General features: G+C 43.5%; 2 protein-coding genes and 1 long non-coding RNA gene across 7 annotated transcripts; 1 reads left to right on the forward strand and 2 right to left on the reverse strand.

The window, feature by feature from the left end:
• Positions 1-25161: 25161 nt before the first annotated feature.
• PLD3 (phospholipase D family member 3) lies at positions 25162-85306 on the reverse strand. 3 transcript variants are annotated; one of them, XM_073598504.1, is made up of 13 exons: positions 85193-85243; positions 70601-70673; positions 65671-65733; positions 61983-62051; positions 60228-60382; positions 54663-54846; positions 53338-53458; positions 48979-49106; positions 46719-46919; positions 41678-41817; positions 39349-39514; positions 37707-37806; positions 25162-27286 (listed from the first exon to the last, which is right to left on the reverse strand). In XM_073598504.1, exons 3-13 carry the CDS (start codon positions 65695-65697, stop codon positions 27090-27092), a joined length of 1488 nt encoding a protein of 495 aa, XP_073454605.1. In that variant the 5' UTR covers positions 65698-65733; positions 70601-70673; positions 85193-85243; the 3' UTR covers positions 25162-27089. The 3 variants fall into 3 exon arrangements, with proteins under 3 accessions (XP_073454605.1, XP_073454604.1, XP_073454606.1); XM_073598503.1 differs by lacking the exon at positions 70601-70673 and having other exon boundaries at positions 85193-85306; XM_073598505.1 differs by lacking the exons at positions 70601-70673; positions 85193-85243 and adding an exon at positions 75616-75662.
• On the reverse strand, positions 31847-37138 carry LOC141107633 (uncharacterized). 2 transcript variants are annotated; one of them, XR_012235941.1, is made up of 3 exons: positions 32704-37138; positions 32330-32609; positions 31847-32181 (listed from the first exon to the last, which is right to left on the reverse strand). It is a non-coding gene; the product is annotated as an uncharacterized lncRNA (long non-coding RNA). The 2 variants fall into 2 exon arrangements; XR_012235940.1 differs by having other exon boundaries at positions 31847-32609.
• A 12621-nt stretch (positions 85307-97927) lies between the features above and the next one.
• Positions 97928-121068, forward strand: LG09H19orf47 (linkage group 09 C19orf47 homolog). Of its 2 annotated transcripts, none has more exons than XM_073598506.1 (9): positions 97928-98047; positions 109036-109079; positions 109685-109772; positions 111861-111975; positions 115168-115243; positions 115859-115993; positions 117514-117660; positions 118276-118346; positions 118425-121068. In XM_073598506.1, exons 2-9 carry the CDS (start codon positions 109061-109063, stop codon positions 118968-118970), a joined length of 1197 nt encoding a protein of 398 aa, XP_073454607.1. In that variant the 5' UTR covers positions 97928-98047; positions 109036-109060; the 3' UTR covers positions 118971-121068. The 2 variants fall into 2 exon arrangements, with proteins under 2 accessions (XP_073454607.1, XP_073454608.1); XM_073598507.1 differs by having other exon boundaries at positions 111861-111960.
• The last annotated feature ends 828 nt before the right edge of the window (positions 121069-121896 follow it).

Below are 121896 nucleotides of genomic sequence, written 5' to 3' on the forward strand. Positions count from 1 at the left end.
CCTTCCAATAGGGACACTAGTTATGGTGACTTTGGTTGTAACCAGTGACTTCCTCTCACTTCCTGTTGTGATGGTGGGACAGGAAGTGAAACAAAATCTCTCTGGGACACAAATGGCAAAAACCTGATAGGGGATATAATCATCCCTTACTCTATCCAAAATAAAAATAAAAGTTTTGCGTTCAACTCTACTTTAACTACTTGCCGACCACCCGCTGCAGTTATACTGCGGCAAGGTGGCTTGGCTCCACTAATCGCGTAAGTGTACGTCGGCTCATGCACTCGCTTTTGTGGCCATGCGTGCGCAGCTGGAGGCACGCCCGCGCTCCCATTGGCCAGCGGGGCAGCCAATCAGCGGATCTGGTGGACTCGATGTCCGCAGGCCACCCGCGATTGTTTCCCGCAGTGACAGAACGGGGATCTGCCTGTGTAAACAAGTCAGATTTCTGTTCTGACAGGGGAGATCACACAGATCCTGTCTTTCTGCTATGCAGGAAGACAGATCTGTGTGTTGTCCCAGTGAGCCCTTCCCCCATACAGTTAGAACACACAGTGAGGGAACACAGTTAACACCTTGATCGCCCCTGATCTTACCCCGTCCCCCTTCTAGTGTCATTAGTACAATGTCAGTGCATATTTTTAGCACTGATTACTGTAGTCACTGGTTCCCAAAAAAGTGCCAAAAATGTCCGCCAGGTGTCCGATCTGTCCACTGCAATGTCGCAGTCCCGCTAAAAATCACTGATCACCACCTTTACTAGTAAAAACAAAAATAATAATAATAAAAATACCATAAATCTATCCCCTACTTTGTACACGTGATAACTTTTACGCAAACCAATCACTATACGCTTATTGGGGTTTTTTTTTTTTTACCAAAAATATGTAGCAGAATAAATATTGGCCTAAATTGATGAATAAATTGTTTTAACTTTTTTTATCTTCGGATTGTTTTATAGCAGAAAGTAAGACATTTTTCAAAATTGTCGCATTTTTTTTGTTTGTAGCACAAAAAATAAAAACCGCAGAGGTGATCAAATACCACCAAAAGAAAGCTCTATTTGTGGGAAAAAAAGGGCATACATTTTGTTTGGGTTAGAGCATTGCACGACCGCACAATTGTCAATTAAAGTGACGCAGTGCCGTATCGCAAAAAATGGCCTGGTCATCAAGGGGGTAAATCCTTTCAGGGCTGAAGTGCTTAAATGAACGATTCTGGCACTACAAAGAGGCTTAAAATAGATCAGTCTCACCTTTGGATCTGTATGGGGAAGGAGAAGTTGCCCTCGCTGTCCTCCAGGTAACTGATGCTCAGCTGTAGCCCTGCATGGATCTAGATGAAAGTGACAGAACAATATGCAGCGATCGGAGTCAGCAGGCAAAATATATTTCCTTCTCTTTATCCCTAAATTGATGTAATGGCACTCATGTATGAAAGAGCCGAGTCACGTCACCTCTGCGCTCACTTATGTGAATAAAGTACTACAATGCATATCGATAAAAAGCTAAACTTTTCTAGCTTTGGGTTGAGTGGGAAGGAATAAGAACCCATGTTGGGTTTTTACTGATATTTGGGGCAATGTAAGAGAGATTTTCCCTTTCTCATTGTTGTCATGGTGACAACTATTTCACCAGACAAGAAAAAAGGAAAAATCTCCAACAGCAACACGAGCAGAAATAAGTGAGCTTTATTTAGTCGAGCTGTCTGTTTCTCTATTGGATATTGTCCCTCACTTCCTGTTTGGTGAAACTGCTGCTACAAGGACAGTAATTGAAAGGAAGTCTCTCTAATGGAGTTCCAGAGAGCAGTAAAAATCCATGTATACACAGTTCAATGAGAGTTCAAAACAAATGTTCAGGGTTTTCAATGATAAAATTGGTTTATAGCAGAAAAAAGACAACGCGTTTCGGGGAGCCAGACTCGCTCTTCATCAGGGGAAAGGAATACTGACTGTGCTTCTTTGCTGCACTTGTTAACAGTGGAGTAACCACTTCAGCTCCAGGCCTTTTCTGGCACTTTTTGTTTGCAAGTAAAAATCTGTATTTTTTTGCTAGAAAATTATTTAGAACCCCCCCCAAATATTTATATATATGTATGTATTTTTTTTTTAGCAGAGACCCTAGAGGAATAAAATGGCGATCATTGCAATTTTTTGTCACACAGTATTTGCCCAGCAGTTTTTCAAACGCAATTTTTTGGGAAAAAATACACTCTAAGGAATTTTAATGCAAAAAAAACACACTATATGAATTATGTATGCATTCGATTCTACGTGTGAGCTTGGAGGGATGGGGGCGATTTAATTTTTTTTTCTTATTTATTCTATTTTTTATTTTTACGAGCCCCTTTAATTTTTTTTTTATCACTTTTATTCCTATTACAGGGAATTTAAACATCCCTTGTAATAGAAATAAGGGATGACAAGTTCTCTTTATGGAGAGATCTGGGGTCTACAAGATTCTAAATCTCTCCTCTACCTTTGAAAGCAAAAGATCGAAAAAAGAAAAAAAAAAAGTATCTTTTGCTTTTAAAAAAAAAAAAAAAGAAAAATTGTTTATTTCCACCCTAGAACAGGAGTGATGTCATGACCTCGCTCTGGTGCTCCTAGATCATAGAGGTGATCAGAGACAATCTGGTCACTGTTCACCACTGTGAACAGCCACGCGAACTGTCGGATCATTTCCCAGGCTCGCCTGTAGGAACGGTAAGCCTGAGAAACACCGGCGAGCGGCGGGAGGGGTGGGGGGGGGCAACCCTTCCCGCTGCTTCTGAAACCGATCCAATGGCTAATTAGCCGCTCAGACTGCTTTCATGAGAAAGAGAAACACTGGCTGAAAATAAAAAATACCAGGGACATGGCTGATAGCTTCAGCCATAGCCGCCACTTGAAAGCTGCAACATATATATACGTATTGCAGTTGGCAAGTGGTTAACCTGCCTTCTGAAACAGTTACAAGCAAAAAAACACAGTACAGATTTTCATGGTATTTGCTTATCTGAGTCTAAGCACAGTCAAAGTTCCTGAGCCTCGTTGCAGTAATGTCCCGTACACACGGTCGGATTTTCCGATGGAAAATGTGTGATAGGATCTTCTTGTCGGAAATTCCGACCGTGTGTAGGCTCCATCACACATTTTCCATCGGATTTTCCGACACACAAAGTTTGAGAGCAGGATATAAAATTTTCCGACAACAAAATCCGTTGTCGGAAATTCCGATCGTGTGTACACAAATCCGACGGACAAAGTGCCACGCATGCTCAGAATAAATAAAGAGATGAAAGCTATTGGCCACTGCCCCGTTTATAGTCCCGACGTACTTGTTTTACGTCACCGCGTTCAGAACGATCAGATTTTCCGACAACTTTGTGTGACCATGTGTATGCAAGACAAGTTTGAGCCAACATCCGTCGGAAAAAAATCCTAGGATTTTGTTGTCGGAATGTCCGAACAAAGTCTGACCGTGTGTACGGGGCATAACAAGCAAAAAAACACAGTACAGATTTTCATGGTATTTGCTTATCTGAGTCGAAGCACAGTCAAAGTTCCTGAGCCTCGTTGCAGTAAGAGTCTCTTTGGCCATCTAAATTAATTTGATTTCTTCTGCTATTTATCATTAAAAACTTTGGACATTTGGACTGTTTGGTGCTCTCATTGGGCTGTATATAGGTAGATCCTCAACTCTGGTTTTTCCTGCCATTTTTAAGGGGTGTCCTCATTTTGCAGAGCCCTGCCGAACTGGAGCTAGTGTGTCCAGTGATATTTCGATTGATCCATTGAAAAATCTCTAGCCAGTGCCTCAAGTTTACTTGTGTTTAGCAGTAAAAACTGACAGGGGTTCTAATCCTTCCCTGTTCTAGCCAAAACAAAACAATAAAAAAAAAGTTTAGGCTGGACTTTCACTTTAGGATTGGTGTTTAATTACAGCAATGTTCTTCTCTCCAGCGTCAACTTTGTATGTATTAGCCAATGGTGGCTTGAAAGGAAATTTAGCCATCAGCGTCTCTGAGAGATATAAGAAGTTGGTGGAAGATTCAATCTAGCTGAGCCAGAGCACAATTGGGGGAGTTGACCTAAAGACTCACCTGTGTTCCATTTTTCATGGGATTCACACACCATATGCTCACTGTTTTCTTTTCTTGGACTGCACAGAATCTTCTCCTGGTAGAGAAGACCATGTTAGCAAAGACAGTAAGTGATCTTCATGGTGTCCTCACAACACACCAAGCTCTGTACAATCTTTAGTATGATAGAAAGTGTGCCAGTACATACAGTATTATAAACTCTTCTCCAAAGCACAGTAACAAAATGAGAACTGTGATGGTAAGGGAAGGACTTTTCGACCGGACTCGATTTCGACGGATTGATTTAGAACATGTTTCAAATCTAATCCGTCCAACTTTTGAGAAAACAAAGTCCGCTGGAGCCCACACGCGATCGAATTGTCTGACGAAATCCAGTCCGCCGGGCAAAGTCTGCCGTAAAGTCCCTCGTGTGTACGCGGCAATAGGTTAAAGAGTGGCTGAAGGCGTGCTGTGAATGCAGTTTCTCTACTTCTACATACCTTACTTTCTCCCAAGATGTGCATGTAATGAGCCCCAGAGGGGAGCCAGGCATGCAGCTCTGCTTCATAGGCCCGTTCTCCAAAATTCATAGCACTAAACTGAACTTGTACATAATTACCAATACCAATGATGATCGGTTCTTCACTACGAAGGAAACAGACTGTTAGCTAGCTCAAGGTAAAGATGCCGTCTCAAAGAATTAATGGCCCACAGTCGGGGTAATGGAGATAGACTCACCAGCTGGCAATCAGTTGTAGGTCAGGAACACAGATATTGTCCTAGAAGAAGGAGAAAGGAGACGTTGTCATACAAAATACTGGGGATGTTATGGCCTAGTGCTACTATATTCATGCACACAACTGCTAATGTATTTGGAAGAAAAGAGACATGGTACTGGAAAGCACTGTCCAGTTCTGCCTTGTTAGATTACAGAACACCATCCACTCTACTCGCCTCCATAACATAAGGGTGACACAGTGGTGTAGTGGGTAGCACGTAAGAAGGGTCGCTGGTTCGAATCCCAACCACGACACTACCTGCCTGGAGTTTGCATGTTCTACCTGTGCCTGCGTGGGTTTCCTCTGGGTACTCCAGTTTCCTCCCACACTCCAAAGACATGCTGGTGGGTTAATTGGATCCTGTCTAAATTGTCCCTAGTATGTATGTATGAATGTGAGTTAGGGACCTTAGATTGTAAGCTCCTTGACGGTAGGGACTGATGTGAATGTACAATGTATATGTAAAGTGCTGCGTAAATTGACGGCGCTATATAAGTACCTAAAATAAATAAAATAAAATAAATAAGGGGAGAGGTTCTGTAGTTCAACAGGGGAAAACTGGGCAGCGCTGACAACACTGCTTAGGATTTTAGTGCAGGAGAAACACTGTATTGTTAGCTGACTAGGAAAAAAGCAGCACATTGATTTATTGGCAGATTAACTGGCATTTTTCTGTACCCATGGAATAATGTGAATGTAATGCGAAGATGTACTGAAAATGTTTTTTGCTCAGAAATACACTATTTTTTTTTTTCGTCTGCATCCATACTAGGGAGACTTCCAGGCAGGAAATTATGGGAATCTCCCCAACGGGGACACACAACAATAAATGTTTAATAGAGTGGAAAGGGTTAGACCCTTATTATTGTTCTCTGTGCCTTAAGGCTAGTTTACACTTACTTAAAAACAAGGCTTCGAACGCACTTTGTTAAAGCTCTCTGAACACTAATCAAAGCCCCTGTCACAAAATAAATTGGTTAGCTTGCAGTCCTGTTCAGCTTCACTTAAAAAATTATACCCCATGTCGTTTTAGGCTGGGTTCACACTATTGCAAATTGGAAGCGGGTTTCCCCCACCTCCACCCAAAAACTCGCTCATCCATGTCTTTATGGACCTTGCTTTGTACACTGGTGCGCAGTCATGTCAGAACAGGAAGGGGCCATCCCCAAACTGTTCCCTCAAAGTTGGGAGCATGAAATTGTCCAAAATGACTTTGTATGCTGGAACTAAGGAGCTAAGCCAAACCCCTGAAAAACAACCCCACACCATAATCCCCCTTCCACCAAATAATTTGGACCAGTGCACAAAGCAAGGTCCATAAAGACATGGATGAGCGAGTTTGTGGTGGAGGAACTTGAATGGCCTGTACAGAGTCCTGACCTCAACCCGATAGAACACCTTTGGGATGAATTAGAGCAGAGACTGCGAGCCAGGCCTTCTTGTCCACATCAGTGTCTGACCTCACAAATGCACTTCCGGAAGAATGGTCAAACATTCCCATAGAAACATTCCTAAACCTTGTGGGCAGCCTTCCCAGAAGAGATGAAGCTGTTATAGCTGCAAAGGGTGGGCCAACTCAATATTGAACCCTACGAACTAAGACTGGGATGCCACTAAAGTTCATGTGTGTGTAAGGGTAGGCGTCCCAATACTTTTGACAATATAGTGTATATACAGTATCTCACTGAAGTGAATACACCCCTCACATTTTTGTAAATATTTTATTCTATCTTTTCATGTGACAACACTGAAGAAATGACACTTGTCTACAATGTAAAGTAGTGAGTGTACAGCTTGTATAACAGTGTAAATTTGCTGTCCCCTTAAAATAACTCAACACACAGCCATTAATGTCTAAACCACTGGCAACAAAAGTGAGTACACCCCTAAGTGAAAAAGTCCAAATTGGGCCCAATTAGCCGTTTTCCCTCCCCGGTGTCATGTGACGTGTTATGCCCCGTACACACGGTCGGACTTTGTTCGGACATTCCGACAACAAAATCCTAGGATTTTTTCCGACGGATGTTGGCTCAAACTTGTCTTGCATACACACGGTCACACAAAGTTGTCGGAAAATCCGATCGTTCTGAACGCGGTGACGTAAAACACGTACGTCGGGACTATAAACGGGGCAGTGGCCAATAGCTTTCATCTCTTTATTTATTCTGAGCATGCGTGGCACTTTGTCCGTCGGATTTGTGTACACACGATCGGAATTTCCGACGACGGATTTTGTTGTCGGAAAATTTTCTCCAACTTTGTGTGTCGGAAAATCCGATGGAAAATGTTCGATGGAGCCCACACACGGTCGGAATTTCCGACAACACGCTCCGATCGGACATTTTCCATCGGAAAATCCGACCGTGTGTACGGGGCATAAGTGTTACAAGGTCTCAGGTGTGAATGGGGAGCAGGTGTGTTAAATTTGGTGTTATCGATCTCACTCTCTCATACTGGTCACTGGAAGTCCAACATGGCACCTCATGGCAAAGAACTCTCTGAGGATCTGAAAAAAAGAATTTTGCTCTACATAAAGATGGCCTAGGCCAGTGATGGCAAACCTTGGCACCCCAGATGTTTTGGAACTACATAACCCATGGTGCTCAACTACACTGCAGAGTGCATGAGCATCATGGGAAATGTAGTTCCAAAACATCTGGGGAGCTAAGGTTCGCCATCACTGCCCTAGGCTATAAGAAGATTGCCAAGACCCTGCAACTGAGCTGCAGCATGGTAGCCAGGACCATACAGCATAGTTGCCAACATTGCAAAAAAAATATGTGGGACACTTTTTTGGCTGTAGGTGGAGCCGTACAATAATTAGGGGGGCGGGGCATTCACTTGTAGGCGTGGCTTCGCAAAAAATTACGCGCCGCTGCGAAAAATGGGCATGGCTTACGTAAAAAGTGGCAGTGGCTTAAATGGGCGTGGCTCAAGGGGGTGTGGTTAGAGTCTGAGATGAATGAGGGATGGAGAGGGAAAGGGGGAGAAGGAAAGGGAGAGAGGGGAATGACGGGACAGCAGCCCCAGATCCTACACAATAGAAATATGTGTATTCTAGAAAGTTTAACAGTCAGCAAATAAAGATACTCCAAACGCCTGGTGTTAACGCTTCAATCATCCCGGCACCATGGTTGTTATGGTGTCAGGATGATTGAAGCACATTATTTCTATTATTACATTGTAATATAAAATTAAATAATTCAACTCACCATAATGCCGAATCAGTGGGATCCCTGAGCGTGTCACCTGCCACGTCGCCTGCCACCAGCAGAGTCTGTCCTTGCATCAGGTGCCCCCGGCAGAGTCTGTCCTTGCATCAAGTGCCACCGGCAGAGTCTGTCCTTGCATCAGGTGCCACCGGCAGAGTCTGTCCTTGCATCAGGTGCCACCGGCAGAGTCTGTCCTTGCATCAGGTGCCACCGGCAGAGTCTGTCCTTGCATCAGGTGCCCCCGGCAGAGTCTGTCCTTGCATCAGGTGCCCCCGGCAGAGTCTGTCCTTGCATCAGGTGCCCCAGGCAGAGTCTGTCCTTGCATCAGGTGCCCCCGGCAGAGTCTGTCCTTGCATCAGGTGCCCCCGGCAGAGTCTGTCCTTGCATCAGGTGCCCCCGGCAGAGTCTGTCCTTGCATCAGGTGCCCCCGGCAGAGTCTGTATAGACCCCCTCCATCAGTGCAGATCCCCTCCATCAGTGCAGATCCCCTCCATCAGTGCAGACCCCCTCCATCAGTGCAGACCCCCCTCTATTAGTGCAGACCCCCCTCAGTGCAGCCCCCCCTCTATTAGTGCAGCCCCCCCTCCGTGCAGCCCCCCTCTATTAGTGCAGACCCCCCTCAGTGCAGCCCCCCTCAATTAGTGCAGCCCCCCTTCTATTAGTGCAGACCCCCCTCTATTAGTGCAGACCCCCCCTCAGTGCAGCCCCCCTCTATTAGTGCAGACCCCCCTCAGTGCAGCCCCCCCTCTATAAGTGCAGACCCCCCCTCAGTGCAGCCCCCCCTCTATTAGTGCAGACCCCCCCTCAGTGCAGCCCCCCCTCTATTAGTGCAGCTCCCCCCTCAGTGCAGCCCCCCTCAATTAGTGCAGCCCCCCCTCTATTAGTGCAGACCCCCCCTCAATGCAGCCCCCCTCAGTGCAGCCCCCCCCGCTCAGTGCAGGAGTGGCCGGTGTTCTGCTGAGAAAGTTCCCCTCGGCAAATAAGGACCTCCTGTACTGCGCAGGCGTAGCACTTGCGCAGTACGGGGCTGGGGAACTTTCGGCAAGACGCGGCGACGGTGGCACCATGTCTTCTGCTTCAGTGGAGAGGGGAGGGGCCGTGCAGCTAAAGAAGCCGCTTCATTGGCTGCACGGATTGAGCCCCCTTCCTCTCTCCACTTACTCAACACTGTCACTAGGGGGAAGATCGAGCGGCGGCACTGGCCGCCATTTTGCTGGAGCCAGCTGCTCCAAAAACAAAAAAAACAACATTCCCAATTTACCTTATGTAATATCCCGATTCGGGACAGCCTCCAATCGGGACGAGGGTCCCAAAATCGGGATTGTCCCGGGAAAATCGAGACTGTTGGCAACTATGGTGTTAGAGTCGGCGGGGGGACAGATGCAGCATCGGACCAATGCTGCATCCACCAAGGCAAGTATGATTCTACAAAAAAAGTCCATACTTCTCTTTTAAGTCAAACCTGTACATTTAAAAGTAGATTTCCTCTGGGACTTGTACTTACATTTCCAATTGTTACGAGAATAATTAAGCATGTCTGAGAATAGAGGAGCACTTAACTCTCTCCCCTATCTTGTCACAATAGTGAAAGGTACCTGAGCAGTCAATCACCAAACCTGATTGCTATGATGTGAGGCTGAGGAGAGGATTTTTACCACTGCTATGATCTAAATCATGTAGCCCAGAAAACCTCTGAAAAAAAACACAGGAAAAGCAGTGGCGGCCCGTCCATCCGTACAGACGCCGCCCCCCCCCCCCCTATTCATTCGCCTGGCCCCCTAATCTACATGCAGGTCACCGAATGCATGGATTCCGAATGGGGGATTTTTTTTTTTTTTTAACCAGGTGATTTGAGCCATAGGCTTTAAAAAAGGGTGGGCTCAGGGCGCAGAGCATATATTCGCTATTGTCACACTGATTTTGCCTCCCGGCCAATCAGGAAGCGGTTCTGAGACCAGATCTGTGAATGGTTTGCCGCCCCCACAAAAAAATATACCACCGGCTGCCACTGATGAAAAGGGTAGCAAGGGGCCACATAGAAGGTAAGTACAAACACCAGAGGTACTTTAAAGTCCAGGTTAAATTTTAGCCTGTGCTTTCTAACTTCTGTAACTCCACTCCTTCTGCTTCTAATACCATCAATCACATTCAGATAAATCTTTAAGACGGGTTTTCATTTGATTGGTGGAAAATTCTTAGTCCTGGAATGATTGTGTGTGTGAGAGGCAGCATAGGGTGTTTCAGCATCACCAGCAGGTGTTTTCCAGGATCACTGGATTACAAGCCAATGGAAAAGAGTAGACTGGTGCAAATTAGCAATGTATGGATCAAAAGTGATCTACTGGGCAGCTAAGCATTATGCTTCCTGTATACCTCTCAAAGTTTAATGGTTTGACTGGAATGTACCATAAAAACATGGATGAGCGAGTTTGGGGTGGAGGAATTTGACTGGCCTGCACATCAACCCTAGAGAACACCTTTGGTATTAATTAGAGCAGAGACGGCAAGCCAGGCCTTCTCGTCCAACATTAGTGCCTGACCTCACAAATGCACTTCTGGAAGAATGGTCAAACATTCCCATAGACACACTCCTAAACCTTGTGGACAGACTTCCCAGAAGAGTTGAAGCTGTAATAGCTGCAAAAGGGTGGGCCAACTCAATATTGAACTCTATGGACTAAGACTGGGATGCCATTACAGTTCATGTGCGTGTAAAGGCAGGTGTCCCAATACTTTTGGTAATACAGTGTATATACAACCTAAATAAAGATTAGAGCTGGTTCTTAAAAGGTAACCATGCCCAGCCCAAAATCACCACTAGTTACTTCAATACACAGTGAGCTAATTCCTGGAACAATACACAGTAAAATGTGCAATGTTTTATTTATTTTCGCAAATAATGATGCTAGAAACATTGGCTCTTATGAATATGTGTATATAGCCTGCCAGGTGTTTGCATTCTCTCAAAACTTTAAAAAAAGTGACGTATAAAATTTGATTTGGTATCATGTATGCAAAAATGTATCTGGCAGATATAAATCAGGAAACCGTCATACTGCAGAAGATGCATTTTATGCACACAAAGTACTAGATCACTTATTATGCTCCAGTAGCACCCTCTGCTGTTTATATAAAATGTTACACTTCTGCTTTTTATTCAGAGCAATTCTTAGTATGCCTGGGGATTAGCCTGTGCTTCTTCAGCTGTTTTATATCCACCTAAAATCATTTTACTTGCATCTTTGCAATTTTTAAAATGTTGTCTCGGAATTTTCTGTGTCTCATTTACCTTCATCTGTGTACTTGTCTGGTTGCCAACTGTAGTAATTCCATTAAAGGACCCCCCCCCCAAAAAAAACAGTGCAATTTCCAAAATGTTTTCCCAACTTTGACAGAAGGAAGAACTACTTTTCATGGCATTTCCCACATTGTACTTGACAGAATCGAGTTGACATTTAAAAAAAAGTAAAACTGTTCACCAAGGTTTGGCTATGCACCGTACCTTTAATCACTTGTAGATCTTAATGTACAGCGTATTATAGATTTTTTTTGGGGGGGGGGGGGGGGGTAGAGCTTTTATTTGTTAGAAAGTATGGATATGTACATTTTTATTTCCAAAGTTGTCATTTAATAGAAATATTGAATATTTTGAAAACTTGCATTTTCCTGTAATTTTTTTTTCCAATGCAACTTTTGCATAATTTGTAAAGCTGATCAAAATGATATCATACAAGTATGATTTTTGCAAAGCAGTGGAAAGGTAAATCTTAAGATGAACATTTGTGTCTTTTAAATCTACTTTGCGATTGACCCAAAAAAAAAAAGTTGGTTTACGTAAATTGTTAACATAAAACAATATTAAGTTGGGTTAAATATATTATACAGTAGCAGGTGATAGGGTCAGTTAAAGTGATTGTAAGTGTTTTTTTTTTTTAAATAACAAACATGTCATACTTACCACCACTGTGCAGCTCGTTTTGCACAGAGTGGCCCCGAACCTCGTCTTCTGGGGTCCCCCGGCGGCTCTTGCCGCTCCTCCCCGCATCGTATAACCCCCTAGGAGAAGCACTCTCCCGGAGGGTTACCTTGCAGGCGCGCTCCCGAGTCCATCATTCGGCGTCCATAGACGCTGAATGTATGACTCGGCCTCGCCCCCCGGCACCGTGTCATTGGATTTGATTGACAGCAGCGGGAGCCAATGGCTGTGCTGCTATGAATCTATCCAATCAAGAGCCGAGAACCCCTGGGCAGAGGGATGGCTCGTCCCCGCCGGGTGAAGTTCCAGGGCTCAGGTAAGTAAAACTGAGGGGCTGGTCACTGCCAGGTGTTTTTTCATCTTGATGTCATTTCCGCCCGGAAGCCACGATTGTATCCCCCATTTGATTTGACGAGTCTACCAGAAAGTAGATGGAGAGCCTTTTCACATGACCGGCACAATGGAAGGTAGGGTTGCCACATCATCCCTTTAATCCAGGACACATAATAATTACACGGGTTCTGTGGCTAATTAAGGTGGTAATTAAACTCACTTGGTGCCTTATCTGCATTTAATCAGCCTCAGAACCTGTGTAATTCATATGTGTTCTGGATTAAAGGGATGAGGTGACAACCCTAATGGAAGGAGCCAAGGTTCAGCCTGTGTAGACCTGCATGTACCCCTGTTTATGGAGAAGCGGCAACTTTGAGGTATATGAGTACCGATCTACTGGATGGTTTTTCTTACTTTACCAGGATATATGGATGTCCCGCTTTGTGCCATTTGAGGAAGATGTAATATACTTATACTGATACAGAGTAATTGTGGCTAGCCAAATTACATGTTAGCAAGTCCTTAAATTAAAGACCATAGTCATTTACCATGTTTTAAACCCTTGTAACCAGAATAAAGTGGTTATACTTTGTTACTAGTGATGTGTAAATCTATCATTCAGTAAGCCCTCCTTCTCTTTTCTCCTCTCTGTTTGGGATGCTTTTTTACTTATGCCTAAGGCCTGAATGATAAACTCAATTTTGATAGAGATATATACACATATAACCAGGGCTTTTTTTCAGCAGGAACTAGGTGGAAATCAGTTCCACCACCTCTGGCTCAGGTCTTCTGCTCCCTGCTCACCAGTATCACTTGGTAAAACTCAAGTCCAGCTTCTGTGTTTACAAGTGACAGCTTATCTCCCAGTAGCTCCCACAGGTCGGATCCCCTGTGCAGATCCCACTGAGTGCCGGACAGGGACAAGGGAGATACAGAACAGGTGCCCAGGGTTCAGTGCAGTCATGGGCAGGAGAGGGTGCGTGGTAGGCTGCACCCTCTGTGGTCTCCATTTTTTCCCTGGCGACCAGTTGTTGATGCTCCTACTGCGTGATCTCCCTTGCAAGCGACTTTAGTATAGTATAGTATGCTGGGATGTACTCATAGGCGTGCACAGCCCATTGCATTAGGGTGTGCACCCCAAAGCTCAAACACATATGCATGTGTATATATACTGACAGTGTCAGTAGAGCAATAGACGGTGTCAGTAGGGCAGTGGACGAAGTCAGTAGTTTTAATTTTTATTATTTTATTTATTATTTTTTACAGTTTTATTTTTTTTATTTTACTATTTTTTTAGAAGCCCCATTAGGGGTCCTTAGTGAAATGTCAGGGGTCTAAATGGGGAATCTGCGCCACATGGGGTGATTAGGGTGTGCCCAGGCACACCTGGCACACCCTGTGCGCACGCCTATGGATGTACTACAGCCGGATAGGTGCTTCAGCTTAATATTGCAACAAAGGTAAGAAATATGACAGATGGTGGAGCTTTTAAGGAGGGGGGAGAAGATGAGGGCAGTGGAGGGAGGGGTTGTATGCAGAGGGAAGAGCTACTATTTGATGCCATTTGGCAGGTATGTGTGTGTGGCGGGCATGGTTGAGTTCCTGCACCTATTCTCTGAGAAAAAAAGCCATGCATATAACATAGGCCCTTTAAGCCTCGTTTTCAATACTTTTAGGGTTAATGCATAGGATGCATTAAGGTGACAAAACACGAGGGTCTACAACCCCTTTAAGGCGGATATACAGCAAGTTATGTTTACAGCAGGCTTTAGGCGCACTCTAATAATATTGCTTCATTACAGTAGCTGCTGCCTGTTGTAGAGTAGCAGCAAAGGTAAACTAACATGGTGGAATATTCGTGTATGACCTGGAACTCCTTCAGCCGTCAGTCCTGGTATTTTCCCCATGTAAGACACTGTACTGAGATTTGTCCCTGTCCATCATATTACATAGCACATAGTTAGTCAGAAAAAGACACGTCCATCTAGCTCAACCAATAATAAAAAAAATAACAATAATACCACCATACAATCCCATAGCTTGACAAAGGAGCGCAGCCGTCACGTGACTCACGGGGAGCCAGCTCAGGAAACGCGTTGCACATCGTGTGACGTCATCAGCTCTCGCCGAGATACTGTTTGCTAATCAAGCCTCGTTTTCGCTGTTCCTCTTCGCTGCCGGCCAGCATACATCTAGCACTTTGGGACAACACAGAGAAAACGCTGCATATCCATAGCTGAGAGAGATGACTCCACAGACCCCTTTGATTGTTTTGGGACTACCTTATGCTTAAAACCTTCTCCTAAATGTGAGTGCAAACCTTACTGTTGCTGTTTTTTTAATAAATAGTTTTAAAGTCTGCACCCAGAGGCGCCTCCTTTTCCTCCTTTTTTTGAGGTATGTAGTGGCCCTGACTCTTGGGGGACGTGACACTCCAATGCTGGTAGTTGAGGGATCTGAAATTCCTGTGCTCGTACTTAGAGGTGATACTATAGCGCTGGTGCTTGGCCTGGGAATTTGTTCTTGGGGTCTTTTGCTGGTGGCAGAGCTAGTACTGGGCCTGGGAATTTGATCCTGGGGTCTATTGCTGGCGGCTGCTTGGTTTCCCCTTTTAGGAGGGACCCATTCTTCCTCTGATTCATTTGCCGATCCACTGCTATCAATCTGTTCAAATGCTGAATTTGAAAATCAGAATTGGCATTGGAATCTGATGAGACCTCCCCGCTGCTCTGACCAGTCATGGAGAGGAACTGGAATGCCTCCTCGCTACTATATACTTTTTTGGACATGCGGCTGATGGCTGTGTGACGGGTGACAGATGACAGTCACTTATGGGCTGTGCGATGGGTGGCAGGTGATGGTCACTGATGGGAGTCTCTGATGGTGCCTGGTGCACTTTATGGGACTGATAGCTGACAGGTGATGGCCGCTGATGACGGTCACTGACGGGTGACTAATAGGTGACAGGCGACGGTCACTGACGGGTGACTGGCAATGGTCACTGATGGGTGACGGTTGACAGGTGCACCTCTGATGGTCACTGATGGCAGTCTCTGATGTGACAGGTGCACTTCATGGGCACTGATGAGTGACAGGTGCACTTTATGGGCACTGATGTGGTGACTGTTGGGTGACAGGTGCAATGGGGGGAGTGTAGGGGCGATGTGACAGGTTCTCTTTATTTGTGTTGTGCAGTACAATACAAATCGATATTGGTAAATCACTGCTCCTGGCTCTTCTCTCCTCACACTGGAAACAGGAGAGGAGAGAAGAGTCGGTAACGGTAACAGACTGTTACCGGTCTGTGTTTACATTTTGTGATCGGCTGTGAATAGATCACAGCCGATCACGTGGTAAACAGCCGCCAGCCATTGGCTGTTTACCATGCTCGGTGACGAGGAACAAGCTGCCACCGACATCCCTGTGCAGCGTGCTCCCGATCACGCGCATTCGCTGTGGTCATGGGGGGAAGTACCATCTGTGATCAGCCGTGACTGGATCACGGCCGATCATGTGGTAGATAGCCATGCCCATCGGTGACGAGCTGTGTCTTGGGGACACGCTGCCACAGACAGTGCAGGGCTGCGCGTACCCGATCGTGCGCATGCCCTGTTTAAATGGGTCGATGTCATATGACGTCCGCCCCTCACATTTGACGGTGGGCGAGCGGCAACTGGTTAAAGTGAATAACAACATCAAGTTTACTATATGGACCCCTTATGTATTTGTACATGTTGATCATATCCCCCCCTTAATCTCCTCTTCTCAAGAGAATAAATTCAGGTCCTCGAACCTTTCCTCATAGCTGAGCTTCTCCATGCCTCTTATCAGTTTGGTTGTCCTTCTCTGCATTTTCTCCAGTTCCCCGATATCCTTTTTGAGAACTGGTGCCCAAAACTGAACTGCATATTCTAGATGAGGTCTTACTAATGATTTGTACAGGGGGCAAAATGATATCTCTCTCTCTGGAGTCCATACCTCTCAATACAAGAAAGGATTTTGCTTGTTTTGGAAACCGCAGCTTGACATTGCATGCTATTATTAAGCTTATGACCTACCAAAATCCCCGATCCTTCTTCACTATGGATCCCCCCAGCTGTACTCCCCCTAAAATGTATGATGTATGCATATTCTTAGCCCTGAAGTGCCTAACTGGTCTGGCTGCTGGCAGAGGCTGTGTGGTACGCCTACTCCTGACAAGGCGAATGATGAATGTCACACCGCTGTCAGACTCTAAAAAAAAACACCTGGAGTGGAGCCGAGCGGGCTGAATATAACCTTGTGGTGGAGTGTGACTCTGTGCTGCTGGACAGACTGCATCCATCCGCGATCACTGAGGGAGTCACGGACACCAGCCCAGGCACAGGTTGGTCAGACAAAGACAAAGTCTTTGCTTTTTAGCTGCCTGTCAACTCATAATGCAGCAGATTGAAATATACATTAACCCGGATCCAGCTACACAAGATAAATCTGTCATTTTACTAAAAAGAATGTTCGCTCTGGCAAAGACAAATGTGAGAGCTGAAGACAATTTGTTGTATTAGAAAGTAGCTTGTTAATTAGGTACAACGTAAAACCATTTTTTCAGCAAACATTAGGCTTTTAAATTGGAGCCCTTCTCTGGGAAATCTTAAATCTCCCTCCCAAATGCTCCTTTCCACTCCTGATCCAATAAAAAAATAACTTTTTTTTTACCTAAATCCATTGCCATACACCCCTCACTTGTGCCTCAACCAGGAGCGAAGACCAATGACCCAGCACTGCTGTCTGTATGCAGGCCAACTGGACCACTTGCAGTACTTTTTTCTTCAGTGAATAGGTGCAGGTACCCACTGCCCCTTCCCTGGGTCACATTTGTAATCCAGTACCGTATTCTGTCTGTGCCCAGGCCAACTGGACCACTTGCAGTATATTTTTTTTCTTCAAGAGAATAGGTGCTGGTACCAACCCCCCCTTCCCCAGGCCACATTAACCAGCAAGTGATTGGTTGTTAGGAAGCTGGGTGGTCCAAGCGACCAATCACCAGCTTGTTCATGTGAAAAGTTAATTCTGGCAGCTCCTGCCCTCCATCCAGTTTTACTATTCCAGTTATTAACAAGTCCATAAAAATTAGAAACAATGGCTTTGAAATGACAGAGCTCAATTCTTTTAGGATCCATGGGGGGATGCCATTTGGTCCAGGTGCTTTATCCACATTTATTCTGACTAAATATTTCTGGACCATATCACTTTTGAGCCATTGTCGATCATCAGATGAATCTCTAAAATGAAATGTAGTAACCATGGAACTTATCTCTCAATACACAAAATCAGAAGGTTGACTGTTGGGTATTGGCCGGGGCCAGGGTCAGTTGCTGCATGCAGAGTTTAAACCGTATCTCTAATGAGAAAGCTGTGACTGTGCTGTCTGCCATGGATACTCTTCAGTCAAAAGAAGACTAGCATAAATTTATTCAAGTCATAGGTAAAGGTACCCTCATCTCAGGGATGTTCGAAAAGCTTGGAAGACAAGCACTGGTGAACAGGCGGCCATCAAAATAACCAAGAAGAACTTTCATAAAAACCACATACTCAAAAAACAAGATCAAGCTGCCGAAGGCTATTAGGAAGTTAGATCCAGAAGAATGCCATACTGTACACTTCATCGAGCACTTCCAAGATCAGGTTAATTATCGCATTTATCGGCGTATAACACGCACTTTTTCCCCTTAAAATCAGGGGAAAATCGTGGGTGCGTGTTATACGCTTATCTCTGCTGATTGTGAGCGGAGCGAGCGCCACCGACATACACAAAGCCGAGTGTACGCGGCTCCTCTCACAGTCACGCCCAGTCCCGCCATTGGACCTGTGTTATGTCCATCATAGGGGCGGGACTGCGAGAGGAGCCGAGCCTAGCCGAGTACACTTGGCTTTGTGTATGTCGGCGGGGCTCGCTCCGCTCCTCTTGCAATCAGCGGAGATCGGCGCCAATTTTAAATAGCCTGCAATGAGGCTGGGCAAGGCTGCGATCATGACACAAGGCTGCAATCATGACATAAGGCTGCAAAGACACTTGGCAGGGCTGCAATAATGAACAAGGCTGCAGATGGACACTGATAAGGCTGCATTGATGGGCATTTAAATGTAAGTTTTTTCCTTAAACTTCCCTCCTAAACTTGGGGTGCGTGTTATACGCCGATAAATACGGTGCTATTTAAAGCTTGTGTTGGAAAATTTGCTCCAGTTCCGGCAACATACATAAGAATGACGGCTGCAAAGATTTTGAAAGCGCTTTCGAAGTTAAAAGAAATCTCAGTTATTCATGCTGACCTCAAGCCTGAAAACAATGTTGGTTGACCACAGCAGGTATACATTCAAGATAAAAGTGGTCGATTTAGGCTCTGCTAGAATTTTAAATGAGGCGATACATGTGGAAGAACCATAAATCCAAAACCCTTTCTATAGATTTCCTGAGATCCTTCTTGGACTGCCTTTCAATGAGAAGGTAGATATGTGCTTTCTTGGTTGTGAAATGGCTGAATTTCATCTTGGCTGCCCACCTTATTCTGGAAACAAGGAGTATGACCAAATAAGATAGATCTGTGATGTGCAAGGGTTACCCCAGAATTAATTGCTGAATGCAGGTGGTAAATCCTTTAGATTTTTTGAATGCATGACAAATTCCAATGGAGAAACCAAATGGACAATTAAAAGAAAAGTAAAATCCACAGAAAGGTGGGCCTTTTGTTAAAAATCACTTGATCAGATAGGAATTATAAACATTTCCTAGCCCAATTCTCTAGATCCAGTGACCCTGGCTAAACATTATATCCTGAAGACCATGGTGGAATAAAAAAAATGCTAGCTTGGGATTCCCATAAGAGGATAACACCTATTGCAGCATTAAAACATCATTTCCCTTCGGCATCTGAATAGAAACCACAGGAGCACAAAATACCAGCTGTCACAGCAGTGTCCATGTAGGATCACGCAAAATACTCAACTACCTTATAATAATTTGCCACCTGCAAGTTGTCACCACACATTTAGGTTGAGAATCCAACCCAGACTCTCCAGGTAACCGCTTGTAATGGCTACTTCTTGCTTCAAGCGAGCCACCGACTGGTCTATTAACAATAGATTGTCTAAGTAAGCCAAGACAGTTATGCCCCGTGCCCTTAACCTGGCTAGAGGTGGGGCTAGTACTTTTGTGACTACCCGGGGTGCTGTAGCAAGCCCGAAGGGCAAGGCTACAAACTGAAAGTGCTTTAGTTCTACTTCGAACCGCAGAAACCTCTGGTGAGCAGGAAACATAGGGACATGCAGATATGCATCTCTGATGTCGATGGATGCCAGAAGTTCTCCTCCTTGTAGGCTGGAAACGACTGACTTGATTGACTCCATGCGAAAGGAGCGGATCTTCAGGAACTGATTTAGATTCCGTAGATCTAGAATTGGTCTGATATCCCCATTTGGCTTTGGTACTGTAAACAGGTTTGGGTAAAACCCCAAACCTTGCTCTTGTTTGGGAATCTGGATGATCACTGCTTGAGCCAATAAATTGGTCTAATGCTTGCAAGAGGGATTGCTTTTTCCCTGGATCCTTGGAAAAATTTTAACTCAGAAAACAAGACGGTGGAAACTCTTGAAATTCTAGCTTGTATCCTAGAGAGACTGTGGAGAGAGTCCACTTGTCCTGAAGTTCCCTTTGTCAGACTTCTGAGTACCTCAGAAGTCTTCCCCCCACTTTGGTGAGGGGAGATGCCTCTTCATGACAAGCCCTTGGTATTCTAATTTGCAGACTTGCGGCCCCAGGTCTTCCTTTGTGCCTGGGCTTGACCCTGAGGTCCTCCTCTAGAGTCTGATGGAGGAGGCCCCTGCCTAGAGGTGGATGCACCTGGCGTGGGAAAAAAGTGCGTTTAAATGAAGGACGTTTATCTTTTCTTTTGACTGGCAAAAGAGTACTCTTTCTGCTGGAAATTGTTTGGATGTATTTATCCCAACTATCGCCGAATAGTCGTTCTCCCTTAAAGGGAAAACTAGTTAGAAGGTTCTTGCAAGGCGTTTCAGCTGACCAACCCTTTAACCAAAGGGTCCTTCGCATGTGTACTAGTACAAGCGCAAGGCGTAATGCCTGATGAATAGAATCCTTCAAAGCATCTATGGCAAAGCATAATGCTCTTGGTAGCTCGGCCAACTCCCTGGCCTGTTGTGCAGGGAGTTTGTTAACAGCATCTGTGAACTGGTCCTGTAAGGACTGACAGATGCCTATAGCTGCAATTGCAGGCTGAGTTACGGTCCCTGCTAAGAAAAAAAAAGGATTTTAACAGACCTTCCAACTTCTTATCTGTTGGATCTTTAAGCATATGTGCATTGTCTACTGGACAAGTTAAACTTTTATTCACATTGGAAATCGCAGCGTCAAATTGCTGAAATGTTCCATCTTTTAGTGAATTTTTCCTCCATAGGATAGAGAATTGAGAATCTTTGGAGGAGAAAAATGCTTATCCGGATGATCCCATTCGGTATAAATTAGTTTTTCTAATAATGCGTGGACAGGAAACGCATGCAAAGGCTGTAAAGGTTTCAAGGAACCCAAGGATGAGACCGGACCTTCAGCTAACTCTGTTAGGGGTAGCATGAAAGCGGAGCGAACCATTTCTGTAAGGCTCTGTACTTCAAACTGTGAAGTTGAAACATCAAGTATTGTTTCCTCCGCAGAGGAATACCCGGCTTGTCTTTCCTCTCGATCATCTGAGTGTAATACCTCATCCTGTCCCCATAATTCCCTTGGACCCTCTATTGTCTGTAAAGAGTCCAAGATGGGGGAGGGGGATCTAGGACGCTTCCTATTTTGGATAGAGGATGCGATTAAAGCCGCTAATCTTCCTTCTCTGCAGAGCAGAGGAAAATGCATCTTCAGTCACATATACAGGAGCTGAAGTGTGTGAAGCAGTTGCACCACCACTAGCTTTCAATGGCTCACCATGTCTAATATCTCCGGAGAGGAAGACAGTATGGAGGTATGACTGGGGTTCCCAGCGCCTGGGGGTAGCACCTTAGGTACCTTGGTAGCTCTGGAAAACATACTGCTAAGTACAAAAGCAGAGGTACACAAAATAACTTTTTTGCTTAACAACAGTTCTAGCAAAACAATGTAACCATAGTATCAATTTTTAATTGCTAAGTGACAATAGTGTTTCCTGTACTGGAAATGCCTTTTTACACCCCTTACGTGCCCAGCGCTCTGGTGTCTCAGTGTGCAGACTGCCTCTCTTCAGCTAAGGGATCTCTGCAACTGAGTCTGTAATAAAGCCTCAGGTGGAACCTGATTGGCATCCTCAGCACCTCTCCCTGAGCCTGGTTTCACACATGTGCGGTGCGAATTGAAGCTCAGGTTTCACTGGGGAGATAACAATCTCCTGTTCAACGGATTCATTGCGTTTTTGCTCAGGATTAGAGAGCAGGGAGAGGGGGAGGGAGGGGGGGGGGGAGAGGGGGAGGTGTAGTGAGGAGAAAGAGAAAATCCTTGTTCAGAACGCAATGCATCTGCGAATCAGATGCGTTCCCATAGGAGATAATAGGCTTGTAGTTCGCACCGCAATGCCCAAAAAACGCACACGTTTTTTGTGCAATGCGCAGTGCGAATGCAACGTACATATGTGAACCAGATACATTCATATGAATGTATTTAAAAATGTCCTGCGAATTAGATGCGGTGTAAGCCGCATCTAATTCGCATAGGTGTGAACCCGGGCTCAGTCTCTGCGCCGTGTACTGTGTGTGTCCCATACACGGCGCCACGTGACCTTCAGGGACACGCCTCTCAGCGTCCCTGGCAATACCTGCCCCTCTCCTTGAATATGCCTAGTTCGCGTGCGCGAACGGCATGTGTGTCTGCCATTGCAGACCGAAGGGAGGGCGAGATGCTGCCGCGTGTAATACTAGAGCTGTAACACAAGGTATGTACGGACGCACCTCTGCAAAAGGGGAGGGGGAGGGGGGCTGGGAGCTGGGGGCTGGGAGTTCTCTTAGCAGTCAATACAGCAGAGGCACAGGGAATCCTAATGCTGCTAGGCAAACATGCTGCTTAAAAAAATGTGCAGCACGGGGGCCATGGTTAGTGATAAAAATTTTTTTTTTTAACCTTAAAGCCTTCCTTGTTTTAGCAACTGCTGTATTTCTCTTTAAAACCTTTAAAAGGGATTAATAACTATGAATCCCCCACGGCACACATACTATTGGAGACAGAGCTTGCTGTAAAACATTGTGTAGTGTAAATTACTCCCAAATAGGGGAGACATTTTTTAAAAGGCATACAAGGTATTGGAAGGAAAAAGTATTAGCTTCTTCCCTTACCTTGTCCTCGCTGAAGGATACTGCTGAAACAGACAGATCCAGCCTTCCCCCATCACGGTGGGCTGCATTTGTAAACCTTCAAAGAGCGGGTCCCTTTTTAATAGGGGTTCCACTCCTTTGGACCTGTATAGCACCCCTCAGGAACAGCTTTAGGTAATGCAGCAAGACCAAAAGGAGTCCTGGTTCCTAGGGTCCAGCTCTCAAAGAGAAGCTTATAGGCAAAACCTCGTTCTTGTCTGCAAGGCCCGGGTACCATCCTATGGCCTCAGGGGCGAGGATGGATCCGGCTGTGGAGGTTTTGTAAATCCGTCATGGATCCCTCCAGGAGCGCCTCAGAGCACATCTTCACTTGTGACCAACACCTTTAGACACTGGTGAAAAAACTGAGGAAGGAGGAGGAGTTTTATAAGGGAGTAAACTTCCTGTATTGGTTATACCAGTGTCAACACCTGAAGGTAGGCCCATAACCCACTAAGTAAATACTTGAGGCTCTGTGTGCTATGATGTACGATAAAGAAATGTAATTTATAATATAAAAATGTAATCATAACAGCTGACTCTAGTGTTTTAGAAAACCCTATTGGCCCCATTTAACAATGCAGTGTGATTGCTGCTCCTCTCCAAAAGCCGTTATAGCCACTAGCAATAATCACTGTGTTCTCCTGGTGGGGGAGGGCTTCACCTGGCCCCCCAGTGAACACAGTGGCTCGGCAAGAGGGATTGCCCTGTCAACACTATCTTTGTTGATGGGGAATCAAGCAAATTTCTTTCCTGTATCCCGTGGTTGCAGGAAAGAAATTCACTCTGTCTATGGCTAGCCTTAGGCTTTCTTTCTTCTGGTGATCTGCCCAGTAAGCCTGTTTTTCAAAAGGAAAAGCTCTCTTCCAGATGTATCCATTTACAGGAATATGACAAATCATTTAACATTGACAGGGGTCCTTTCAATGTTCAGATTTTATTTATTCATGTAAAACCTTTAACCTACAAAAGGAAAAAAACGTTTTGCTGTAACGGATTATAAAGTGTGAGCTGGAATTTGGCTTCAATTTGTTAGCGTTTTTAAATCTGCCATTACATTTAAACACATAGAATGCATTAAAGTGGATGTAAACACGAATTTTTTTTTTTTTTTTGATGTCATAATGTAGAGTATAAGATTTCCTATCATTTGAGCCCAGTCTTGCCACACAGAGTTAATCCATCTCTGAGCAATCCTCTTTTATTGTTCAGTGAGATAAATCTTGACAAATAGAGAAAAACTTTGTCAAATCCTCCCCCTTGCTGTGAGTGACAGGTGATTTACATATCTCGTGCACTAGCCTAAGACATGCATTATTTTTTAATTCCCACCCCCACTCCTTTCTTCAGCAGCTCTGCAAGGATTGGCTGTTCCACACCTCAGCATGATTTGGCATGCTGAAGTCATGTGGTTACTTTCCTGTCTTTTCACTGGATGTTAGAGATCATAGCAGAAGTTCAGTCTAATGCCCCGTACACACGGTCGGACATTGATCGGACATTCCGACAACAAAATCCTAGGATTTTTTCCGAAGGATGTTGGCTCAAACTTGTCTTGCATACACACGGTCACACAAAGTTGTCGGAAAATCCGATCGGTGATGTAAAACACGTACGTCGGGACTATAAACGGGGCAGTAGCCAATAGCTTTCATCTCTTTATTTATTCTGAGCATGCGTGGCACTTTGTGCGTTGGATTTGTGTACACACGATCGGAATTTCCGACAACGGATTTTGTTGTCGGAAAATTTTATATCCTGCTCTCAAACTTTGTGTGTCGGAAAATCCGATGGAAAATGTGTGATGGAGCCTACAAATGGTCGGAATTTCCGACAACAAAGTCCTATCACACATTTTCCGTCGGAAAATCCGACCGTGTGTACGGGGCATAAGAAATACACAGGAGAAATGCATATTGACAAGGGGAGTGTAGAGGTGGGCGGGGAGTCTACTGACATCACGACTCCACCCACCGAGCTCCAGACAACAGACCCACCCACAGAATATGCAGTTTTTCAGGTCTCATAACAGACAGAGGGGAGACATTTGACAGGTAAAGATACATGCAGGAGGCATGTATATCCTTATAGATAAACCCTATGGCAGTAGTTTAGAAAGGATGACATTGGGTTTACATCCACTTTAAAGGTAAAAAACCTTCTGCCTTTAGAACCAATTTGGATTACTTCGGATTTTTTTTTTTCCTACAGGTTTGCTTCAGAAAAGGTAACGCTAGATGTAAGCACACTTGTTATATTTCCTTGGTGGCATTTAGAATTATCAAACTGGCATCAGGCTTTATTTACCAAGCTAATAATGGTCATTGCTAAAAGGAACAGTCATCTTGGCAAACAATAATTGTTATAGCTTAGTACGTTCAGCTATTTATTTGCCGACAGGCCTTTAAAAATATTTAATACAATCAAAATAAGAACACAAGCATTTTTCGAACCATAACACTTTATTTAAAAAGGAGACCAGCTCTGTGTCAAAATTACAAGAATGTTTTTGTTTTGTTTTTTTACATTAGACCTGAATGACCTGTGGTTTTAATGAGGAACTGCTTGTTTTGTACACTGTTCAGATCATCCATTATACTACAAGCAGGTTTGTTCTATAAAGTACAAGGAAGGAAACTATCTGTACAATAGTAAGATAGCACCTAATGTAACAGCCTTGAAAAAGATTAAACAAATAAAATAAAAAAATTGTTGTTCCTAATTTAGTGCAAGGCCTCACTAGGTTTGGCATCACACCTCACTGTACTCTATTTTAATAAGCAAGTCGTTTGTGAAAAAGATTTGATACCTGGGATCCTGCAAGTAACAGCATTTCCTATTTCAGGTGAACAATGCTAAGCCACCGCTTTGCAATTAGCCGCAGTGTTGACAATCTGCCATGTGCTCACAATCTGCCATGTGCTCCTTCATTTGGGTGTTCAGCTGCCCATCTAGAGTGCAGGAGGCATGCACAGATTAGACAGGCAGCCCTATGGCAAATTCACAGAGCACATGGCAGGCTGACCATGCTGCTAACTCAACGGTAGTAGCTTAGCACTGTCAGCCTTTACCAGAACAGGGGTTACTGGCAGGATCTAAAAAAGGTAAGACATTTTGAAACGGATTCACAAACATGAATTGGCTTAAGAAAAAAAGTGTACAGAGTCGGGCATGATGCCATTTATACGGAAAAATAAATTAAACTGACAATACACAGATTCATTTTTTTTTCCATTCAGCCTGTTGACTGAAATAGAGAAATTTAACACATGCCTCCTTCCATGATAAACAGCACAAACCCCTGTCGGCCACTGTATATTGACAGCTGGCACCAGCAGCTGTCAGAATACCCAAAGGCTGCATCTGATTGAATGTAGGCACTGTTTGAACTCAATACGACAATCAACTTTTGTTGAGCTAGGTGGTGCCAACAGGGCTACCCATAGATTACATTTCAAAATCTGAGCTGTGTGTGGCAGCCTTAAAGTGATTGTTATTTTATTTTTTTAAAGAGAGACTTGACAAACATGTTTTACTTACCTGCTCTGTGCAGTGGATTTGCACAGAGCAGCCCAGATCCTCCTCTTCTCTGGTTCCTTTTCGCTGCTCCTGGCCCCTCCCTCATGTCGAGTGATCCCACAGCAAGCACCAGGCTATGGGGGCACACGAGCCGAGCTGCAGCTCTGTTTATTCATTCAGACACGGAGCTGTGGTTTGGCCCCGCCCCCTCTCCCTGAGAGTTTAGCTAACTGACTTTGATTGACAGCAGTGGGAGCCAATGGCGCCCCTGCTGTGTCTCAGCCAATCAGTAGGGAGAGTCCCGGTGAGCGAGAGACTCATGGACATCGCTGGATAGAGAGGGGGCTCAGGTAAGTATTAGGGGGGGGCGCAGCACACAGAAGGCGTTTTATCTTCATGCATAGAAGGCATGAAGATGAAAATCCTTCTGCCTTTACAACTGTTTTAAGGATTTTCATACACTTTAAAAAAAAGTACTCATTCAGCTGAAGCCTCCAGTCCTAGAAAAAGACCAAGTGGAGGACAGAAAAAAGATCAAGAACCTCTTGGGAATGTGTTTCTATTCACAATAAAGTTTTGTTCTAAAAAGCTGGCATTAGTTTTTCTTTTTGATCTAACATTTCATTTACAGGCAAGGAGTCCAATACCTAATAATAGATAAACGATATCCCTCTACATTCCCACACCACTAAAATCATATTAAAAAATAAACTTCGGCATCAAATTAAAATTCCCACTGGAATCACAGTTGTATTCCAAACTCAGCAGATCAGTGTTCTCATCTCTAGTTGTCACTGCTGTAAGGAACCATGCCGGGGTTCCTAGGTGTTGTACTGATCACCTCCAAAAAGGTCACTGGAAAAGGCACTTCTTTTTAAATCCGATCATTGTATTAATGGGGTGGCTGTAGTTGGAAGTCCAGTCTCTCATGAACACATCATGAAGCTGTTTCTGCATAGTGTTTGTGGTGTTGGTGGCGCAGGTCTGATTCACCACCAGTGCCGATCCCGCTGTGCGAATGAAATAGTCTCCAGACCAATTGGAGGTTCCTGAGAAGAAAAAAAGTCATAAATCCAATGTCTATCATTAACTAATGAGAAAAAATACAAAAACAAACACACACACTAGACAACAAAACCAATAAAATCAATAATGGACATATTTGTACCGTATTTCCAAGAACCTGAAAAATAGGATTTGTTTTTGTCATACTTGCCTGAAAAATCCTTTTCTTTGAGTACATCATGGGACAGAGTCAGGCTAATATTCATTACCTGCTGGGTTATACTCCATCTCCAGGGGAATGGACACTGGTAGACCAAAAGGTCTTTAGACAGGAAGTGATCCCCTATATAACCCTTCCCACACAGGAAGCACTTCAGTTTTGTAGCAAGCACTGAATCCTCAAAAAAGAGGGGAGGGATCTCTGTGTCCCATGATGTACTCAAAGAAAAGGATTTTACGGGCAAGGATGATGAAAAAATCCTGTTTTCTTTTTCATACATCATGGGACACAGTCAGGCTAATATTCATTACCTGCTGGGACGTCCCAGAGCAATAGCCTTGAGGGGAGGGAGACACCCTGCCAAACGATAGCCATCAGAACTTATACTGCAGCCCGCAGTACACTGCAGCAGAAAGCCGAATCCTAGGCTTCTCAAACATCCACTTGATAACATTTTGTGAAGGTATGCACTGAAGACCAGGTAGCAGCCTTACAAATCTGAGCAACAGATACCTGATGGCGAAAAGCCCAAGAGGTTCCTACACCCCTGGTAGAATGAGCTCTCGCCCTAAAGGGAGGAGCTTTATGTTTCAGACCGTAGGCCTGAATGATCAATTGATGGATCCAATTGGCAATGGAAGCTTTGGAAGCTGCCTGCCCCTTCTTGGGTCCTTTTGATAAAACAAAAAGGGAGTCTGAACCTCGGATCTCCGCAGATCTAGACAAATAAACCATGACTGCCCGGACAACGTCCAATGAATGCAGTCGTCACTCTTCCGCCGAGTGAGGCTGAGAGAAAAAAAGAAGGCAAAATAATGTCCTGATTTAAATGAAAAGCCGACACCACCTTTGGCAAAAAGGATGGAACAGGTCGTAACACGACCCTGTCGTGGTGAAGGATCAAGTATGGTTCCCTGCACGTTCCCCAGATGACGTCAGTTATAGACGAAACATACGCAGGGAGGTTGACGCGCTGACGTCATCGCGAACTTGATGTGAACGGGTGCATGCAATGCCGGCCGGCGAACTGTTTTTATGGATGGTTTATACTACATATTCTTGTAAGTGCATTTCCTCTTTTAAATTATCTTGTTAAGTGGATTCACACTATGGCCAGTTTTCTCTTACCTCCATGATCCTGAGCCTGAGTTGGTGTATGGTCCGTCATCTGCTGTACTTCCAAGTCCACGCTGAGCACAGAGAAGTAGCGCCGGATCTACAGTATACACAGGCTTACTTAGTGTGCCCTCTAGTAAGCGCGAAATCTATGTGGTGGTGGATCACAACGAGTGGTGTTTTATTCCATGTTTTTCTACATAGCCTTCACTGGGAATAATTGAGAGATTCGTGTCTTTTGTGTTTGGACTTTTTTCTGCCTTTATGGATGATTTTCATGGTCACATATTTTTATATTGTTTTCACCTAGTTTTAACATGAGTATAGCGCAGTTTTTTTCTTGTTTTATCCCTGCACGAAAGGGCCGCCAACTCTGACACCCTTCTAGCCGAGGTGATGACCATCAGGAAGGCTAGCTTGCATGACAGCAAGTTTAATGGAATTGCCTTGATAGGTTCCAATGGTTGTTTCTGTAACACAGACAGCACCAAGTTCAAGTCCCATGGACACATTGGTGACCTAATGGGGGAGAAGCAAGAGAGGTGCCCCCTGCATAAAGGTTTGGATCAGTGAATGGGAGGCTAAAGGCCTTTGGAAGAATACTGATGGGGTCAAAACTTGACCTCTGATTGTACTCAAAGCCAATTTGATTTCCACAGCTGACTTTAGAAAAGAGAGTACTCCAAATCATGTATTTCCGAGGATGCCATTTTCTGGCTTCACAACAAGCAATATAAGTCTTCCAGACCTTATGATAAATTTTCCTAGTGACAGCTTTTCTAGCATTCACTAGGGTAAGACACTACTGATCCCGAGGTGCCACGGTCCTTTAACACCCTGGCTTCAGTAGCCATGCTGTCAAATTTAGAGACTGGAAATTGGGGTGGACTATAGGACCTTGAGACAGTAGAGCGGGGCGTTCATGGCCCGTCTATTGTCAGTCTCACAATCTCCGGGAACCAGGGCCTTCTGGGCCAGGCTGGTGCCACCAGAATGACTGGAACCCCTTCTTTCCAAATACCGCACAAAAAATGTGGAAGGAGAGGGATCGGAGGGAAAGCATAAACCAGGGAGTACTGTCTCCATGCAACTATCAGCATCTGCTCCGATAGCCAGAGGATCCCTTGTTTGGGACACAAATTGCTGTAGCTTGTTGTTGAACCTGGATGCCAATAGGTCGACCTCTGGCCATCCCCAACGCTGGCAAATTTCCTGGAACACCCCTGGGTGTAGGGACCATTCCCCCGGGCAGATCTGCTAGCGGCTGACATAATCTGCCTTCCAGTTCTCTACTCCCGGGATATGGACTGCCGATACAAATCGGCAAATGTCTCTCTGCCCAGGCTAGTATGTGGCCTCTCCTGGTACCGCCTTGGTGATTTATATAAGCCACTGCAGTGGCATTGTCAGACTGAACCCTGATAGGGCTGTCCTGAAGCTCCACTGTCTAGGAACGTAGGGCCAGGCATACTGCCCGTAATGCCAGGATGTTGATGGGCAGGATCTGTTCTGTCCCTGACCCATTTCCCCTGAGCTGTGAGCCCTTCTAGGGTCGCTCCCCTGCCTGAGAGACTGACATCTGTAGTCAGTACTCTCCAAGTTACCGGCAGAAAGGAATTTCTCTTTCGCAGGTTCTGGTCCTGCAACCACCAGTTTAGGCTTAAGCGTACCCGAGGAGATAAGCACATTGGATAATCCAGGGCTTTTCCTCTTCTGATCCAGGCCAACAAGGTGTCTTGTTGTAAAGGCCTGGAATGGAACTGGGCATAGGGCACTGCCTCGGAGGAGGATACCATCCTCCCTAGAAGACTCATACAGAGCCGAACGAAGGCTTGTTTGGTGCCCCGAATCTGACGCACCTGAACCTTCAGGCCACAGATCCTTACAGATGGCAAGAATACTCTTGCTTGAACCGTATCTAGGATCAGACCTAAATACTTTAGACTTTGAGCTGATTTCAAAGCTGATTTTTTGATATTTATGATCCAGCCTAAGCTTTTCAAATACTGCACTGTGCATATTATGCTCTGTTCTAGAGCCTGTAATGAGTGATCTATAGACAGAAAAGCAAAATACTCTTGCGCACGGGTGTGTAAGCTAAAGATCCCAAAGGTTCAGGAAGGACTATGGATTTCGGGCTTGCTGCTCTTAAGGATGGGATGTCCTTATGCCAAAAATGAAAAAGAAGAAAAAAGAGCGCACCAGCCTAGTGCATTATCCTTTACAGATTTATTGATTAAAAACAAGATAAAATCTACTCACAAAGGTTGAAGGAACAAATCGCATTTGTAAATTGCCATAGCGGTAATAAATCCAGTGGTAGCAGTTTTCCAGGTCCCAGGAAGGAGGCGTACGGACTACTGCTAGCTAACGCGTTTCGAAGGTTACCCTTCTTCATCAGAGCCTTAGTAGTGTTAATCTCCTGCTGGTTTTTATACATGTGTCCATCTAACCAGGGCTGGTCAGATTGGTTCTGAAACTCCTCCCTTAATTAGTGGGCGGTTCTTTGAGGGGGGGGGGGGAGGGGGAGGGGGGGGAAGAAAAGGATTTTGGTCTAGGCTATGTTGTTATTATTAAGGGGCCATGATAGAAAAACTTTTTATATATTTAATATAGTTTTGGTCTGATTTGATTAGTAGTTCTAATTTAGATATTTTAATTTAATTTTTAATTTTTAATTTTTAAGTTTTAAATTTTTGACACTAATTTTTAAGTTTTTTATTATTATTTATTTTTGATTAATATTTAAATATATAAAGCTGCGGCCATATGTGATTGGGAATGCAAACAACCAATAGCAAATAAATTAAAATAGTCCTATTAATACTGTTACATAAGTGAATCAAGACATATCGAGTGTTCCTTGGAGCTCCTCTCCCCTTTAGTCTGTACATTCTAAACCTCAGGAGAAAACTAACCAAAGGTTACAAAAAGAAGAAGATTGGAGACAAAGTAGCATACCTTATGATATGATAAGGTCAAAGAAGGGGAATATAGGGATTATGACGGTGCCAGGAAAACACGGTACATATCAAGATTTTTTAAAAATGAGTAATTTTTATTAGAACATATCATAAACACAAAAATTACAGAATCAAGGTGTGCATAAATACTAAAAGCATATCTGTAGTGAATTTCACCGAGCTAGGCCTCATAGATGTTACGGCCAATGCAAAGGATAGGTATTTTAGGTATCCGACATGTTTCGCCAGTATTGGCTTCTTCAGGGATAAGTTGTTAATACCTAAAACGCTACAGTAGTTCTGTGAAAATGACATAACAATCAGTGAGTATATTGGATAAGTGATACATTAAAAAAGATGTCATTTAATTATGTATATATATATATATGTTTGCGAGCTGACAGTATAGACTAACCTCCACCACCACCCAAAAGGCACCAAGAAAAGTTCCCCACACACCATCGGGCAGGCTAAAAGTCCTCATCCCAAAACAATCACCCCACCAGACATTCTATGGATGGAAATGAGATACCTGCAAGTCACCAGAGGGGGCCTCACACAACTCCAGCACTAAACCTCCAGCCAGGAGCACAATAGATAGCTGTAGAGGGCAGTAAAAAGGACCTGGCCAATTATGTATCTAGAGAGGTATAAATTATTTACAGTAAGTTCATCTATCATAATATCGCCTTTTTCTAGAAAGGTCATACAAGTTTCAATAGTAGATAGAAAAAAGAAAAAATTTTTTGTTTATGTGGGACTAAAAAGTCTCCAATAAGTGTACTTACAGAATAGTGCTTTTTAAAATGAATGACAGGACACCGATAAATCCTTACGCTCAGAGAAAAACTCTAAACATCAACAGGAGCAAGATTTGCATAAACAGAAGAAGAGTTTATGTGCCACTTGTAAGACTGTCAGAGGGGAAAAAAGACATAATCATAGAAGGCACTTTGGTTGATCCATAAGTGAACTGCACCAGCACAAAACAAGGTAAGTACAGACTTACCATTGGATAGATCTATAGCGAGATGCTGGACTAGGTAGAGCCAGCAGCCAGCGACAACACTAGATAAGAAAAAACCAGAAAGCAAAAGGTAGTGTAAACATGAGGTAAGTCTATTGAAGCCCCAAGCAACTGAGGGTGCATACTGGTACCTACCCAGTCAAGTGGTGGTTGATGCGTCGGTGTCCTGTAACATCCCTGGCGAGTGTGTTTGCCTGGGATGCCGGCGTTTTAATGCCCTCCACGCACGTGCGGCGTCTATAGCAAATAAATTAAAATAGTCCTATTAATACTGTTACATAAGTGAATCAAGACATATCGAGTGTTCCTTGGAGCTCCTCTCCCCTTTAGTCTGTACATTCTAAACCTCAGGAGAAAACTAACCAAAGGTTACAAAAAGAAGAAGATTGGAGACAAAGTAGCATACCTTATGATATGTATGTCTGATGTCACCCCATTAGCTCGGATGGAATGTCTCAGCAATAAACGTAACTGTACCGACATCTGTTGCTAGCCGGTATCATGTTCCTGTGTATAATAGAGACTGATGGAACGCACGCCGCTCCTCCGCTTCCGGGTTGCGGTCCACAGGGCGGAAGTGCGGTCGTGACGTCATATCCGGTGCGCCCTTCGGCGCATACGATTGGCTAACTGTAGTGATCTCCATTTTGTTGAAGGCAAAGATAGAGGCAAGGGGGGGGACAAAAACGTCTAAGCTATGGGTTATATGGGGATACTAAATTGATTAGATTTCATTTTTGAAAGAGATTAATAAACATATGATATACTAATTCGGGTGATGCCACTGGAAGGGAAAGGAAGGGAAAGAAAAAAAGAAGAAAAACTGGGGGAAAAAAAGATAAGCCTAGTTACTGGATGTTAGGCATATTATTTGTCCAAATATACACTGGATGGAGACAGGGGCTATTAAAAAGACGGTTCTTAGAGCTGTAACCAAAGGGTGACAATATACTGAACGCATGTATTTAGAAAAACCAGCAAGAGAGACACTGACAAAGAGATAATAGTATAAAATATATATATATAAAAAAGGTATAATATATAAAATATATATGTATATATATATATATATATATATATATATATATATATATATATATATATAAATACATAAAAATATATATGCATCAGCATAGACATATAAGCACATGGAAATCAGATTAAAATCAATTAGAAGTAGAACCGTATAAAAGTACACAATATGTGTACTTAGTCGATGTGATATAAAAAACCCCCCTTTTTTATATCACATCGACTACTTGTTCAGGGATCTTAGATCCAAAATGGGCCTTGTGTCCCAGTTTGGTTTCTGAACCGTAACCAGGTTTGAGTATAACCCTGTGCCCCTTTCGGATACCAGAACCTCTACAATCACTCCTTGATGCACTAGATGATGTAGTGCCTGAAGCAAGGCGTTTATTTTTGGCGGATCCGAGGGAACACTGGATCTTAAAAACCTCTGAGGGGGAACCCCTTCAACTCCAGCTTGTAACCACGAGATATAATTGAGGTGACCCACTCGTCCTGAATTATTGTTTTCCAAATGTCTGCAAAGTGCAGCAGCCTTCCTCCCACTTGATGGAGTGGTGGCGTCCCCTCAAAAGGAGGGCTTGGTGCTGGGTTTAGAAGACTCTTGGACCCAGGGCTTCTTCTGGCACTGTGACTTGTCCCTGGCCCTAGCGCCCTGTTGGTGGCGGAACCGCCTTGACGCTGACATATTGGAGGAAGCCGTCCCTGAGGTTTTACACGAGGGACGTCTGGTGCTTTTCTTCACAGGAAGTAGAGAACTCTTCCCTCTGGAAATCTTCTGGATATATTTGTCCAAACGATCACTAAATAAACGTTCCCCATGAAAAGGAAAACCTGCCAATAACTTTTTACAAGGAAGCTCGGCTGACCAGTTCTTAAGCCACAAGAGTCTGCCCATATGTACAGACGAGAGAGCCAAACGAGAAACTTGCTGTATTGAATTCTTTAAAGGCGTCAATAGCAAAACACAGTGCTCGAGAAATATCTGTCTTACTTTCAGGCAGATCATCCTCCTGGTTAGGCATTTCAGGCCGTTTGACCTGATCCTTTATGGACTGGCAGATACCAATTGCTGCAACAGCTGGCTGAATGGCTGAACTGGCCAAAGAAAAGGAAGCCTTTAATAATGACTCCAATTTCTTGTCAATAGGGTCTTTCAAGCCCTGTGCGTTATCTACCAGACAAGTTAAGTTCTTGTTTAAGGAAGAGACTGCTGCATCTACTGCTGGCATGCTCCATTTAACAAACTTTTCATCCATGGGATATAAAAGGGAAAACCTCTTAGGAGGAACAAAAATCCTGCCAGGATGTTCCCAATCAGCATACACCGCCTGTTCCAACAGGGGGTGTAGGGGAATGCCTGTGTGGCCTGAAGAGGCCTCAGGGATCCCAAAGAGGACAAGGGGGGCTCAGTCACCTCTGCAAGAGACAACTTAAAGGCAGAATGTACCATTTTGGTCAGAGTCAGGATCAAAAACCTCTGCGACTGAGAGGCAGACATCAACTGAATATCTTCTTGTCCAGATTGTTCAAAAGCAGACTCATCTGCCGGGTCCTGAGCTTTAAGCTCTTCCCCATCCTCAACCCATTATTGCTCAAGACTAGGAGGCTCCTCCACAGACCCCTGAGCTTTAAGTTCTTCCGCATCCTCAACCCATTCCTGCTCCAGACTAGGAGCCTCCGGGGAGGGGGATCTGTCACGCTTCCTGCTACCCTGCGGGATGGAGGCAATCATGCCAGCAATCCTGTGCTCTAACCCGGCTAGGGCCGAGGACAGTTCATCCTTAGTGATAAAGGGTGAAGCAGTAGCGTTGACTGTAGGCACAATACCAGATAGGCGCAGCGGCTCAGATTGCCCGGAAGCCTCTGGTCTTTCAGGGATACAACACTAGGGATACAACTAGGTTCATCAGGAACTACCGACGACATCAGTGTGCCCTTCCCTGTAGCGTTAGTCCCACCCCTCTTTTTTGAAGACATTTACCAACCACAAAAAGAGTACTTGGGTGTAGTATTTAAACACCTCAGAAGGGAGACCCTTTAATAGGGCTCGCCAAGCCCCTATGTAACAATCCTGCTAAGCACCTTTAGCCTGCCAAGCAACACTTGGTGACTCACGGGACCCGGGTAAGTCAAAAATGAACCTCAGCAAGTGTCTGTTCAGAGCCTGCTCTGTGTCCCACAGCTGCCTTCTGGAAGCACTGCATGCTTGGCCTACACAGCTTAAATAAGCTGGGTGTGCGCTGGAACATGGGTATGACGCAAATCCTTGTGCGCCCAGATAAAAGGCTACTGCGCATTTGTGTGGCGAAACAGCGTGCGCCATGGCTGCCAAACTGGTAAGTCCCGCGGCGCTCTTGCGAATGCACATGCGCCATGGTCACCAGACAACAACTGCCGAGCATAGTGGCACTCTTGCGAACGCACGTGCGCCCTGGTGAATCAAGGCAAAACAGCGCACTGTCGTGCGCCATCATACAGGTAAAAAACAGCCAGACACAAGAAAAAAAAAAAAAGGTACACCTTGCAAACACCCACAGCTAGCCCAAAACTCCCCCGTATTGTCACCGCACACAGGTGTCCAGCCTCTAGCTAGCTCGACTGATTGTTACAATCATTGGGACACCCCACAATAATAAGGAAAGGGGTTTCACTTACCTGTCCAGGCGCAGGGCAGCTTAGAAACTAAGAGCCCAATCTTCACCCTTCACGGCGGGTTCCTGTCACTTGAGGACCTTCAAGGACTGGGTACCCTTTTCATGTTTAGGGTCCACTCCCTTGGATCTGTACAGCACCCTGCAGGAATGCCTTAGCGCTGTAGTGTCCAGGATTCCACTTCGCAGGGTCCAGCGCCCAGAGGCCGCATTACAGGCAAAACCTTGCAGGATCTTGAGTCTTCTTTGGCTCGGGTACCATTTATGTAAGCATATAAAGCCTGCGTCGGATGGATCCGATCGGTCAATTCCTTGATCCATTTAAGAACCGTTTGTGGGACTAGAGACCTGGAGCTCAGAGAGCTCAAACAAACCATGCCATCCATCTTGCAGACACTGAAAAAACTAAAGTGCTTCCTTCCTGTGTGGGAGGGGTTATATAGGGGATCACTCCCTGTCTAAAGACCTTTGGTCTACCAGTGTCCATTCCCCTGGAGATGGAGTATAACCCAGCAGGTCATGAATAGTAGCCTGACTCTGTGTCCCATGATGTATGAAAAAGAAACACCTTTTTTGTCACCCCTTCGCCATGAAAACATGGAGGGTCACCTACTATCAACACCACCCTGGTAGACTGAGCTTATGATGAAAGATGAAAGTAGAGGTTACTCATATGTCAGAACATTCAACAGCTCAAGCAGCTAAGTAATGTGCAAATCTGAGCTTTTCCTGCACCGCTTGACCTCATCCCTCCAGGTTCCCAAGCTCTTTTTTGGGTAATGAGGTTGCCCACTACATTAAAAGACTAACAGGGAACTTGGGTGATAGAAAAAAGGTAGGTTCACCTTTACAGAAAATTTGTAAGGTGACCTTAGTGTCACTCTATTTTAATAAGAATAAAAATAGTAATAATAATAAATCATTATATATATATATATATATATATATATATATATATATATATATATATATATAAATACACAGAACAATCATATATGGAATGGAGGAGTCACAGCTGCATACAAAGAGCAGCACAGCCAAGCAACTAGCAACAGGTCGCTTTAACAAATCAGTTCATGTAAAACTAGTTTTTGATGCCAGGCAGGTCCATATTAGGTCCTTTTATTTCTCGAATGGCCAAATCTGTACATTTTTTTGCTCCCAGGCCTTAACCAAGTTGCACTCTATGTTTTTTTTCCATTTATTTTGTACTGGACCAGAATAATAAGGGGTGGAGCGTACAAAGTCAAAGAGCGAGGAGAAAGAAAGTGACAGAGAGCTAGCAATTGGAATCATCCTATATAATAGGCTACTAGATAAAATAGATTTCACCACTATGTCCAGTGTCAATTCTGGGAAGAATGACCCCTTTACCACTATTAAAAGAACCCTTTAAATTTGTGTCCTCGTTGATGAGCATCTTTACCCCGGATAACTTTTGCTAGGCATACATACCTATATAGGCCACTCTGTCAGTCACCATATATTTATTGTGATTCACTCTGGAAAAGGGGATGTGTTTTTGCTCCGGCGATACAGGAACCACAAAAATTTTCTGGAAAACAAGGACAGAGTTCAAACCATGGCACAAAAAATAAAAAGAAAAAAAAAAGAAAGCAAGCTTACAGCATATTAACACTAAGCAAGGGTGGTTATGTCAAGATCACCAACTCGTCCAATCAGAGTATGCTTTGCATTCATTGAGAAAAATGCAAAGCATTCTGTAAATGGCGTCTGTGTCCAGCGAGGTGCCCCCTTTGATTACTATGCAGCAGGGCAGCTTTTTGGCACGGGACCCATAGGACAGTGATCACTATAGTAGGGGCAACTACTACAGTGATTCTCTTGCTTCCACAGTTATGGAATATACATAATTACATGCCAAGCTGGACCATGTAACTGTGTAATAAAATGTATACGTGGAGTTAAGATTTAATTAAATGACAAAAATATAAACTGGCCCATAGCAGAAATAAAAAAAAAAAAAACTTGCTCAAGCCCATAGGGGGTGTACAGGTGTGAGAGCTGGAGTGGTTAATTGTTTGTCGACCACATAACTTAGTTACACGGCGGCAGAGCGGCTCACCTGTGCCGGATCACATACTCCGTACATGATCCGCCACTTACGGGTGGGGGCGTTCTCCGGCCATGGCTGTGCTGTGATTAGACGCAGCACAAGCCGATAAGTGGGTGTCAGCCAATGGATGTCTGCCGGCACCCGCTGATCGGCGGAGAGAGGGGCTGGATGGAGTTCTGCCTATGTAAACAGGGTAGAGCTCCGTCCTGACGGGGGGGAGTGACATCCTTCTTTCCCTGCAAAGCAGGGGATAAAAGCCAAATCGCTTCCTTTAGTAATGGCACCACACAAAAGTACACAAAAACACTGGCTAGGCACACACTTAACCCTTTGATCGCCCTAGATGTTTAACCCCTTCCCAGCCAGTGTCATTAGTACAGTGACAGTGTGTATTTTTAGCACTGTATTAGTGTCACTGGTTCCCACAAAGCGTCATAAGTGTCAGAATGTCCGCCACAATATCACAGTCCCACTTTAAGTCGTTGCTCGCCATCATTACTAGAATAACAAAATATATAAAAATTCCAGTATATAACCCATAGTTCATAGACACTATAACTTTTGCACAAACCAATCAATATACGCTTATTGGGATTTTCCTTTTACCAAAAAATATGTAGCAGAATACATATTGGCCTATATTTATAAAGAAATTCGATTTTTTATTGGATATGTTTTATAGCAGAAAGTAAAAAATAGTTTTTTTAGTTTTTTTTTTTTTTATAGCACAAAAAAAAAAAAAATGCAGTGGTGATCAAATACCACCAAAAGAAAGCTCTATTTGAGTACATCATTGCATGACCGCGCAATTTTCAGTTAAAATAACGCAGTGCCGGATCGCAAAAAATGGCCTAGCCATGAAGAGGGGTGAATCTTCCAGAGATCAAGTGGTTATAGCAAACCTGTTCTCAAGTATCAGTTCAAACACGTCACACAAACAACAAAGGTGGTTGCTGCCTTATCAGTAGCACTCCTTGCTGTCACATTATAACTCCCTCCTCCCTTCCCGGGGTGACATACCACTTCTACGTTGTAATGGGGTTTGCTACTATTCAGAGCAGCCAGGGAACTCAAGAAGGGGAACATCTGTGGTTTCGAACTTGCCCAGCAGCTTATCAACAGTCGTACAGATACATATCTTTCATAAACTGCTTTCCTTAGATGATTATCGATTTCCGGCCAGTACCTGAAATAGGAAAATAAATTGTGCATCAATGTGGGGAAATCGAGGCAAAATGTACAAACTTCAAACGTTAAGTCATTGCTAAACACAAAGTGCCAAGACCAGAACATATTTCTGTGATAAAAGAGGAGCATACTTCCCCTTTGCAAGACACAGTGGGGGGGGGGGGGTTTACTTTTAAAACTGGAGAGTGCAAAATCTGAAGCAGCTCTGCACCGAAACCAGTCAGCTTCCAGGTTTTTTTTGTCAAAGCTTAATTTGTAAAAAAAAAAAATTAAAAAAAAAATTAACAATTTGAAGTTAGAAGCTGATTGGCTGCCATGCACAGATGCACCAAATTTTGCACTCTCCGGTTTTAGTAAATCAACCCCAGCAGTTCAAACTAGTAAAGTTATTCTGTGAACTTCTGGAGCTATCCCAAAACAAACACTCAATAAAGGACTAGATTACCTTAGAAAAAAATACATTGGTTTTGATCAGTTTTATTTATTTGGTTTTTCTAGACAGATACCCACACAAAATCTTTACTTGAAAGTGGAATTTAAAAATAAAAAGGACAGGTAGAGTTTTTATGACAGAAGAAACCCTATTGGTCTCTTCTGTCATAAAGGCTTCTCCCTGGCTGTCAGCTGTAATGTGTGCTGAGTCACGCATGCGCTGTTCGGCGTACATTTACGGCACCCCCTCTGTTCCATGATAATATGAATTCTCTGCATATACGCAGCAGTGATGTCATCACAGACCGGCCATTCAAGTGGCTGAACAGACCGACCAGACCGATCGACCGGCTGTTCTGCCAGAACTTGCCCCCTGCTGGTTTGCAAATGTTAAATAGGAAAAAGCATATTTAGTATATTTCATGTTTTAGAAATACCCTCTTGAAACATTTCGGAAATGAACATTCTAAAAACATATGTTAACGACTAAGGATGCCCCCAAATAATTAGCCAAAAATAGGGTTATCTGCATTTTAGATAGAAAAAAAAAAAAAAAAAGGTGTTGATAATGGCATGCTGCGTCCCATCGACTTCAATGCAAAAATGCCCCTATTGACTTCAATGCAAAAACGACCCCTATTGACCTCAATGCAAAAACGACCCCTGTTGAAGTCAATGCAAAAAAATCGCATCACGTTGCCTTAAATGCAAAATTTTTTTTTAAATTCTCCATTTCGGTTTTGGACCAAGTGCATCCTGAATTTTCAACTTCACTTTTGGCGCACCACTATAAACAACACCTTTATTCTGTGTTTTATTTGATTTTCATTCATCCTTACGGCCAAATCAAAATACTTTGAGGAGTGTTCTGAACAGGACTGAATCCTCTTCCAGTCATTTTGTGCAATAGTCTACTATCCACACCCTGTGTAATACTTCCAAAAGACTGCCATAATGGGAATATTTCTATTTGGCAGGGCTGCATGGTATAATTTGCACAGAGCGATCCCAGCATGTGTATAAATTGCTGTATTCAAATCTGTGGGGGTGGGAATCACTGGCTTACAGAAATACAAGTTCAGTATTCTGTTTCCAGTAGTGTCAGGGCTGGCTCAGACCTTCCTTCTCTGAGCTGGCCGCTCAGCTGTCGGCTAATTGCCAGCTCTCATCTCTCTCCACAGTTAACGAGCTGTTGTGGATCTGCTCGTCAGTCCCGCCTACTTAAAGATCTCCAGCTCACTTCATTTCTGCCTTCGCCTTGGTCACATCACAAGAAACCATCTCCTGCATTCCTGTTTAAAGACTGGCTATGCTGACATCCCTTCTGGCTCCTTATCCCGCTTGCTGTTTCTCTACTTGGATCCCTGACTTCTGGCCTGGCTGATTACCCGATCTGGTTACCAAACTCTGGCTTGGCTGACTACCCAATCCAGTTACTGGACTCTGGCTATGCTTTGACTACGCTTACTCTATTTACCTTTTTATTTTTATTAATAAACAAGTGTGATTTTACTGTACTTCTGTCTCGGTCTGGTTCATGGTTTCTGATAAGTAGCCAGGTGATTTTACACAACAGGATTAGCGGCACTCAGTCTTTGCCAGGATATCAGGAAAAGAAAAGGCAGGTTGGCTGGTACGCCAGTATTCTGGACATTCATATTTGGCTGGTTTCTACCTTTAAGTAGTATAAACTGTGTAGCATTACAAAACATTATGAAGACAATATTACCTCCTGGGTTCACTAAACTCCTCTGTGGGGGTATAATCCATAACCGAGATATAGACAAACTTCTTGGCATCATCTATAACACTCAAAATGGCATCAATGTCTTCCGTCCTTCCCTTTGCAGAAAGTGGTGGGGGAGAGCTCTGGTAGAGGGAAAGAGAAGTGAGGTCTTGTAAAATAAACTGGCAGATCTTATAATGTAAATGAACATGGTATGCTTTAGGAACTGGGTAGGAAAAGCCAGAACCTCTCACTGTTTTCACCCTTTATTTAGGGCACTTAGGAAAAGTCTACTTTGAAGTCAGCATTCCTAAGCGGGAACCTGGAAGATTGCAGCTTTCAGGAGTGTTGACTAATACAGCGATTGTCAGCTTTTCTAGTGACCCCCTTAGGTATGAGATATGCATACTTACGTTGTGTCAAGCTGGGCCAATGTAATTATGCAATTAAGATCATAGCTGGAGTTTAGCTAGTCTATATATTCATGTATAAATACTCACCTCTTCATTTCAAAAGAAATGATGAATGTTTGTGCAGTACATATCAATTCTTTATCGCTACCATTCCTGCCGGTCAGTTCCTCCCCTGCTAGAAGCCCAATTTTGTAGTGCTATTGTGGATCTCAGTTGCTACCTTCCCCCTCTGCTGTAAGGGGGCCTGAGCTCACAAGCCCTACTCCTCCTACATTGATACTGAATGCACAAAACAAAGGGCACAGTAAAACTCATAAAGAAACCATAATGTATATTGCAGAGCTGGATGAGGGGGATGGTGACATCGGACAGCCCACTTTTGCTAGTGGAAGAGCTGCGGTTAGGGACAAAACAATCCTTCATTCTGTAGCAGTCATTTAGTATGCAAGTAGCACATACTGCACCCTATATGGAACTGAGTGACATCCCCAGTCTCTATATTAGTCATTATACCAGTTGACTTGACAAAAGGGGGAGAAGCCCCCCAAAGGGAAATGCCAAAAAGACCGCAAGCTATCTGTAAGTAAATAGTAATAAGGGAAACGGTTGCACTGTCCGTAGAACATATATCAAATAGATTCCTTATGCCACGTACACACGGTAGGACTTTTCAGCTACAAAAGTCCGACAGCCAGTCCGACAGACTTTCGACGGACTTTTGGCGGACTTTCAAACGACCGGACTTGCCTACACATGATCACACCAAAGTCCGACGCATTCGTAGGTGATGACATACACCGGACTAAAATAAGGAAGTTCATAGCCAGTAGCCAATAGCTGCCCTAGCGTCGTTTTTTGTCCGTCGGACTAGCATACAGACGAGCGGATTTCTGGGTCCGGCTGAGTTACGGCGTAAATATTTGAAGCATGTTCCAAATCTAAAGTCCGTCAGATTTGCGACTGGAAAAGTCCGCTGAAGGTCCGGTGAAGCCCACACATGATCGGATTGTTCGCCGGATTTGGTCTGTCGGCGTCCGTCAGACAAGTCCGGTCGAAAAGTCTGACCGTGTGTACGCGGCATTAGTGTATATCAAATTATCAAAGTGCAAATGTGCTTCAAAACATAATCAATACATATCATAATTATCAAAAGTGCAAATGTCCTTCAAAACATAATAAAGCAGATATAGTTCATATAATCAGCATATATATTATTCCGTGCCAATGTGTAAACAATAAGTGTAAAGTCCTGTGAAACAATAAAGTGCAATATGGAATAGTCCCAGAAACCAATTAATAGAAGTAAATGGTGTTCCACAGGTGCATTCCAAACAGAACTGTGTTGCAAATTGTCACCCCAACGTGCTCCACTCCAAGATAAAGAAAGGGGGGTTACCCTCTTACCAGAAAATTTGACCCTTGCAGGTCCGAAATCGCCTTAGCAAGCAAGCTTCCCAAAGGCAAGAAATGACACTTAGCAAGCAGAACTGTGCTCCATTTCTGATGTATGGATGTGCTCTTCCCATCTTCTCAATCTGACATCATGTAACCAATCATCAATTCCATAGAAGGGGCATAATGCACACAGAAAGATGGAAGGAACACCTCATCGCGCAACATCCAAAAAGTTGACAGTTTATTTAAAAAGACATATAATTACAAAAGGGAAGTATAAAAACATTTAGATCAACCAACAGCGTCTGGTGCCCCCGTATGCATACTGACGTCACTGCTACTTCCTCTGCCCGACGTACATTTCGTCATATGAGACGTCTTCACTGGGGCACATGGAAACAGACTATCTGGAAATAAAGCTCTCCTAGAGCCAGTGAGGGAATGCCCCTTCTCCTAAGATTTCCTCGACTGACCCGCACTAATACATAGAGAAGCATGGTTGAACTTACATGGGAAAACTTGTCAGATGCAAACAAAAGCCTGATAACACAGGCCCTTGGCCTGCACTGTTACAGTATATGTAAGCCTATGGCCACATTGGAACCTGTAACACCTCCAGAAAAAAAAAACCTTAGTGTGGCCCTAGTTAAATACAAAAATGTCTGCTGAGGTCATCCAAAATTGCTGCTGCTGCAGCTTTGCTATAATTTCCATCTCTAAAGCGAAAGAACAACATTTTATGCAACCCCAGGAAAAAAAATTTGAGTCCCATATTTACAGAAACCAATCAAATCTCATCATTATTCTGCTTTGCTGCGCTGAAATCAGAGTGAAATGCTGGGTAAAATTATAACCTTGGGATCTCCGTGTATATGCCCCGCATAGGTCCTAATTTATTTTTATGGCTGATGAACATTCTCGCTGTACAGTTGAACACCCCTTCAAATACATCTAATGATGGACTACAGGCATTAAAAAAAGAAAAAATTCTACTAAAAAGTTCTCCTTCTTTTCTTCCCTATCCTCATAATTAGACAGAGACTGAGTAACAGTACAATTTATGGGGTCATCCCTGTACTCTTCCCATCAAATCAGGACAAGTGGGCAAAGCAATAATCCCAGAGGACATCTTGTATGGGGAAATGCGTAGAGCAGAGCTAGCAGTGTGACGTCATTCCGCACAGGCGTGTTTAATTGCAGCTGTGCTGGATTGTGTTTATTGCTTACATTTTTTTCATGTTTTGTAAGTGCAGCACATTTTTTCAATGAATGCATATCACTGCAGCATAGCACTATGAGTGCTCTTCCTTGCTTTTGACATACATGTGTGCCAGAGCATGATGGTTGAGTTCAGGACAAGTAAATACACTTTCATGGCGGGGGACACCATGGCTGGAGGTGGCTGCTGGGTTCACAGAGCTTCTGTGAGACCTAATAGTGAGAGTGTGGGCTCTCCAGGGCGCTGTTGATCTCCTTATATGAGATCAGATTGGTTTGGTGAGCAGCCTCTTTGGTCTAAGGAGCACACGTTTGTGGCACTGAAGCACCTTTTGTATAATTTTGGACACACAGCACTTTTGTTCAGCACCCGGGTGGACTTTTTTTTTATTGAGTGATGAATTTTTAGGTTTTTTAAATTTATATTTATTCTCATTTTTATAAACTTTTTTTTCACTTTGCACCTTCACTCTGTTTTTGCACACTCATTAAGTATTTTTTGTATATATGAATTGGTAATTTATACTCTAGCAGTTTTGTCCCTTTTTATTGCATTTTTGCACAATTACTTGAGATAATGTATAGGATTTTTACATTATTTTATTATTTGTATATGAATTATTGTTGGAGTGTGGGATATTAAAAGAGACAGCACATTCCTTTCCTTGGCAATATTTAAAAAAAGGCACTTACATTTTTTCTAGGGTACTTAAAGTGTTACTAAACCCAGGACCCTGCGATCACTATATCTGGTCTCCCAAAGTACACAGAACATGAAAATGCAATTGTTTTAGTAAATATAAATAGCTAAATACCTTTTCTCATCAGCACTTAGAGCAGTCTTGTGACTTCTATCAGTGTCTAGTTCAAGCTTGTAGGAGGAGTTTTCATTCTCCCCCAATTGTCCTATGAGGCTGCACCCTCTGTCTGGACAGTGCCGATTGGCCCTGTGCTGATCACATGCAGTCTCCTAAGAAAAAAACCTCTCTAGCAATACACACCAAGCTGAGCATGTGCACAGTGCCCCATAGGCTCTGTTCCATCAGGAGATGGATTAGGGGCAGTGGAAGAAGGGGGGGGATCAGAGAAGACAGGATCAAATAACCTTTTTTCACAATGCAGAGGATTAACCCCTTAGGTTCCACAGTGAGTATAACAAGCATGCTTTACTGCATATACAGACTGATTTTACTGTTGTGGGTTTAGTAACAAATTTAGCTTGCATCGTCATAGTAATGCCCTGTAGACACAGTCGGACATTGATCGGACATTCCGACAACAAAATCCATGGATTTTTTCAGACGGATGTTGGCTCAAACTTGTCTTGCATACACACAGTCACACAAAGTTGTCGGAAAATCCGATCGTTCTGAACGCGGTGACATAAAACACGTACGTTGGAACTATAAACGGGGCAGTAGCCAATAGCTTTCATCTCTTAATTTATTCTGAACATGCGTGGCACTTTTTGTGTCGGAAATTCCTATGGAAAATGTGTGATGGAGCCTACACACGGTCGGAATTTCCGACAACAAGGTCCTATCACACATTTTCCATCGGAAAATCCTATCGTGTGTACAGGGCATAATTCTAATATGTAACACATCCAATTTTTTTTTTTTAGGCCAAGATTTTTTATTTTATTTTTAGAATTTTGTGTGCATTTTACTTCCTGGGGTCTTTCCTAAACCTTCACTGCCCCTGCCTTGGTATATGCCTCTTATATATTCTATCCCCAGAATACAGTGAACTTTCAGAACTAGGTGTAATAGGAAACAAACCTGGAGCCAAAGAGGTAGAAAGTAAGGTCTAGTACATGCCCACCACCCACAGGAAACTGCCCACCCCAACTACAAAGTCTTTAGCCTAAAAGGGTCACTACAAGGAGTAGCAGAATAGCAGAGAACACTTAACAGGACAATACTGCTGAACACACACACACACACACCAGACACTTTGTTGCGGGGAAAAGCCATATGGATCAAAACTCAAGCAAATAGTAAATCTATATCACTTACAGAGAGATAGACAAGCGTCTGTGTATTGTTCACAGTCATTTCCATAGGTGTGTCCTTATTATAGTTGGTCGAAAACTTGTCTGGCCATGGAGAAGGAATGGTGGCATTGGGTGTACCCAGTGTCCAGTAGACATCAAAAATTTTCTCCAAATCTTGGGCTAGACAGCTGCAGTTATAGACAGCCGATCCCAATTCCTTCACCTGTAACAGAAAGATCATCAAAATCCATCCCACAATTACTGAGACAACATACAGTATACTCTAAAACAAGTTGTAAACATTCTACCAATTGGACCTAAAACTTGCCCCTGCTATTTTTTTGCCGTTCTTCAGAGAATAAATAAAGGAAACCATAATGAGATGCACCATATTGTTAAAAGTATTGAGACGCCTGCCTTTACACACACACATGAACATTAATGGCAACTCTTCTGGGTAGGCTGTCCACAAAGTTTAGGAGTGTGTCTATGGGAATGTTTGACCATTCTTCCAGAAGCACATGTGTGAGGTCAGGCACTGATGTGGACGAGAAGGCCTGGCTCAGCTCTAATTCATCTAAAAGGCGGTGTTCTATGACGGTTGAGGTCAGGACTATATGCAGGCCAGTCAAGTTCCTGCACCCCACATGTGTCCATCCATGTCATTATGGACAGAACTTCCTTTTTAATAGTAGGTTTATTTTAACAGTGAGACAGAACAACAAAAATATCCAGAAAAACACATTTCAAAAAAGTTATAAATTTATTTGCTTGATTGATTTTAAATGAGTGAACTAAGTATTTGATCCCCTAACAATCAGCAAGATTTCTGGCTCCCAGGTGTCTTCTTACAGGTAATGAGCTGAGATTAGGAGCACTCTCTTAAAAGGGAGTGCGCCTAATCTCAGCTTGTTACCTGTATAAAAGACACCTATCCACAGAAGCAATCAATTAGATTCCAACCCACCATGGCCAAGACCAAAGAGCTGTCCAAGGATGTCAGGGACAAGATTGTAGACCTACACAAGGCTGGAATGAGCTGCAAGACCATCGCCAAGCAGCTTGGTGAGAGGATGACAACAGTTGGTGCGATTATTGGCAAATAGAAGAAACACAAATTAACTGTCAATCTCCCTCGGTCTTGGGCTCCATGCAAAATCTCACCTCGTGGAGTTTCAGTGAACATGAGAATGGTAAGGAATTAGCCCAGAACTACACGGGAGAATCTTGTCAATAATCTCAAGGCAGCTGGGACCATAGTCACCTAGAACACAATTGGTAACACACTGTGCCGTGAAGGACTGAAATCCTGCAGCACCCGCAAGGTCCCCCTGCTCAAGAAAGCACATGTACAGGCCCGCCTGAAGTTTATTAATGAACATCTGAATGATTCAGAGGAGAACTGGGTGAAAGTGTTGTGGTCAGATGAGACCAAAATCAAGCCTTTTGGCATCAACTCAACTTGCCGTGTTTGGAGGAGGAGGAGGAATGCTGCCTAGGACTCCAAGAACACCATCCTCACCATCAAAAACATGGATTATGCTTTGGGGGTGTTTTTTCTGCTAGGTGGACAGGATTACTTCACTGCATCAAAGGGACGATGGACAGGGCCATGTACTGTCAAATCTTGGGTGAGAACCTCCTTCCCTCAGCCAGGGCGTTGAAAATGGGTCGTGGATGGGTATTCCAGCATGATAATGACCCAAAACACACGGCCAAGGCAACAAAGGAGTGGCTCAAGAAGAAGCACAATAAGGTCCTGGAGTGGCCTAGCCAGTCTCCAGACCTTAATCCAATAGAAAATATGTGGAAGGAGCTTAAGGTTCGAGTTACCAAATGTTAGCCTCGAAATCTTAATGACTTGTAGAGGATCTGCAAGTGGAACAAAATCCCTCCTGAGATGTGAGCAAACCTGGTGGCCAACTACAAAAAACATCTGATCTCTGATTGCCAACAAGGGTTTTGCCACCAAGTACTAAGTCATGTTTTGCGAAAGGGTCAAATACTTTTCAATACATTAAAATGTAAATCAATTTATAACTTTTTTGAAATGCGTTTTTTCTGGATTGTTTTGTTGTCATTCTGTCTCTCACTGTTAAATTAAACCTGCCATCAAAATTAAAGACTGATCATTTCTTTGTCAGTGGGCAAACGTACAAAATCAGCAGGGGATCAAATACTTTTTTCCCTCACTGTACCAATATTGACTTTAAAAACTTAACGTTCACTTTGCTAAGTGTACAGCCTCTACCCCATTAGTAATCAACCCCATGGCATCTTACTTGTGTTAATGATCTCCAGTCCATGTTGGCACTGCCAATATACAAGTGCTTGCCATCCACCACCCAGAATTTTGTGTGCAGTACACCGTTTGTCAGAAGGGGCAAGTCAACAACTCTAACCTCGCCTCCTAGGACAGAATACAAAAAAAAAAAGTGTTACAATAAAAGAAATCAGAGTAAGCTAAAAAGGAAAGAAAATGCTGAGTATACAGACACTTACTGCTAAGAAAATACATTATGCTCTTCCCTCATTTGCAGCAACTAGGCTGTAATAAAACCCTAATACCCCTTTCACACTGGGGAGCTTTGCAGGCGCTACAGCGTTAAGAATAGCACCTGCAAAGTGCCCTAAAAGAGCCGCTCCTGTCTCTCCAATGTGAAAGCGCGAGGGCTTTCACACTGGAGCGGTGTGCTGGCAGGAAGGTAAAAAAAGTCCTGCTAGCAGCATCTTTGGAACGGTGAAGGAGTGGTGTGTATACTGCTCCTCCACCGCACCTGCCCAGTGAAATCAATGGGCAGCGCGGCTATAACGCCGGCAAAGCGCTGCTGCAGCAGCGCTTAGTGGGTGGTTTTAACCCTTTCTCGGCCGCTAGCAGGGGTTAAAAGCGCACTGCTAGCGGCCGCATAGTGCCGCAAAATTGACGGTAAAGCGCCGCTACAAATAGCGGCGCTTTACCGCCGACGCACCCACCGCCCCAGTGTGAAAGGGGCCTAAAAGTACCTATACTAGTGATAATGGGCATTATAAAAACTGGTTACAAAAAATAAATGAATTATGGGGCAGAGCCTGATTACAATGATGTCATCATAGTGAGAGGCCTTTGTGTACATATTAACTGGATATGGTGTTACTGGAGGAATTCTTACTTTGCACTGGAGTCACTTTCCTAATGTAAGTGTTTTTAACCATTGAGTCCATTTAATAAAATATTCAGAGAGCACTATGAAGCTTCTTTTTTTCATGTGGTTCTACATGTGAGCAAATTCAAGATGGGCTGAAGATTCTTATCTGGAGGAGTCTGAGAGGAGACCAGACCTATGCATTAACCCTGGAGGGAGAACAAGCCAATCTGACCTAATTTTCATTGCAGAGGTCTTACCGTTTGGGTGAACGGACTGAAGTGTCACTAGGTGAAGTGTTTTCTTAGCAGCACACAGCGTGATATTTGGAGAGAAGATCACCATTGTATTCACTTTGAATGGGACTTGATCACATGTGTATATTGTTTTATCTCACTATTGTATGTACACTAGGATTGATTAGTCACTATACATTTATTATATATAATATAAAGATAGGCGCTACTCCTTTTCCTAGTGCAGTAGGTTTATTAAAAAGCCAATGATATTCTATGAGGGGTATTTAAAAAAGGTTGTAAATGCTTTATAAAAAGAAAATTAAAAAAAAAAATCTCCAATTACTGATTCTGTAGACTAGAGTAACCGGAAGTGATGTTATTGGAGATTTTGACGAGTTGGCTATTTTGACAAAACAACAACACCTGTGGCCGTTCCTTCAGAGCACATGCACCAGTGATGCTGCATGTAAATAAACGGCGCATGTTTAGGAGATATTTACACTACCTATAGGTAAGCCTTACAATAGGCTTACCTTTAGGTAAACATCTGCAGAGGAAGTTTACTTCCCGTTTTAGGCTCCAGTAAAAAAGCCTGCGGTGAGGCTTCCTGTTGACGCACTATGTGCAAAATGCATTGAGGCTGCGCTGCTGTTTGTTGTCGTCACTTCCAGGTATCGCCTGATGTAATTTCTGGCCATTTGGAGAGCACGCCGGCCGGTAATATGAGCGGCGGGGCTGTGAGATACAGAGGCTGTACATGCTGGTGCCGCTTAAAACACCTTATACATGCGAGTGTTCAATTGGTGCATTTTCTATTTCTTGATTTTTAATAAACCTACTCCACTATGAGAATATTTTATTGTGTTTGTAGCTTTTCTCTGTTGTAAAAGATCTGGGCGTATTGAGGGGCCAATGGACGAAGCCATGTATTGTAAAATCTTGGATGAGAATCTTCTTCCCTCAGTCAGAACACTGAAGATGGGTCTTCCAGCATGACAACGACCCAAAACATACCGCCAAGGCAACAAAGGAGTGGCTCAAGTAGAAGCACATTAAGGTCATGGAGTGGCATAGCCAATCTCCAGAACTTAATCCTATAGAAAATGTATGGAGGAGCTGAAACTTCGCATTGGCAAGTGACAGCCAAGAAACCTTAAGGATTTAGAGAAGCTCTGTAAAGAAGAGTGGACCAAAATCTCTCCTGAGATGTGTGCAAACCTGGTAACCAACTACAAGAAACTCCAACCCTCTGTGTTTGCCAACAAGGGTTTCTCTACCAACTACTAAATCATGTTTTAAAATTCAAATATTCCGCGCTTAGGACCAGTACCAGCAGGAACTGCAGCCCCCCAAAGAGGAAAACACCAAGGTGAAGTCCAAGTGATAAAAATATTCTAGTAGGGGAATTGGCGCTGTTCACAAAAAAATATATATAAAAAAGTGAAATCTCAAAATAAAGATGTGTGCACCAGGGTGCATCAACAAACTAAGTGAAAGATCCTGTAAACGTGCTAGAACCTATTGCAGTGTATGTGTCATATAAAATGTTGGGTGTGCAAGTCACTAAAACATATATGAAGAGTGAAAATAAAAGTGAAAAACTGGTATAAGTGAAACTAAAACATAACACATTTGTTATATCCACATATAAAAAATCCCACTAATGTACAAAGTGACACCAGAGAATGACAGCTAGAAATCCTCTAATGTTGGCTGAAAGAATCCAAAAAAATAATGATAAAGACAAAAAAATAAATGTGAAACAATCAAAAAATGGCTGGAGTGGCTGGAGACCTATGGATATGCTTTTAATGTCCATTAAACAATAATAGTGATTTAAGTGGGAAGGAGACCACGGACCCTGGGAGAGGGACATCGGTCGTTCAGGATTCCGACTACTGGATCTACACATATATGCCCATTACCCCTGCAGGGGTTTGGCGTTCCGGTGAGTGAGGGCACAAGAGGGGCACATAGTATTATCACACAGTTTTTTTGATTGTATATACTCACAAACTAATTTATCAAATTTGAACATTTTTTGATTTGTTTCACATTTATTTTTTTGTCTTTATCATTATTTTTTTGGATTCTTTCAGCCAACATTAGAGGATTTCTAGCTGTCATTCTCTGATGTCACTTTGTACATTAGTGGGATTTTTTATATGTGGATATAACAAATGTGTTATGTTTTAGTTTCACTTATACCAGTTTTTCACTTTTATTTTCACTCTTCATATATGTTTTGGTGACTTGCACACCCAACATTTTATATGACACATACACTGCAATAGGTTCTAGCACGTTTACAGGATCTTTCACTTAGTTTGTTGATGCACCCTGGTGCACACATCTTTATTTTGAGATTTCACTTTTTTATATATATTTTTTGTGAACAGCGCCAATTCCCCTACTCATGTTTTGCTTGGGGATAAAATATTTATTTTACTCACTGAACTACAACTCAATTTATAACATTTGAGTCATGTGTTTTTTCTCGATTTTTGGTTGATATTCTGTTTCTATCATTTAAAATACACCTATGATAAAAATTATAGACCCTTCATTTCTTTGTAAGTGGGCAAACTTACAAAATCTGCAGGAGATCAAATAATTATTTCCCCCACTGTAGGTGCTATGAATATATTTGACAAAAAGTGGTCTGCTACTGTCCTAATGGGGCATCTCATGATAAGTGGGCTGCTCTAGTGAACCAAGAACTGAGCCAGTAACCAAAAACTATGAAAGTAGCATACAAGTCTGAAACTTAAAGCACCACACCAAAAGTATTAGAGTCCAAATACTTTGGTGTGTTGCTTCAAATTGGACTCACACTTTGGTGTGGCACTTTGATTTTCTGACTCAAATACTTGAGGCAGTTGATAAGGAGGACAGAACAAAACCCACAATTGCAAAAAAAATAAAAAAATAAAAATAATGAAGACATTCTTGCAACAAGCATTAAAAAGGAGTCAGATCCCCCCTCAATTTATGGAGATTTCCTCTTACATCATGGTGTATCACTGGGAAGGCTCCCCCAATAGAGATGTAGCATAGGGATGAGCCTGGGTTTGGCCAGAACCCCAAAGTTAGCGGTCATTGCTGGGCCAATGAGCTTTGGGGTAAGAATACCTGATCCCAGCTGCACATATACAAAAGGGGCAGGAATGGTTGTAACATCACCGGCTGTGCCTTTACATTAGAGCAGAGTTTTTAATACCTGCAATGTGTTATTTAACCAGGAAGTAATGAGGAAAATTCAGAAAGGATGAGATCTTACCACTTGCTTTTAGAGCGTCAATGTCAGCATAAGCCTTGGAGGATCTAGGTGGATTGACTGCCACTCTCAAGGCAATACCTCGCTGCTTCAGCTTCAAAAGCTCTTGCAGGATTTTTTCCCCCTGATGAACAGAAGTACATTGTTTTCGGTAAAGACAGCAATAGGTAAATAACTGCATTTCCAAGTAAGAACCCTCAGGACAGATACCAATTTAGCAATCCTGTACCAGGAAATAGCCTTAAATGAAGAGCTAAAGTGAAGTTATTCATAGATGGTAATTGGCAGTGAGACCTGCAAACAGAATCTGACAATTGTTCCCTCAACGTGCATGTTCACTTATAGCAGGGAAGACAAATCAGGCACTTCCAATGCCAGAGTCACCTCTAGACATAAGGGTTAATGGATGGTCAACATAGGCCTTGGGGTACCTTAAAGGGGAACTTGAGAAATAGTAGTTTTTTGTAAATTTACATAGGTCCAGCTTGGCTCAAGGCAAGTATACGGATACCTGGAGAGCCAATGGAGAGGCCGAAAATCCCTGCAGTAATCCACGCTACTTACAGCGACAGTGCCGAAAATCACTGCAGTAATCCATGCTACTTACAGCGACAGTCCAGATCAGCAGTGTCAAGCAAGTACCCCCCACCCCCCATATTCAGTGTGCAGAGGGAGGCCACTAAGCAGCACCCAGAAGATCACGGCTCTCACTACATGCTGCACAAACTACTACAGTGATTTTCAGCATCTCCAGAGGCTCTCTAGCTATCAGATATGAATACTTACTTTGAGCCAAGCTAGACCAAAAGTAAGTTCTGCTTTAAGGTACCCCAGGGCTAATGGATACCTATGTTGAGCCTTTTTTTTTTTTTTTTTTTTTTTTTTTAAGGGATTAGTTAAAAGCATGAATTTGCCATTGAGCTTAAAAAAAATCATTAATTAGTGTCAAAGCTTTAAAATTTCATTTCTATGTATAATTTGTAATTATATATTTATGGAAGCAGCCATATCTGCTCAAATACATATGATATATTTTCATATAGCCCGATTAGCAAAGCTGCAGAGTGGCGTCTCTTGCTGATCCTCTTATCTCCCTGCAAGGTACTAAAGGTCTCCAAGGGTCTGACTGAAGTAAAAATGCAGTCTCTACTAGCAAGAAAACACCCACAATGTCCTTGCTTGTTAGTCACTTAAAACAAGAAAGAGTCCCTTTTTTACCTAACATATCAAAAATAAGGCTATTTGGTAACGCTATCATATACCTTATCAATTCACGTGAAGTGAGTGTGAACTGTCATGACCCATCTGCTTTAGCTGCAGATTGTTACCTGGTCAGCTGAGGGATGATGTGTACCAGTGTCATTGTTGGTCAGCGACCAGTAAAAAGATGCAATGTCCACGCTGCTCTTGGCCTTGTTTAGAAGGTCCAACCATGTCTGAAATATTGAGGGGTGGTAGGTGGAATTTTCAGGATACACCAGCCCCTCCGGTATGCTCTCCACAAGAACCATACTAAGGACATAAAAAAAAAAAAAATTAATGAGACAAAGAAATAATTTCAGAACTTTTTCCACCTTTAATGTGAACCTATAAAACTGTACAACTCAAATGAAAAACAAACAGATCTTTTAGGCGGGGAAGTAAAAAAAAAATTAATAATGTTGTTGCATTTGCATAAGTGTGCACACCCTCTTATAACTGGGGATGTAGCTGTGTTCAGAATTAAGCAATCACATTCAAACTCATGTTAAATAGGAGTCAGTACACACCTGCTATCATTTAAAAAAAGTGCCCAAATAAAGGTCAGCTGTTCTTGTAGGTCTTTACTGACCTTTTTTTAGTCGCATCCTACAGCAAAAGCCACGGTCCGCAGAGAGCTTCCAAAGCATCAGAGGGATCTCAATTAGAGGTCGACCGATATGGGTTTTTCTCTGGCCGATGCCGATGCCGATATTTAGAAATCGCAGTGGCCGATGGCCGATATGTGATGCCGATTTTTTTGGGCCGATATATTAGGCCGATTTTTTTTTTTTTTTTTTCCCCTTCATCTCATAAAATCTAACATTTAGACCCCTTTCACACTGGGGCTTTTTTCAGGCGCTTTTGGGCTAAAAATAGCGCCTGTAAAGTGCCTGTAAAACGGCTCCCCTGCAGTCTCAGTGTGATATCCCGAGAGCTTTCACACTGAGGCGATGCGCTGGCAGGATGTTAAAATAAAGTCCTGCAAGCAGCATCTTTGGAGCGGTGTATACCACCACTCCTGCCCATTGAAATGAATGCACACCGCTGCCAAAGCGCCTGCAAAGCGTTTCGGCAGCGGCGCTTCAGGCGCGCATTTAACCTCTTCCTCGGCTGCTGCTGGGTGATAAGCTCCCCGCTAGCAGCCGAATAGCGCCGCTAAAATGACGGTAAAGCGCCGCTAAAACTAGCAGCGTTTTACCGTCAACGCATGCCCGCTCCAGTGTGAAAGCAACCTAAAGTGATACAGAAATTTTTTTTACATTTAAACATTTATTAAACAAAACAAACCTCCAATCAGTTCACTTGTATGTAGAATTTAGATTAAAAAAAATATAAAAAAAAAACTATATCTTAAAAATTAATACACAAAAACAGGTAATCAAAACTTTTGGACAAAAAAAAATGGGCTAACTTTACTGCTTAGTTTTTTTTTTAAATTTATTAGTGTATTTTTTTTTTAAATTGCGTTTGAAAGACCGCTGCGCAAATACCGTGTGACATAAAATATTGCAACAACCGCTATTTTATTCCCTAGGGTCTCTGCTAAAAAAAATATATATAATGTTTGGGGGTTCTAAGTGATTTTCTAGCAGAAAATACAGGATTTTTACTTGTAAGCAACAAGTGTCAGAAAAGATTTAGTCTTTAAATGGTTAAACTGAAAACTTCTCCACGGAGTTCAGTCTATTGATAAAAAAGAACTTGAAGAGATACAATGTATCTTCTTATCAGACTTGGCAGGCTGCCCAGAGAAGGAGAGAAGATAACTTTCAGGCAACTTGCATTGACTTATATTACAGAAGTCATTTGCAAGTCACGGCTGAAGTTATAATCGGCCTTTTTTATCAGCACAATCGGCCGATGCCGATTAAGTAAAAAACGCCAAATATCGGCCGATATATCGGCCGGCCGATATATCGGTCGACCTCTAATCTCAATGTTAAAAAGTTATCAGTCAGGAGAAGAATTTCCAAGGCATTAGATACTGTATATACTTGAGTATAAGCCGAGATTTTCAGCCCTTTTTTTAGGCTGAAAGTGCCCCCCACGGCTTATACTCGAGTCACCGCCCTCTGCCTACCTGATCAGCATTTCATGCAGACAGACAGCGGCCAGCGTATCATAAAAACATTCGGCGGCCATTCCAGTGTTCAAAAGCCGCGCCTCCGCCTCGTCTGTGATAGGCAGAACACTCAATTTCCCAGCAGTCAATGTTCAGCCTATCACTGACATCCTCTCATCCTTGTCCATGGTATGAGGATGAGTGGATGCTTCTGCTAGAAAGCTGAACACTTATGCAACCATATTTTATGTCTACTTCCCTCGACCTAAAAGATTTTGGTTTGTTTAAAAAATATATTATATATATATATATATATATATATATATATATATATATATATATATATATATATATATATATATATATATATATATATATATATATATATATATATATATTATACATACACATATATATATATATATATATATATATATATATATATATATATATATATATATATATATATATATATATATACACACACACATACATATATATATATACACACACATACATATATATATATACACACATATACACACATGCTCAAAAGTTTGCATACCCTGGGAGAAATTTGGAAACTTTGGCATTAATATTGAAAATATGACTGATTATGCCAAAAAACTGTCTTTTATTTAAGAATAGCAATCACATGAAGCCATTTATTATCACATAGTTTTTTTTGGATCCTTTTAAAATCATAATAACAGAAATCACCCAAATAAAATGGCCCTGATAAAAACTTTACATACCCTGGAATGTTTGGCCTTGGTACAGACACAGAAGGTGGCACACACAGGTTAAAATGGCAATTAAAGGTTAATTTACCACATTTGTGGCTTTTTAAATCACAATTAGTGTCTGTGTATAAATAGTCAATGAGTTTGTTAGCTCTCACATGGATGAACTAAAAAGGCTAGACACTGAGCCATGAGGAGGTAGAAAAGAACAGTCAAAAGACCTGCGTAACAAAGTAACGAATGTTTACAAAGATGGAAAAGGATATAAAAAGATATCCAAAGCCTTGAATATGCCAGTCAGTACTGTTCAATCATTTAAGTGGAAAAATTGGGGATCTCTTGATACCAAGCCAAGGTCAGGTAGATCAAGAAGGAGTTCAGCCACAACTGCCACAGGAATTGTTCGTGATACAAAAAAAAAAACCCAGGTAACCTCAGGAGAAATACAGGCTTCTCTGAAAAAAATGGTGTGGTTGTTTTTAAGGAGCACAATACGATGATACTTGAACAAAAAAAGAGCTGCATGGTCAAGTTGCCAGAAAGAAGCCTTTACTGTACAAGTAACAAAAAAAGTCTGGTTACAATATGCCCAACAATACCTTGACATGCCTCATTGGCTTTTTTGTGGCATTGGCGCAATAAAGGCTTCCTTCTGGCAGCTCATTCATGCAGCTCTTTTTTGTTCAAGTATCGTTGAATTGTGCTTCTTAAAAACAACCACACCATCTTTTTGGAGAGCAGCCTGCATTTCTTCTGCGGTTATCTGTGTTTTTTTCTTTGTATCCTGGGTAATTCTTCCACCAGTTGTGGCTGCAATCTTTCTTGGTCTACCTGACCTTGGCTTAGTACAGTGGGGCAAAAAAGTATTTAGTCAGCCACCAATTGTGCAAGTTCTCCCACTTGAAAAGATGAGAGAGGCCTGTAATTGTCATCATAGGCATACCTCAACTATGAGAGACAAAATGTGGAAACAAATCCAGACAATCACATTGTCTGATTTTTGAAAGAATTTATTTGCAAATTATGGTGGAAAATAAATATTTGGTCACCTACAAACAAGCAAGATTTCTGGCTCTCACAGACCTGTATCTTCTTCTTTAAGAGGCTCCTCTGTCCTCCACTCATTACTTGTATTAATGGCACCTGTTTGAACTTGTTATCAGTATAAAAAACACCTGTCCACAACCTCAAACAGTCACACTCCAAACTCCACTATGGTGAAGACCAAAGAGCTGTCAGAGAACACCAGAAACAAAATTGTAGACCTGCACCAGGGGAAGACTGAATCTGCAATAGGCAAGCAGCTTGGTGCGAAGAAATCAACTGTGGGAGCATTAATTAGAAAATGGAAGAAATACAAGACCACTGACAATCTCCCTCGATCTGGGGCTCCATGCAAGATCTCACCCCCTGGGGTCAAAATGATCACAAGAACGGTGAGCAAAAATCCCAGAACCACACGGGGGACCTAGTGAATGACCTGCAGAGAGCTGGGACCAACGTAACAAAGGCTACCATCAGTAACACACGCCAGGGACTCAGATCCTGCAGTGCCAGACGTGTCCCCCTGCTTAAGCCAGTATATTTCTGGGCCCGTTTGTCTCTCATAGTTGAGGTATACCTATGATGACAATTACAGGCCTCTCTCATCTTTTTAAGTGGGAGAACTTGCACAATTGGTGGCTGACTAAATATGGCTGACTAAATACTTTTTTGCCCCACTGTATCAAAAGAGCCCCTCATTTTCCACTTCTTAATAAGTGATTAAACAGTACTGACTGGCATTATTCAAGGCTTTGGATATCTTTTTATATCCTTTTAGATCCTTGTAAAGTTTCATTACCTTGTTACGCGGGTCTTTTGACTGTTCTTTTCTACCCCCTCTATTTATACGCAGACACCAAATTGTGATTTAAAAAGCCACAAATGTGGGAAATTAATCTTTAATTGCCATTGTAACCTGTGTGTGCCACCTTCTGTGTCTGTACCAAGGACAAACATTCCAGGGTATGTAAACTTTTTATCAGGGCCATTTGGGCGATTTCTGTTATAATTTAAAAAGGAAAAACATGTGATAATAAATGTCTTCATGTGATTGCTATCCTTAAATAAAAGACAGTTTTTTGGCACGATCAGTCATATTTTCAATATTAATGCCAAAATTCCACAATTTCTGCCAGGGTATGCAAACTTTTGAGCATGACTGTATAATATATACACACACATATATATATACACACACGCAAGTCTTCCCCAACCCATCCAGCAAAGTGTTAAATTAAGTGTACAAACATGTCCCTGCTGTGAATTGCAGAGTATTTCTTCACGCAGATTAATTTACATAGTAAAAAGTTGTATTATTTTCACCACATCTTATAGTTTGAGAACAATGTGGTATAACTTGTAACTCCATTTTAAGGTGTTTTCCCAAAACCTATATTGTTCAGAGAGCAGAGCAAGGGTCATCAGAACACCTAAATGCTCAATGACAGCCTTTAATTTGTCATAAGAAAAAAAGACGTGTCAAAGTCTCACACATGCTCCGTCGGGGTAATAGTGAATTTCACTGTTGGCTTGCAGCGCATGTGTGAGGCTCCCAAACATTTTCCTAATAACAAATTAAAAGCACTTATAAGGTCTTCAAGTGTGCCAGTGATGCTTGCTTCTATCTAGACAAGCCATCCATTGCTCTTTTACTACAGCACCCACCATCTTCAGGTCTGTACACTGTATGGAGTGTGCCTGATATCTCATATACTGTCCAGTAAAAGCCACCCGGTATTGTATACCCATAACACTGATCTCCTACCACCTCTAGTTCCTAGCAGAAATAGTCCATGACTTACTTGCAGGCATCATTGCACCCCTGGTCTTGGCTCATCATGGTCTCGGTCTCCGTTGTGGAGCTTCTACAGAGCAGTGGAAATAGAAGAAGCTGAGCAGCCATCAGACAGAACAGCACTGTGACCAGAAAAGCGACAACAAGTGCACAGCGGTAATACTGCAGGAGAAGGAAAATTACTAGATCATTGTCATTCTCTTCAACAGAGGAGACCAAGACTTAAAAACCCCATAAGCAAGGAGACCACAAATTCTACAGCTGACAGCAGGGAGAATACTACTTTTCAGAAGGAATTTTAGGCGAAAGGTACATTTCTAGGTATTACTTAGGCACAATTAAAATTTTGAAATTTTTCCTATAATAAAGTACACTTCACTTTAAGTTCAGCTTCACTATAAGTAGGTAGGATGGACTAGCTTAATGAATTCTATAATTGTTCTAACATCCCAAGACAAGTGGTTAGCACTTCTGCCTAGCAGCACTAGGGTCGCCAGCTCAAATCGCTGTCACTGTACTACCTGGCTGGAGTTTGCATGTTCTCTTTGTGCCTGTGTGGGTTTCCTTTGGGTTCTCCGTTTTCCTCCCACACTCCAAAGAAATGCTGGTAGGCTAATTGGCTCCTGTCTAAATTGGCCCTACTACTATGTGTATGTATGAATGTGAGTTAGGGACCTTAGATGTAAGCTCCCTGAGGGCAGGGGCTAATGTGAATGTAGAATATATATGTAAAGCGCAGCTAAATTGACGGCACTATATAAGTACCTGCAATAAATAAATAATCAGTACCGAAATCTGCCTTGAGCTACAGAAACCTTGTCATGAAAATTAATTAAAAAAATTAAAAGTTCCCTGTAAAAAGAAAGAGAGTAAATTCTCCCACTTCCTATGCTGCTGAACATTGTTCTTGTAGTGATGTGGAGGTTCATGAAAGAATCTAGAGATCAAAACTCCTGGAATTGTTGGTTCCTCTACAGCAGTGTTTCTCAACCTTGGAAGAATCATTGAAATAAATTTTAGGTCCCAGGACAACCCCCCCGCCAAGCATTACTATACCCACAGCTCACAGTACATTAGCAAGGTAGTCAGTGGGAAGATTGTCCCTTACACTGGTGGCTATTGGGAGGATTGCCCCTTACTTACACTGGTGACCATTGGGAAGATTGCCCCCTACCTACACTAGTGGCCATTGGAAAGATTGCCCCTTACCTTGGTGGCAGAAATTGCTCATTGCTTAAGGAACCCCTAGCAACTTCTGAAGAAAGTTGAAGAAACCCTGGTTGAGAAAGGCTACAGACTACAGACTTCAGCAGAAGATTCCTCTTCAACGAAGAGACATTTGATGGTGTGGGCAGCCGAAAATGTATTTACTTTTTACAAGGAAAATTTTTTTGCAATCTCATTTTGCAACAGGGTCAGTTTATGTCTCATGTAATCCCATGCACAGCTGCACTGAAAATGGGTAAGACAGAGCCACAGACCCTACATGTTCCAACTTGAGCTTGGCACCAAGTTTACTGCATAGTAGGGAGCACTGGTGATCAAGAACACTTTGCCAACCACAGAAAGTGGGATTTGCATCATCTCATCTCAAGCAGGGTTTAATAATAATTTTGACAGTAAAAGTTCACATATCGTTTCAGGTGATTACATTTACACCTAAAAACTTAAAAAACAACTATTTTGATGAGAATTGTTGCAAAACCCCCCCCCCCCAAGAGAGGAGATTCAGATTCTGAGTCTGTAGCCCTGGCAGTCTTACCCTGCGGGCATTTTCCTGCAGTTGAGCCACTTGCACAACCACAGGGTCTTGTTCATACGGAGAGGAAATCTGCAAAAAGAAATACATAGTAATATACAAACAGAGATGTATACAATCAGATAGAAGATTTCTTTATCAGTCAATACACAATTCTAGTATGCATCTCTTTCATACAAGGGTATATATATATATATATATATATATACATATACATATACACACACACACACACACACACACACACATACATTCTTATCAGCTAGACTCTCGTGAGTGAAACAATTATTTTTAGCAACCTAGTAAAGTTTTAAATACAACACTAGGTCAGGTGCCTTTTTCCCATGATCAAGTCTTGCAAATAAGATAGATTCTGATTGGTTAATCGCTTTACATTTCCATAATGGATACATCTGTGATATTTAATGTTATTAAAACGTAGAACTGAAGGCAAATCGTTTTCTTTTTGGATAGAGCAAGGGAGGGTTATAACCTATTAGGAGTTTTTTGCCACCTGTCCCCTGCTGGAGAGACTTCCCTTCACTTCCTGTCCCATAGGTGCAACAGGAAGTGAGGGGGGGGGATAAATCACCAGAACGATGTCCCCATTAAAAGATTCTCTCTCTACTCCTGTTCTAATGACCTGACCCTCAAAATGCAGGATTTTCTTTTGCTCTAAGCAATAATTGTCACACCAGGACAAATAGAGAAGGTTAGTCTCCCTAACGAAGACATGAATAAAAACCTGACAGGTGTTCTACTCCCTCTCCACTCTATCCAAAATAAAAATAAAAGTTTTGACTTTGATTCCTAGACAACATCACTTCTGGGTTTCAGCCTGGACACCAGCCCACTACTGTCTTTTAAATGTCTCTACTGCCTCTTGAAGGGCGCTACTGTTGTAGAGTAAGACTCTGAGCAGACCTGTCTGTGGTGGCAGTGTGTGTGGCAGACGCTTATTCTAAAATTATAATTGGTATTGCAAAATTACGAGTCTCCCCTGGCTCGGTCTTTTAAACGGGGGTGGTGGCAGTTAAAGGGTTAATTGTGTAATTAGCCCAGTGACAATCACTCTCAGGCTGCTCGCACCTAGATTGTGGTCCTGCAAGCTGGAAAATCTTTGTGCTGGGCGCAGCTGAGAGTGGCATTGTTACGTAAGTGACAGTGTGGTGTGAGGTTGGCCGGTCCTTCCTTGCAACTTAGCGAGGAGGGCAGGGATCTGACACCCGCGTTTGTCACATATTGGTCTGCTTACAATTCAGTCCTGGCCTCCCCCTTGCTTGGGTTGGGTTCCTCCCTCCACCCCCTAATCTTGCCTATTTACCTAGTATAGAGATATATATGATAAACAGGGAAGACACTTATTGAGAGAAGAAAAGGATGCTGCACACCCCCCGAGTGATATCAAAAAAAAGGGAAATGTCCCTCATGTGGGGTTTTCTAGGCAGCAGATGAGTAAAAAGATGATAACATGTGGTTTAAAATTATTTAGACTTTAATATTAGCATGATCTCAAAGAATGACAATGACAGTTAATATATGAACTGTGGTACAGGAGATATGAAAGCAACAACACAAGTAAAACTGAACACAATAGTATACAATGTTAAAGCGCTAAAATAGGATATTAAGTGAATTCTGATGCATGTTGACCTCACCGGGTCTTCTTCAGAGGATTTGGGCGCTGTAGAGGAATTTGCATTTATTGAGATTCATGGATATGACCACAAAATAAAATAAAATAAAATAAAATATAGTAATGGTATACATTTTTCAGTATAGTTACCAATCACATTGTGTTGAGCGATTTCTCCTGAGCCTGAAATCCTCCAAAATTCCTCCAAAGCGCCCAAATCCTCTGAAGAAGACCCGGAGGGGTCGAAATGCGTCAGATTCACTTAATATCCGATTTTAGCGCTTTAACATTGTATACTATTGTGTTCAGTTTTCCTGGTTTTGTTGCTTTCATATCTCCTGTACCACAGTTCATATTTTAACTGTCATTGTCATTCTTTGAGATCATGCTAATATTAAAGTCTAAATAATTTTAAACCACATGTTAATCATCTTTTTACCTTTTATCTGCTGCCTAGAAAACCCCACATGGGGGACATTTCCCTTTTTAGAGATATATATGATACACAGCTTTAGTTAAGCAAAGGGACCAAAACAGCATGATAATTAGCCAACTTGGTCTTCTTACCCATTCCTTTCAAAACACTCCATTGACATTAGAGCAGTGGTCTCTGAACTGCGGCCCGGGGCCAGATGCAGCCCTTTGCTTGCTTTTATCCAGCCCTTGGGTCAATATACCCCCCACTGTTAGCAACAGTGGGGCATAGTTCCTGCTAATGACACATGCAATGACAATGCAACACTATTCCCTCCCACCAACACCAGTGATGGGGCACTATTCCTCTCATATATGATGGTGCCCCATTCCTCCCGCCGACACCAGTGATAGTGCCACATTCTTTCCACTGACAGCAATGATGGGACACTATTCCTCCCACTAATACCAAAGAGGGGGACACTGTTTAATTCCAGTGACACCCGGATATTTTCTACTCCTGCTGGCCACATTCTGGCCCCCTAAAGTTTGAAGGACAGTAAACTGGCCCTTTGTTTAGAAAGTTTGGAGACCCCTGCTTTAGAGGATGGTCAGATGTGCAGGTAGGATCCAACCACCCTCAACCATACTCCCAATTCCATAGACACCTCAAGAATAGGCTTATTTAGAGGAATACACTTTCAAATGGACAAGGTTTTTCCAACATGTCTGGTTACTTCTCAATCCTAGGCCATTGGTGTCTGAGGCCAATTTAGACATTGGATCTCTACCCAAGACTGTCATCTAATGTTTATAGGCACTTTTATTCAAGTTATAAGATACATTATTTAGACTTTATGATGCGACTATTCTACTGTTAATCTCTACATCCATCCTTTCATCTTGGCTGATCGTAGCTCTCAGATCCTAAAATGTCTTTACTCATCCTTAGCTATCATATCTCTGTTTATCTTAACACCCACCAGTGGTGTCAGTGAGAGGAACAGTGCCCCATCAGTGGGAGGAACAGTGCCCCATCAGTGGGAGGAACAGTGCCCCATCAGTGGTGTCAGTGGGAGGAACAGTGCCCCATCAGTGGTGTTAGTGGGAGGAACAGTGCCCCATTGTTGCTGTCAGTGGGGGGAAGAATGCCCAAAGGGCCAGATAAAAGCAAGTAAGGGGCCGCATCCGGCCCCCCGGGACGCAGTTTGGAGACCACTGTCTTAATGCATGGAATGTATTAAGGTAAAAAAAACTGACTCAAAACTGACTCAATTTCGATTTCGAGACCCGTGAGTGGCTCTGAACCAAGTTGGAATTGTATGAAGATTACCTTGATGAAGTGCACCTGGCATATACCTTAAATATAGGCGAGTGCAAAATCTATCCATAGACTATATAATTACAGACAATATTTAGAAACAAAAGCTCTTTTTTAACATGAACACACATTGATAACATGATTTGCATGTTTTTTTTTTTTAAATGTGTAAAATAAAAAAAATAAAAAAAGGGGGAGGAGATCGCAAACACCATAAGATTTCCAGTAATATCTACTTTCTCCTACCAGAGAAATAAGTTTGAAGGATACATACAGATATACACAGGAATGAGATTGAATATAATCTGACAAATACTCACTGGTTTGTACACAATTTTGGGCTTCATTTTTTACCAGATCAATCCACCAACCAATTCACTGTCCTGAAAAAACACAAAGTAGTATTTTGTCACTTTTATTATCTTATCTAGCTCAAAATTCCATTAATATAATTTTAGTATCGTAACACATGTGCAAGCAAAGCCACCAGTTACAGGAATTTATAGACCGGATTGTACTTGCGTGTAAATGTGTTCATGGGTCAGTATGGTCACATATGTGAACAGAACATTGCTGTGGCTGTAGCAGTGATAGCCAACTGAAAACCAGGAACTTCTTTACCTTTATACAGCAAGTGAAACAGACACGTGCCGTCACATTGCTACATACAGTAGTATACAGTAGTTGGGAAAGTCCATACGGCCACAAAGAAGTTCCTGACAAGCAAGCTGTGTAATCACTTTTAGGAGAGGCCCTGCAGCTAATCTTGTGACTGCATGGTGACCTTCACTCACCACTATACAGAATAACTATGAATAAAGGAATATTGATGACCAAGGATGGCCATACATTATAAAATCTTCTTCTACAATTTTCTTTTAGATTTACCAAAACCAGATAATAAGGAGGTCAAACCTAAACACCTTCACTTTGTATGCAATCAGGCAGGCCCTTGCACTACATAGTAGTAAGGAAAGGAAATTGAATGTAACTTCTTCAGATCCGCGCTATAGCCGAATGACAGCTACAGTGTGGACCTATTTGCCGGGAGGGCGTCAATAGACGTCCTCCCGAGCCCGAACGGCCTGCCCCTGCAGGGCAAGCGCGGCGCGCTCTGTGACCAGCGAGTCCCTGGCGAGACTTGGCTGATCACAGATCGGAGTAAGGGGTCGATCCCGACCCCTTACCACGTGATCAGCTGTCAGCCAATGACAGCTGATCATGTGATGTAAACAGAGCCGGTAATCGGCTATTTTTTCTCCTCGCACTGACAACGTGAGGAGAAAAAAAAAGTGGATCACTGCCGGCTCTTGAGGGACATCGGTCCCGATCAAGGAGAGCTGCCGTCAACTCATCTGTGCCCACCTGTGCCACCTGCCAGTGCCACCTAGCAGTGCACAACAGTGCCATCTCAGTGCCCAGTTCCACCAATCAGTGCCTCATCAACAGTGCTGCCCATCAGTGTCACCTACCAGTGCCCATCAGTGCCACCTATAAGTACCACCTATCAGTGGTACCTATCAGTGCCCACTTATCAGTGCCCATTAGTACCACCTTATCTGTCCCCATCAGTGCCGCCTTATTTGTGCCTATCAGTGCAGCCTATCAGTGCCCACCAGTGCAGCCTATCAGTGCCCACCAGTGCAGCCTATCAGTGCAGCCTCATCTGCGCATATCAATGAAGGAGAAAAATTACCTGTTTACAAAATTTTCTAACAAACTATGAAACATTTTTTTTTTAATTTTCCATATTTTTTGTTTGTTTAGCAAAAAATAAAAACCCCAAGCTGTGAATATCACCAAAAGAAAGCTCTATTTTTGTGGAAAAAAATGATAAAAATGTAATTTGGGCACAGTGTTGTATGACCGCGCAAATGTCATTCAAAGTGCGTCAGCGCTGAAAGCTGAAAATTGGTCTGGGCAGGAGTTTAAGTGTCCAGTAAGCAAGTGGTTAAAAAAAATGGTATAAGGCTGGCCATACACTGTTCATTTTTTATTTTATTTTTTTCGGCTGCATGAAGAAAAATAAGATTTCTCAATTCAATTGAGGTGAATGGTAGAATCTCCCAGCCAGGACACTGTATTTTGACAGCGAGACTCACCATTGTCAGAACACAATGCTCAATGGCTGCAGATAATTTGCTGCAGCTGCTAATAGAGGAAAATTTTCTAATTCATCCCTGCTGTACTGGCCGAATTTCAATCGGTGTTATTGCCCAATTAAAGGGGTTGTAAAGGTTTGAATTTTAAAAAAAAAAGATAAAAACAAACATGTTATACTTACCTGCTCTGTACAAGGGTTTTGTACAGACCAGCCCCTATCCTCCTCTTCTGGCTCCAGGCTCCTCCCCTTCATCGGGTGCCCCCAAGAAGAGCCACTTTCCATGGGGGCACCCGTGCGGGCTCGCTCCCGAGTCCTGCTGCTGCGCCCATTGACACAGACAGCGAGACTTGGCCCCGCCCCTCGCTCCCGTGTCACTGGATTTGATTGACAGCAGCGGGATCCAATAGCTCCTGCTGCTATCAATCTATCGAATGAGGAGAGTGACAGCGGCTGGAGTTGCTCGCTGGAACGGGTGGGCTCAGGGAAGAAAAAGGGGGGGGGGGCTCTGGGGGGCAGCTGCAGCACAGAAGTTTTTTCACCTTAATGCATATACAAAGTTACATAGTAGGTGAGGTTGAAAAAAGTCCATCAAGTCCAACCTATGTGTGTGATTATATGTCAGTATTGCATTGTATATCCCTGTATGTTGAGGTCATTCAGGTGCTTATCTAATAGTTTCTTGAAACTATCAATGCCTTCTGCTGAGACCACCGCCTGTGGAAGGGAATTCCACATCCTTGCCGCTCTTACAGTAAAGAACCCTCTACATAGTTTAAGGTTAAACCTCTTTTCTTCTCATTTTTATGAGTGGCCACGAGTCTTGTTAAACTCTCTTCTGCGAAAAAGTTTTATTCCTATTGTAGGGTCACCAGTACGGTATTTGTATATTGAAATCATATCCCCTCTCAAGCGTCTCTTCTCCAGAGAGAATAAGTTCAGTGCTCGCACCCTTTCCTCATAACTAAGATCCTCCAGACCCTTTATTAGCTTTTTGCCCTTCTTTGAACTCGCTCCATTTCCAGTACATCCTTCCTGAGGACTGGTGCCCAAAATGCATATAACGCATTAAAGGGTAAGTTCACCTTTACAGAAAAATTCTCATCCCCCCCGGTCCCGCTGACCTGGAGCGTGGCGATCACCCCTTCTGACACCTCGTAGTATAGCTGCCTCACCGGTCCAGGGCTTAGAAATCCAAAACGTACCTCATCAGGAGGTACGTTTAGGAGCATTCTAATTGGTCGGCACCGACCAATCAGAACCCACGTAGCTCGTCCTATCACCGCAGGCGAAGAGGAGAGAAAGCCGCTGGGATTTCAAACCCCCTTGACTGGTAAAGCGGCAATATGATGTGTCAGAATGGACGATTGTCGCTCTCCAGGTTAGCGGGACCGAGTGCGATGGGGACAGGGTCCAGTGTAAGTTCACCTTACAGATTTTTTGTAAAGGTGAACTTACACTTTAAGGTGAAAAACCTTGAGACTTTACAATCCCTTTGCAGAATATGTCAACCTAACATTTCATATTCCTGATATGTGTCTGCTGTACCATGTACTTCTAATATAAAGAGAAAAGTATACAATTTTCTTTGTATTGCTTTCTTTGTGTGAAATCCCTGGTGTTCCTGCCAGTCCCTCTGCTTTCCTACTAAAAAGTGACTACATTAGGCATGAGAGCACACCATGGTCAGTTTTCCAATGACAAGGCTTGTGCACTGCTGACACCTCACCCTGCACAGCCATTCCTAGGAAGGCCACTGTGCTGCTGTTTCTCCATCCCTACATTTCTACGCAGCTGAGAACAGAGGTTATGTGATCACTTATAAATACCTCTTTTTTTCTTTTTTTTCTTTTCTTTTTTTTTTTTTATTTTTTTAAGGTTTGTTATACGTATACACAAATGTTTTGCCTTTCATCACTGTTTTAAACTGAATGGGTTGTTTTACAAGGTGAGGGTTCACATATACTTTAAGCTTTAGAACTGGCCATAACACAGAATGCTTGCTCACCACCATTATTTGTCATCTAAAGGCACATTTCAGTGAATCCAAAACAGCCAACGAACAATACAGAGTAAGAATTGGTGCAAGGTGCATGGAGGTATCTATTTTTTGTCACCTGCTCTTCCTTGTGCATGAAGAGTCATCCCATTCCGCATACCTCTATAACAGTATTTCTTAAAGTGGTTCTAAAAGGCACAAGGTTTTTTACCTACATACATGAATGAAGGAAAAAAACAACCTTCTGTGTGCAGCAGCCCCCCACCCCGCCCCAAATACTTACCTGAGCCCCCTCTCGATCCAGCGATGTCCATTAGAGCCTTGCCTCTCCAGCGACTTGCACTCCCGATTTGCTTTTGGCAGCAATGGGAGCTATTGGCTCCCTCTGCTGTCAATCACAGCCAGTGAGCCAATCATGAGAAGGAGGAGGCGGGGCCAAGCCACAGAGCCACGGTATGGGAGCGCGCCCCCACAGCAAGCTGCTTGTTCTGGGGGCACCCAGCAGGAAGGAAGAGCCAGGAGCTCCGGCATGGGTCCCGAGAAGAGGAGGTTAGGGGTTACTGTGTGCAAAACCACTACATAGAGCAGATAAGTATAACATGTTTGGTTTTTTTTGTTTTTTAAAACAAGGCTTTAATATCGCTTTACCTTTTCACCCCAGGAGGAACCCTGGGGCAAAAAAAAAAAAAAAATTAAAAGATAAAAAAAAAGGAAGAAAAAGTATTCAGGTCAAGTTGATAGTTTAGGCATACCTTAACCACTTCCCGCCCGCCGTATGCAGAATGAAGGTCGCGGGGTGGTCCTTTTATCCTGACTGGTCGTCATATGACGTCCAGCAGGATAAGCCGCTCGTGCCCCGGGGGCGTGCATCGCTGCGATCGGTAGTGCGATGTATTGGATCGAGTGTGTCAGTGCGGTGTGTCGTATCTCAGATCTAGGTAAAGAGCCTCTGACGTAGTCTCTGTACCACGTGATCAGCTGTGTCCAATCACAGCTGATCACATGGTAACCAGGAAGTGCCGTTTAATTGGCTTTCCTTCATTCGCGCTGACAAGGCTCAGGTAGAGGAGGGCAGATCAGCGGCTCTCCTGACAGGGACAGAGCATTGATCATCAGTGCAGACCCATCAGCAATGCCCACCTGTACTCACATTAGATGCCAATCAGTGCCCATCAGTGCTGCCTATCAGTGCCAACCATCAGTGCCACCTCATCAGTGCCCGTCTGTGAAGGAGAAAAAATATTTCTCGTTCAAATATTTTTATTAGCTGTTTCATAGTACAATAGAAGTTTTCTACCAATAACTTTTGTAATAAAACAATGGTTACAAGCACAGGTAACAAAGCTTCTCGAGTGCAGAATAATTAGCATGTGATAGCTTATAGAACTGTTCGGTGGTACAATACACATTCTAATGCCCTGTACACATGGTCGGACTTTCCGATGGAAAATGTCCGATCAGAGCGTGTTGTCAGAAATTCCGACCGTGTGTGGGCTCCATCGGACATTTTCCATCGGATTTTCCGACACACAAAGTTTGAGAGAAGGCTATAAAATTTTCCGACAACAAAATTCGTTGTCGGAAATTTCCGATCGTGTGTACACAAATCCGACGCACAAAGTGCCACGCATGCTCAGAATAAATAAAGAGATGAAAGCTATTGGCCACTGCCCCGTTTATAGTCCCGACGTACGTGTTTTACGTCACCGCGTTCAGAACGATTGGATTTTCCGACAACTTTGTGTGACCGTGTGTATGCAAGACAAGTTTGAGCCAACATCCGTCGGAAAAAATCCTAGGATTTTGTTGTCGGAATGTTCAAACAAAGTCCGACCGTGTGTACGGGGCATTAGAGTTATGTCCAAGACCTAGGAGGAGATCATAAGCTGCGAACAGTTAAAAATAAACAATATAATTTAACCGTAAAACAGTATGAAAGGGACAAAGTTGTTATTGTGATATTATAAGTGCTTGGTGTGGGATAGTTAGGGGGAATATTCAAACTTTTCCCAGGGCCAAGGTCTGGCAATGTGGCTTGGCATTTTCTCGTGGGAGGATCAGTGAACCAAACTATCCCAGGTATCCCCATAGTAGGAAGGTCACTAAACAAGTTTCCGTGACATCTATGTTTCTAAATGTATTAGTTCAAGGGACCTGACTGGCCATAAAGAAGGTGATGAGCAAGAGTGCATCAGGTGGATGGAAGAGGAATGGAAGAGTTAGATGTGGGGGGTAAGGGGATGATAGAGGGGAGGGCCAGTGGTCTAGAGAGCCAGGTGCAAAATGTGGGTAATGGTGTAGTGGGTGTTATTCACCCTCAAAGTATTAGTAGCAAGCAGTCGAAGCCTAGAGGTAGGCAGTGTTCAATCCATGGGTTCCAAAGTTTCTCAAAATTTGGATACTTTATTGAGAAGGACTCCTTCAGTTTTAGCATGGATCATTGCCTGTGTTACTCTTTATTTGACTGATAGAGTACATAGTAAAGCGGATTTCCATGCTTTCGCTATGGTTTGTTTCGCTGCAGTTGTAACAAAGAGCACAAGTTTGAATTGATGGTGTGTTATAGCCTGTGGTTTGATGTTCAGGAGCACAACTGTCAGGTCAGGTGGTAAGGTAATATTGAACAAGGTGAAGAGGATCTTGAACACTTCCGACCAAAAGGTGCGGGCTGTAGGGCATCCCATCAAATGTGTACATGAGTGTCTGGAGCATGGCAGACTCGGAAGCAATGTGAGGGATATTGGGGGAGGAATTTGGATATCCTGCCAGGGACCAGATACCACCTGGTGAGTACCTAATAATTGGTTTAGAGGGCCACTATGTTCGGTGAGGCCGATTTGGTTGCCTGCCAGATTTGAGCCCAATTGAGTGTGTCCGCTTGGAGGTTAAAGTGATTGTAAGGGTTCGTTTGTTTTTTTTTTAAATAACAAACAGATCATACTTACCTCCACTGTGCAGTTCGTTTTGCACAGAGTGGCCCCGAACCTCGTCTTCTGGGGTCCCCCGGCGACTCTCGCGGCTCCTCCCCACATCTGATAACCCCCTCGGAGAAGTGCTCTCCCGAGGAGGTTACCTTGCGGGCGCGCTCTGGAGTCCAGCATTCGGCGTCCATAGCCGCCGAATGTATGACTCGGCCCCGCCCCCGCCCCCGGGCACCCACATCATTGGATTTGATTGAAAGCAGCAGGAGCCAATGGCTGCGCTGCTATCAATCTATCCAATCAAGAGCCGAGAAACCCAGGCAGAGAGACAGTGCGTCCCCGCCGAGTCAAGTTTCAGGGCTCAGGTAAGTAAAACGGGGGGGCTGGGGGGGGGGGGCGGTCACTGCCAGGTGTTTTTTCACCTTAATGCATAAGATGCATTAAGGTGAAAAAACACGAAGGTTTACAACCCCTTTAAGGTCAGTCTCCCATTTGTTTGTGTAAGATGGGGGGGGTAAGAGGTTGCATGCGAGAAAAGCTCGGCGTATAAATCGGAGAAAAGTCCACGTCTCTGCGGGTCAGATTTAAAATAATTAAAAAAAAAAAAAGTTGGAGATGATCAAATACCACCAAAAGAAAGCTCTTTTTGTGGGGAAAAAAAAAGACATAAATTTTATTTGGGTACAGCGTCGCACGACCGCGTGATTGTCAGTTAAAATAACGAAGTGCCGTATCGGAAAAAAATGACCTGGTCATGAACGGGGTGAGTCCCTCTGGGGCTGAAGTGGTTAAACAGCTGTACAAAAATGCTAATTTTTTTCTGCCAAAAGTGCAGCATGCATGGACTCTGATCTTTATGGCATAGAAATAGGAGTCATTCATATCCTACTGCATTGTGTAGTGCTGTCAGTTTAGCAATGGAAGCTTGCTGACAAGGAAAACAACGACCTGATTGGCGTAGATATAATTATTCAATTGGCAGGTTACCTATAAAGTCCCAACGAAGGGGGAATCTATTTTCTTGATTGGCAGGTTGATGAACCAGCTTAAAGTGGTTCTAAAAAGAAGCCAGGAGCGTCGATGGGGGACCCGAGAAGAGGAGGATTGGGGCTGCTCGCTGACTTCACGCTTCACAAATGCTAGCTGTCTGGCTGCCTTGCAGACCCTCTGGGTTTTAATCTAAGTCACTAACCTGAATTAAGCATGTAAAGACTTTTGGCTTTCACAATATGCATACTTGTTCTGAGCCAGCAGCATCGACAGTATGTAGAAATGTAGAAGTTCGCTGCAAAGTTTGCATGGAAATTCTGCAAAATTGTTCATCAGAACATTCGATCTCTCAAATCAACCAATATTGTTTGATAGCCCCTAAAATTTCAATCAGACCTGCTATTTGAATGGAATCCCGGACATAATAAACGAGTTTTCACAAATGTAAACCATGTTCACGGTTCGAATTTTGCTTGAGAAAACATTTCTATCTTGCTTCTTCAAATGTACTCATTACTACGATCAAAAACAATTGTCCTTTTGATCCAACTATTAGACAATTGAACGAACGTCCCAAAAATACTCCCCCCCCCCCCCCCCCCCCCCTTTTACTGATGAATATTCTACTGGTGTATAGACAGCTGTAGACAGTATTGAAGCCAGGGGTTTTGCATAATCACTAGTATTTTTATAAGAAAGTCAGCAGTGGCAGCCTATAGCAAGGGGTTACTTGAAGACATGATCCTGGAAGACGAATGTCTGTTTGCAGCAATTGTGTTCGTGTCTTAGAAGTCATGTGCCGTTTTGGTATGAGGAAGTGACAGCCGTACACACTCAGTCTCAGCTGATTCATCGCTGCAGTCAGCAAAGAGCAAACCTGTTGTCTTTCCAATTGCAACATCTTCTCATGTTAGTGGGTAAAAAAAAAATCTGTCCTTGTTTCTTAAATCTTCACACAAAGCATTGCACTAAAAGCAGTTCTAAGCAGTAATGACAATGTACTAAGGGCAGTGACCCACAGCATACAATTTGAGTTCCTCCTTCATAAGTCTGGCAAAAGAAAAGGAAAAATTTATTGAAAGTGTCACACCGATGGTAGTAGAGCCACAGTGATGGTGGGCACAGGGAAGGCGGGGACAGGGGTGGCAGCCACAGGGATGGAGGGGACAGCGGTGGCAGACACAGTGATGGCGGAGACAGGGGTGGCAGACGCAGTGATGGCGGAGACAGGGGTGGCAGACACAATGATGGGTGGCAAACACAGTGATGGCGGGGACAGGGGTGGCAGACACACTGATGGCGGAGACAGGGGTGGCAGACACAGTGATGGCAGGGACAGGGGTGGCAGACACAGGGATGGTGGGGACAGGGGTGGCAGACACACTGATGGCGGAGACAGGGGTGGCAGACACAGGGATGGCAGACACAGTGACGGCGGAGACAGGGCTGGCAGACACAGTGACGGCGGAGACAGGGGTGGCAGACACAGTGATGGCGGGGACAGGGGTGGCAGACACAGTGATGGCGGGGACAGGGGTGGCAGACACAGGGATGGTGGGGACAGGGGTGGCAGACACAGGGATGGCAGGGACAGGGGTGGCAGACACAGTGATGGTTGGGACAGGGGTGGCAGACACAGGGATGGCAGAGATAGGGGTGGCAGACACAGGGATGGCAGGGACAGGGGTGGCAGGGACAGGGATGGCAGGGACAGGGATGGCAGGGACAGAGGTGGCAGGGACAGGGGTGGCAGGGACAGGGGTGGCAGGGACAGGGGTGGCAGGGACAGGGATGGCAGGGACAGGGATGGCAGTCTGTGCATAACAGATGTGCATGAAAACTGATGTCCACATGCATGAAAACTAAGGCAAACTGATGTAAACTGATGTCTCTGCAAGAGAAATCTGCACAGTTTTCCCATCAGTTTTTATGCCCGTATGGTGTGAACGAGCCCTCAAACTGAATCTCTGTACCAGCAGTCTAAACACAGGAGAGAGGGAAAGAAAGTGGGGACAAGTAACTATTCCAACTCATTCAGTTGTATTTCTTTCAGCTTTAGCTGTTGAGCCCTGTAATAATTTTTTTTTTTAGCAAAGCAGATAAAAGCCCAGGAAACTAGAGAAAAGAAGCCCACAGTCCCATCTGCTGGCTGAAAATAAGAGTATAATCTGCAATATTTTAGATTTAAATTGGACTAAAGAAAATATTTTTCAAATGATTTTAATTGATAAACAAAACAAACCCTATACATTACCTTTAACATGCAACTACGAGATAATATAGCAAGCCAGATGTCCTGCAAGGTACTCAGGTTATGCTGGGTTGGGTTGGTTTCCTTACTATATATACTATGATTATATGTAATAGTGGGATAAGCTTGGGAGGGTCTGTCTATAATCCTGAACTGGAGCCAAAACAGCCACAGGCTTATATGAGGTTATGCAATAATGCAGAATTTTTACCCGCCTCCCAACCTCCATACCCATAACTAGTTCTACCTTCAGCTTCGACAGTGTAAATCTTTACTGCTGTAGAATGTCACCAAATAGTTGCAGTACACGAGCAGATCACATATTACACAATTTTATATTTCAAGAAAGGACAGTTTGTTACAAGAGTTCACTACTGTGCTAGTGCTCAACTCCCTCCAACAAAATGGTCCTAGTACTGCGAAGAACAAATCTAGCAAGATCCCATCCCATAAACTGCTCGACATCCAAACTAAAGCGTGCCAGCCCTATAACCTGCTGGCCATTGCTGACTGCCATGCTGATGCAATGGGTGCAATGCTTCAAGGTTTGGGCTTGAAATACAAATTTTGACACTTTTCTGACAATTTAAATTGTGCCCAGAAAACTGGCGGGACTTTATTACAAGAAAAGGGGAGCATGTGGGGTTGATTTACTAAAGGCAAATAGAATGTGCACTTTGCAAAGTGCAGTTTCACTCTGCAAGAGCAGTTGCTCCAGAGTTTAGTAAATGAGAAGAAGCTCTGCTGACTTCCATCATCCAAAAATGTGCAAGCAAAGATGCTATTTTTTTTAAATTTTCCTTGCACATAATTGGGTATTCTTTGCAAAGTGAAGCTTTAGAACATTTACTAAGCTCTGGAGCAACTGCTCTTGCACAGTGCAACTGCACAGTCGATTTGCCTTTAGTAAATCAACCCCATGGCGTCATGGTTATGCCATGACCTGTACCTTCTTATCCTCTTCTTCCTATTGTCAAACAAACCCACCCTTCAGGTTGGGTTCACACTATTGCGAACTGAATGTGTGTTTCCCCGCATCCAATTTGCATGTCAGGAGACTGTGACCGGTTCTCCATGGAGTCGGTTCACACAGCTTCAGGACGGCTGCGCAGTGAATTGCACAGGAGTCCTGTGCGTCTTTTGGTCCGTTTCAGGTCCGAATTCAGCCAAAAAAAAAAAATCAAACCTGAAATAGTGAACAGGGATGCACAGGACCCCTCCTGTGAGACGCTCCGCGCGGCAGTGTGAACCCAGCCTCACACTCTGCAGCCAATAGAAAGAAGATGACCAGAAGGTATAAACCAAAGTGGGATTATTAGAACTGTGGCCTCAATTCCAGTAATAAAGCACCATGTATTTTCAAGGTATCAGCACACCATTTCCATAAAAGACAATGGTTTGCATGCAGCTAAATGTCTAATACAGAATATAAAGTATGCAGCTAAGTGTCTATGTAATTAAGGTGTATTCAAAGCCAAAGCTATATTCTACTATAAAAAATTATATATTATATTATATATATATATATATATATATATATATATATAACAGTAAAAACAGTCAAGAACAGTCAACGGGTCTAATGGAAACAGTTCCCACCCAATACAAAAAAAAAGGAAGGCAATAAGGTACAAAAGGATTTATCACAAATTAAACAAGACAACCAAGCCCAACAGAGGAATCAGAGTGGTGTGTGAGAACAAACTAATGGTATCAAAAGGTAAAGAGAAAAAAATGGGGGCTCCATTGGCTTGCCATGACAGCAGGCTACAGAGGTGATAAAACATATGAGACGCTAAGCATGAACCTACGGCAAGACAGAAAAAGAAAATCCATAGTGGAAAAATGAAAACAGAAAGAACACATACTGAAACAGAAAGAAATCAATAGAAAGGAAACTACAGTGCTAGGTGACCAGGCAGGAAGGCAGGAGGAACTGGCTCCCAGAGGTGAGGTCAAGTGATTACGACAACGTGAGAGTATCTTTGAATTCTGAAGAGCCCAGATAAAAATGACCCAGATGGCCAATGCATACACATAGAAGGTGTATCAAACACAGAGCCAAGCAGCCAACAGGAGGGACAACTCAGTAGCCCATTGTTGCATAATCTTCGGTGGGGGGGGGGGGGGGGGATAACTGCTCTGGTGGCTAGCATAAAGAAGAAGTGAAGAATGTGGCTTTTAGCTGTAGAGACCGAGCCAGGTACACCAAGAGGAGGGTCATTTCTAGAGTCACAGGAATGCCCAAACCTGTCGTTACCCTACAGGTGGTAAAGATACAGAACCAAAAAGGTTCGATACGGAGGCAAGACCACCATGTACAGTATCTCACAAAAGTGAGTACACCCCTCACATTTTTGTAAATATTTTATTATATATCTTTTCATGTGACAACACTGAAGAAATGACACTTTGCTACAATGTAATGTAGTGAGTGTACAGCTTGTATAACAGTGTAAATTTGCTGTCCCCTCAAAACATCTCAATACACAGCCATTAATGTCCAAATCGCTGGCAACAAAAGTGAGTACACCCCTAAGTGAAAATGTCCAAATTGGGCTGATTTAGCCATTTTCCCTCCCCGATGTCACGTGACTCATTAGTATTACAAGGTCTCAGGTGTGAATGGGGAGCAGGTGTGTTAAATTTGGTGTTATCACTCTCATACGGGTCACTGGAAGTTCAACATGGCACCTCATGGCAAAGAACTCTCTGAGGATCTGAAAAAAAGAATTGTTGCTCTACATAAAGATGGACTAGGCCAGTGCTTCTCAACAGGTCATGTTTTCAGGCTCTACATTATTTTTCACTGGTGATTTGATCCGTTTCACTGCCTTAGTAATTACCATAGCCGTTTCATCTGAGGGAAATCCTGAAAACATGACCTATTGGGGTGCCTTGAGGACTGGAGTTGAGAAACACTGGCCTAGGCTATAAAAAGATTACCAAGACCCTGAAACTGAGCTGCAGCACGGTGGCCAAGACCATACAGCGATTTAATAGGGCAGGTTCCACTTGGAACAGGCCTCACCATGGTCGACCAAAGAAGTTGAGTGCATGTGCTCAGAGTCAAATCCAGAGGTTGTCTTTGGGAAATAGATACATTCATACTGCCAGCATTGCTGCAGAGGTTGAAGGAGTGGGGGGGTCAGCCTGTCAGTGCTCACACCATACGCCGCACACTGCATCAAATTGGTCTGCATGGCTGTCATCCCAGAAGAAAGCCTCTTCTAAAGATGATGTACAAGAAAGCCTGCAAAAAGTTTGCTGAAGACAAGCAGGCTAAGGACATGGATTACTGGAACCATGTCCTGTGTTCTGATGAGACCAAGATAAACTTATTTGGTTCAGATGGTGTCAAGCGTGTGTGGCGGCAACCAGGTGAGGCGTACAAAGACAAGTGTGTCTTGCCTACAGTCAAGCATGGTGGTGGGAGTGTCATGGTCTGGGGCTGCGTGAGTGCTGCCAGCACTGGGGAGCTACAGTTCATTGAGGGAACCATGAATGCCAACATGTACTGTGACATACTGAAGCAGAGCATGATCCCCTCCCTTCGGAGACTGGGCCGCAGGGCAGTATTCCAACATGAGCATGACCCCAAACACACCTCCAAGATGACCACTGCCTTGCTAAAGAAGCTGAGGGTAAAGGTGATGGACTGGCCAAGCATGTCTCCAGACCTAAACCCTATTGAGCATCTGTGGGGCATCCTCAAACGGAAGGTGGAGGAGCGCAAGTTCTCTAACATCCACCAGCTCTGTGATGTCGTCATGGAGGAGTGGAAGAGGACTCCAGTGGCAACCTGTGAAGCTCAGGTGAACTCCATGCCCAAGAGGGTTAAGGCAGTGCTGGAAAATAATTGTGGCCACACAAAATATTGACACTTTGGGCCCAATTTGGACATTTTCACTTAGGCGTGTACTCACTTTTGTTGCCAGCGGTTTAGACAGTTATACACTGTTATACAAGCTGTACACTCACTACTTTACATTGTAGCAAAGTGTCATGACTTCAGTGCTGTCACATGAAAAGATATAATAAAATATTTACAAAAATGTGAGGGGTGTACTCACTTTTGTGAGATACTGTGTATGTAGTAAAGTCCCAGTCTCCATCTCATGGAGCCAGCAGTGATCAGAGGCAGAGAGGAAAAATCCTCCAAATATCATAGAGGAACCTATACCAGCATGCTAAGATCTTAGAACTTCATTCTTGGGCCGCAGAGGCTTTGCAGGCCTTTTGGTCAAAAATAAATGTCTTTAGGAGATCATACTCATGGAGTTGTCTACCCAGCTCTTTTGCTCAGGCCTTAATCAATAATTTCCCTTTGGGATTATTGAAGTATTCTGAACTGAACATGTATAGAAGGGAGGGTTGGGACTTGAATATTACAGTAAAAACGCATGTACATTTATTACATTTTAGATAAAAGTAGGGAAGGGATTATTTTGCTTCTTTTTGTTCTGGGGTTTAGATAACTATAAAGTACTGTCACCAATTTGTGTGTGCTGCAGTTTACAGAATCCAGGGCAGATTCCACACATAGGATCTCAATAGGGAATGCAATCTTACTACATTATTACATAAGATTGTCCGAAAAAAAAAAAAAAAAAAAAAAAAAAAAAAAGAAAGCCTGTGACTAATGTTATAACTCACATAAAAAGGAGGGTGATGCACACATCTGGGTAAAATACATTGTTAGATCCATTTACACACCCAGCCAAATTCGGCATGGGTCGCCTCTTCTTTAACCGCTTCAGCCCCGGAAGGTTTTGCCCCCTTGACCACTTATCTACCGGGCACTTTCACCCCTTTCCAGCCAAGGCCATTTCTCAACTTCCAGCGCTGTCACACTTTGAATGACAATTGCGCGGTCATACAACACTGTAACCACGTGAAATCTTTTATCATTTTCTTCACACAAATAGATCTTTCTTTTGGTGGTATTTAATCACAGCTGGGATTTTTTTTTATTTTAGGAAAAAAATAAAAACAGAAAATGTTGAAAAAAAAAGTTTCTTAGTTTCTGTCAGTAAATTTTGTAAATAAGTAATTTTTCTCCTTCACTGATGAGGCGGCACTGATGGGCACTAATAGGCTGCACTGATGGGGTGGCACTAATATTCTGCACTTATGGGCACTGATAGGTGGCACTGGCGGGCCCTGATAGCCGGAACTGGTGGGCATTGATAGGCGGCATGGATAAGCGGCACTGATGGGCGGCACTAATGAGCATTGATGGGCATCACTTAAAGCCAGCACTGACTGGCATCACTAATGGGCACTCATTTCTGGCTGTGGTGGGCACTGATTGTTGGCACTGGTGGGCACTGGTGGTATGTGCTGGTTCACAGTTTCAGGTCTGATTTCAGCCTGAATTCGCACCTGAAACAGACCAAAAGACACACAGCATTTTTCTGCAAAACGCACCGGACCTGATGCAGAGATATGTGAACCGGCTCCATAGAGAGCCGGTGAAAATCTCCTGCTATTGCGAATTGGATGCGGGGGTCCAATTCGCAATGGTGGGAACCCAGCCTCAAACAGCACACAGGAACAGAGCTGAGGCTGTCAATCACAGGCTGTGTGCCAGAAGTCCCTCCCATGTCACCTTTTTTCCCCTCTTAGGCGCGATTCATGCGGATAGTAGAGGAATGAAGCAGCAGACAGAAATGACAATTAGTGCTCTGGACTGAGACAAGTACACATTACAGAGGGATATGCTTTGTTCATATTTCAGGTCTGAGCTTTACAACCACTTTAAAAAGGTTTCATTCATACTTGCTGGGATTGCAAATTGAGCTAAAGGAAAGGCAGAAAATATTACAGATTGAACATTTTATTGCCATTTTCACATCTAAGGACTTGTTTAGATCGCAGCTCTTGATGTGTGGCGAGGAGGCTTCTGCGCTGCGAGCACTGGAAATAGCGCACTGCATGCCAACCTTTTTTTTACTTGTCATTAAAGTTTGAAATAAGTGACATTTCATTGAATTCTATTGGATGCAGCACAGTGTGATGTAATGGATTGGGTCGCACTGCATGCAGTACTTTAAGTACATACCACCCCTGACCTGATCGAATAGGAAACAAGGCATTTGCCTTCTTTGTGCATTTGGATTGGCTGACAAGCTCAGTTCTAACACACCCGGCGTAAGAAAACTCCAAGCGTGTTTTAGGCCCCATTTACACTTGGCGATTTGGAATCGCTTCAATCCTGCCTGCCACTCCAAATTGCAGTAAAATGCACGACACACGTTTTGGTGGTATTCGTTCTTAATGGCACCGCAAATACAGTAATTCTGCTGAGATTGTTGCGCTAAATTCACAGCAAAACGCACCTAAAAAAAATATCACAAAGCTCATCGCCCAAAAAAAAAAAAAAGAAGAGCAGGAGCTTATTTGGGGCCACAACCACGCACAGGGCAACCTATTCAAGTGAACAGGCTTCTCTATGTGGATGTAAATCGCACTTAGAAAATTGCGAGCGGGGACGGTTTTTACTGCTATGTGAGATCTGAACGGGGCCTAAATGGAAACACCTATAAAGTCCATTAAATGCATTTTTATTTTTTTCTGCCAGCAAGGTTTTGCAAAGACATCAGTATTTTATTATGACTGTGTGCACGAGCCCTTACCTGCTTTTAGAGGAAATCTGAACCTGTATAAACGCATGTAAGTGCAAATGCATTAAACCCTAAGCTTAGTTAAACATTTTATTTTCTGATCAGCACAACAGACCATATTTGCTATCAATGAGAAGTGAGAACTGTCCCTTGTGCTGATAGCAGCTGCTTAAAGTGGAGCTCCACCCTCCCGATTCATTTCTCGTACCTCTGTGTTCAATCTTTGGATATGCTTGTTTTTTTTTGTTTTTTTAATTAAGTACTTTTTTTTTGCTTAAAATCGCTGCCACTTTCAGCCAGTCCACCGCAGCGATGGGCGTCATCAAGGATGTTCCAATGACTTCCAGAATATCGGTTTCATTCATTTCAGGAGTCAATGGGTAAAATCAATGCGCTGGAGGAGGTGACAACATACAGATACTATGGCTGGTATAGGCAGAGCGCAGGGCTGAGGTCTTCATATAAAGCTCACACAAGCCTGGATTCTACACTTACAACGTGACTATGAGAAACATTGTATACGATATAAGAGGAGGGGAGGGTAACAATGTATACCATATAAGAGGAGGGGAGGGTAACAATGTATACCATATAAGAGGAGGGGAAGGTAACAATGTATAGGATATAAGAGATGGGGAGAGTAACAATGTATAGGATATAAGAGGAGGGGAGGGTAACAATGTATACGATATAAGAGGAGGGGAGGGTAACAATGTATACCATATAAGAGGAGGGGAAGGTAACAATGTATAGGATATAAAAGGAGGGGAGGGTAACAATGTATACGATATAAGAGGAGGGGAGGGTAACAATGTATACCATATAAGAGGAGGGGAGGGTAACAATGTATACCATATAAGAGGAAGGGAGAGTAACAATGTATACCATATAAGAGGAGGGGAAGGTAACAATGTATAGGATATAAGAGGAGGGGAGAGTAACAATGTATACGATATAAGAGGAGGGGAGGGTAACAATGTAAAGGATATAAGAGGAGGGGAGGGTAACAATGTATAGGATATAAGAGGAGGGGAGAGTAACAATGCATACGATATAAGAGGAGGGGAGAGTAACAATGCATACGATATAAGAGGAGGGGAGGGTAACAATGTATAGGATATAAGAGGAGGGGAGAGTAACAATGTATACGATATAAGAGGAGGGGAAGGTAACAATGTATAGGATATAAGAGGAGGGGAGAGTAACAATGTATACGATATAAGAGGAGGGGAGAGTAACAATGTATACGATATAAGAGGAGGGGAGAGTAACAATGTATAGGATATAAGAGGAGGGGAGAGTAACAATGTATACGATATAAGAGGAGGGGAAGGTAACAATGTATAGGATATAAGAGGAGGGGAGAGTAACAATGTATACGATATAAGAGGAGGGGAGAGTAACAATGTATACGATATAAGAGGAGGGGAGAGTAACAATGTATAGGATATAAGAGGAGGGGAGAGTAACAATGTATACGATATAAGAGGAGGGGAGGGTAACAATGTATACGATATAAGAGGAGGGGAGAGTAACAATGTATACGATATAAGAGGAGGGGAGAGTAACAATGTATACGATATAAGAGGAGGGGAGGGTAACAATGTATACGATATAAGAGGAGGGGAGAGTAACAATGTATACGATATAAGAGGAGGGGAGGGTAACAATGTATAGGATATAAGAGGAGGGGAGAGTAATAATGTATACGATATAAGAGGAGGGGAGAGTAACAATGTTAAAGATTTTAGGGGAGGGGAGAGTAACAATGTATACGATATAAGAGGAGGGGAAGGTAACAATGTATACAATATAAGAGGAGGGGAAGGTAACAATGTATACGATATAAGAGGAGGGGAAGGTAACAATGTATATGATATAAGAGGAGGGGAGGGTAACAATGTATACCATATAAGAGGGGGGGAGGGTAACAATATATATTATAGGAGGAGAGGAGCAATGTATAGAACATAGAAGAGTAACAATCAGGGCCGTCTTTAAGGCAGGGCAAAAGGGGCAGCTGTCCTGGACCCTGTCATTGTTGTGGGGCCCAAAGCAGCTGCATCATACTTGCCAACTATCCCAGTTTAAATTCCCTTGTCCCTTGACGTTTTAGTCCTGTGCTGTGTCCCGATATCACAGTGTAAAGTGCTTGTACTAATGCTGCCCAGCTCTGCCCTATTGTTGTGTACAGATGACTCGCCTGCAGACATTGTTTTTACATGTAAATAACCTGCATTCATATGTAAATAGCAGCGGCATTACTAAGTAAATAGCTGCGGCTGGCAGCATTGATATGTAAATAAAGGCGGCATTCATATGTGTACCATGCTCCCCTGGAGTGAGGAGATGATGTGCTGTAACCTCTAGCAACCAATCAGTGAGCAGTATTACTGTACGGTAATCTCTAGCAACCAATTAACAAGCAGAAATCATTTGCTGCAACCTCTAGCAACTAATCAGTGAGCCATAATGTGTGCTGTAACCTCTAGCAACCAGTCATTACGCAGTAATGATATGCTGTAACCACTGGCAACCAATCGCAATTGCTGTCTGATACGATACAGTAAACTGATTTTAAGTCTAGCTGCTACTTATTGTATGTCTCAGAGCAGGTGGAGAGTGAAATTGTATGGGGGGGGGGGCAAGAAAAACTTTGCCCAGGGTCCAATCAATATTAAAGACGGCCCTGGTAACAATGTATATTATAGGAGGAGGGGAGCAATGTATAGAATATAGAAGAGTAACAATAATTATTTAACAATGTATAGAATATAGAAGAGTAACAATGTATATACTGTAATAGTAGAGTAACAATGTAGAGAACATAGAAGGATGAGAGTAATATTATAAGAGTGGAGAAGGACAATATAATGAGAAAGTAGTAGCAGGTATGAGGAGGGGTCAGTGTAGGGGGTCCCGGCAGGTATAATGGGGGGGTCCCGGGTACTTACCTTACACACACAGAAAGATCAGATCCACAACAACTACATCCCCAGCAGGGCAGGCTCGGTATACACTGGGAGGGGCGGAGCCCTACGGGAGGGCGGGCCAACACACACCCAGAAGGGCTGGTATACACAAAACAGGAGAGGGGTCTGTCTGCAGACTGGAGCTCCACATTTCACAGGAAACATGTGGCCTCCACCTTTTTTTTTTATTTTTTATAATCAACTTTAATGTCACAAACGTTTAATAGACACTAGACACAACTCGTGGAAGTGGAGGCCACGTGTTTCCTGTCTTAGCTGCATTTCCCCAAGGGTATCTGGCTGCAGACTGGAGCTCCACTCTCCACAGGAAACATTTGGCTCCACGGTTTTTTTTGTTTTTTTTAAACAGCTTTAACCCTTACTCTGCCAGAGCTGTTTTTGCATTTTTTTGGTTTAAAAAAATCATTTTCGGCCTGAAGATTACATAAAACTTCCCAAATATTATACATTTTCTGAAAGCAGACACTCTACAGAATAAAATAGTGGTAGTTCCAATTTTTTATCTCACACAATATTACAGCAAAGGTCTTGGAAATGCAAAACTTCAGTAAAAAACACACTAAAGTGAATTTAAAGTTAAACAAATGCAATATATTAACCACATTTTTGGTAAAATATTAAAGATGAGGTTGCACCGAGTAAATAGATACCCAACATGTCAAACCTTAAAGGGGTTGTAAACCCTTGTGACGCATTAAGGTAAAAAAACTTCTGGCAGTGACCGCCCCCCCCCCCGTTTTACTTACCTGAGCCCTGGAACTTCATCCGGCGGGGCGCGCTCTTCCTCTGCCCAGGGTTCTCTTGATTGGATAGATTGATAGCAGCGCAGCCATTGGCTCCCGCTGCTGTCAATCAAATCCAATGACCTGGGGGGCGAGGCCGAGCCATACATTCGGCTGCTTTGGACGCCGAATGCTGGACTCAGGAGCGCGCCCGCAAGGTGACCTCCACTTTCACGAGTTGTGTCTAGTGTCTATTAAAATGTTTGTGACATTAAAGTTCATTATAATTTTTTTTTTTTGTCAAACGTGGAGCTCCAGTCTGCAGCCAGACGCCCTTGAATATAGTGAGGGGCGGGGCCCGGTATACACTGGAAGGGGTGGGGCGCTACGGGAGGGCGGGCCATACACAAAGGGGTAGCGCCCCAGCAAGCAGCGAAAACACAGAGGGGCTGGTATACACAAAAAGGCGGGGCCCAACAGAGATATAGTATATATGGGGGGGCGGGGTCCCAGCAGGCTCGGTACTCAAAGGGGGCGGGGCATACTGGTCTGGTGTTCTATGATCTGATTGTACAAGTCCCGCACAATCTTCTGCCAAAACTATGAAATAGGACACACCTAAAGGATCCATCCAATTTATAATAAATCAGGCAGATCCTTGCAGTACATAGTTGATGATAGATCTGTTGGAGATTGTACAATCAGATTGTAAAGTGTATGGTCAGCCCAATAAAACAAAGCAAACAATGAAACTGCCAGGACAGTAAAAGAACCTGTGAAAGGGGGACCCTTTTCAGCACTCGGTGATCTCCTTTTGGCCACTTTTTATCCACTTGTGGACCCCCGGCCCGCAATGTACTGCGGATGAGCGGCCGATACAGGCAAAGCGACACACTTGTACATCTCTACCTGTTTCCAGGTTTAGGGCGCCCCCTGCTGACACCTACTGTGATTGAACACAGCAGAGGTCTGTCAGTAGATCCTGTACAGAGGGAACAATCTATTTCTTATTCAGGGATAAGAAACAAAGAGATCTTTAGTAAAAAGCAGCACACATTACACATTGTTAGGCACACATTTAACTCCTTGATCACTCCTAGATGTTAACCCCTTCCCAGCCAGTGTCATTAGTACAGTGACAGTATATAGTATGACTTTTCTTTGTTTTATTAAAAGAAAATCTGAAGCTTTACAATCACTTTCAGTCCACATCGCCCCCCCCCCCCCCGCATACCAACTAGAAGTTAAATAGAACTAAAGGCAATTTTTGTTTTTCTTTTTATGGTATATGGTATAGCGTAAGGGAGGGTTATAACCCCTGTTTGTTTTTTCCCATCTGTGTCCCCACTGGGGAGATTTCCCTTCACTTCCTGCTTCAAAACAGGAAGTGAGAGAAATCCCCAAGAGTGGCAGAATCCCTGGTTGTCACCAGAACTAGTGTCCCCATTGGAATTTTTCCTCTCTGTTCTTGTTCTGGTGACAACCCAAAATTTGGGATTTTTTTTTCACTTTTGGTGGTAATGGTAAACATAAAAAATAGAGGGAGTGAATCTCTTTAACGGGGACACAGACAGCAATAAAAACTTGACAAGGGTTCTAATCCCTCTCCACTCCATCCAAAACAAAAGAAAAGATTTGCTTTTATACATTAACATGTGTGTGCAAAAAAGAAAACAATGGTTTGGCAGTGAACGGGTTAAAAAGGCCATAAAAATGAATAAAACTGGTCTGACGCTCACGCCTCCACCTCTCTGTCTCTCCTCATGTCTGCGGACATCACCCCTCCCCTGAGGAGCCCGATGTGTAATCTGCTGCACCCCCTTTTACATTAAGGCCCCATTCACATCCGCGGAAATGTGTGTTTCCTCGTGCTTTCCCGGAATGCACGGAAAATATGTGAAGAATGCGCATTGCGGTGCTGTTAATTGTGAATGACACCAGGAAAGAGGTGAGCAGACATACATTTTATCAAAAAACACACAAAGTTCCATACCAGAAAAGGTCCTGGAGCTTCTTTTGGCACATTTGGGGCATGTGGGGCAGCTCAGTCAGAGGAATGGGCTGCCCTGCGCTGTGGGGTGAAAAATACAGCAAAAAAAAGACCATTGTTTCAGCTCCCCATGCACCTTTTATGTCTAAGTTACCCTGTGTCTATTAGGGGCACAGGGTGACCGAGAACCCCAGTCTTATCTGTACTAATCAGACTCGCTGTACAACCACACTGGAATGGTGTGTGCGTGTGTGTGTGTGTGTGTGTGTGTGTGTGTGTGTGTGTATACATACACACACACACACAAAGTACTCCCCTGACATTTTTGTAAATATTTTATTCTATCTTTTAATGTGTCAACACTGAAAAAAATGAGACTTTGCTACAATGTAAAGTAGTGAGTGTACAGCTTGTATAACAGTGTAAATTTGCTGTCCCCTCAAAATAACTCAACACACAGCCATTAATGTCTAAACCGGTGGCAGGAAAGTGAGTACACCCCTAAGTGAAAATGTCCAAATTGGGCCCAAAGTGTCAATATTTTGTATGGCCACCATTATTTTCCAGCACTGCCTTAATCCTCTTGGGCATGGAGTTCACCAGAGCTTCACAGGTTGCCACTGGAGTCCTCTTCCACTCCTCCATGACGACATCACAGAGCTGGTTGATGTTAGAGACCTTGCGCTCCTCCACCTTTCGTTTGAAGATGCCCCACAGATGCTCAATAGGGTTTAGGTCTGGAGACATGCTTGGCCAGTCCATCACCTTTACCCTCAGCTTTTTTAGCAAGGCAGTGGTTGTCTTGGAGGTGTGTTTGGGGTCGTTATGTTGGAATACTGTCCTGTGGCCCAGTCTCCGAAGGGAGGGGATCATGCTCGGCTTCAGTATATCACAGTACATGTTGGCATTCATGGTTCCCTCAATGAACTGTAGCTCCCCAGTGCCAGAAACACTCATGCAGCCCCAGACCATGACACTCCCACCACCATGCTTGACTGTACTCGTCTTTGTACTCCTCACCTGGTTGCCGACACACACCATTGACACCATCTGAACCAAATAAGTTTATCTTGGTCTCATCAGACCACAGCACATGGTTCCAGTAATCCATGTCCTTAGTCTGCTTGTCTTCAGCGAACTGTTTATAGGCTTTCTTGTGCATCATCTTTAGAAGAGGCTTCCTTCTGGGACGACAGCCATGCAGACCAATTTGATGCAGTGTGCGGCGTACGGTCTGAGCACTGACAGGCTGACCCCTCACCCCTTCAACCTCTGCAGCAATACTGGTGGTACTCACACATCTATTTCCCAAAGACAACGTCTTGATATGACGCTGAGCATGTACACTCAACCTTTTTGGTCGACCATGGCGAGGCCTGTTCTAAGTGGAACCTGTCCTGTTAAACCGCTGTATGGTCTTGGCCACCGTGCTGCAGATCAGTTTCAGGATCTTGGCAATCTTCTTATGGCCTAGGCCATCTTTATGTAGAGCAACAATTCTATTTTTCAGATCCTTAGAGAGTTCTTTGCCATGAGGTGCCATGTTGAACTTCCAGTGACCAGTATGAGAGAGAGAGAGCGATAACACCAAATTTACCACACCTGCTCCCCATTCATACCTGAGACCTTGTAACACGATCGAGTAGGGATGAGCCAAACACCCCCCAGTTCGGATCGCACCAGAACATGCAAACAGGCAAAAAATGTGTGCGAACACGGTTAAAGTCTATGGGACACGAACATGAAAAATCAAAAGTGCTAATTTTAAAGGCTTCTATGCAAGTTATTGCCATAAAAAGTGTATGGGGACCCAGGTACTGCCCCAGGGGACAAAAAAAAAGTTTTGAAAAGGGACGTTTTTTCAGGAGCAGTGATTTTAAGCATGCTTAAAGTGAAACAATAAAAATGAAATATTCCTTTAAATACCGTGCCTGAGGGGTCCCCTTAGTCTGCCTGTAAAGTGGCGCATCTTTCTGGTGTGTTTTATAGTCCCGCAGCAAAATGACAATTCTAAAGGAAAAAATGACGATCGAGCGCCCCTACCTCCCCCCCCCGAACCATACCAGGCCACATGCACTCAAAAAAAAAAAAAAAAAAACTCAAGACCTTTGTTGCTACAAGATATGAAGGTTCCTTATCCTACAGTAAAAGCTACAGGGGACTTATAGAGAAGTATGTAGCACTTACCCTCGCAGGAGCCGCTGGGTGATGGTACTGGACACAGTACACTTCTTGATCTCCACTGGCACACCCAACTGTAGCTTGAGACACGCTGACACCTGACACCTGTGTGACTTAATACGGTGGTAAACCGCTTCCATCTTCACCCGGTCTTCCATCCGGGTTCGCGGGCTCCGGCGATGTGAATGGCCTAACCGGCGATGAAGTCACTCCCGCGCATGCGCGGAGGAGTAGCTGTTTACGGTATGGCTCTGAAGGAACTGCACGGGTATGCCGTTACTTCAAAGCGCATCTAAAGTAAATATCTCCTAAATGCCTTCAATATACATGTACTGTGCCCTCTGTGTCTCCTGGGAAATGTATGTCCCAGAAGGCTTTACCGTTTTATTCACAGAGGAGAAGGGGGGTGGTTCTAGTGGCGAATCATCAGGAGGCCCACCCACTAAACCTAGAAGAGCCGGCGGGTCTCTCAATAAGGTCAGAAATAACATGGTGGAGCAGGACCGAACAGTGGCAGAGCATGAGAAGTCTCTGTGTCTCAGTCCTTTGGCCCTTGGCATGCACTCAGACACCCAGCAATGGGTTTGCACTGCTCCAGATCCCCGCACACAGGAGGCTTGCAATTGCTCAGTCTCCTGACAGGGTACAGCAACTCTCTCATTCTCACTCTCTGTAGGACTCCTCTGGCATAGGGTACAGACCCCGACACTTGGTCTGCACCTCTCGGTCTCATCTCCGCAAGAGACCTCCTAGTGTCTTGGTTTGCTCACAAAAAGTAGTCTGTCTCTCCACCTCTGTGTCCAAGGCATTGTGGGATCCTGTAGCCATTCAATTATATTGTAGAGTGCTGCTTTAAAGCGGAACTAAACCTTCCTATCCTTTTCAGCCAAGGAAGCTGCTATCTTTGCCTCTGTTTGATGTACAACTGCCATGGTGCTGCACATGTGATTAGTTATGACACCAGTCAATTTATGGTTTGACAGTTCGGTTGAGAGCACAAGCTATTGTGACAGTTAGCAATCCCTGCATGTCTTTAAACGTACTGTTTTTTTAAACTGTCAAATTGATGGGTTTAGTTCTGCTTTAATACTACATTTCCGGAATCCTTTTGTGTCTACATGCAAGTCCTCTCCCCACATCTGATTGGTTCCAATTCTCCTGCTCTCTGATTGGCTCCAGTCCGCTGATAGGAGAAGGGGGGGGGGGAGTGAAGCAGGAGCAGGGGATTTCCAAAGGATCTACTCCTTCAGCTGCAGAGTGAGATAAGCAAGATGCTGGGTGCACACACACAGCCCAGCACTCTGACATAGTGTACCAGCTGGGGGTTGAAAGGAGTCCACACACTAGGGGTCTCATGCTCACCTTCAGGACTTGTCCAGAGCCTCTCCCATCCTCTGGAACTCCCTGCCCCGGTATATCCTATCAGCCCCTAACCTGTTCACCTTTAGGAGATCCCTAAAAAAATTCACTTATTCAGGGAAGCCTATCCCACACCCACCTAACAACTGTCCCCGAGCCACCCCCATCAAATTATTCCCTGTATCTATTACCTTTTGTAACACCACCCCCTCCCTTTAGAATGTAAGTTCTATGAGCGGGGCCCTCAAGTCCCTTCTGTATTGAACTGTACTGTAATTGTGCTGTCCCCCCTCTACACTGTAAAGTGCTGCGTAAACTGTTGGCGCTATATAAATAGTTAATAATAATAATAATAATAGGGGTCGCCTCCTTTTCTTCAAGCCAAACCCAAACACTTTAATGGCACACAGCAAAATGTTTTCTTTTTTTTTTTTACACTATAGGATTGTAAAACACCTAGGACGCTTTTGGGTGCCCCAATGAGAGTAGTAATATACAATACAGTGCTTATATAGTGCAGAAGGAGTGTGTAATGTACAGTACAGTGTATATATCGTGCAGGAGGAGCGTGTAATGTGCAATACAGTGTATATATCGTGCAGGAGGAGTGTGTAATGTACAATACAGTGTATATATCATGCAGGAGGAGTGTGTAATGTACAATACAGTGTATATAGTGCAGGAGGAGTGTGTAATGTACAATACAGTGTATATAGTGAAGGAAGAGTGTGTAACGTACAATACAGTGTATATAGTGCAGGAGGAGTGTGTAATGTAAAATACAGTGTATATAGTGCAGGAGGAGTGTGTAATGTACAATACAGTGTATATAGTGAAGGAAGAGTGTGTAACGTACAATACAGTGTATATAGTGCAGGAGGAGTGTGTAATGTACAATACAGTGTATATAGTGCAGGAGGAGTGTGTAATGTACAATACAGTGTATATAGTGCAGGAGGAGTGTGTAATGTACAATACAGTGTATATAGTGCAGGACTTTTTTTCAATCTGGTCATAGACATAGGGTTCCCACCTGTCTGGGATTCACACAGTCAAGGTTTTGAATCATGTGTCTGGGTTTCAGTCCGCCTGAAACCTGGGACACATTATTCAGACTGGACTGTGGCTCGGAGTAGGGCCTGGAGGGAGGGTGAGGGGAACCTGGGATGGAAGGCCGGGGATGGGGTGACAGTGAGGGGAGCGGAGGAGGAGGAGGGACAAGTCTTTCTCTGGATCATTCAAAATGGCTGCGGGTGAGTGGAAGACTACCACACATCTGGGATGAGAAGAGAGCAGGGAGCCGGGGGATAGGGAGAGCCCGCGCCTTTCTACTACACACCCAGGGGTTGGGGCCACAGTGGAGGTGCACCAGGATCATTTCCAGATTAGCGGGTGGCCTAGCATTGGAGCGCTGTGGAGACATGTACCCACCGAGCCAGTGACTGAACACAGCCGGACGGGGCCAAGAGCACCTACCGAACCCTGTGTGACCTACTAAGCGGTGTACTTACTGGGGGATACCCTCCCCCATCAGGAGAATACAGTACACACTGGGAAACCCCTTCCCTCATAGTGTACACTCCAGGGGACTCCCTTATCCCCCCAAACTACTCCAGGAGACCCCTCAACCCTACCAAAAAAATTACACTGAGAGACCCCCACCCTCAAATTATATGCAATAATTTGTATAATGCTCTACAGCTTTCAGATGCCAGTAATTTACCCAGATCCTATCAGCAGGGTTCTCTGATCACTACATTGGATGTGCAGGGCTCCTCTGAGGTAGAGTTGCCACCTCATCCCTTTAAAACCGAACACATATTGATTACACAGGTTCTGTGGCTGATTAAGGTGGTAATTAAACTCACTTGGTGCCTTAACTGCGAGGTGGCAACCCTGCTCTGAGGTAAAAGGCTGAGAAGGTCTACTCTCCATCAGCCGTGGTGAAGAAGCAGTCAGTGTCCAGTCATGTCACCTAATATAGACTCCTTTCACCTTGCTGACGGCCCCATCACCAGCTGCACGTATCGAGGATTAATCACCCCCTGGGACCCCAACCCGCTCCACCACTACAGCACACATGATCTACTTCTGGGATCAGGATGAAGGCTTCCTCCACCGTCTCCTCTACCCCCACCTCCAATCCCCTGCTCATTGGGTACGCGTCTCTCCTGCCTCGTCCTCCACATCCCTCCCTTCAGGCCCCGTTCTGAGCCATATTCCTGTCTGAATAATGAGTCCGGGTTTTAGGCAGACAAACCTGGACACAAGATTTCAAAACCCGAACCTGATGAATCCCAGAACAGGTGGCAACCCTAAGCAGGACCTGGCTACAGCTGTCAAACCCCAAACCAAAAATTTAATATATTGCTGCTTAGCAATCATTAGATGTGGTGGCTGCATCAGTTTTCTATTTTTTATGCTTATTTCCATCTGTTTTCACATGTGATCTGCCCAGTAACACACCTCCTGTATCATGCCCCAAACACACGGTCGGACTTTGTTCGGACATTCCGACAACAAATCCCTAGGATTTTTTCCGACGGATGTTGGCTCAAACTTGTCTTGCATACACACGGTCACACAAAGTTGTCGGAAAATCCGATCATTCTGAACGCGGTGACGTAAAACACGTACAGCGGGACTATAAATGGGGCAGTGGCCAATAGCTTTCATCTCTTTATTTATTCTGAGCATGCGTGGCACTATGTCCGTCGGATTTGTGTACACACGATCGGAAAATTTTATAGCCTGCTCTCAAACTTTGTGTGTCAGAAAATCCGATGGAAAATGTGTGATGGAGCCTACATACGGTCGGAATTTCCGACAACAAGGTCCTATCACACATTTTCCGTTGGAAAATCCGACCGTGTGTACGGGGCATTAGAGTGTTTCCACTCTGGATGAATGAGCACAGGGGGTCCAAATCGGTGCGACGCTGACTTTGCGGCGCCACACCGATTCCCAAAAGTAATTCCTTCAGGGGGCGATTTCAATAGACATCTCTGCAGGAACCCGCACAGATGTCTCTGAAATCGCTCCCGAAGTCGGACAGAAATGAGAGTTTGAAATCAAACCCGCCTTCAGTGTGAACCTAGGCTAAGGTATAATTTTTGCAGCGACAGGTGTACACTCCTGCGCACTGCCTGTGCAGCTTCAGGGGGAGCCGAGCTCAGTAAGGCTGGATTCACACCTATGCATTTTTAGTGCTTTTTGCATTTTGCAGATTTGCACTACAGTTCATTTAACATGATTTCCTATGGAACACGTTCTGTAGTGCAAATCTGCAAAATGCAAAAAGCAGTAAAAATGCATAGATGTGAATCCAGCCTTAAGCCCAGTACACACGGGCCGAATGTCGGTAAACATTGGCCGGTTAAAAAAAAATGCCCAATATTCGGCCCATGTGTATGCCAGCCGTTCTATCAGAACACCACTGACCATCAGGAAATGCAACGGAAGTGACGTTGCAAAGAAAATTGCTTATTGCGCATGCCCTTAGGGTTGGCACCTCATCCCTTTAACCACTTGCCAACCAGGCCAATTCTGACATTTCTCTCTACGTAAATATCATCTTTTTTTGCTAGAAAATTACATAGAACCCCCAAACATTATATATGTTTTTTTTTTTAGCAGAGACCCTAGAGAATACAATGGCGGTCATTCCAACTTTTTATCTTGCACGGTATTTGCGCAGCAACTTTTCAAACGCATTTTTTTTTTTTTTTTTAAACAGTCTTGTGCTTTAAAAAAAGCAAAACAGTAAAGTTAGCCCAATTTTTTTGCATAATGTGAAAGATGAAGTTACGCCGAGTAAATAGATACCCAACATGTCACAGTTCAAAATTGCACACGCTCGTGGAATGGCGCCAAACTTCGGTACTTAAAAATCCCCATATGCGATGCTTTACATTTTTTTCCTGGTTACATATTTTGAGTTACAGAGGAGGTCTAGGGCTAGAATTATTGCTCTCGCTCTAACGTTCGTGGCGACACCTCACGTGTGGTTTGAACACCACTTTCATATGTGGGCGGGACTTACGTATGCGTTCGCTTCTTCACTTTAACATTTTTTTTTTTTTTTTTATTTAATTTTTTAATTAAAATTAAATTTTAATTTTATTTATTTTATTTTTTTTTATTGTTAATTTTACTTTACATTTTTAGTTTGATACTTTAAAAAAAAATGTGATCACTTTTATTCCTATTACAAGGGATGTAAACATCCCTTGTAATAGGAATATGGCATGATCGGTCCTCTTTACAGTGAGATATGGGGTGAATAAGACCCCACATCTCACCTCTAGGCTGGGAAGCCTGAAATAATAAATAAATAAAATGATCTCGGCTTCCCAGCCGAGGCGGCGCCATTCGTTTGAATGCAGAGGCCGGGCGTGACGTCATAACATCGCGCCTGGCCTCCGGAGATCATAGAGACTCCGGCGGACCAGATGGTAAACATCTGGAGCCGGCGGATCCGTTCTCCGACTCACCGATCGCAGGGGTGAGCCGGTAGAAAGACCGGAGAGCGGCGGGTGATGGGGGAGACACGTCCCCTGACCAGCCGCTATGATTGTTCTTATGGTGTAGGGAATCGCCGGCTGAAAAAGCCGATATCTGAATGATGCCTGTAGCTGCACCCATCATTCAGATATCCCCGCACAAAGCCCAGGCCAGCCGACAGCAAGTGGTTAAACCTGAACACATATGAATTACACAGGTTCTGAGGCTAATTTAATGCAGATAAGGCGCCAAGTGAGTTTAACTACCACCTTAAACAGCCTCAGAACCTGTGTAATTAATATGTGTTCGGTAAGGATGAGCTCCGGCGTGTTCGCACAGCCCACGTGCAGAGCCCGCCAGGAAGTCGGCACTGCACTGTGCTAATCACAGGCAGTAAGACATTTTCCCGATGTGCGGATGCAGAGATCGGGAAATGTCTCACTGCCTGTGATTAGCGCAGCGCTGTGTCGACTTCCTGGCGGGCTCTGCGTGCATATGGAGTGTGCGAACACGCCTGAGCTCATCCTTAGTGTTCGGTTTTAAAGGCATGAGGTGGCAACCCTATATGATGCGCTATGTGTTTCAATAGGTTTACTAATCTGACAAAACACGAAGGCGGAAGCAGACATCTTGTTACACCCAGGTAAGTCTTGAATTTCACACTTATTTTAGCAGTTAACTCACCTTATAGACTATTTCACCACGACTGAGTCGAAAAATGTCCCTCAGTTTGGCGCTGAGCAGTGCGGGGTGTACCAAGATGGCCGTCGCCACCTTCTGAATGCAGGCTTTTCAAATACAACATCCAAACAGTGTCACAGATTTAAAAATACTGTATTTCTGTATATAAGGTGACTTTACTGCTAAAATAGGTGTGAAATTCAAGACTTGCCTGGGTGTAACAAGATGTTCCTTGCTGCCTCCGTGTTCTGTCAGATTAGAAAACCTAAGGAGAGCACAGTGGCCATGTTGGAACGCATGGCACATGCGCGGTAAGCATTCTTTGCTCAGAACTGCCGTTACTTTTTCTGATAGGTAGCGATATTCTGACAGGACACCGGCCTGTTGGATGGCTTCTGACGGACGACCATGCTGGAAAACCAGCAGCTGACCGACTCCCGATTAGGGTTACCACCTCATCCCTTTAAACCCGAACACATATGAATTACACAGGTTCTGAGGCTAATTTAATGCAGATAAGGCACCAAGTGAGTTTAATTACCACCTTAATCAACCACAGAACCTGTACAATTAATGTGTGTTTGGTTTTAAAGGGATGAGGTGGCAAACCTACTCCCGATCAGCATTCTTAGCCTATGGCAGAGCACTGATCGGTGTTCTGGCGGGGTGGCATCCCCCTGTCAGAACAGAACAGCAGTGGAGATCGCTGTACTAACTTTGCATAGTTAGTACAGCGGCTCAGACTGGAGCTGAGTTTTTGTTGTTCAAACCCCTCGGTTGAAGGGGAAAAAAGCTCAATAGTGTGTACCAGGCTTATATGTTCCCAATGATGGTGAAGTTATTGAAGACACACAGGTCTCTGGGGGAAAGTTGTGCTAACAAATACATTCCTGCTGTCCATAGCAAACCAATCAGAATCCTTGTTTTATTTTAAACACCAGCCTGGTGAAATAATAAGTGAACTCCAATTGGTTACTATCAGCAACAATTAATGTAGCTGTCAGCACATCCCTCATACACGGCCCCACAGTACTATCCCCTCAGAAGTAACAACACGTTAGGGATCTAGGTCAGGGGGGAGGAAATGGCGCCAGGCTGTGTTTTGGTCACTACGTACTGTAGGAATTCCCTTACGTCTCAGCGACGTCACGACGCAGGGCGCGCTTCCCCCCCCCCCCAACGTGTCGTGAAAACTACAAATCCCAATACAAGCAGCGCAGCGGGAGGCGGGCCCTATGGGTTTATCGGCCAATGAGCAGAAGGGAGAGTGTTCTGGGCGGTTTTTTGGTTGGCGGAGGGCGGATGAGGTAGTGAGCGGTTGAGAACATAGGAAGAGGATTTCTTGTCGTGGAGGTGGCGGCGGTTGCGGGGAGAGAGCGGGTAATGTGTGTTGTGTTATTGTTTATTCCTATGTGAGTGTTCTGGTATTAGCGGTGTGCTTTGTGGGGATGTCTCCGGGCCTGTGTCCGGCTGGGTGCTGCCTGTAGGTGAGGCACTACAAGTCTAAGCATGGATGAGGGGGAGGGGAAGGTTCTACTATCCTTTACTTCAGCAATATTGTCATACACGGTGGAGGATCGGAGACCACAAGATCCAATCTACGTCCATGTGTGTGACCTAAAGGGGACCCACCACCCAAAATACAACCCCCCCAAATGTGAATTCCACTAAAAGCAGAGGAAAAAGCAAAACAATATTTACATGGTTACCACAAAACTGCCTCTGCAGATAAAAACAAACCGAGCAGCTCTGACTGAAGATGAATAAAGTCCTTACTATAGGTGTAGGCCGTTTACGTACCTCCTCAGGGCTGGAATACTCCCAGGACATTGCTAAGTGAGGCCTAGTCATTACACCTCACCTCCACCATCACAGCAGTGAGCTCTGTCTCTGATTCAAACCCTCTCACATGGTTCTTTCTCCCCCCTGATGTAGTAGCTCTGAGCTCAGCATATGAGAGCTCACTCCTGTGATGGTGGAGGTGAGCAGTGATGACTAGGCCTCACTAAGCTGCATCCTGGGAGTATTCCAGACAGACTTCAGGAGGTATATGAATAGACTACAGCACATACATCAAACACAAGGCCCATGAGCCGAATCCAGCCCCCCCCCCCCCCCCCCCCCCCGTCCTTGTCCCGTGGCCCTCGCACCCAGTTTTGCAGCTGGATCGTGGCAGAACTCCATTCCACCACCTCTGGATCTCACCCTCCACTGTCACTTGTAAACACAGAAGATTTCTGTGTTAACAAGGAACAGCTTTGCTCTCAGTGGCTCCCGGATCTAACGGATCCCTGTACACACAGTGAGGACAGATCGTCAGAATCTGAGAGAGAACGATCTCTGCAAGGCACAGGGAGGTACTAGAGCCAGGCCAGGTAGGAGAGAGAGATGTGAGGAAGCTTTGTTTGGGGGGGGGAGGTGTAGTTGCACAGTGTACATAGCGCACCCCCTGAACCCTGCACTCTGTATTCAGCGCACCCCGTAACAAAAAATAAATAAAAACTGTCTCCAGCTAACAAAGAGGAAAAGAAGAAGATCGGGGGGGGGATCTGGTGATCCTGGGATCCAGTCATCATGTGTGCAGTTCCTGGGATCCAGTCATCAGTAAGGATGAGCTCCGGCGTGTTCGCACACTCCATGTGCAGAGCCCGCCAGGAAGTCGGCGCTGTGCTAATCACAGGCAGTGAGACATTTCCCGATCTCTGCAGCCACACATCGGGTAAATGTCTCACTGCCTGTGATTAGCGCAGCGCCGTGCCGACTTCCTGGCGGGCTCTGCACTTGGAGTATTCGAACACGCCGGAGCTCATCCTTAGTCATCAGGGATCGGCTGGAGGGATCCAGTAGTAAGAGGGGAGGATGTTTCTAGTAATCATAGAGCTGGGACCCAGTAGATCTCTGTGCGCAGTGTTTACCCTGTGCGTAGCGCACCCTCTGAACCCTGTGCGAAGCGCACCCCTGGTACAACCGGCTCTTTGTGGGCAGCCATACTGGTGATGCGGCCCACAATGAAATGGAGCTTGACACACCTGACCTATACCTATAGCAAGGGCATTATTCAACTTTAGTCAGAGCTAGTAAAACGCTATAAGTCGCTGTTTGCCGCCATTACTAGTAAAATTAAAAATTCCAGTATATGTACCATAGTTTGTAGACACAATAACTTTTGCGCGAACCAATTAATATATGCTTAACCACCTAAAGACCAGGCCTCTTTTTCAGACTCAGTGTTTACAAGTTAAAAAACACTTTTTTTGCTAGAAAATTATTTAGAACCCCCAAACATTATACGTTTTCTTTTTCTAACACCCTAGAGAATAAAATGGAGGTCGTTGCAATACTTTTTTTCGCACTGTATTTGCGCAGCGGTCTTACAAGCGCACTTTTTTTTTGGAAAAAATTTACTTTTTTGAATAAAAAAAAATAAGACAACAGTAAAGTTAGACCAATTTTTTTTAATATTGTGAAAGATAATGTTACGCCGAGTAACTTAATACCCAACATGCACGCTTCAAAATTGCGCCTGCTCCTGGAATGGTGTCAAACTTTTACCTTTTAAAAATCTCCATAGGCGACGTTTAAAAAAATTCTACAGGTTGCATGCTTTGAGTTGCAGAGGAGGTCTAGGGCTATAATTATTGCTCTCGCGCTAACGATCGTGGCGATACCTCACGTGTGGTTTGACCACCGTTTTCATATGTGGGCGCTACACACGTATGTGTTCGCTTCTGCGCGCGAGCTCGTCGGGACGGGGCACTTTAAAAAAAAAAAAAATTTTTGTTTTATTTGATTTTATTGATTTTTACACTGTTTAAAAAATAAAAATAAAAAATTTGGGTCACTTTTATTCCTATTACAAGGGATGTAAACATCCCTTGTAATAGAAAAAACCATGACAGGACCTCTTAAATATGAGATCTGGGGTCAAAAAGTCCTCACATCTCATATTTGGAAATGCAAAAAAAAAAAATGTTGTCATTTGAAAAAATGACAACAGAAAAATGTCCCTTTTAATATGTATGGGCGGAAGTGATGTTTTGACGTCGCTTCCGTCCTGCTATGGTATGGAGATGGGTGGGGGCCATCTTAGGCTCACTCGTATCCATAACCGCCGGCTCCAAAGATGGATACCCCTGTCGCCGTGCCAGTAGGAGAGAGGAGCGGGGTAGAAAGAGGAGTAGGTGAGAGGAGTGGGGCCTCACGCATGTGCAGTAGGGTTCCCGGCATGAAGCCATAAGGCTATGCTGCCGGGTTCCCTCACCCGCAATGGCGGCGGCAGAAACCAACAGCTGATGGAAACATCAACTGAGGTGCCAACATCGCTGGACTCCAGGACAGGTAAGTGTCCGATTATTAAAAGCCAGCAGCTGCAGTATATGTAGCTGCTGGCTTTTAATTGTTCTTTTGGTGGGGACCTCTGCTTTAATTGTCAAAAAACATGTAGCAGAATACATATTGGTCTAAATTTTTGAAGAAATGGTGTGGGTTTTCTTTTTTTTTTCTTTTTTTTTTAAATAAAAACCGCAGAGGTGATGAAATACCACCAAAAGAAAGCTCTATTTGTGGGGAAAAAAAAAAATTTATTTGGGTACAGCATCTCACGACCGCGCAGTTGTAAGTTAAAGTAACTCAGTGCTGTATTGCAATAAATGGCCTGGTCATGAAGGGGGGTAAATCTTTGTTGGTCAAGTGGTTTTTGTAGAGCAAGAGGCAAATCTTTTTTGGATCGAGTAAGTGGGGGGGTTAGACTATGTTTGCATCATACAGGTGTGTCAGAGCAGGGAAATCGTACCAACACCAGCAGATGACATGACCCCCCAAATCATCGTGGACTGTGGAAAATGTTGCACTTCATTTGGAAATCGAGGTCCCAGAGTCTGGAGGAGGAGTGGAGAGGCGCGGAATGCAAGCTGCATGAGGTCCAGTGTGAAGTTTCCACAGTCAGCAATGATGGGTCTCAAACTGGAGGCCCTCCAGCTGTTGCGAAACTACAAGTCCCATGAGGCATTGCAAGACTGACAGTTACAAGCATGGCTCCCACAGGCAGAGGCATGATGGGACTTGTAGTTTCACAACAGCTGGAGGGCCACCAGTTTGAGACCTCTGAGGGAGTCATGTCATCTGCTGGTGTTGTTCCACTGTGTTTTATCAAGTCCAAAGTCAGCACAGCCCTCTACCAGGAAATTCTAGAGCACTTCATGCTTCCCTCTGCTGATCAGCTTTATGGAGATGCTGATTTCATGTTCCAGCAGGACTTGGCACCTGTCCACTGCCAAAAGTACCAATACCTGGTTTAACCACTTCAGCCCCGGAAGGATTTACCCCCTTCCTGACCAGAGCACTTTTTACAATTTGGCACTGCGTCGCTTTAACTGCTAATTGCGCGGTCATGCAATGCTCTACCCAAACGAAATTTGCGTCCTTTTCTTCCCACAAATAGAGCTTTCTTTTGATGGTATTTGATCACCTCTGCCGTTTTTATTTTTTGCGCTATAAACGGAAAAAGACTGAAAATTTTGAAAAAAAATGATATTTTCTACTTTTTGTTATAAAAAAAATCCAATAAACTAAATTTTAGTCATACATTTAGGCCAAAATGTATTCGGCCACATGTCTTTGGTAAAAAAAATGTCAATAAGCGTATATTTATTGGTTTGCGCAAAAGTTATAGCGTCTACAAACTAGGGTACATTTTCTGTAATTTACACAGCTTTTAGTTTATGACTGCCTATGTCATTTCTTGAGGTGCTAAAATGGCAGGGCAGTACAAACCCCCCCCAAATGACCCCATTTTGGAAAGTAGACACCCCAAGGAAATTGCTGAGAGGCATGTTGAGCCCATTGAATATTTATTTTTTTTGTCCCAAGTGATTGAATAATGACAAAAAAAAAAAAAAAAAAAAAAAATTTACAAAAAGTTGTCACTAAATGATATATTGCTCACACAGGCCATGGGCATATGTGGAATTGCACCCCAAAATACATTCAGCTGCTTATCCTGAGTACGGGGATACCACATGTGTGGCACTTTTTGGGAGCCTAGCCGCGTACGGGGCCCCGAAAACCCAGCACCACCTTCAGGATTTCTAAGGGCATACATTTTTGATTTCACTCCTCACTACCTATCACAGTTTTGAAGGCCATAAAATGCCAAGATGGCACAACCCCCCCCCCAAATGACCCCATTTTGGAAAGTAGACACCCCAAGCTATTTGCTGAGAGGCATGGTGAGTATTTTGCAGCTCTCATTTGTTTTTGAAAATGAAGAAAGACCAGAAAAAAAATTTTTTTTTTTTCTTTTTTCAATTTTCAAAACCTTGTGACAAAAAGTGAGGTCTGCAAAATACTCACTATACCTCTCAGCAAATAGCTTGGGGTGTCTACTTTCCAAAATTGGGTCATTTGGGGGGGTTTTGTGCCACCTGGGCTTTCCATGGCCTCCGAAACTGTGATAGGCAGTGAAGAGTGAAATCAAAAATTTACGGCCTTAGAAAGCCTGAAGGCGGTTCTTGGTTTTCGGGGTCCCGTACGCGGCTAGGCTCCCAAAAAGTCCAACACATGTGGTATCCCCGTACTCAGGAGAAGCAACAGAATTTATTTTGGGGTGTAATTTCACAAATCCCCATGGCATGTTTGAGCAATATAACATTTAGTGACAACTTTGTGCAAAAAAAAAAAAAAAAAAATTTGTCTCTTTCCCGCAACTAGTGTCACAATATAAAATATTCCATGGACTCGACATGCCTCTCAGCAAATAGCTTGGGGTGTCTACTTTCCAAAATGGGGTCATTTGGGGGGGTTTGAACTGTCCTGGCATTTTATGCACAACATTTAGAAGCTTATGTCACACATCACCCACTCTTCTAACCACTTGAAGACAAAGCCCTTTCTGACACTTTTTGATTACATGAAAAAATTATTTTTTTTTGCAAGAAAATTACTTTGAACCCTCAAACATTATATATTATTTTAAAGCAAATGCCCTACAGATTAAAATGGTGGGTGTTTCATTTTTTTTTTTCACACAGTAATTGCGCAGCGATTTTTCAAACGCATTTTTTGTGGAAAAAACACACTTTTTTAAATTTTAATGCACTAAAACACACTATATTGCCCAAATGTTTGATGAAATAAAAAAGATGATCTTAGGCCGAGTACATGGATACCAAACATGACATGCTTTACAATTGCGCACAAACGTGCAGTGGCAACAAAATTAATACATTTTTAAAAGCCTTTAAAAGCCTTTACAGGTTACCACTTAAGATTTACAGAGGAGGTCTACTGCTAAAATTACTGCCCTCGATCTGACCTTCGCGGTGATATCTCACATGCATGGTGCAATTGCTGTTTACATTTGACGCCAGACCGACGCTTGCGTTCGCCTTAGCTCGAGAGCAGGGGGGACAGGGGTGCTTTTTTTTTTTTTTTTTTTTTTTTTTTTCTTTATTATTTTTTTGCTTTTTTATCTTATTTTTAAACTGTTCCTTTCATATTTTTTTTTAAATAATTTTTATTGTTATCTCAGGGAATGTAAATATCCCCTATGATAGCAATAGGTAGTGACAGGTACTCTTTTTTGAAAAAATTGGGGTCTATTAGACCCTAGATTTCTCCTCTGCCCTCAAAGCATCTGACCACACCAAGATCGGTGTGATAAAATGCTTTCCCAATTTCCCAATGGCGCTGTTTACATCCGGCGAAATCTAAGTCCTAAAATGCTCGTAGCTTCTGGTTTCTTAGGCCATAGAGATGTTTGGAGCCACTCTGGTCTCTGATCAGCTCTATGGTCAGCTGGCTGAATCACCGGCTGCATTCTCAGGTTCCCTGTTGAGACAGGAGAGCCAGAGAAAAACACGGAAGACGGTGGGGGGGGGGGGGGGGCATTCCCTCCCACTGCTTGTAAAAGCAATCTAGAGGCTAATTAGCCACTAGGATTGCTTTTACATGAAAGCCGACCGCTGGCTGAAAAGAATGATACCAAGATGATACCTAAACCTGCAGGCATCATTCTGGTATAACCACTCAAAGTCGTGAATGGCGTACCTGAAGACAAAAAAATGGTTAACAATAAAGCACAGTAAACGGTAAAGTATAAAAAATTGCATACCTGAAAAGCAAACATGATAAAACATAATAACAATAAAACATTGCAGAATAGAATACAGTAAAAAAGAGCAGAACACCAGAGAGAGAATAGAGAGAGAACAATAAAACGACAACTATTTTTTTTTATTTTTGTTTGTGTTTTTTTTTTTTTTTTTACCCTTTTTTTTTATAACTGTAACCGGTTCCAGGTTCGGGTCTCTCAAAATGCGATGGCATCTTGGGAGACCCTGTGAAAGTGTGCCTAGTCTGTGCAATGCTGTACCCTACGCTAATACTCAACTAGTGTATGGTAGCGTTCAAAACATTCACCAATGCAAAGACCAGGATTATCAGGACAGGAGGGACAATAATAGCGGGTGTCACGTCTATATACGCTCTTGCTGCAGACACATCTTTTTTGAGGGGGCTTCGTTGGGTAGGGGTACTCGGGAGGACATAAAGAAAATGCCTCTCATGCAGCCGACTGCATTTGGTTGGGGATGTGAATGGGGGAAATACGGGCGCTGCAGAAGTGGTGGGTTCCCAATTAGGATTGGCGAATGCAGCAGGAAGGGCATTATGGGCACGACGGGCCTGTGTTTGTCTTTTTGGTGGCAGCGGGACACTACTTGTGCTTGCCACCTCACCAGCTTGAACTGCACTTATGGGACTCGCCACGTCACCAAGTGTTACTGCAGTGCTGGTATGACTACGACCGGGGTGTACTAGGCCGCTGGTGCTTGCCAGTTCACCAAAACGCTACAAAAAAAAGTGACAGTGATCGATCGATACTGCACTTGGGTGGGCTGGGCTGGGCCGGGCGGAGGGGCAAAACACAGGTGCTAGCAGGTATCTGGGCTGATCCCACTAACACTGCGTTTTTGGGAACCCTAAACTGCTGGGGACGCTAGTATAGATCTGATCGGATCAGATATTGATCCGATCAGATACTATACCACTAAGGGAGGTGTACGGTGCGTGCGTGGGTGTTAGTGGTACTGGCGCTAAACTGACGCTGCTTGGGGCTGGTGCTTGCCAGTTCACCAAAATGCTACCAAAAAAACTGTTAGCGATCGCAGGGATCAGGCCTGACTCTGCGAACGCTGCAGTTATGCGTTTAGTGTTTTGTAAGTGACAGTGATCGATCGATACTGCACTTGGGTGGGCTGGGCGGAGGGGCAAAACGCAGGTGCTAGCAGGTATCTGGGCTGATCCCGCTAACACTGCGTTTTTGGGAACCCTAAACTGCTGGGGACGCTAGTATAGATCTGATCGGATCAGATATTGATGTGTTCAGATACTATACCACTAAGGGAGGTGTACGGTGCGTGTACGGTGCGTGCGTGGGTGTTCGCGGTACTGGCGCTAATCTGACGCTGCCTGGGGCGACGCATATCACCGCCGGGCGATCAGGGGGCTAAACCTTTATTCGGTAATAAACGGCGGGTGCCCTGACACTAAAAAAAATAAACGAACTAACCAGCGTCACCCGTAACAGTTATACGGTGATCAGTGGTGAAAGGGTTAACTAGGGGGCCATCAAGGGGTTAAAACATTTATTCGGTAGTATATGGGGGTCCCTGTCGCTATAAAACGCTGACAGCGAACCTAAATATTTACGTTCCTAACTAGCGTCACCAGCGACACTAATACAGCGATCAGAAAAATGATCGCTTAGCGACACTGGTGACAGGGGGTGATCAAGGGGTTAAAACTTTATTAGGGGGGGGTTAGGGGGGTACCCTAGACCTACAGGTGGCTAATACTAACTGTCCTACCACTGCTAACTGTCACAAACTGACACTATGCAGTAATCAGGAAAAAAACAAAACAAAAAAACCTGCTTGGTGTCAGTTTGTGACAGGGGGGGGGGGGATCGGGGGGCGATCGGGGGGGGATCGGGGGTGTTTAGTGTGCCTGGCATGTTCTACTGTGTTGTGTGTGTGTTGGTGCACTTACATGTCTTCTCTCCTCGGTGCTGGAACGGAAACTGGCCAGCCGAGGAGAGATGACATCACATCCTCTGCCTCTGTGTACTATACAGAGGCAGGGGATGTTTCTCATTGGCTGGGAGCGATCGCGAGGGGGGGGCCACGATCGGATGGTCTCCCCCTCGTCTCTCAACTCTCCCAGCCAAACGCCGACCGCCGATGGCACCGGGGGGGGGTCCGATCGGACCCCCCGCCCGCGGGAAGGCAATCACGTACCAGGTACGTGATTTTGCCTGCCCGTGCCGCTCTGCTCACGTATATATGCGTGAGGCGGTCGGCAAGTGGTTAATGATCATAACATCACTGTGCTTGATTGGCCAGCAAACTCACCTGACCTAAACCCAATAGAGATTTGTGCACTGGTCCAAATCATTTAGTGGAGGAGGGGGGATTATGGTGTGGGATTGTTTTTCGGGACTTGGCCTGTGGCATCAACATACAATTTCATTCTCCCATCTTTGTGGGAACAGTTTGGGGATGGCCCCTTCCTGTTCCAACATGACTGCGCACCAGTGCACAAAGCAAGGTCCATATAGACATGGATGAGCAAGTTTGGGGTGGAGGAACTTGACTTGCCTGCACAGAGTCCTGACCTCAAACTGTTGGAACACCTTTTGGGATGAATTTGAGCGAAGACTGCAAGCCAGGCCTTCTCGTCCAACATCAGCGCCTGACCTCACAAATGCGCTTTGGGAAGAATGGTCCAACATTCCCATAGACACACTCCTAAACCTTGTGGACAGTCTTCCCAGAAGAGTTGAAGCTGTTATAGCTGCAAAGGGCGGGCCAACTCAGTAATTAAACCCTACGGACTAAGACTGAGATGCCATTAAAGTTCATGTGCGTGTAAAGGCAGGTGTCCCAATTAGGGCTAGGGGAAAAAATCGATTTGAATCGAGTTGAGAGGTCAAATCGATTCAAATTTTCAGCAAATCTATTTTTTTTAGATTTTTTTTTTTTTTTTTTTTTTTTTTCACCAGGACCAGCGTGAGGCTGGATGCCGCGGACTAGGCCGAAGCTGCGGCCTCGCCTAAAAACTCCCGCCCGCAGCTCCTCAGGACCGGTGTGGTGTCCATCAAAAAAGAAAAAAAAAAAAAAACTGATTTCGAATCGTGAATCGAGTTTGTTTTTTTTTTTTTGTTTTTTTGTTTTTTTTTTTTTGGAGAAAATCGCCCAGCTCTAGTCACAATACTTTTGACAATATAGTGTAGATCTTTAAATCACTAGAGCTGTATTTTTCATCCAATTTTTTGATTGTGTGGACTTGGCTTTGGTCAAAGTTTTTTTTTTTTTTTCAAAAACAGAACAAAAAAATAAGGGGGGGGGGGGGGGTTGTGGACTCAATGGAGCACTTGTGCCGCGTACACCCAATCGGAATTTCCGTCAGAAAATACTTGGATGGTTTTTCCAACGGAATTCCTCAAGCTTGCCTTGCATGCACACGGTCACACAAAAGTTCTCTGAACTTTCGACCATCAAGAACGCAGTGACATACAACACTACGACAAGCCGAGAATATGAAGTTCAATGCTTCCGAGCATGCGTGATTTTTTGCGCGTCCGAATTGCATACAGACGAACTCACTTTCGCATAGGAACTTTTCCCGACCGAAAAATATGAACCTGCTCTCAATCTTTTGCTGGCTGGAATTCCGGCAGCAAAAGTCCGATGGAGCATACACACGGTCGCATTTTCCGACAAAAAGCTCTCATCAGAGTTTTGCTGGTGGCATTTCCGATCGTGTGTACGCAGCATTAGTCCTTTTTTTGCTGTCCTTCTTCTTCTGTTTCTACACCAGCACGATTCTGAGGTAGGGCATTGAGCGGTGTGTAATACCTGTACCTTATGATCACACATTTCCGCAGAAAGAATTGTTCTTGACGCTCATAGCAGCCAATCAGATTCTCCCTTTCATGTTTGTAAATGAATGGATGGGAAAATGAATATGGGAATCTGGTTGCAATGGGGCGAAGTTCTGCACTTTTTATCAGGAGTCTTCCATGCTTGCATGTATCAGAGCTTCATCCCAGTCCTGGCCATAAATAGAGGAGCTAGCTATGCATAGAGTCAGGAGTTATTTTTGTCTCCCAGCTGCTGTCCTGTGTGTCAATGAGTGGGGAGGGGGTGCAGCCTGACCAGCCCACTGAACTCCTTCTGTATTGATCATCCTCCAAATCTTTTGTGTTCACTGCTGCCTTCTGTCCTTCATCTTTCTGTATGGAACAATTTTTGTGTATATCTTGTTATAAGATGATCCTTGGAACTTAATATTCCCTGTCTGCCTTTCAGATATCCTTTGTGGAGTGGTCACATCATGGCTTCCATAACTATGGGTAAGACACATTTATTAGTATTTTCTGTTCTTGTTTAGTTACTGGCTATTGCTACAATTCCAGCATTGCACCTATTATGATATTCAATGGGGGAGATGTAGATGAAGTGATGATGATCAATATGACAACCAGAAGTAAACAGTGGTGCCCTTCATATTTCTCTCAGCACAGGTTTCCTTTAAACTGCTTAGTACCGTGATATGGGCTGCTCAATGTGCAACTTTTGACTCTCTTGCATTGGAGTGGACATGTCAGAATAGCCCCTTCCTGCTAGGGGGAGCTACACACTAACATAGATTGCAGATTGGTAGCCCCCAAGTTTCCTGGCTCCTAGGTATTGTGGAAGATAACAAAATCTACAAGCAGGCACTACCAATTATTTTAGTTTGCCAACCTTTATTCTACTTGGGCGCCAGTCCTATTTTTGAAAACGTTAACTGCATTGCATTAGGAGTCCTGCTTGCTGCATTTTTCATACATTTTCCATCAAAACGCGATTTGGCGTTCAATGGTAACACATATAAAACACGTCTGCAATGTGCATTCAACACACATATTTGAACAAGGCCTAAAAGTTCACTTTAAAGTGGTTTCTATCTTTTCAGCCACCTCAGAGTGGATCAGCTTCTTCAAGGATGCCGGCATTCCCGCAGGACCTGCTGTCAATTATGCTGTGACATTTGTGGACAACAGGTGAGAAGATATTACTAGGCAGCAATGTGGGTAAACAAAGCATTAGAAGTAGTGAGAAGAGCCAGCTGTTCCACCTCATTGTCCAGCTTACTCATTCTTTGAGTCAACATCCTTCTACTCAAAGTGAAAATCTAGTTTTAAAGTGGAACATGTATAATATGCCAGGCATATCAAACTTTTTTTGGGGGGGGGGGGGGGGGGGGCTCTGCAGCCCTCCCATGTCTAGCATGTAACCCCCAACCTGTTTAATATTCTTGTTTGGATGGGACCCCAGGCTGAACTTGCTTAAGTTTGCAGCTGGATACTTTAGAAAAAAATTCTGGTACTTTTTAATATGAATAGAATCATATTACCTGGACTTGAAGTGACCCTAAACAATATTTTTTTTTTTCTCTCCAAAAATAGTCCTTACACCTACTACTTAAAGCAGAGCAAGACCCAAAAGGGGAAGCTCCACTTGTTCACATCCACTTTGCATCGGCGCAATATGTCACCAGATATGCCCACCAGACACAGCCGATGACTGATCAGTGTGTCAGCTTGCTGCCGGTACCATGTGACCGCTGTAATCAATCACAGATCACAGCAGATCACATGACCGTTGTAAACAATGGATTGCTTCCTTTCATGCCATCCATTGTGTTGCTAGCTGTGATTGGTCAATGTGATCACCTGGTACAGACAGGGCCAATCACAGGACATCACTATCATTGTGATTTTTTTTCTATATCTATTATAAATCTTGTTCTTTCTGCCTGGAATGGAAACTTGAGAACGTCCATGGCAACCAAAAAGCGTCCCTCAAAAGCGGTTTTAGACCAGCTAGAAAACGGCAATAGTGATTTAGAATAACTTGCAGAATTGAGCGATAGTGATTCATGGGGACATTTGTCATTAGACACAAAGTGACGACAGTTACGATTCTGCGACTGAGCAAAATTTCAGTGTTTTTTGATTTGATTACATTATTGAATAAAATGTGTTATTATTATTTTTTATAGTTATTTATTATATTATAATTTATGATTTCGTGTTTCAAACTTTATCAATCCCGGGGTGTCTACTAAACTCGTGGACAGATTTAAGTGAGTTATTCCTAAGAATTACAGGCCTACAATATAAAACAAGTTTTAATGCAAAACATTGAATGTTTTGAAAACAATGTACCGCTTTGACATTCAAAAATCAGATATAATCATACCGCCAGGGAGGTTAATTGATTAGTTGTTTTGGCCCTAGTATTTGCAAAATTTTATAGCAGAAACGGAAAAATAAACTCGGGGGTTGTTTTTTTTTTTTCAATTAAATGCCACCCTAAGAAAGCTCTAGCTGAGTGAACAAACTTCTAAAAATGTAGTTTGTGTATAGTGTTACATGACAGCGCAATTTTCATTCAAAATGTGATAGTGCTGAAAATTGGACTGGGCAGGAAGAGGGTAAAAGTGCCCTGTATTGAAGTGGTGAATGGTCCTGTGATCTATTTTTCATTTAACTACTCTTATATTTTTCACATAAATTTCTTCTCATTGCATTAAACTGTATCACTATCTTTGCTGTGAAGAGATGTACCGTGGGTATCATTGCGTTCAAACAAAGTAACGCTAATCCCATTCGCTCTGCCCAGTTTGCAACTAACTAGTTCAAAACCCCAAATAGATTACCAATGTTTGCGTTGTTAATATAATTGGAACTTTGGTCAAAAACTTCTTTTTTTTTTTTTTGGCTAGAGTAGAGGAAGAATGGAAACCTCTGTCAGGTTTTATTGCTGTTGGTGTCTTTTTAGGGAGATTTCCCATCACCTCATGTCCCATGACATTACCAGAACAGAAATATACACAAAGTAGTAACAGTTAGCAGGAAAACCTGACTGAGGTTTGAGCCTTTCTCTGCTCTAAAATAAAATGAGTGTATGTGTGGATTGGCATTAGTGTCTAGCTGGAAGCAGCACCTCAGGACGGAGTTGAAGCTAATGGGATGCCAATGGGAAAGGAAGGGGCATGCTATCATTCAGACAGGGCTAAGATGTGTAGAGTTGTGAAATGCATTTTTTTTTAATTTTTATTATTTTTTTTTTTTTTTTAATCATAGGATCAGCAAGAACATGCTTTTGGATTTGAACAAGGAGATCATGAATGAGTTGGGCATTACAGTGGTGGGTGATGTGATTGCCATACTGAAACATGCAAAGGTAGTTCATCAACAGGTAATTGAAAATGTGCTTCAGTTTTGACCTCCTATTAAGCACTAGCTGACCGTGAAGTCAACCATAGCTAAGTGTGTGTGTTTTTTTTTTTTTTTTCTTTTTTTTTTCTTCTTTTGATGAGAACTATCCCCTTATTACCATTTGAATCCAGATTAGCAGTTATCACTTTGACTAACTGCTTGAGAAACCAGTTTTTCAACTTTTTTTTCATGACAGTCCATAGCAACCAGTCACATTGTCGTCTTTGTTAAGTTGCAGGGCAAAACAGGCAACTTTTGCCTTCATGTAACCATTTTTTTGTCAAGTTAATTTTATAAGTGAAGATGTATACAGTATTAGATGACAACACTATAGCTTTCCTGTACTCGGGGCACACAATAAAAAACAGGAGCTAGTCCAACTTGTACAAATGCCAGAATTTATTTCCAATATATATTTTGTTTACCTATTTTTAGTTTGCATAAATTGGTAACAATGTTTAAATCCTCCTTCCCCTTTTTTTATGCAGCACTGCGCTATTGTTTTGTTGAAAGACATGCAGTGAGTGATAAATGGGGTGGAGTGTTGATACAGACAGGGTTAAGCCTTAAAACTGTCTTTGTCATTGCAGCTGAGTCACTCAAAAGCATAAAGTAGAGGCCTGGGTTTTTTTTTTTTTTTTGTTTTGTTTTTTTTTTTTCCAGGGACACTCGAGAAGTGAACATAAGCCATAACCTGACTGAAGTACCTGCAGAGAAAGGGCTATTTTGGCTTGTGCACATGGATTCATTTGGGTGCACAGTGATAGAATCCAGTGTGTTTCTATGCCCATTAGTCTACAGGTGTTGTGTACAGCCATGGCCAGCAGCCTGTAGAATCAGAGCCCATTCACACAGGGGCAACTTTGGATCCGACTTCAAGTCGCCCCAAGTCGCCCCTAGTCGCCTCAAGTCGCGCTACATGAAAAAATCAATGTAAATGAATGGATCTGTCTTAATGCACACTACTGCAGTCGCTCCGACTTCAGAAAAGGTTCCTGTACTACTTCAATCCGACTTGAAGGCAACTTGTACCCATTGATTTCAATGGAAGTTGCCTCCAAGTCTGATCACTGTTCATACTGAGGCAACTTTACAGGAAGCAGAAAGGAAACAGTAATTTACTCCACTAAACAGCCAGCCCCCTCCTTCTCACACACAGCTGATAAGCTCTGATTGGCCACTTGTAAAGTTCCCTGTCCTGGAGGCGACTTCAAGTTGTGTTGTAAGTTGCTCCAAGTCGTGCTGTGATTCATACTCAAGTCGTGTCCAAGTTGCCTCCGAAAGTCGCGCTGGAAGTCGTGTTGCCCCTGTGTGAATGGGCTCTCAATGTCAGGAAGTCAGACACCACAGCTGTATGTTCTAAGGAAGTGCCAACTATAGCAAAACATAATAGTACCTATGTCCTAACAAATATATAGAAAGAACAATGGACTGAGGCTGGTATGGACTTTCATGGTACTGTACAAAGGCTTAACATACACAAGATGAATATAAAAATAAAATGTATTTCAAAAATACATTAAAACATACATATGTATAAAAGACACAACCAGACGTGTCCTAAACATTAAGCTCTATATATTCACAGATGGGATGACCTTTGGAAGATAAACATTGTCAACTTAGCATGTACCATCTGTGTATTGGGCGGTCGACATGTTTCGCGGGAAGACCACCGCTTTTTATATAGTATTCTAGAGCAAACACCTTATAAATTCTATAAATAGAGAATAGCAAGGAAAGAGTTAATTGATTACAACATTTGTAGAAATTACGGATAATTTGAGATGAACGAGTATAGTAATATCCCCTGGATGCTGTCTTACCCAGGACGAGATCAAATGCGTGGGCCCAAAAAGTACAGGTCAGTCCTTCTTTTTTTTTTTTTTTTGGGCCCACCATCAAGGGGATACTACTATACTCGTTCATCTCATGTTATCCGTAATTTCTACAAATGTAATCAACTTTTTCTTCTCTTACTATTCTCTATTTATAGAATTTAAAAGGTGTTGTTTGCTCTATATACTATATTATGTTCATGTTATGCTCCTGAAGAAGTGGTGGTCTTCCAGCGAAACATGTCGAGCACCCAATACACAGATGGTATATGTTAAGTTGACAATTGTTATCTTCCAAGGTCATCCCGTCTGTAAATATATAGTGCTTAATGTTTAGGACACTTTTGGTTGTGTCTTTTTATACATAGCTTTTATTTCAACAATATATTAAAACATATTTTCATCTTGTGTATAGTTAAGCCTTTGTACAGTACCATGAAAGTCCATACTAGCATCAGTCCATTGTTCTTTCTACACCACAGCTGTATGCCTGTAATGGCACATCTGAGTGGTTACCGCATACAGGGATGGGTGAGTGGCCCTGGAAGAAGACAGTTCGCTAGTCGGATGTGTGGTTACAGCTGTGCAGCTGACAACCTGACATTGATTTGAATAGGCTGCTTGTTATGCCTTTGGACTCCTGCGTGCGGAATAATGCTATATTCTGGTGCTGTATGGCCCAAATGCACCTGTTTTTATATGAGCCCTTACTGTATTCCTCCCCCCGTGACTAGGATGAATCTTCCAACTAAAATGTACTCTGTAGAAACCTCTAGCGGAGACTGTTTTTTTTTGGGGGGGGGGGGGGGTCTGGAGTTCAGCGTCTATGTGAACATGGGCTTTCCTCATACAGGTTCACTTTAATGAGGGTCCCACCAACTGCACATGTTTACCCCCCCCCCCATTACTCTATTCAGCCATTCAAAGCAAGGGAAAATTAGTAATGTGGCCGCAACTTGGAGATTACCCGGGTTTGAGATCTCTCCCTGCCCCCGTGTGACTGCACTGGGTGCCTGAACAATCAATTATCAGGCACCAGCATTCGAACTTGGGAGGGGAGAGTGTTACATACTCCTCCATACCTAGAACTGGTTGCTGAAAGCATGCAGTGGATGGAGAGCAAATGGAAAGAGTGTTCTGCTGGTGGGGCACGCATTTTTTGCTTGGGCAAAATACAGGTTTTCGTTAAATGGCTAACCTGACTTCATATGTGTGATGGGTTGTCTGTGACAAAATAGGTGTAATGGCAAAAATAACGGGAATTGCAGCATGCAAGGAAAGCTATTCGTTGGATTTGTTTAGCTAACTTTATTTTTATTTTGTGCTTCCTATAGGATATTTGTAAAGCTGTGACTGAGCCTTCTAACCAGGCCAGCATGCAGAATGAACTACGGAGGAATGCTAATAGCCGTAAGTAACTTTAAACACTGTTTAATTGTAAAATTATGTTAATTGAAGTGAGCTATACAGTATATAGCTGTAAGGATTTTATCAAACGTCTTTGCAGATTCATACTTTTCTTTGTTTTTAAGAAATTGCAGTTTCTTTTGCAATCTCTCATTGAAACTGATTTCTGAAAAGGGGGGGGGGGGGGGGACTTCATTATACCCACCTAATATAATCTGCATCCTTTTTAGAAGTGGATTGGCCTTGAAGAGCATTGGCCAAACAGTTGCACGGTATTGCTTGAGATTTAACTTCAGTGCAGACATCTGAGAATATATACTGTATATATTATATAATTTTTTTAAACAGACTACCTATGTAAAAAAAAAAAAGGCACTACAATCCCCCCCCCCCCCCCCCCCCCCAATATGTAGTTTTGTCCTACAGAACTAGTGAATATTCAGGAATGATCTGCTTCATGTTTTAAATATGCGAAAGGTGCTACATTATTATTTATCATATCTGCACCTAACTGATGCTAATGTACTTGAAGTATTCTTCTAGAAAAGCAGCTTTAGATTTTTTTTGTAATATGTTATTTTTTATTTTTATTTTTTTTTTTTTTTTTTTTTTTTTTAGCAGCCACAAGAATGATTGCAAACAGTCTAAGTCGAGACTCTCCTCCATCCACCCCTGTCCGCAGACCTGAAACAAGCACATCTAAGATCTCTGTTACAGTCTCCAACAAAGTGGCTCTGAAGAACGCACAGTCAGGTAGTTTGAGTTTAATTCAGGCAAACAAACTATTTAAAGTAATTGTAAAGGCTTGTTTAACCGGTTCAATACCGGGCATTTTCACCCCCTTCCTTCCCAGACCAATTTTTAGTTTTCAGCGCTGTCGCACTTTAAACGACAATTGCGCGGTCGTGCGACGTTGTACCCAAACAAAATTGACGTCCTTTTTTCCCCCACAAATAGAGCTTTCTTTTGGTTGTATTTGATCACCTCTGCCGTTTTTTATTTTTTGCGCTATAAACAAAAGAAGAGGGACAATTTTGAAAAAAAACACTATTTTTTACTTTTTGCTATAATAAATATCCCAATTTAAAAAAAAACAAATTTTTTCCTCAGTTTCGGCCGATACGTATTCTTTTACATATTTTTGGTAAAATTGCAATAAGCGTATATTAATTGGTTTGCGCAAAAGTTATAGCGTCTATAAAATACGGGATAGATTTATGGCATTTTTTTAAAAAAAAATTATTTATTTTTTTTTTACTAGTAATAGTGGCGATCGCAATTTTTTTTCGTGACTGCGACATTATGGCGGACACATCGGACACTTTTGACTCATTTTTGGGACCATTCACATTTATACAGCGATCAATGCTATAAAATTGCATTGATTACTGTGTAAATGTGACAGGCAGTGAAGGGGTTAACCACTAGGGGGCGGGGAGGGGTTAAATGTGTTTCCTAGGGAATGCTTCTAACTGTAGGGGGAGGGGACACACAAGGGGAGGAGACCGATCAGTGTTCCTCTGTTCTGGGAACACAGATCGCTCTCCTCTGAGCTGACAGGACGTGTATCTCTGTGTTTACACACAGAGATCCACGGTCTGGCCCGGTTAACGTGCAATCGCGGGTGCCCGGCGGACATCGCGTCCGCCGGGCACACGCACCGGGTCCCGAGCAACGCTGCGCGCGCCCCCTAGGCGGCCGGGAACCTGAGGCTGTCATATGACGTCCACCCAGGATGGGAGATCCCATCTGTGGATGTCATTTGACTATAGGCGGGTAGGGAAGTGGTTAACAAAAAAAAATGTCATACTTCCCTCCTCTGTGCAGTCGTTTTGCACAGAGCAGCCCAAATCCTCTTCTCGGGTCCCTCTTTGCTGCTCCTGACCCCTCCCTCCTGTCGAGTGCCCCCACAATCAGCAGCTTCCTATGGGGGCACTGGAGCCAAGTCACAGCTCCATGTGTCCGTTCAAACTCGCTCAAACTCTCTCCTGATTGGCTGATTGACTTTGACAGCTGCGGGAGCCAATGGTGCCACTGCTGTGTCTCAGCCAATCAGGAGGAGTGTCCCGGACGGCATTTGTGGACATCGCTGGAGAGAGATGGGGCTCAGGTAAGTAATTGGGGTGCTGGGGAGGCTGCTACACACACAATTTTTTACTAATGCATTAAGATAAAAAATCTTTTCTGCCTTTTACATCTCCTTTAAGAATTATTGCCTAGTTATAGGACATTTTTGACTTTTTTTTTGTTCTGTGGCCACCCTCTCTCTGTAGCTGTGTCTTCACCTCCAACGGACACTGCAGAGGTTCCAGTAAAACGTCGCAAGGTGACAGCCGAGATCGAAGGGAAATATGTCATTAATATGCCGAAGGGGACCACGCCTCGGACAAAGAAAATTCTGGAAGAACAGGCAGCTAAAAGTGAGTTTTTATGGTGCCAGTTCATCAAACTGTTTACTGAATGAGATGTCCAATCTTGAGAGTTATTTTGTAATAGTTGTGAAGAGGGGAAATGAGGCTGCAAAACAAATCTTCTTTAATTGGCATATTTTGTGAACTGGCGTTACCAGTTTTTCCTCTTCTATAACTGGAATGCAGGAAAATTATAGGATATTTAAAAGAGAAGTTCAGGGATCTGGGGAAAAAAACATTCCTACTCACCTAGGTGGATGCAGCATCAGTTCCACGCTGCCTCTTAAGACTGAGAACTGAGTGACCAAAGACCGCTGATCTCTCGTTTCACAGTCTTCAGTGAACAGGGAGATCAGTCACCTGCTTTCTGCTCTGCCCCTCAACTCACGTGCTCACTGGAGGGCCAGGCTGTGTAGAGGACCGGAGCAGCTGCTCCCAGTGGTTCGCTGAGAGGTTGAATCGGCTGCTGGTCAAGGCATGTGGGTGGATCCCGACATTAAAGTCTGGATGGATCTGGAGCCTGGGACTGACTGAGTGATGTCAATAAATTTTATATTGTAATACACATCAGTTCTAGCTGTTTTGTGAAAACAAGTTTCCCTTTATTTTTTGAACATGCTATAGGTTTAACCAGAACGTCAGTCTTTGACAGACTGGGAGCAGAGAGCAATGTGGACACAACAACCGTAACAAAGGTGAGTAGAAAGTGCTTTTGGGGGCAGTTACTTTTTGATTGTGCTCTTGTATTCATTGCTTACCTTCTGCTTTTACAGCCCACTGGAGTCTTTAGCCGTTTGGGTGATTCAATTGGTGAAGATCATTCACCAGAGAGCGATGAAGAGGGCAGTGTTCTGCAGTATGCTGGTGTACTTAAGAGAAAGGGTACCACCATTATTAGAGAGAACCTTACCCCTGGAGTTACTGTGAAGGCCAAAGCCACAAGCTCTGAACCAAAGCCTGCCATCACCACCATTAGGAGACTTGCCACAAAGCCCCCTGCAAGTGCCGCTGCCAAGCTCACCACTCCAAAGATCAGCATGGCACAAAGGCTCGGCACAGTCAAAAGAGTCAACCCAGAGGAAGGAAGAAAAAGAAAAATGCCCTCGGCTGCACTGGTGAAGCGTTTGGGAAAGCTGCAATCTGAAGCTCAAGACAGCAAAGTTAGCAGTAGCAAGCCACCCCCAACAGCTTTTAAGATTACCATCAAGCGAACTATCGGGAATCCTCGCGTGACCAGTTCTAGCGATAACCGCAGTGCTCAGATGGACAATACTCGCAGTGTAAGCGTCTTTAAACGGTTAGGAAGAAAATCGGTATGAAGTGCAAACTGTTTTCTTTATTGTATATTACAGGACACAGGTTGATGTTCAGGAACTACACTTGTGCTCCTACCTTTGGGAGACTGGACACTGGAACAATTGTTAGGTCAGCACTGCATAACCCCTCCCATTCCCAACAAGCCACAGTTTTTTGCTCGTGTCCTTAGGAGATGAATGGCTTCTTTCAGCCCTTTTTTTTTTTTTTTTTTTTTTTTTTTTAAACAGGTTTCTTCACTGGTTGCTGATACCCCAGGCCTTGGTTTGCAGCTTTCCAGATAAACAAATTAATCCTCGACATAGCCTAGGAGGCCACCCCTGGACCCTGCTGTGAAGAAGCAAAGCAGACCTTGCCTGTAATGTGCCTTTGTGCACTGGACACTGTTGGGCACCAGCAATTTAATGTGGCTGAGAGCTGCCGAGTGCTCTATTGGTTCAGGGATGTGATTCACATTTTGCTGGTTCCCTGCCCCCTTAATACTCCTGTGAGAGTATGCCCACTGGGAGGGCGAAGTCTGGTAGAAACCTGCCTGTGTTATCTAGAAGATGAGGTTTGCACCAACAGTGGTGAAGCCCTGGAGGGAATACCTCACTTTGGATGTATTCCCACAAAGGGTTAATGTGGATGTGGAGCTCAGCGTTTTAAACTTTAAATGCTGGATCTTTTGACTGCAGTGTTATCTGACCAGGATTCTGTCAGAAAATGCCATAGCAGTGGCTTACATCAACCACCAAAGGGTACCAGAAGTCTTGTTGCCCATAGAGAGGCAAATTTGATTCTGGCTCCGGTGAAACTTTATTTACCAGCCTTATCTGCTGTCTATATTCCAGGATTGGCAAATTGGCAGGTGTACATCCTTCATTATCAACATCTGGACTCCGGGAAATTACCTGTTCACTTGGAAGTGTTTCAAGACCTGTTATGGGTGGGGGTACCAGGGCTGGACCTGCTGGCTTCCAGGTTTAAAGGATAAGTTCACCTTTTAAAAGAATAAATAAATGCATTTTTTTTGCAGGTGAAGGAATGTGCATTTTATTTTTTAACTAAAGGGCCTGCAGAGCATTGCACCAGTGATCAGCTGATCGTGGGTGCAATCTCAGGCTCCTGCAGACTCTCAAGATGGCTGTCTGTCTGTCCCTCCGATACAGGTAGGCAGTTACCTGGGAGCAGGATTATCAGTGGACTGCAGGAACGCTCACCTGAATGACCTCACAGAACTACTAGCTGTGAGCCACTGACAATACTTGTAGGCATTCATTTACAGGGAACTGTAAACCAATGTCGTGGTTCTGTGGGCAGAGCCCTGCACAGCCTTGCTGATTTCAAATTGTGACTGCCGGGGGGATGGATTGGGAGGGGGGAGGCTGCAGATGTTTGAACATATTACATGTTCCACCTTAAAAAAATGGGTGGAATGTGTAGCATGCTCTAAGGTGAACTTTATTCTTTTAACTAGTAATTGAAGCGGTCTCTGTGTCCAGATCCAGGGATCCCTGGACCCTCACAGTGGACACCTTTGTGGCTTTGTGATATCAGTTCAGCCTGATCTTCTACGTGTTTCTTTTGCTGAAACTCCTTCCTCATCTGCTCCACAGGATAGAGACACAGATGACATTCTGGTGATCCTCCGCGCATTGAACTGGCCCAGGCAGACATGGTACTTGGACTGTCACACTTCTGTGTACTCTTTCTGGGCCCTCTGGTTCTGCTGTCCCAGGTGTTGGTTTACCAAGTTGCTGGCTTTATTGGCTTGGCTGTTGGAAGTGTTGAAGCCCGGGTCTTAATAGGGGCCTGCAGGAGATAACCTGCATCTTGTTCTACCATCTCCAGCTAGATTCAGCAATCCATTTTTCAAGCCTATGGACTTAAGAGCAAGGATCCACCTTTCACAATCTATCACAGCGTTAGTCCCATAATCATACAATTATAATAAAGCTAGAAATAGGTCAGTAAGAGTCCGTATTCCCGGAGGTATGGGAATCAATATCTAAAAGTCTGGCTAACACAAATAGATGCTTGCAGGCTGCCTTTTTAAAAGTGGACTAGGGATCCACAATCTGTAAAACAAGAGGGCAGGGAAAGATGGTGCCACACAGGCATAGTGTAGCACAGTTTATTATAGGTTAAAAGTATAACAAAGTATGTATATGCACCCACAAGCGGATGGGGTGAGGGATGACAGATCACAATGGAGGAAGGTCCCTGTCTCACACTCGGAAAGTAAAGATCCCATCCAGATAACCCCAGGTTATTGCCAACATCCCAAAAATAGATACCATAGAACAAAGGTACCCCCCAATGTACACACGGGGACTTTAACAACAACTGAGTACATATGTTGATTACAAAATGTTATTAAATGTTTTTAAAAAAATTGGTGCATACATCACTATACATTAAAATAGTAACAGAGCTGATTGAAAAGTGATTGTCTCCTGATATTTCCCGACATGTTTCAGGACCTGTAAAGAGTCCTTTCCTCAGGGGAATGCACCTGAGGAAAGGACTCTACACGTCCTGAAACGTGTTAGTAAATATCAGTAGACAATCACTTTTCAATCAGCTCTGTTACTATTTTAATGTATAGTGATGTATGCACTGATATTTTTTTTTTTTTTTTTTTTATAAATGTTATAATTAACATATGTACTCAGTTGTTGTTAAAGTCCCTGTGTGTACATTGGGGGGTACCATTTTGTTCTATGGTACCTGTCTCACTCGGAACTTCCTCTCTTGCGATCTGTCATTCCTCACGATCTGTCATCCCTCACCCCATCCGCTTGTAAGTACATATACTTACTATGTTATACTTTTAACCTATAATAAACTGTGCTACACTATGCCTGCTTGGCGCTATCTTTCCCTGCCCTCAAGGATCCTTTCAGAACACTTTCTACTAGGTCTGTTTAGTGCTTCTTGGGCTTTCTA

Source organism: Aquarana catesbeiana, linkage group LG09 (assembly GCF_042186555.1).
Source record: "Aquarana catesbeiana isolate 2022-GZ linkage group LG09, ASM4218655v1, whole genome shotgun sequence".
NCBI lineage: Eukaryota > Metazoa > Chordata > Amphibia > Anura > Ranidae > Aquarana > Aquarana catesbeiana.

What these genes read in the sequence shown, in the direction of transcription:
- PLD3 (XM_073598503.1), bottom strand. Translation starts at nt 65,697, where the DNA reads ATGAAGCCCAAAATTGTGTACAAACCA. An exon ending in CCAAAATTGTGTACAAACCA is followed by an intron (nt 62,052 to 65,670) that starts GTGAGTATTTGT and finishes TTCTTTTTGCAG; the next exon opens with ATTTCCTCTCCGTATGAACA. An exon ending in TGACGCTCTAAAAGCAAGTG is followed by an intron (nt 49,107 to 53,337) that starts GTAAGATCTCAT and finishes ATTCTGTCCTAG; the next exon opens with GAGGCGAGGTTAGAGTTGTT.
- LG09H19orf47 (XM_073598506.1), top strand. An exon ending in GGAAGAACAGGCAGCTAAAA is followed by an intron (nt 117,661 to 118,275) that starts GTGAGTTTTTAT and finishes AACATGCTATAG; the next exon opens with GTTTAACCAGAACGTCAGTC. An exon ending in ACACAACAACCGTAACAAAG is followed by an intron (nt 118,347 to 118,424) that starts GTGAGTAGAAAG and finishes CTGCTTTTACAG; the next exon opens with CCCACTGGAGTCTTTAGCCG.